This window comes from Lithobates pipiens, unplaced genomic scaffold (genome assembly GCF_037356315.1).
Source record: "Lithobates pipiens isolate NorthernLeopardFrog02 unplaced genomic scaffold, aLitPip1_a1.2 Scaffold_16, whole genome shotgun sequence".
NCBI lineage: Eukaryota > Metazoa > Chordata > Amphibia > Anura > Ranidae > Lithobates > Lithobates pipiens.
In genome coordinates this window covers 104,372,184-104,516,362 of record NW_027507748.1, presented here as the reverse complement: position 1 = coordinate 104,516,362, position 144,179 = coordinate 104,372,184, and the positions used below count along the sequence as shown (strand labels likewise).

At 43.7% G+C, this 144,179-nt stretch overlaps 2 protein-coding genes across 4 annotated transcripts in view; one reads left to right on the top strand and one right to left on the bottom strand.

Moving 5' to 3' along the window:
- The first annotated feature begins 33,188 nt into the window (after nucleotides 1–33,188).
- On the top strand, nucleotides 33,189–97,450 carry LOC143981934 (uncharacterized). Of its 3 annotated transcripts, XR_013274383.1 has the most exons (13): nucleotides 33,189–33,339; nucleotides 51,184–51,774; nucleotides 57,103–57,690; nucleotides 60,993–61,068; nucleotides 63,736–63,854; nucleotides 67,215–67,290; nucleotides 69,961–70,079; nucleotides 78,670–78,771; nucleotides 78,952–79,178; nucleotides 82,736–82,781; nucleotides 83,398–83,470; nucleotides 87,371–87,433; nucleotides 96,939–97,025. XR_013274383.1 is itself a non-coding variant. In XM_077480189.1 (12 exons), exons 2-12 carry the CDS (start codon nucleotides 51,187–51,189, stop codon nucleotides 97,128–97,130), a joined length of 2,223 nt encoding a protein of 740 aa, XP_077336315.1. In that variant the 5' UTR covers nucleotides 33,189–33,339; nucleotides 51,184–51,186; the 3' UTR covers nucleotides 97,131–97,450. The 3 variants fall into 3 exon arrangements, 2 of the variants coding, with proteins under 2 accessions (XP_077336315.1, XP_077336316.1); XM_077480189.1 differs by lacking the exon at nucleotides 82,736–82,781 and having other exon boundaries at nucleotides 96,939–97,450; XM_077480190.1 differs by lacking the exons at nucleotides 83,398–83,470; nucleotides 87,371–87,433; nucleotides 96,939–97,025 and having other exon boundaries at nucleotides 82,647–82,778.
- Nucleotides 97,451–118,029: 20,579 nt separating this feature from the next.
- The window catches only part of DCBLD2 (discoidin, CUB and LCCL domain containing 2), a gene marked incomplete in the record, with an annotated part of 114,848 nt that continues 88,698 nt past the window's right edge, over nucleotides 118,030–144,179 (bottom strand). Inside the window, 4 exon segments of the mRNA XM_077480188.1 lie at nucleotides 118,030–127,502; nucleotides 128,853–128,975; nucleotides 131,109–131,158; nucleotides 136,258–136,351. Of these exon segments, the coding sequence (XP_077336314.1) occupies nucleotides 127,072–127,502; nucleotides 128,853–128,975; nucleotides 131,109–131,158; nucleotides 136,258–136,351 (698 nt within the window).

Sequence of the window (144,179 nt, the reverse complement as noted above, 5' to 3'; positions counted from 1 at the left end):
CTTACTACCGTTTCAGTACATAGAACGCAAAATGATCTGCCATTTTTTTCTATAATGCCATACATCTCGCTCCATGTCTCTTGAAAGGGTCGGCCACTGCTACTACCACTCCCTTTACTTAACCTTTGTTTTTTATTTTTTGGGTGCTCCATCAGTGGGCCAGTGACAGCAGATAGAATTATAGATAGCCAATTAGGGGTTAACTAGCCTAACAAGCTAACACAACCTCCCCCTCACTTATCTCAGTTATTGTGGGCAAGTCCATGGCACCCCAATAGTTGCTGCTAATGACGCTCACAGTTCCCGTTGGCACTCCGCTGTTCCCTGCTGTGGTGCGGTCGTAACTGACAGTCCCAGGAGTAGACTCTCTGTGCTGGCCTGACTGGAGAGAGGCGCGCACTGTTCCCGCGCTCCTCTCCTGCGGGTCCTCCCTCGCCGCGCTGATGACGTGTGTGCGCACGGCACGCACGCCTTACCAGCAGCCCCTGCGCTCAGAAAGGGGCGGCGGCGATACAGTAAGTGAGTGTGGGCGGGGGAGATCACACGTCCCGCCCCCCCGCGTTCCTCCAGCACAGATTCTTTCATCCTCGGCGGCCGTGCAGGAGCCGAGGATGAATCGCATGAAATCCTGTGCGTGTCACCCCAAATGGCTACGCGTGTCAGCACTGACACGCGTGTCATAGGTTCGCCATCACTGACCTAGGAGATAGGTATTTCTCACATAGTCAACAGTATCCCTCAAAAACAGGTCCCACAAAAAATAGCAGGGAAATTTTTCAATAGATCCCTCTTTTCAGGAGGAATGCCTGTGCTGGACCAAAAAGGGGGAGGGGGGGATTGGAAAGAGGGATGCTTTTAGATTATAAATCACTAAGACTGAATTAAGAAAGCCGAGCAAAGCATGATGAAACCCACCATCTTACCGCCTATCAAACGATCGATCATAGATCCGATGTCAGGTCCGCCACAGCCGTGTAGATATCCGGCCGCAGCGAGATCTTTATACACACTGGGACGACCGGACATGTGCTATAGTCCCATGTGTATCGTGCATGCGAGGACGGTGAAAGGTCGCCTCGCATGCGTGCTGTGATCAGAGAGGACCAACTGTTCTGAGAGTGCACCCCAAATAAGGCGTGACAGTGCCCTGCACTCCAGTGACACCGATGCACAATACGCGTCTTGCTGACAAAGGAGCGGAACCACATAAGAGGTTCGACCTCGCCAGCGCCGCGTAGTCACAAGGGGGAGCCCACATAAACATTGTGGAGAAACCCCTTTGTGTGCCAGGTGAGACATCACTCGCCAAGAGGCAAACATATAAACAAGAGCCACCAATGTCAGATTGCACATGAGAAAGAGAAAGAGGGCAAAAACACCAAAACAGCAAGGCACATACATACAAATAACAACTCTGTAATAATTCATAAATGGGCCAATCAGGGCAGCATATATATAATACTATACTGGACTGAAGAATATAAGTAATTCATAGCCAGACAAGGGGAGGAAATAAGAAAACAAGGGGAGGAAATAAGAAAACAGACAGAAGTTAGAATCCCAAAAGGGGAACCAGATAGCCATCAACTCCAGAAACCATTTATTCTTCCCATTCCCCTGATGAGAAGCCCTCCAAAAAAGGTTGGTAGTTTATCATATCATTTAAACCAGGGGGCGAGGTGGCATCCAAGTATACTATCCAGCGTGTTTCACTGGAGTAATACTCGGTTACAGTCTCTACCTCTATAGTTACGGTGCACTCGATCAAGGATGAGAAAGTTGATATATGGAAATTTTCCCCCATGGTTACCCCCAACGTGCCTACCTAAAGAAAAATCAGGATTGGACTTCTGCATGCTTAGAATGTGCCTGTAGGCCCTTTTATGAAATTCCTGATTAGTCTTCCCTCTATAGAAGGATCTATTGTAAAGCTAGTTAAAAGTTGTTTGTCATGACAAAAGACAATAAATACTCTTTGTGCCTGGAAGAAAAGAGATTTATTTGTGTATGTTATATGAGGGTTCTCTCCAGTAAAAGCTGTGGTAATGTAAGATAGCTTTCCAAAGGAGCTAGTGTTAGTCAACTCAGTAGACTGCTCAAAAACAATGGCTGGACATGTTTCCACATACACCTAATTGTAACTGGTGATTAACAGGCAAAATAAATAACACTGTAGGACAATGATGGTGAACCTTGGCACCCCAGATGTTTTGGAACTACATTTCCCATGATGCTCATGCACTCTGCAGTGTGGTTGAGCATCATGGGATAAGTAGTTCCAAAACATCTGGGGTGCCAAGGTTCGCCATCACTGCTGTATGATATTGATCCAGGGAATATTTGATTGCCTTTGGGGATCAGTAGGGGGTTTTTTTCCTGTTAGCACAAATTGGACAATATTTTTCCCTTCCTCCAGATCAGCTGTAGTTTTAGGGTTTTGACAACGAAAGGTGTTTTTATTCTTTTTATTTTCAGATTTTGGTTGAACTCCACAGCCATGTGTCTCCTTTCAATCTCATATAAAATGCCCCTTCATGGACCTTTGCTTTTCAGATAAAATCAAATTACATGGCCAAATAGACTCTGACATCATTGCAAACCAATGAGAGAGGATGAAGAAATGCTATGTAGCATACACTGCCCCAAGAAAATCAGGTGTAATTTATCATAACTAATTAACCTTTACAACGAAGCAGATCCTGGAAAGAACACAACTGTTTTCTTAACAGAGCATACGATTGTCTCTGACAGGAGAGCTTGGTGTTGCACACTTTAATAAAGTTTTATGATCTGTAGAGATTGTAACAGCTGTGTTCTGCCCAGGGTTTAGCGATCACTGCTGAATTTGGACCCACATTGTTTATTTATGCTGGTAACTGTCCTACCAGGTTACCATCAACATACTGTATAGTAGCAAAGTGTGTATAATCAGAATTTTTGCAAGGAGATAATATACAAACATATACATCTGTTATTTCTTAGTCAGTGCAGAAAAAGACTAAGCCAAATTAATGTGTTATATTTCCATATTTCAAAAGATTCATATTGTAAATCTGGATTTTCTGCATTAGACACCTTTCACACGGAGGTGGTTTACAGGCGCTATAGCACTAATAGTGCCTGTAAAGCGCCTCTCCTGTCACTCCAATGTGAAAGCCTCCTAGAGTGCCCCTGCCCACTGAACTCAATGGGCAGCGCTGGCGAAGCGGTGCTTTGCAGGCTCTTTTAACTCTTTTTCGTCCGCTAGCAGGGTTAAAAGCACCCTGTTAGCGGCCAAAAAACACAGCTAAAACAACGCCCGGGCGCTGTGAGTGTGAAAGTGCCCTTAAGGTAAAAGACACTCCCACTACCTGTTCTAGATTCTGCAGACAGGATCGGATCGGATAGCAGCAGGTGTCAGCAGACATGTCACCGCTAACATCTGCTGCTCCATAGGGCTGAATGGAGTATCTGATCAGGTCCACCTGAAAAACTGACAGGTGGACCTCATCGGAAAGCCGTGTGAGAGGGGCCTTAAATTGATACTAAAGTCTCATTCTTTTTCTTTAAAAATAACAAACATGTTATACTTATCTGCTCTGTGCAGTGGTTTTGCACAGAGCAGCCCCGATCCTTCTCTTCTCAGGTCCCTCGCTAGCGCTCCTGGTCCCCCTCCTGCTGAGTGCCCCTACATCAAGCAGCCAGATTAGCTAGGATGTTTGGGAACCAACACTCTATGCTGGAGATGCTCTGCATCCCTTGCAAACTTTAGGCATGTATTTTGGGACTGTCCCCACATTAAACCCTACTAGCAAGCGCAGTGTATCAGGTCAGTCACCTCTATCTCGATTTCACTGTCCATTGACGTATACCTGTTGCACCTGGTTGAACCATTGCCCACTACTAGGGCTATATGAACTCTTCTGACTCTCCTGCTGTTTTACGCTAAAAATGGATCATCCTATCAAATACAATTAATGGTCCTTGGTATGGGATATAAAGACGGGGAGTGTGTTTCTGGGGATATGGGGGAGTTACTGGCTGAACTCATGTTATTAGAAAGGAGTTACTTGGATTTTAAATTCTCACTGGGGAACCGAAATGCAGGCATTATCCTGTATCGTTGACCAAGATGGCATTGAGCTGGATGACTTTATACTGTACCTACCTCCAGCTGGAGGTTTGACGAATGTATATATCTGTCTGGGCAAGTGTTGCATTGTTTTTGCTTTTATTTCTCTTTTTTTTTGTTTGTTTGTTTGTTGTTTGTTGTATTACGTTGTTGTAAACTGGTTAAATTTTTACTGTAACCGGTTGTTGGTAAAATGTGGTTTGATATTGTCTGTATTTACCATAAAACTCAATAATATTACAAAAAATAAGTTCCCGTATCTTAAGCTGCATGGTCCTTGAAAGGTGAGAAAGAGTTAACAAGACTGAAACATTAAATAGCTGACAGACTAATATCTTTATTTTAGGGTCTTGTTTGTCACAATGACCACGTGATAAGCTCCAGTAAGAATTGGTTGTGAAACTTTGCTTTCAGACAAAATCAACCATTAGCATCCCATGACCTATAAATAGTTTAAACCAGATGTCTAAAGATGTCATGCTGTATGTCTTGACCCCCCCCCCCCCCCCCATGTGTGTTACATGATTCCTTTCGTTCCAGCTTACCGTATATACTCGAGTATAGGCCGACCCGAATATAAGCCGAGGCCCCCAATTTACCCCCAAAAAAACTGGCAAACTTATTGACTCGTGTATAAGCCGAGGGTGAGACATGCCTGTCCATCCCTGTGTGTGTGTCCGTCCATCCCTGTGTGTCCGTCCATCCCTGTGTGTCCGTCCATCCCTGTGTGTCCGTCCATCCATCCCTGTGTGTGTGTGTGTGTCCATCCATCCATCCATCCCTGTGTGTGTGTGTCTCCATCCATCCATCCATCCCTGTGTGTGTGTGTCTCCATCCATCCATCCCTGTGTGTGTGTGTCTCCATCCATCCATCCATCCCTGTGTGTGTGTGTATCCATCCATCCCTGTGTGTGTGTGTGTCTCCATCCATCCATCCGTGTGTGTGTGTGTGTGTGTGTGTGTGTGTGTGTGTGTGTGTGTGTCCAGCCTACCTGTGTCCCGAGCCTTTGTCCCGAGCCTCCGTCCCGTGCCTTGCCTCCGTCCCGTGTCGTGCCTTGCCTTGCCTCCGTCCCGTCCCGTCCCGTGCCGTGCCTTGCCTTGCCTTGCCTCCGTCCCGTGCCCTCTTCGTCGGCGCCTCGGCGGCCATTGTAAAATTCAAAAGCCGCGCCTCCGCCTTCGCCTGTGATAGGCGGAACACTGAATTTCCCAGCAGCCTGTGTTCCGCCTATCACGGACATCGTATCATCCTCGTCCGTAGTACGAGGATGATACGATGTCCGTGATAGGCGGAACACAGGCTGCTGGGAAATTCAGTGTTCCGCCTATCACAGGCGAAGGCGGAGCCGGAGGCGCGGCTTTTGAATTATAGAATGGCCGCTGTCTGTCTGCTCGACACGCTGATCGAGCGGGCAGACAGCGATGACTCGAGTATAAGCCGAGGGGGGCACTTTCAGCCTCAAAAAAGAGGCTGAAAATCTCGGCTTATACTCGAGTATATACGGTATATAAAAACTCAGCTCACACTGCCATTAAACTGAATATTCTTTGAAACAACTTTCTTGTATTGTGTTGATTTCAATGCTCCGCGAGGGCTCTGAGAAGTTTCTCTGATTGTCCAGACGTCTAAGCAAAATTGACCCTTACAGCGCTGGTGGCAGCATGTGGAATGCGATGATCATCTGAGGTAAGTGAATTGTGTCGATTTTGTTGACGCTGTTCTTGCCTTGGCTCTGACAATATTGCATCCTTGTATAGTGCATAATTGTAGAGAGATTAATTGTAAAGTGCTGTGCTTTTGGGAAGCACATTAAAGTAATAGTCTTTGAGAGACTAATTTGAAAACAGTAAAAGTAGAGGCTCCTACGGGAGGAGCTGGACGGGCGGACGATCAGGGGAACTTTACCAACCGTTTGCTTCTCTTTCTATTGCTGTATAGAGTATAAGAATATTGTTTAGAGCTTATATTATTGTTGTACATTGCAAGAGGGTCTTGTAAGGTGAGACAACGACCCTCGGTAAGTTTGTATAAGTTGCTTGTAACCAAATTAAGAATGGGTAAGGGAGGAAATAAAGAATACCCCCACCTAATCCCAGAGAGACATGTAAAGCCTATGTGGCCTGAGTATGTGGAACGGATTATTTTTTGATAAATCCTTTCATAGATGATCTGGCTGGCTGGACAGAAAGTATGCGCAGTAGCTCCCCCTTCTCGCGCACAGACACAAATGACCAATTCTATATGGGTATGGTCAGGGGACTCTGGAGGATAAGAAAGCTTTCCACAGGAGCACCGGGTGGGACATGAAGTATATGAAGGAGGCAGGAGAAAACTGACTTTGTCACTAGAACTGTACTCTTACATCATTCATTCAGGATAATACATTCATGCCGAGGAAAATCTTTCAGGAAGAGATTTAATAGGAGTCTTAGAAATTGACATTTTCTTGACTCAAAGTGGGGGAGTAGCCATACAATCACCACTGTTCTTTCAAACTGAAGTCCCTCCCCCATTTCCACAGGACCACCCTTCTGGGCTAAAGATAGCCTTGATGTAGGATACATTTCATGTACCCCTTACACGGCCAGACAAAACCAAGGAATTTTAAGACCCATCATATCGCCTTATAACACCCCCGTAAACCCAGTCAAAAAGAGTGATGGATTATACAGGTTTGTGCAGGATCTCCGAGCCATAAATAAGCTTGTGATTCCAATTACCCCTATTGTACCTGATGTACGATCTCTCAATGCCTCCATATCTGCCTCGGCAGTGTGTTTTTCAGTTACTGATTTAAGTAAAGCTTTTTTCTCCATCCCTGTTGACGAAGAGACACAACTACTACTAGCTTTCTCCTATAGTGGGTGACGGATCAATAGCTCTCCAGGCCACCTTACAGTCTTGGGCACCTAGCCATGGTTCTGTCCTTCTTCAGTACACCAATGGCCTACTGTTGTGTAGTCCCTCCCAGGAAGCCTATAAGAAAGATTTTGTTTTACTGTTAGAACATCTAGCACAGACAGGTCACAAAGTGTCTAAGAAAAAGCTGGAATGGTGTCAGGAAACTGTTGAGTGCCTTAGTTTTACTCTGTCCCATGGTGAAATGAGAATCAGTCACAAGAGAGCTGCAGCTCTCATGGGTTTGCTCCACCCACATACCAAGAAGGAAGTGTTAACCTTCTTAGGTATGATTGGTTACTGCCACCAATGGATACCTGATTGCTCCTACTATGACAACTTGCTGAGACAAGCTGCTCTACCTGACAGTCCTGACCTTATGAAATGAAATTATGAAATAGTTAATGCTTTTGTGTATCTTAAAACTGCTATGGTAACGGCTCCTGGTTTGGAATTACCTGAATATTGTAAAGTTTTTCATTTGTTTGCAATAGATAACTGTAAAAGCATGGCTGGTGTCCTTGCACAAGAGCATGGAAGAAAAGTTGAGACCTCTAGCCTTTTTTTCTAGAGTAGTCCCAGCTCCGATACAAGGCATGCCGGCATGTCTAAGGGCTTTGGCCTCTTGTGTCATGGCTGTAGAAATGGCTACATCATTTACATTAGGCCACCCTATGAAACTAGGAAAACACACCAGATTGTGTATCTGCTAAAAAAAATCTTAATACCCAACACATTTGCACAGCGACTAAGTGGGTATGAAGTCATCCTCATGAGCAACCCCTCCCTGCAGATAAGGTACAGCGCCCCCATGGCAGGTCCTGCTCCTATCTGGAATGCCCTGCTTGGGATAGAAGGTGAAACAGATGAATTAGTCTCCTCCCATGATTGTATATACATTGTACATCAGGACACATCACCTCAAGCTGATTTACTTTAAAGTCCCATAGAAGGAGCACACATTGGGTGTTATTTACGAAAGGAAAATCCACTTTGCACTACAAGTGCACTTGAAAGTGCACTCACGCTAAATCTAAGGGGTAGATCTTAAATGAGTGGATGCTATGCTGATTTTATCATCCAATCATGTGCAAGCTAAAATGCTGTTTTTTATTTTCCTTGCATGTCCCCCTCGGATCTACATCGACTTTACTTCCAAGTGCACTTTCAAGTGCACTTGCAGTGCAAAGTGGATTTTCCTTTAGTAAATAACCCCCATTGTGTTTGTGGATGGGTCTTGCTCTCGCCCCGATGATCACACCTATTACGCAGGCTATGCTGTGGTAAAACTAACTGACCTAGTGATAGAGGCACAACCCATCCCTTATCAATCAGCTCAAGCAACAAAGCTTATTGCTCTCACTAGATCATGTCAGCTTTTTAAAAAGACAAGAGGTAAACATTTACACAGATTCAAAATATGCTTTCGGAGTCGCACATGACTTCGGAGTAATTTGGCAGAGGTGTGGTTACATTACTGCCGATGGAAAATCTGTCTCCCATTCTTCCCTAGTCACCAACCTCCTTGATGCTATTACACTACCTAGTAAGATAGCAGTTATTCACTGTAAAGCACAGACACGCAGTACTAATGACATTTTAAAGGGAAATGCACTGGCCAATGCCGCTGCTAAACAAGCTGCTTTGACAGTCCCAGCATTTATCCAAATGCCTCTCCCCCTTACAACCCCAACTTTGCGCTTGAACAGGTTTTGCAGGACCTACATGCTATGGCTTCACCAGAAGATCTGGCCTATTGGCTAAAACAGGGTCTGACAATGAGTCCTGAGACAGGACTTATTGCCAAAGAGGGTAAACCAGGCATACCAAAAGCAAGTGCACCTTTATTCATCTCACAGTACCATGGCATTGCATATAAAGAATGGAAAGCTACAGCAGAAATGTTAACACAAGACTTTCCACATGCTACATTTATTACCCCTATGTAAATATTTGTGTCCAGATGCATTGAATATATCAGAAATAACCCAAGCACACCAAAGAAGCCCAAACATGAACATCTACTGTATCCTACCTCTCCTTTTACACGTCTACAAATTGATTTCACTCGCATGCCAACATTGGGCAAGAGACCGGAATATTTGTTAGTGATATTGGACATGTTCTCCAGGTGGGTACAAATCTTTGTATGTACCCGGAAAGATGCAAGGACAGTTGTAAAAATCCTGACACAAGAAGTAATACCCAGATGGGGATGTCCATTGCAAATAAATTCAGATAACAGCCCAGCCTTTGTCTCCAAGGTAGGTCAGGAACTAGTTAAGACTTCGCAAATAGTGGAAATTCCACATTCCATATCACCCACAGAGTTCGGGTATAGTGGAAAGAATGACCTGAAAAGTTAAAGACAAAATAAGGAAGGCTACGGGTGGCACATTTGCCAAATGGAAAACTGTGCTGCCTGCAGTTTTAGCAGAAATAGGAATGACCCCTTCCAAGACCAATCACTTGTCCCCTTTTGAGATCCTGATGGGTCAGCCTTTTCCGACAGCCTGGATTAAGAAACCTTGGTAATAGAGCAGGGAGATCTGAGTTTGATACAGGAAGAATTTTGTAGAAACTTAATTATGAAGCTGAATAGCACCTATGGTAAAGTATTCTTTTCTTTTCCATTACCCTCACAGGAACCAACACACGAGTTCCAACCCGAAGATGCGGTCATATTTCGCCAGCTGAACTGAACCAAGAAGCAAGATTACTCTTTCTGCCCATCCACTAGCGCAGTCGCAGTGACCAGAACCACTGTTCTCATGGAACAAACCGGAGCTTGTATTCACGCCTGAGAGGATAAAGAAAGTACAACAAAGGACCCAAAGCAAGACACAGATAAAGGAAGCAAATCCTTGAGAGCGAGTGAAACAAGTGATAAAGACTCTGAAAGACTCTGAACACTCTTTACAGTGTTTTGTACCTAGTGAGTTACTGGTAATTCTTCTGTTGCTTGCCTACTGAGCATTTTTTTCTGACTAATGCCGTGTACACACGATCGGACTATCTGGCAGACTTGGTCCGACGGACAATCCGCCCGTGTGTGGGTTCCGGCGGACTTTTTCTTCCCAAAAGTTCGGCGGACTTAGAAAGAAGTTTTGACTCAAAATCCGCCCGTCTGTGTGCTAGTCTGCCAGACTTTTGAAATTAACGGACTTGCCCACACACGGAGAAAAGTCTGTTCATTTTGAACGTGGCTCCAGGTAGACGGAACTAGTGAAAGAAGTCAAGGTCGCCGCCTCCATCGGCGACATTGACACCTCGCTAGCCCCGTCACCTGGTATGGATTTAAAGGGGAACCCCTACGCAGAAAAAGCGGCGTGGGGGTCCCCCCAAAGTACATATTAGACCCTTACCCTGGCCGTTGGTTGTCGGGGTCTGCGGGCGGGGGTCTTATCAGAATCTGGGAGTACCCTTACACATTCACCTGGGGGAAAAAGTGTACATAAAAAAAACACAACACAGGTTTTTTTTGTTCGTTGTGGTGACTGATGTTGGGTGGAGGCACCACTGAGTGACTTCATTTTAACTTACCAATATTTAAATAGTAACTCTTGAGAAAAAAATATTCCCCCCCCCCCCCCCCCCGGGTGATCTATAAACATTTCAACGATTTTAAGAAACTGTGTTGCAGATTCCTACCTTTTGTTATTCTAAAGGAATAGCTGTTTGCTTGTGTGTTCATGTTCACAGTGAATCTGTATGGGAGTGATTTTATAATTGTATAATTTATAAATCAGCTGCTGCACCTGCAGGGCAATAGTGAAACAAGCTGCAGGGTCTGAAACACTTTAGACATGATTTCCCTTTAAGCATATCTCACCAATAATTAAATTTTTGTTGCAGGAGATGCCAAAATCTGATTTGTATCTTAGTGCAGACTTCTGGTAAAATCAGTGAGCCAATCACAACGTCACTTCCGGTTTACTTGGTTGCCAATGGCGATGATTAAAAAAAAATGACAGTATTCTAAAATGCTGATTTTGGTGTTTTGAATACTTTTAGACCCCCGATCCCTCCATAAAGAGAACTTGTCTCTATTACTGTCACAAGGGATATTTACATTCCTTGTGAAAGCAATAAAAGTGATCAGATTTACTTAATTTTTTTAAAGGGAAAGTGTTCAATAATAAAAAAAAAAAAAAAAAGCTAAAATAAACAATAAAATGTATTTTTTTTAAAGCGCCCCCATCCACGCAAGCTCACGCACCAAAGAAAATGCATATGTAAGTAGCGCCCACAAATGTAAAAGGTGTTCAAATCACTGGTGAGGCATCACAGTGATCATTAGAGTGCGAGCAATAATTCTAGAAAAAGACCTCCTCTATAACTCTAAACAGGTAACAGAGATTTTTAAGTATCCTAGTTTATTGCCATTCCACGAGTGCATGCAATTTGAAAATGTAGCATGTTAGGTATCTATTTACTCTGTGTAACATCATCTTTCACAACATGCAAAAAAAATTGGGCTACCTTTACCGTTTGACATAAAATTTTGCAACGACCACCATGTTGCTCCTTAGGGTCTTTGCTAAAAAAATATATACAATGTTTGGGGGTTCTAGGTAATTTTCTAGCAAAAAATATGGATTTTAACTTGTAAGTAACAAGTGCCATAAATAAGCTTGGTCCAGAAGTGGTTAAATAGGTATTTGCAGTCAATGAGGCTGTAGCAACTTGTACCATTTTGCTCCATGTCACATTTTCAAATTTTTGGTAAATGTCTTTGATGTGTTCCAGTCCTCCAGAGGGTTCTCCCACCTTAAGCAGCAGCCAGCCAGCAGGGATGATGTGGTTTGGCATTCCTCATATAAAAACATAGCATCTAGCTGGAGCTGTCAATTTCATTGTGTTGCAAGAAAGGAGAGAGAACAGGGCTAAAACACAACTGAAAAACAAATTCTTGCTTAACTCTTGCTCCGGTTAAAAGTAGGATATTTTACACTGACTAGTACACTCAGACCATTGATATAGCAGTAATTGTCCTTTTGTGTATGCGTGTTTTGCTGGATAATTTACCAGTGTTAAATCGGTTGTATACTCCTTTAGCACATTTTTACCTACAGGTAAGACAATAATAAGGCTTACCTGTAGGAAAAATTTATATCTCCTACACCTGTACAGTTGTACCTAAACCTGTACTGATGTCAGTGGCGCATGCACAGCGAAGGTCTGGCATATCGTGCTGGAACTTGCAGGAATGGTCCCCCATGCCGTTGGAAGAATCGCAGATGCAAAATGACCGCTCCCTCTGTGGTGACCGGGAGACAGTGCGGGGGCTTCATTCTAAGGTACCATATTTGTTGGCGTATAACATGTACCTTTTACCCCTTAAAACGTGGGTGCGTGTTATACGCCGATCCCCCGCCGATATCGCTGATTGTGAGAGGAGGAGTGAGCCACCAAGATGATAGCCGAGTGTACTCGGCTAGACTTGGCTCCACTCACAGTCATGCTCAGTCCCGGACTATGGACACAGGGACTGGGTGTGACTCTGAGCGGAGCCGAGTCTAGCCATGTACACTCAGCTATGATCTCGGCGGCTCGCTCACAATCAGCGGATATCGGTGGGGATCTGCATATAACACGCACCCACGAGCCGAGAGGGGCTGAGAGCTGCCGAGACACACAGGACATCCGGCTCTGTATCTCGGTGGTGCAATTTTTAAACTGGAAAGCGGCAATGACACTGGAGCAAGGCTACACTGACAAGTCTTCAAATGACACTGGGGCAAGGCTGCAATGACAAGGCTGCAATGACAGGGCTACACTGACACTGACAAGACTGCAATGACACTGACAAGGCTGAAAATGACACTGACAAGGCTGCAGATGGACACAGATAAGGCTGCATTGATGGGCATTTAAAAAAAAATTTCCTTAAAATTCCCTCCTAAACTTGGGGTGCGCGTTATACGCCGGTGTGTGTTATACGCCGATAAATACGGTAAGTATTTCATAATGAGTTAGTATGCGATGCATACTAGTTCATTATGCCTTTGCCTCATTTTTTTTTTTTTTTCTGGGTATACAACCGCTTTAACACAGGGGATGCCAGTTTGGGCAGGAATAAGATAAGAGACTGTAAGTAGGAACAGAGAAGAAACACAAATACAAGAACAAAGGAGAGCTCCGGGAAAGATATCCCCTCTACATGTTCATTTAGATGTGTAAAAAAAATTCCGCTCACCCCTGCTGAGAATATGTCCAGGTCTCCCTTGCTAGTACAGAGGCTGCCAGTCACACACACCAGTAATTCAGGCTCAGTCTAGGAGGTCTTTTTTAGAAATTATGGCAGAAAAACTAGAAAAGGAGAGGTGTTTAGGGTCACTGAATTTTCCAAAATGGAGTTAGCAATCAATGGGAGGACAAACGTCTTAGCCCTTGTACACACGGTCGGAGATTCCGACAACCAAATCCGTCGGATTTTGTCCGAAACTGTTACATACACACGGTCGGAGAAAGTTGTCGGAAAATCCGACGTGATTACGTTATTTCGCTACGACGGGACTACGTTCACGCTAGTAGCCAATAGCTTTGGTGTAGGAATTTGATCTGAGCATGCGTGGCACTTTGTCCAATCGGAATTCTCTACACGTGATCGGAGTATGTCCGATCGGAGCATTTTGTCGGAAAATTTTACCAACAATTTGGAAAACTTGGTCCGTCGGATACTCTGACGGAAACAGTCCAAAGTAGACCAAACAGAGTAGGAATATCGGACAAAACGGTCCGATCAGACACATTCCGTCTGAATCTCGAACCGTGTGTACAAGGGCATAGTGAAACAATCATTTCATGAGCAGACGTAGTCTACAGTAACAAATCAAGCCTTACTCACAGTGTTCCAGGAGCTGGCTGCCACCCAGCATCCACAGGTAGATCCTTAGTGAGGGGGATAACAGGATCCTTCTCCACACCAGGACTTTAGGACCTTCAGAAAAGTCCGGTAGGACTCTCCTCCAGGCCCTTAGCCCAGCTCCTGCTGAGGCCTAGACTGCAACCTCTTGTCTCAGTAGCTCTCTCCCAGGGGAAGCAGCCCCAGGAGAACTGGAACCTTCCCTGGAAAGGAAAGTAAACTCTGCCCAGGCCTTGCAAACATTTATACTCTCCCCAAGTACCTTCTGGATGCCTCCTTCCAGGGATTGGCTGGAGCATAAATATATTTATGCCCGCTGTATGAATCTCCCTGCCCTGTGTTCTGGAAGCTTCTTCCAGAGGTAGGCGAGAGAAATCAAACATCCAGCTCAGGAAACCCTGAACAGACAAAACCAATAGATCACTGCTCCACAAACTACAGTGAAACCAAAAACTAATGCCACATACACACAAGCGGAATGTCCATCAGAAAAAGTCAGACGGAAGCTTTTTATCGTATATTCTGATCGTGTGTATTCCTCATTGGACTTTTTTTTTTATTCTGATGGACCTAGAAATAGATGTTTTAAATATTTCCAATGGAACCAATTCTTATGGGGAAAACCGCTCGTCTGTATGCTGTTCCTACAGACCAAAGACGACACATGCTCTGAAGCAAGTACAAGACGGAGGCTATTGGCTATTGAACTTTCTTTTTCTAGTCCTGTCATACGTGTTTTTTTTTGTTTTTTTTGCCACCTCAGTAAACTCGTTCGGGGAACACAAATCAACTCTAATGTTCATCTTTAACCCGACTCGTTGCTACATCATTGAAACATTGTTCTCTTCAATAGATGTGGGTTTTTTTTGTTTTTGCTTTTATATATATAAGTGTATTATATCCCCCTCAGGGAAAGTTAATCTACCTTCTTTAACCACTTGCTTACTGGGCACTTAAACACCCTTCCTGCCCAGACCAATTTTCAGCTTTCGGTGCTCTCACACTTTGAATGACAATTACTCAGTCATGCAACACTGTACCCAAATGAATTTTGTGTCCTTTTTTTCCCACAAATAGAGCTTTCTTTTGGTGGTATTTGATCACCTCTGGGGTTTTTATTTTTTGCGCTATAAATGAAAAAAGACCGAAAATTTTGAAAAAAAACGCATATTTCTTTGTTTCTGTGACAGAATTATGCAAATTATTAATTTTTCTTCATAAATTTTGGCCACAATTTATACTGCTACATATCTTTGGTAAAAATAACCCAAATTAGTGGATATTATTTGGTCTTTGTGAAAGTTAGAGAGTCTACAAGCTGTGGTGCGAATCGCACAAAATTGATCACATCTGATGTACTGGTGGCCTATCTCGCTTCTTGTGACCCAAACAAGTCAGGAAAGTACAAATACCCCCCAAATGACCCCTTTTTGGAAAGTAGACATTCCAAGGTATTTAGTAAGAGGCATGGTGAGCTTTTTGATGTTGTCATTTTTTTCCCACAATTCTTTGCAAAATGAAGATTTTTCATTTTCTTTATTTTTCTCCACAAAATTGTCATTGTAATAGGTTATTTCTCTCACGTGGCATGTGTATACCACAAATGACACCCCCCAAAAAATTCTGCTACTCCTCCTGAGTATTACAATACCACATGTGTGGGACTTTTTCGCAGCCTGGCCACATAGAGAGGCCCAACATGCAGGGAGCGCCATCACGTGTTCTAGGAGCATAAATTACACATCTAACTTGTTGACTACTTATTACACTTTTGAAATACCAGGACAATGACACGTGACACTGATGACAGATGGCACTGATACGTGGCAATGATGACACTTATACGTGGCACTGATGACACGTGGCACTGATGACAGATGACACTAATATGTGGCACTGATGACACGTGGCACTAATACGTGGCACTGATGACACGTGGCACTAATACGTGGCACTGATGACACGTGGCACTAATATGTGGCACTGATGACACGTGGCACTAATACGTGGCACTGATGACATGTGGCACTAATACGTGGCACTAATACGTGCCACCGGTGACAGATGGCACTAATACGTGGCACCAATGACACGTGACACTGATGACAGATGGCACTGATAAGTGGCATTGATGACACGTGACACTGACAACAGATGGCACGTGACACTGACAGGTGGCACTGATGACAAATGGCACTGATACGTGGCACTGATGACAGATGGCACTAATACGTGGCACTGATGACAGATGGCACTATGTGGCACTAATAACACGTGGCACTGATGACAGATGCCACTTATACGTGGCACTGATGACAGATGGCACTGGGGACAAATGGCACTGACAACAGGTGGCACTGGGGACAGATAGCACTGCGGGCAGGTGGCACTGGGGTGGGGTGGATTGCACTGGGGTGGATGGCACTGGGGCGGATGGCACTGGGGCGGATGGCACTGGGGCAGGATGGCACTGGGGCGGATGGCACTGGGGCAGGATGGCACTGGGGCAGGATGGCACTGGGGCAGGATGGCACTGGGGGGGGGGGGCATGGCACTGGGGGGGGTGGCACTGGGGGAGGATGGCTCTGGGGGAGGATGGCACTTTTTATTAAACTTTTTTTTTACTTTTTTTTTTTTTTTTTTCTTTTTTACACTGACGGCTGCTGCAGCCGTTCTTCTCTCCCCTCTCACACGCTGTCTGTGTGAGGAGGGAGAGCGGCGCTGAGAGATGATCTCATATGTTTACATATGAGATCATCTCCCATTGGACACGCCGATCACGCTGTAAACGGCCGCTGTGATTGGCCGTTTACAGCGATCTGTGTTTGCCTGTCCCCGGGGGACACGGCAAACACAGAACTTCCGCGATGCGCGCCCGCGGCAGCGCGCATTGCGGAAGTAAACACCAGGCCGTCCAGGGACGGCCAGGCGTAGGAAGCCGCCCGCCCTAAGGCCGGCATTCGGCTATAGGGCGGGCAGGAAGCGGTTAAACATATCTTTATAAATCTTACCAAAATCTTCTCCGAACTGCTACCAGGCTTTCCATCTTTTTATAAATCCCGTTTCTCCTGATTCTCCACTATGCCTGGAGAATCATAGTCACCACGTTCTTGACTATTGGACTTTGGTGTGATCATGTGTACGCAAGACAGTTTCTGAAAAACCTTCAGAGTTTATTCTGACGGGAAAACTGGTCGTGTGTACGCGGCATAAAATTTAGCCTAGCAGGCTAACTATAGGAGGGTGCTAAAAAAAAAAAAAAATAAGCGCCCAACCATTTTAGAAGTACACACATGTATTAGTGCAGAAAAGATAATAAGCGCAAGAAAAATGTGTTCAATTTGTATTACTGAACTACACAGCATCTCTGTTCTGTTTCAAATGCCACTTTTTGCAATGACATACCTTCTTAGACTCAGTCTGTCTGGACAGTATGGTCACTTGCTGACTTGGCACACTCCACAGACACCTTAACTCTTCAATGAGACACAGAAGTATCAGAATCCAAAGCAATTTTATTTCAGATAATTGCTGTACAAATTATGTTTTTCTAGTCTTTTGAAGTGTAAGAAGCTAATGACTTTCCTAAGCTTCTAACAATGACTGAGGGAACATTGAAGAAACAAGGAGGGTCTAGCTAGGACTAAACTAACCAGAATTAAATAGGAGGGAAGAGCACAGGGAGATACACAGTAACATGTACTGCCCCAAAACCACTACTAGATATCAGAATACTACAGAACAATAGTAACATGATGCAATTCAATACAACACAATAAATGCAAATAAGTGAGACAGAACAATCTCAGTGTAATAAAGTGTTATTCCAAAGCAACACTTATTGCAATATTACTCAATATTACTCAATATTTTGAGTTCTATTGTAGTGACCCAAATAGTTTAGAATTCCAGCTTAAACATGACTAGCCTTAAAATGTACCCTACCCCTGTTAACACCAATGCTGGCTAACCTGTGCAAAAAAGATGTACTGTATATACTTACCTATTTTTAGCCTGCTCCGGTCCAGTCACCTTATTTCCTATATCAGCCAGCGGCAGCTGCAGGGGAATGGAGAGAGTGCCTGAGCCTGTGAAGTCATCACCAGCATTTTGTTACAAACATATACACTATATTATTAGTGCAATGTCACATCAGTCAAGTAAGCCAAGGTTTCATCGCCACACAGGGTCCTTTCTTCAAGGGGCCAAATCAAGAGGTAACCCACCTGTTAAACACTGGAACTTGTATAGGACATTTTTTTTTTTTTTTAGGTTTTGGATAAAGTAGTACCGTAGTTAATTTGTTTGCTTTTGGTTTCCATTTGGTGCATTTCTATTCACTTCCGGTACTGCAAATGAAACAGGAAGAGAGGAAATCTCTCCAATATTAGGGGAGTTCTCTTCTTAGACAGTTGACACAGGAACAGGATGTCAATTTTGTTTGGGTACAACTTTGCATGACCGTGCAATTGTCCGTTAAAGCGACGCAGTGCCGAATCGCAAAAAGGGCTTGGTCAGGAAGGGGGTAAATCCTTCCGAGGCTGAAGTGGTTAATATCTTATGTTATGGTTATAGGGATTGTGATATTTGCATGCTGTGTATAAAGCATGTAGGCTCGGATCCTCTCTATAAGCCTATCTAATAACATGCAATTGTCAAGACATTCTCGGCGCACAAAACATCTTGCTTCTAATTGCAGTGCTAAGGGTGCACCAGATCCTTCACAATCCTAGCTACACCCCTGCCAATGGTCACTAGAACAATAAAAATAGGCAAATCTTCCAAATGGGAACACAGACAGTAATAAAAACCTATCAGGGATTCTAATCATTATGCACTCCATCCAAAATATACAGAAATGTGTGGGCTATATAACTGTAGACTGCCTTAACCTCTTGGCGTCCGCGCGATAGCTGAATGACGGCCACAGTGCGGACCTGAATTTCCGGGAGGCCATCATGTGAAGGCCTCCCCTTTGCAGGCGGCCCGTGTGCCCTCTGTGGCGCGTGCTGTGAACACCGAGTCACTGAGACTCGAGTGATCACAGATCCGAGTAAGGGGCCAATCATGGCCCCTTACCACATGATCAGCTGTCAGCCAATGACAGCTGATCACATAATGTAAACAAAAGCTTGGCAAATGTTTTTTTTTTCCTCCTCTCCTGAGGAGAAAAAAAAGCCGATCACTGGCTTATGTGCAAGGGACATCTGTCCCAAAGAGGAAGAGGCAATTTTGCCTCATCTGTGCCACCAGTTCCCCCTGCCAGTGCCACCTATCAATGTCCATGAGTGCCACCTATCAATGCCCACCAGTGGTGCCAATCAGTGCCACCTAGCAGTGCTGCCTATCAGTGTAACCAACCAGTGCTTATCAGTGCTCATTATTGCTACCCATCACTGCCACCCTCCAGTCCCCATCACTGCCACCTATTGGTACCCATCAGTGCTGCCTCATCAGTGTACATCAATGAAGGGGAAACATTACCTGTTTGCAAAATTTTATAACAAAATATAAAAAAATATAAAAAAATATAAAAACTTTTTTTTTAATTCTGTCTTTTTAAATGTTTTTAACAAAAAACAAAAACAAAAAAAACGCAGAGGTGATCAAATACCTCCAAAAGAAACCTCTATTTGTGGGGAAAAAATGATAAAAATGTAATCTGGGTACAGTGTTGTATGACCGCGCAATTCTCATTCAAAGTGCATCAGCGCTGAAAGCTGGAAATTGGTCTGGACAGGATGGGGGTTTAAGTGCCCAGTAAGCAAGTGGTTAAAGAATGGTGGCACTTTTTTCCCCAACTTTTAGTTACAGGGCTATATTTTATGTACTGCAGCTAAAGATGCAAAGCACCAAACCATGAAATGACATGTTATGAAACTACCAAAATAAAATCATTTTCTACACCACTAAAGCATATTTTTTGAAGGTGTACTGCAATCCTCAAAGATGCAACAACAATGACATCTAGTGACAACAAAGAGGAACTACCTCACTTTCTACCAAGAAGCATCATAGCCATACCAGTAACGTAGGGGTGCATGTATTTATTTTATTTATTATTGGTATTTATATAGCACCAAGAATTTATATAATGCTTAACATATATATTGTACATTCACATCAGTCCCTGCCCTCAGGGAGCTTACAATCTAAGGTCCCTAACTCATATTCATATGTAGCGCTGGGCTCCTGAAGAGCATGCACATGTTTTTTTGTCAATTGGAGTGTTCCTAAGACCATAGTTGGGTTTTAGGGTTAATTGTAGTAAATTATGGTCTCAGTATCAGTTTGGCTGGACTGTATTGTGTTCTGCTGGGCCATAGGTGTGAGTGTCACCTTTGGCAGGCATTGGAATGCAGTCCGGTTGGATGCATGGGGTGCCAATCTTTCTCGGAACCAATCAGTGTGTGCGTTGTCTCACTGTGTATTCTGGGAAAGGGTACTTGAGGTCACGTGATTCAGGATTTCCGGTCCAGAGGATTCTTTCATGGCCTAGGGTGCAGATCCATCCATTTCTGAGTCTCAGGGCTGGCTATCCCAAGGTACAGTAACTGGAAGGAGGTTTCCAAGGTCGTCCGGGGGCCGTCTCAGTTTAGGAGAGGCCCAGCAACTGAAAACGCAAACCAGGGGAGGGCTCTTCAGAAGAGGGCCACGCGCAAGGCTGGCTGCTCAGCAAGAGCCTGGAAGCTAAGCTGGAAAGGATCCCATACGGTATCGCCGGACCAGCTGCAAGATACTGGTACCGTTTGAGAGTTCTCTAATTTCATTCTAAAGTTCTACAACCAAGTCTGTGGAAGAGACTTTTCATTATCTGAATCACCTGTTGGTTGCTAAATTCACAAAAAGGGGATTTATCCGATAGTTGTAATATCCAGTTGCGAATGGCTATTGGATTGCATAGAGAGAGACATTCAAGTGTCAGCAGTTCCAAGAGTACCTGAGATTTCCTACCCATACCCTCTATTCCCTACTGAGAGACTGTGTTCTGTTCAACGTTTTGAAAATAAAAATCTGTAAAGTGGATCCAGTGTTTCTGTAGTTCGTTGGGCCATCTACCTCGGGAAACCCATAGACGCACACAAGGTCAAGAAGGTAACGGTAAGCCCAAAAATAACCAGCCGCTCCTTCGGGGGTCTGTGCTACACATACATACACATACTAGGGATAACTTAGACAGGAGCCAATTAACCTACCAGAATGCCATACGCTTTACTTAAACTAGAGTTAAGGGGAAAACGTTTTTCTTACTGGATAGAGTAATGGAGGGTTATACCCATCAGGTTTTTTTTGCCATTTGTCTCATTGAGAAGATTTCCCTTTGCTTCCCGTTCCACAGCCAAAACAGGAAATGAGAGGAAGTCCCTCCAAAGTGAGGGAATCAACAAAACTAGTGTCCCCTTTTGAATATTTCCCCTCTTTGACTCTTCTGGTGCCAATCCAAAAAAGTTTTGCCTTTAGTTAAACTTTAAAAAACAAATCACAAGCAGCAAAAAGTGCAATCACTAACATCAGCTATAAAGAGGAAGCTGTGCTAAAACAGCACTGAAGTTTACAATGGCCAGATGAATATGTTATCACAGTGAGTGGGGAAGATTTACTAAAACTGGTGCACTCAGAATCTGGGGCAGCTGTTCATGGTAGCCAATCAGCTTCTAACTTCAACGTGTTCAATGAAACTTTGACAATAAAACCTGGAAGCTGATTGGTTACATGCAGATCTGAACCAGATTGTTCATGCTTTAGTATTAGTAAATCATCTCCAGTGTTACTAATGGTAAAAGAAGAACATTATAAATTTGAAATTAAAAGTCTGCTAAAATAGCCCATCCAATATCTATTCCACATCCCTGTTGGACTGGTGCCTTTATTCAACATTTGTGCAGGAGTCCGGAGTCGTTATTTAACCTTACCAACTATGTAACATCCCAAAAATACTCCAATCATTTTTTATTTTTTTTTGACTGTAGTTTATTACTTGCACTGTGATGCTATTTACTGCAGTTCACCTTAGGGGTGAATGGTAAAGCATGTGACAAAGCATACTGCACTGACAGAAATTTTCTCCCCCTGGGACATGTCAAAATCAAAGAAATGTATGTAGTACCCTCTCTGCTCACTTTAGCCCTAGGTGAGGCCTCGCCCTCGCTGACACCACCAGAATAGCTTGGCTGGGAACTCCCAGCAGATGTACAAAGATTGCACACACTGCCCTTTAAAGTGGTTGTAAACCCTTACAACCCACTTTGACCTACAGGTAAGCCTAGATTAAGGCTTACCTGTAGGTCCAAGCAATATCTCCTAAACCTATATGGTTTAGGAGATATTTGCCCGAAAACGGGCACCGCTGTTAGCAGCGCGCAGGCGCACTGAACGCGGCAGTTCCAAAAATGGAGCTGCCGCATTTGTCGACTCCCGTACGCATGCGCGGGAGTGACGTCATCGCGGCTTCGCCGAATGACAGCGGCGGAGCTGCGAGACGCCACCAGCAAGATGGATGCGGCGGACTACAGGGGACAGCGCGACTTCGCTGGCTCCTGTGTCAGGTAAGTGACACATAATGGGCTACTATGCGATGCATAGTAGTCCATTATGCTTTACCTTTGCAGGGAAAAAAAGAGGAAGTAAACTCATCAGGGTTTACTTCCTCTTTAAAGGAAAAAAGCAGACTGTATTGGCAGATAAAAATTACAACACAACATAGCATATAGGGTTGCCACCTGTCCGGGATTCACCCGCACAGTTCGGGTTTGGAATCATGCGTCTGGGTTATAGACTGTCTGAAACCCAGACACATTATTCAGACTGGATTATGGCTTGTGTAAGCCAAGAGTGTCTGTTACACTCTCTTTCACACTGCCTAAAGTCAGCACTAACAATCCCCCCCCCCCCCCCCCCCACACACACACAAGTCCAGCAGCCACAGATACATCTGGATGAGAGGGGATGACTGCCAAGGGGTGAGTGAGCTCACCGTCCATCCCGTGTCTTTGACTCTCCCCCCTTCTCTCTCCTGCCTTTAATTGAGTACACTGAGGTAAATCAGAGTTCTCAGGGCACCCCTTACATCAGAGTTCGCCTTTACACCAGAGGCCACCATGTCCCCCCTTACATCAGAGTCCTCTCCATACATCACAGTTTTCAGTGTTTCCCCTTAGATCAGGGTTCCCAGAGCATCCCTTATGTTAGAGTCCCCAGAGTTCTCCCTTACATCAGAGTCTGCAGAGTCCCCCTTACAGTGTCAGGGAACTCTCCGTGTTCAGATGTAAAGAGGGAACTCTGTACTCTGTACACTAAACACCGGCAGGAGATTAGCTCTTCCATTAAAATAGCATAGGTTGTCTAGATTACATCTATCTCAGTAGGGCCACTTGTGTAGTTAACTGAAACATCCGCTAGGAGGTGGCTTCGGATCTGAATATAGTATATCCTTGTGTATATAGCATTATTCATTGTTTAACCACTTGCCGCCCGCCCTATTACAAATAGACGGCGGCAAAGTGGTTTCATAATCCTAACCGGACGTCATATGACGTGATCAGGATTATGAGCCGCTGCGCGCCCCCGGGGGCACGCATCGCGGCGATCGTTGTTGCGGGGTGTCAGTCTGACACCCGGCAACTACGATCTCGGTAAAGAGTCTCCGACGGAGACTCTTTACCACGTGATCAGCCGTGTCCAATCACGGCTGATCACAGTGTAAATGGGAAGAGCCGGTGATCGGCTTTTCCTCACTCGCGTCTGTCAGACGCGAGTAGAGGAGAGCCGATCGGCTGCTCCTCTGACAGGGGGGGTCTGTGCTGATCGATTATCAGCACAGCCCCCCCGAGGATGCCCACACTGGACCACCAGGGACGCCACCAGACCACCAGGGATGCCCAGCAGAGGTAATCCTCCCTAGACCACCAGGGATGCCAGTCAGGCACAATGGATGCCAATCAGTGCCCATAATGGATGGCAATCAGTGCCCACAATGGGCATCACTGATTGGCATGCATTATTGTTTGGCACTGATTGGCATCCATTAGTACAGTATAACACCTGTGTTGCTAATCAGTGCCCACCTGTGCTGCTAATGAGTGCCCACCTGTGCCGCTAATGAGTGCCCACCTGTGCCGCCTATCAGTGCCAATCCCATGCCCATCTGTGCCGCCTACCAATGCACATCTGTGCCGCCTACCCATGCCCATATGTGCCGCCCATCCATGCCAATCCGTGCCAGCTATCAGTGCCAATTTGTGCCACCTATCAGTGTCCATCCGTGTCGCCCATCCGTGTCGCCTATCCGTGTCGCCTATCCGTGTCGCCTATCAGTGTCGCCTATCAGTGCCGCCTATCAGTGTCCATAAATGCCACCTCATCAGTGCCACTTCATTGGTGCCCATCAGTGCCGCCTTATCAGTGCCCATCAGTGTAGCCCCATCAGTGCCCATCCGTGAAGGAGAAAACTTACTTATTTACAAAGTTTTGAAACTGAAACAAAAAAAAAACATATTTTTTTTCAAAATTTTCGGTATTTTTTTATTTGTAGCACAAAAAATAAAAACCGCAGAGGTGAACAAATACCACCAAAAGAAAGCTCTATTTGTGGGAAAAAAATGATAAAAATTTCATTTGGGTACAGTGTAGCATGACCGCGCAATTGTCATTCAAAGTGCGACAGCGCTGAAAGCTCAAAATTGGTCTGGGCAGGAAGGTGTTTAAGTGCCCTGTATTGAAGTGGTTAAATCTTGTTGTGTCTTCAGGAGGAGTTTGTTTGCTGAGTTGGAGCTGTTATCACAGTTCAGTGGATTCACTCCTCTCTTTGTGAAATAACTTTTCCTATTTGGTTCAAGTAAAACATTTCAAAACCCATTATACTACAGGGTTGCTTGATTCTTGCTTTATAGTATTAACAGGATGTCTGAACCCAGAGTGGCAGGTGGGTTGGAAGGTTTACTTGGTCATGGCCATGCAGATGAGCAGGTAATTCTCAGCAGTCCCCAAGGGGGCCATGCTACATTGGTGTCAGTGGACGCACTATTAACCCCCAGTTTTGGTGTCAGTGGATGCACTATTAACCCCAAGTTTTGGTGTCAGTGGATGCACTATTAACCCCCAGTTTTGGTGTCAGTGCATGCGCTATTAACTGCCAGTTTTGGTGTCAGTGGATGCACTATTAACCCCCAGTGTTGGTGTCAGTGGATGCACTATTAACCCCCAGTGTTGGTGTCAGTGGACGCAAGAACAACCCCCCAGTGTTGGTGTCAGTGGATGCACTAAAAACCCCCAGCACAAGGGACAATGGATGCAATAATGACCCCAGTATTGGTGTCAGTGGACGCAAGAACAACCCCCGACATTGGTGCAAGTGGATGCATTAATAATCCTTAAAATCGGTGTCAATGGACGCACTATTAACCCTTGAAACTAGTGTCAGTACTATACTGGCAGCAGCAGCAGCAGCAGCACAGCAGTGGTAAGTTAGTCTGAGCCTGACTGAGGACACTCTATGAGGTAGCCTCACTGAGGAAAAAGGGACATACATGGAGAGGAGAGCAGCAGTCGCCAATTCATCCATGCGGCGGGTGGAGGCTACACAGCACAGCATTCTGCACTCCTGGGCCCAGGCAAAGCTCTTCCCCCCAAGGCAGACAGCGGCACTGCAAGCCAATGGGAATAGGGCTGTTGGCGGGACAGGCCCCAGCCGCTTCTGCTGTCCTCAGTGTGCTGCCTCATTGTAATACAGGTCTGTGCCAGACACTGTCAGCCTTAGCCCATGCCCAACAGCCCGGCTCAGCGGGCTAAAACAGAGTGAGTGAAGCATGATTATTAACCCTTGCAACTGAAACTACACTCCGCCACTGACTGCTTTGCTGTGCTGCTTGTCTGTGGTGTCATGTGCAGGCTGCAACAGAGCGGGGAACCAGGCATTTGAACCCCCCTGACCCCCATTATCCACATCTCTGTCAGGCTTTTACTTTCATATGCTCCCTCCTGCCTCCAGCTGCTTATGGACCTTCTACTTGTGGTCCCAGTATGGCTGCCAATAGGATCCTTCTTCAAGACTACATTTCCCATACTGCTCCGAAAATTGTATTCCACAGTTCCATACCATCTTGTAGACGAATAAAGTTCTGCAACTCAGTAACATTGCCCAGTGTTACAGATATCAACCCCCTTATTTTTACTTCAGATGATCTCTTGATCAAATTGGAAAACCCTGATTCCTTTTTTTTTCATCCTGACCAATAAAAGGTTAGGAAGGCTGGAGGTTTTTAACCTTAATGTACTCTATGCATTAAGGTAAAATAACTTCTGTGCCAGAGGATATCTCCAATACCCCCCCCCCCCCCCCCCCCCCTCATACGTACTTGAGCCAGATCACAATCCAGCGATGTGCACAAGAGCAGCATGTCTCTCCCTTCTCACTGGGCAGACTGATAGCAGCAGGAGCCATTGGCTGTCAATCAAATTCTGTGACGAGGGAGCTTGGGGACATTGCCGAGCCACCCTGTCTGTGTCAATAGGTGCAGACAGGGCAGCTCAGGAGAAAGACGAATGAGTGCCCCCATAAGAAGTGACTTTCTTTGAGGGCACTTGCTGAAAAGGTGGAGCCAGGTGTGTTGGCAGGGGACCTCTGAAGAAGTGGATGGGGGCTGCTCTGTGCAAAACCACTGCACAGAGCAGGTAACTATAACATGTTTATTATTTGAATTAAAAAAAATATTGAAGCTTTAATATCACTTTATAGTGGTAGTAAAATCTTAAAGAAGAGCTCCAGTCATTTGTAAAAATGAAAACCCAGCAGCTACAGAAACTGTAGCTGCTGACTTTTAATAAAGAAACAATCACCTGTCCCAGGATCCAGCGCTGTGTTCAACCGAGCCTTTTTTTCCACTGGTTTTTGGTCCCCTTCACAGCCGGCTGCCCACTGCACATACATGAGCCACGCTGTGCACTTTGATGGGTCCTGCAGTCTTCTGGGACCTGTGATGTGTCCCAGAAGAACGGAGACGGGGAGGATAACTTCTGCTCGGATCGCCTAGGTGATCTGAGTGGAAGTGGGAGAGTGTACCTTTCAAAAACAGGTATCCGCTACCCCCCCCCCCCCCCAAAAAAACGTGCCATTTGCTAAAGGGGAGTTGGGGAGGAGATCTTAAAGCAAGATCTTTGGGCAAAGCTCCGGTTTAACTTCCATCTACAGGTAAGCTTACCATCAGGCTTAACTGTAGGTATAAAGAATATCTCCTAAACCTGCACCGTTTAGGAGATAATAGCATAAGCAATAGCTGATGACGTCACCCATGCATGCACAGTGATGCTCTGCATTTAGGGCACACAGTATGCAATGGAATGCAATACGCTGTGCCAGAGCCTGTGAACCCGTAACCTTGGGTGAAGATGAAAGCCCTGGCAGTGGTGACCGTGTGCTGCTGGAAGTCTTCATTTGAAAGGTAAGTCTGTCATAATGTACTAGTATGAGGTGCATACTAGCACATTATGGCATAAACCAGGGACCAAATTTCTTTTTTTTCTTTTTTATTTGAAGTTATACAGTACTACCGCTTTAATTCCCAGTACATGACAAATCTCATGCTACATAAATATTAAAATGGAATTAAACTCTCGCAATCAGCATTAACTATTTTAATCCTTATGCTGCTAGCATTGGTAAATAGATAAGAAGTATATTAATATATATATCGTTACATAGTAGGTGAGGTTGAAAAAAGACACAAGTCCATCAAGTCCAACCTATGTGTGTGATTATATGTCAGTATTACATTGTATATCCCGGTATGTTGCTGTCATTCAGGTGCTTATCTAACGCAGCGTACACACGATCAGACAATGGGCGGACTTGGTCTTTCTCTTTCCAAAAGTCCGGCGGACTTAGAAAGAAGTTTTGACTCAAAATTGTCGAATAAGGGTCTTATATGGACTGTGGGGTGGGGGGCGTTTTTTCAGCGTAGGGCTTCCCCTTTAAGTCCATACCAGCTGACGGGGCCAGCGAGGTGTCAATCTCGCCGATGGAGGCGGCGACATTGACCTCCTTCGCTAGTCCCGGCTACCTGGAGCCGTGTTCAAAATGAACGGACTTTCCTCCGTGTTTGGGCAAGTCCGTTCATTTCAAAAGTCCGGTCGTGTGTGGGCAGGTCTGCTCGTTCGGAAAGTCCGGCGGACCTCCGCTTCAAAGTCCGGCGGTTTGTCCGCTGGATAGTCCGATCGTGTGTACGCAGCATAATAGTTTTTTGAAACTATTGATGCCCCCCATTGAGACCACCGCCTGTGGAAGGGAATTCCACATTCTTGCCGCTCTTATGCCGCGCATACACAATTGGAATTTCCGTCTGAAAAAACTTGCTTTTTCCGACAGAATTCCGCTCAAGCTTGGCTTGCATACACACCGTCACACAAAAGTTCTCTGAACTTTCGACCGTCACGAATGCAGTGAGGTACAACACTACGACGAGCCGAGAAAATTAAGTTCAATGCTTCTGAGCATGCATCGAATTGTTTCCGAGCATGCGTGATTTTTTGCACTTCCAAATTGCATACAGACTAACGCATTTTCGGATACGAACTTTTCCGGACCGAAAAATTGAGAGCCTGCTCTCAATCTTTTGCTGGCCGAAATTCCGCCAGCAAAAGTCCAATGGAGCATACACACAATCGCATTTTCCGACCAAAAGCTCGGACTTTTACTGGTGGAATTTCCGATCGTGTGTACGGGGCATTACAGTAAAGAACCCTCTACGTAGTTTATGGTTAAACCTCTTTTCTCCTAATTTTAATGAGTGGCCACGTGTCTTGTTAAACTTCCTTCCATGAAAAAGTTTTATCGCTATTGTGGGGTCACCAGTACGGTATTTGTATAATGAAATCATATCGTCTCTCAAGCGTCTCTTCTCCAGAGAGAATAAATTCAGTGCTCGCAACCTTTCTTCATAACTAATATCCTCCAGACCCTTTATTAGTTTTGTTGCCCTTCTCTGTACTCGCTCCATTTCCAGTACATCCTTCCTGAGGAGTGGTGCCCAGAACTGGACAGCATATTCCAGGTGCCGCTGGACCAGAGTCTTGTAGAGCGGGAGAATTATCGCTTTATCTCTGGAGTTGATCCCCTTTTTAATGCATGCCAATATTCTGTTTGCTTTGTTAGCAGCAGCTTGGCATTTCATGCCATTGCTGATCCTATCATCTACTAGGACCCCCAGGTCCTTTTCCATCTTAGATTCCCCCAGAGGTTCTCCCCCCAGTGTATAGATTGCATTCATATTTTTGCCACCCAAATGCATTATTTTACATTTTTCTACATTGAACCTCATTTGCCATGTAGTTGCCCACCACATTCATTTGTTCATATATATTATCTAATATTCGGTATATTATATCTACTTGCTTTTTTTTTTTTTTTTCATTTTTTCTGTTGCTTCCTGGTACCCAGGCCTAAGCAAATGATCTCCTACATCCCAGGAGTCTTCATGGACATTTTCTTTATTTCATCAGGTGGAGGGTTTCACAGCCAAGCACACCTTCCTGACTGCCTGAGCTAAGGACAGATGGATTCCAGGGAGTAAATGCTACGTGAATCATCTGCCCTTACTCAAGATGGTCATGGTTAGAAATGCTAGGGGATGTTTTTTAAAATGTAATGTAAAAAAAAAAAAAAAAACAAGAGTTTAAAATAATTTATTGCACAGCTCCGGGGGTCTTTTTCCGTCTTGGGGGGTCTTCCCGCCGGACTTCTCCGCTATCTTCTGCTAGCTCTTTTACTAGCGGTGGAGCCCGGCTTTCTTTCTTAGTCACCGCCCGGGGGTCTTCTTCCAACTTCGGGGGTCTTGTCCCCCTCTTCGGGGGTCTTGTCTCCCTCTTCGGTTCTTCTTGCCGGGCCTCCACTTTCTTCCTTTAGCTCTTTTACTAGCGGTGGCCCAGTCTTCTGTCGCCACCTCTTCTTCCGACTTCAGGGGTCTTGTCCCCCTTCGGTTCTTCTTGCCGGGCCTCCGCTCCTTCTTCCAGCTCTTTTACTGGCGGTGGCCCGGTCTTCTGTTGCCGTTGCCTCCGCTTTCTCGCCTTCTCTTCTTCTTCCTTGAGATGTTGACTCGACGCTGTCTCTGGCCGTAATGACAATAACAATGTTGCGCGGCGACTTATATAGGGACAATGGGCAGGGTCACCGGGTGACGTCCCTGCCCATTATGATGTTACAGTCCCAGCATCCTCTGAGACAGCAACAGAGACAGCGTTGAGTCAACATCTCAAAGAAGAAGAAGAGAAGGCGAGAAGACGGCGACAGCGGCAACAGAAGACCGAGAGCTGGAAGAGGATAGCGGAGGCATGGCAAGAAGAACCGAAGAGGGGGATAAGACCCCCGAATTCGGAAGAAGAGGCAGCGACAGAAGACCGGGCCACCACTAGTAAAAGAGCTAAAGGAAGAAAGCGGAGGCCCGGCAAGAAGAACCGAAGAGGGGGACAAGACCCCCGAAGTCAGAAGAAGACCCCCGGGCGGCGACGAAGAAGAAAGCCGGGCTCCTCCGCTAGTAAAAGAGCTAGCAGAAGATAGCGGAGGAGTCTGGTGAGAAGACCCCTCAAGACGGAAGAAGACCCCCGGAGCTGTGCAATAAATTATTTTAAACTCTTGTGTTGTGTTTTTTTTTTTACATTTTTTTCACAGGGGAATGGGTAGGGGTATATTGTACCCCATACTCATTCACATAGGGTGGGGGGCCCGGTATCTGGGGGCCCCCTTATTAAAGGGGGCTCTCGGATTCCGATAAGCCCCCCGCCCGCAGACCCCGACAACCAACGGCCAGGGTTGTGGGGAAGAGGCCCTTGTCCTCATCAACATGGGGACAAGGTGCTGTGGGGTGGGGGGGCACGCGGCCCCCCCTTCCCCAAAGCACCCTCCATGTTGAGAGCACGCGGCCTGGTATGGCTCAGGAGGGGGGGGGCGCTTGTTCGTCCCCACCCCCTTTCCTGACCGGCCGGGCGTGTGCTCGGATAAGGGTCTGATATGGACTCGGGGGGGGATCCCCACGCCGTTTTTTCGGCATAGGGCTTCCCCTTAAAGTCCATACCAGGTGCCAATTTCGCCGCCAAAGGCGGCGACATTGACCTCACTGGCTAGTCCCGTCTACCTGGAGCCGCGTTCATAATGAAAGGACTTTCCTACATGTGTGGGCAAGTCCGTTCATTTTCAAAAGTATGGTGGACCTAGTCCGCCGGAAAAGTCCGGCTGTGTGTGGGCAGGTCCGCTCGGTCAGAAAGTCAGACGGACCTCTGCTGCAAAGTCCGGCGGTTTGTCCGCCGGGCTAAGTCCGCCGGACAGTCTGATCGTGTGTACGCGGCATTAGAAACACCTCCCAGGGAACACTTAACCTTCGAACGCCCCCTAGTGCTAGCCCCTTCCCTGCTAATGTAATTTATACTGTAATCATTGGCTGTATTTGGCTCTGATCACTGTAATAATATCACTGGTCCCAAAAAAAAGTGTGAAAGGTGTCCAATCTGTCTGTCGCAATATCGCACTTCCACTAAAAATCACTGATCACCGCCATTACACACGTCTGGGCAATCGAAACACGATGACCACGTTTCATCAGATTTGGCGACCCAACAGACTGTATAACGGAAGTGACGTTTTGACGCCACCATCTTGCTACACCCCACACTCCTCCATAGTAAGGATACACTGAGAAAGGGGAAAGCGGACATCTTGTTACACCCACCGGAGTTTTGCACTTTATGCTTATTTTTAACAGTAAATTGAGGTTATATCATGAAAAACAGTACTTAGAACTCAGTATGAATGTTTAAGTGTTGAATTTTAAAGCAGCGAACTTCTGTCAGACTAGCAAACCTCTGAGATCAGCAGTATTGCCGCTGCTACCACTTCCCTACCGGGCCATAGTAAAATGATGTCCTTGACTTTGTGAGGTGATATCTGAATGATGGCTGCAGCTAGAGGCATCATTCAGATATCATTCTTTCCAGCCGGTGATTCTGTGCACCATAAGAACATTCATAGCGGCAGTTCCACCGCTTAATCGTTCTTATAGGCAACGGGAGGGGACTCCCCCCCCCCTCCTGCCGCCATCCGGAGCTTCTCCGGGCTCTCCCGTGCCTGGAGAATCGGCCGGCGCCGGATGACGGCGATAGAAATTTACGGTGACCGGGTGGTCACCAGTCATAACTATGACCGTCAGAGGCCGCGATGTAAACAAAGCCGCGATTGTGGCTGTCAGCATGAGATCAGTGAATTTTTTTTCACTGATCTCATGCTTTCCAGCCTGGAGGAGAGATGTGGGTCTTATTGACCCCGCATGTCTCCATAAAGAGGACCTGTCACACACCATTCCTATTACAAGGGATGTTTACATTCCTTGTAATAGGAATAAAAGTGATCAAAAAAAAAAAATGTAAAAAAAAAAAAAATTAAGTAAAATAAAAATAATAATAATTTTTTTATACGCCCGTCTCTGGAAGCTCCCGCTCAGAAGCGAACGCACACGTATGTAAACGCTGTTCAAATCACACATGTGAGGTATCGCCACGCGCGTGCAACAATTCTAGCACTAGACCTCCTCTGTAACAATTAAAAATTTAAATTAAAAATTTTCAAAGTGTCGCCTATGGAGATTTTTAAGTACCGAAGTTTGGCGCCCTTCCATGAGTGGCAATTTTGAAGTGTGACATGTTAGATATTTATTTACTTGGCGTAACATCATCTTTCATATTCTAAAAAAAAAAAAAAATGGGCTGACTTTAATTGTTTTGTTACTTTTTAATTCATTAAACCGTTTTTTTTTTCCAAAAAAAAAGGCGGTTGAAAAAATGATTGCGCAAATACTGTACGAAATAAAAAGTTCCAATGACCGCCATTTTATTCCCCAGGGTGCCTGCTAAAAAAAAAAAAACATAATGTTTGCGGGGGGGGGGGGGGGTGTCTGAGTAATTTTCTAACAAAAAAATTATGATTTTTACATGCAGGAGAAGTGTCAGAATAGGCCCGGTATGGAAGTGGTTAAAATCCCTCGCACACAGCGGAGGATTGTACCCGCACATCAACGCTGCCAGCCAATCCAATCCATAAAACTACCGTCCGCTCCCACCCACAGCATTTGACGGAAAATCATACCCACCAAACTACCGTCTGAATCCCACCCACAACTCTGCCAGCCAATGCCACCCCCAAAACTTCCTGCCGATCCCGCCCACAACTCTGCCAGCCTATCGCACCCACAGTACTACCGACCAGTCAAACCCACAACACTTACTGGCCAATCACAGCTCTCACCGCTAATATTGTTAATCGGTACTAACAGGAAAACGATTCGCCCATAATAGAGGTAGGCGTGGCATCGGCTGGCGGTTAGATGGATAGTTCCATCCAGCGAGGAGATTGTATCATGTGATCTCCTGGACCGGAAGGGGAAGGTGCGCGGGAGGATTCAACTGGGAGCCGGAAGTCCTTTTAAACGGGTGAGGTGTGATGTGCATTAGATCTCCGATTGTTTCCGCTCACCTTTGTGTATAGTGTGCCTCTCCCCCGACATTGTCCTTCGCTTACTAGTCCGGGGTTACTCATTTACTGACTATGCATTGATAGATAGCAAGAAGCCCGATAGCAGATGTATTGTGTGTGTGACCCCACTGAGGAGTAATATCCCCTCACTTCCTGTGACACCCCTACCAGAGAAGTGGTTGTCACCTGGAGGGCTCAGAGCTATGAGCACATTGTTTCATCTATTGCAGCTTACCAGTCCTCGGATGTGTTGGCTGCATTCCTTTTTCTTTTATCAGGTTTTTGTTCTCCTTTTTTTTTTTTTTTTATTCTTCTTTCTCCTTCTGGTGATCCCGGAAATATCGCTCCTCTGTCTATTCTGCCCTCCCTTCTCTATGGTATCTGTAGAGAGCCATGGTTGTCACCCAGGCTGAACTTCAAGTTGCCTCTGTATGTACCTATTACATGGGGGATGAGTAGTTCACACAATGAAGACAAGGGGTTTTGTACATTCTCCTAGGCCCCATTCACACCTCTGTGATGCAGTAATACGCACGGTGTATTGGCACATGTGTGTTAGCGCTCTAGAGGGGTGTTCTTTTAAATGGCATCACAACACGGCTCTGACATGCGTGTGTTGTAGTGACACATGGGAACACGCTAAGGTGTTGCTAAAAAAGGTGGATGTCTATTTTCTCAGTTTTGGTGTGCCAACCCTTTTCACCTGCATGGATGGCGCGTCTCTGCACCGAGGACCGAGCGATCGAACATCGCCGATGACTCGGTTCTCTCGGCTCCCCAAGCAGAGAGCTGTATGCTGTCAATCAGCAGCTCTCCGCTCTGCTCCTCCTCGCTCACTGGAGTGCTGAACTGTGGAGGGGGCAGAGCAGACGTCTCAGAGGCTGCGACAGGTATCAGTCCAGGCACCAGGTGAATCCGAACTCCCATTGTTGGGGTGACGTAATGTCTGGACTGATTTTTGTGATGTCAGCAGAGAACAGACTTCAGTCCGCTCTCTGCTGAAAACATTTACAGGAGTGCAAAACATACTGCATTCCTGTGATCCATAAGAGAAGTACAGCCAAAGGAGCTCAGGCTGGACTTCTCCTTTAAATTTGGACACGTGCATTCCAGTGTGTTTTTGATGTGTTTTACTGCGTTCCAGTACAGTTCAGGAAAAAAAATACAGCATGTTCTAATTTTTAAAATTTTCTTTGGAACTTACCGCACTGGTCTGAACGATGCTGTTGTAACCCATATAATCTACTATCCATGCATTTCTAATGCAGAAAAAAAACAAAAACACACTGGACTGCATGTGGTGTGAAGTGGCCCTTAAAGCGAACTTACTGGTTTTGACGCTAAAGGTTGTCCTACAATAATGCCTTTTCTGTATTAACCGTTTCGCGACCGGCTCATGCAGATATACTGCGGCAGAACGGCTCTCCTGGGTGAAACCCCGTATGGTATGTCCTACCCTTTTTCGGCCACCAGAGGGAGTGCACACCCGCTGCATGGCGGGGGACCTAATGCATGTGGCTGGCAGGCATGATAAGCATCGGCCACTTGTGATCGTGTGCATGAACGTCAACGTGGGTATTTGTGTGTGGAAACACAAGTCCCTGTGCTGCCAGAGAAGAGGAGACATATCGTTTGTTCCTACAAAGTGGGGAAAAAAGGATATGTCTACTCTCCTAGTCACTCCCACCTCCACACAGTTCGAACACACTGAGGGAACACAGTTAACCCCTTGATTGCCCCCTAGTGTTAACCCCTTCCCTGACAGTGACATTTACACAGTAATACGCTTATTGCGATTTAATTTTTTTTTTTTTTTTTGGATTACAAAAATATGTAGAATATGCATTGGCCTAAACTGATGAAGAAATGTTTTTTTTTTTTTTTTTTTTTTTTTATAATATTAATTATAGCAAAAAGTAAAACATTTTTTTTTTTAAATCGTTGCTCTCCTTTTTTTATTTATTTTTTTAAATATTCATTATAGCAAAAAGTAAAAAATATTTTTTTTTTCAAAATTGTTGCTCCCCCTTTTTTTTTTTTTAATATTATAGCAAAAAGTAAAAAATATTATTATTTATTTATTTTTCATACTTGTTGCTCCCCCCCTTTTTTTTTTTTTTTTTTTTTAAATAGGTACTTTATATAGTGCGTACCACATCGGCCCCTACCCTCAAGGAGCTTACAATCTAAGGTCCCTAACTCCCTAACATACATACTCTTACCACTTTTTCTGCTCAGAAACTGCTTTTTCGCCCGTCCGGGTCAGCAGGTAAGCGTTCCCAGTTTGACAAGGCGCCTGCTTATCCCTGGATTGCCAAATGCGGGTGAGCCAGTTAGTCAGGGATTCCCTTCTCTGGTGGCTGGGGTCTCCGACCCTTTGGTCCAGGAGATCGTTCCTTCCTCTCCATTGAACGGTGATCACAACGGAAGCCAGCCTGACTGGTTGGGGGGGGAAATCAGGCTTTGCCTCTACGCATGGTCAATGAGGCTACAAGGGCAAACACGATCAGAATCCAGATGGACAATGCCACGGCGGTGGCGTACATCAACCATCAAGGAGGAACAAGGAGCTCAGCTGCAGCACGAGAGGTCGCTCACATCCTCCAGTGGTCAGAGCAACACATGCTGGCCCTGTTGGCCATATACATCCTGGGTGTAGAAAACTGTCAGGCGGACTACCTAAGTAATCAGATGCTGGACCCAGGGGAATGGTCGTTACATCCGGAGGTATTCAGGCTCTTTGCCTAAGGTAGGGCACACCAGATGTAGACCTCTTGGCCTCTCTGCTCCATCGGAAGGTGCAGAGGTTTGTTTTCATGACAAGAGACCCCTGGGCGGACACGTCAGGCGCGTTGGTGGCTCCATGGGGGCATTATCGGCTGATTTATGCCCCCACTCAAACTTCTACCACGTCTACTGCACAGAGTGGAGGGCGAGGGGATTCCAGTAATTCTGATTGCCCCAGATTGGCCACTGTTTCCTTGGTATGCCGACCTAGTACGACTGGTGGTGTTCCTTGGTGTCTACCGCTGCGAGAGGACCTTCCATTGCAAGGTCAGATACTTCATCCTGCTTTAACGTCACTGGTTTAATGGCATGGCTGTTGAAAACCAGGTGCTAAAGGACAGAGGTCTGTCAGGCTCGGTAATTTCCACTATGCCGAGAGCACGGAAGTCTTCTTCTCGGAAGATTTACCATCGTGCATAGAAGGCTTACATCTCCCATGTGTGAGGAGATGGGGTGGCGTCCGCGCACTTATTCAGTTTCCGGGATCCTGCTGTTTTTGCAGCGAGAAGTGGATCAGAAACTTGCCTTAAGCACCATCAAGGGACACATATCAGCCTTGGCTGTCTTTTTTCCAATGGCCCTTGGCTACTCACTCATTGGTGAGCAGCTTTTGTGCAAGGGGTTCGACACGTAGTCCCTCCGGTTCGACCACCGCTACCTCCCGTGGGATCTGAATCTGGTGCTATCGGCGCTTCAGAAACCGCCGTTTGAGAATATTTAGAGAGATTCCCTTGTTAATGCTTTCTCAGAAAGTAGTCTTTCTAGCGGCTATTACATCTGGCAGGGGGGTTTCCGATTTGGCTGCCTTGTCATGCAAGTCTCCCTACCTGGTCATCCACAAGGATGAGGCGGTTCTACGTCCGCAGCCCTCTTTCCTTCCAAAGGTAGTTTCGGTATTCCATCTAAATGAGGACATGTGTTACCATCCTTATGTCCTAAGCTGACACACCCGAAAGAGGTTGCCTTATGCCGCGTACACACGGGTGGACTGTATGGCCTACTTAGTCCGCCGAAACACATTTCAGCGGACAGTCCGCTCGTGTGTGGGCTTCAGCTGACTTTTTCAGCGTGCAGTCTGGCGTACTAAGTATTTCGGATTTTTGGAAATTCTGTCCGTCGTACTTTGGTTTCAGCGGACAATCCGCTCGTCAGTAGGCTAGTTCGACGGACTAAGAATGGCGCATGATCAGAAAGGATTTACATGGCGGAAAGGTGCTTTGCTGTGTATTGGACTTCCTATTTCTAGTCCCGTCGTACGTGCTGTACACGTCATCGCGCAAGCTTTCGACGGACTGTTTGTGCATCCGTGTGTGGTCAAGTCCGTTCAGTCGAAAGTATGACGGACTGTCCGTCGGATTGTATGACGGACTAAGTACGCCATACAGTCCGCTCGTGTGTACGCGGCATTACATTCCCTGGATGTGGTCCGGGCTTTACGGGTGTATCTGTCTGCTACGGCTCCCTTCCGGAAGTCAGACTCTCTGTTTGTCTCGTTGGCTGGTACGAAAAAAGGTCTAGCGGTCTCGTCATCCACCATTTCTCGGTGGATCAGACAGATCGTGGTTCAGGCCTATACCTTAAAGGGGCGGATGCCCCTTTTCCTGTGACGGCTCATTCCACCAGAGCAATTGGGACCTCCTGGGCTTTCCGACATCAAGCGTCTGCCTCCCAGGTGTGTAAAGCGGCAACTTGGTTGTTCGTTCACGCTTTCACTAAGTTCTACAAAGTTGACGTAAGCGCATCAAGCGAATTAAAGGAGCTGTGTCCATCAATGAACAAAAGAGAAAATGGGATTTTTGTACTTGCTGTAAAATCCTTTTCTCTGAAGTTCATTGACGGACACAGCACCCACCCCTCCTATTTATGTTTGTACTGCTTTTTGATGAACTGAGCTGCAGGAAGCAGGGTGAGGGGTTATAGCCAGGACTGCCCCCTGGGCAGTGCTGTGCAGTCTTGCTGTTTATACATGTGTTACATGTTCTGCCTAGTCCTCTCCTTAAGGTGGCATGATGACCCTAAGGTCAAGAAAGTCAATGACCTTCAGAGAAAAGGATTTTATGGTGAGTACAAAAATCTCATTTTTTTTTGGATCCTTTTTAAATCATAATGATAACAAAAATCACTCAATTGGCCCTGATAAGAAGTTTACATCCCCTGGAATGTTTGGTACCAACACAGAAGGTGGCACACACAGGTTAAAATGGCAATAAAAGTTAATTTCTCACATCTATGGCTTAAAACCACAATTGGTGTTTGTGTCAATGAGTTTGTTAGTTCTCACATGGATGCACATGTGATAATAAATGGCTTTGTGTAATCACTATATTGACTAAAAGACAGTTTTTTGGCATGATCAGTTATTCTTTCAATATAAATGTCACAATTTCTGCCGGGGTATGCAAACTTTTGAGCAGAACTGTATGTTGAATAGCACAGTGCTTGTGCTATGTCATATTTCTCCTCCTATTGTGTAAAAATAAATAAATAAAAAAACCTGGTTGCTGCTGCCAGTTCCTGTGTCCCCCTGCCTGCGCTGACCATGGTAATTATGGCTGCTGATCACGTGGTCCATTTACATGCCTCCATCATCTGCTGCTCTGCTCTGACAGTCTCCCACCCCCTGTCAGCGTGAGAGCGGCTCTCCTGCCACCCCTCCCGCTGCTATTCAGCTGCATAGTGCAACTAATATACAAGCATCCCCTTTGGATTAGGCTGCAATTCACAAGTGTGTGTTTTTTTTATTTAATTTATTTTTTATGAAAAGGCTAAATACCTTTCCTCAAACCGCCGGCCCCGATCTATGGAGAGGAGAGGGAGGGGCCAAGATCCCTCTGCACAGGAGGATCATGTGACTGCACAGCGGTGGTGTGAGAAAAGGTGTTTTAGCCTTTTTCATAAATAAAATAAATACAATTAACCACTTAAGGACCGCCGTATTGCCATTATACGTCATCAGAATGGCACAGGCAGGCACAATCGCGTAGATCTACGTGCCTACCTTCCAGCGGGTGGGGGGTCCGATCGGACCCCCTCCCGCTGGGTACGGCGGTCCGTTTCCCTCCAGCAGCGATCCGTGATGAGGGGATGGCCGTTGGTTTTCGGCCACCCCCTCTGGATCGCTCCTGGCCAATGACGAACTTCCTCCCACTGTGTATTGTTTACACAGGAAGGAGGAAGTGATGTCATTCTCCTCGGGGCGGTCTTTTTGACCGAACTACGAGGAGAAGACTAATAGTAAGTGTGCACCAACACTACACTGACATGTAGGTACACACAGGTACACAAACTCCCCCCCCCCCAGTCACAGTGTCACTGATTGCATTGATCATTTCTTTACTGATCAATGCATTCAGTGTCAGTTGTAAAAGTAAAAACTGTCAGGGCAGTTAGTGTTAGGTCCAGGGTAGCCCCCTATCACCCCCCAATAAAGATTTAACCCCCTGATTGCCCCTAGAGTTAACCCTTTCACCCCCTTTTGCCAGTGTCACTAAGCGATCATTTTTCTGATCGATGCAGTAGTGTCGCTAGGTAGCTAGTTATTTTTTTAGGTTTACCGCCAGGTTTTTATAGCGCTAGGTACCCCGATATACTACCCAATAATGGTTTTAACATCCTGATTGCCCCTAGTTAACCCTTTCACCCCCTTTTGCCAGTGTCACTAAGCGATCATTTTTCTGATCGCTGCATCAGTGTCGCTACTGTCGCTAGGTAGCTAGTTATTGTTTTAGGTTCACCGCCAGGTTTTTATAGCGCTAGGTACCCCGATATACTACCCAATAATGGTTTTAACATCCTGATTGCCCCTAGTTAACCCTTTCACCCCCTTTTGCCAGTGTCACTAAGCGATCATTTTTCTGATCGCTGCATCAGTGTCGCTACTGTTGCTAGGTAGCTAGTTATTTTTTTTAGGTTCACCGCCAGGTTTTTATAGCGCTAGGTACCCCGATATACTACCCAATAATGGTTTTAACCCCCTGATTGCCCCTAGTTAACCCTTTCACCACTGATCACCGTATAAGTGTTACGGGTGACTCTGGTTAGTTTGCTTTTTATAGCATCAGGGCACCCACCATTTATTACCCAATAAAGGTTTAACCCCCTGATCACCCGGCGGGTGATATCAATTAGGTTTTAGGGTCAGGGTCTGCGTCGCCCCAGGCAGCGCTAGGTTAGTGCCAGTACTGCTAACACCCACGCGCAAAGCATACACCTCCCGTAGTGGTATAGAATCTGAACAGATCAATATCTGATCTGATCAGATCTATACTAGCGTCCCCAGCAGTTCAGGGTTCCAAAAAAACGCATTGTTAGCGGGATCAGCCCAGATACCTGCTAGCACCTGCGTTTTGTCCCTCTGCCCAGCCCACCCAAGTGCAGTATCGATCGATCACTGTCACTTACAAAACACTAAACACATAACTGCAGCGATCGCAGAGTCAGGCCTGATCCCTGAGATCGCTAACAGTTTTTTTGGTAGCATTTTATATTTAAATCCGGAAGGCAGTGCTTGGTTTTCGGGGTCCAGTACGTGGCTAGGCTCCCAAAAAGTCCCCCCCATGTGGTATCCCCGTACTCGGGAGAAGCAGCAGAATTTATTTTGAGGTGTAATTTGACTTATGCCCATAGCATGTGTGAGCAATATATCATTTAGTGACAACTTTGTGCAAAAAAAAAAAAGTTTGTAATATTCCCGCAACTTTTGGCAAAATATAAAATATTCCATGGACTCAACATGCCTCTCAGTAAATAGCTTGGGGTGTCTACTTTCCAAAATGGGGTCATTTTGGGGGGTTTTGTGCTATTTTGACATTTTATGGCCTTCGAAACTGTGATAGGTAATGAGGAGTTAAATCAAAAATTTGCACCCTTAGAAATCCTGAAGGTGGTGATTGGTTTTCGGGGTGCCGTACGTGGCTAGACTCCCAAAAAGTCCCACACATGTGGTATCCCCATACTCGGGAGAAGTAGCGGAATATATTTTGGGGTGCAATTCCACATATAACCATGGCATGTATGAGCAATATATCATTTAGTGACAACTTTTTGTAAAAAAAAATTTTTTATTTTTATTTTTTTGTCATTATTTAATCCCTTGGGACAAAAAAAAATAAATATTCAATGGTCTCAACATGGCCCTCAGCAAATAGCTTGGGGTGTCTACTTTCCAAAATGGGGTCATTTGGGGGGGTTTTGTGCCATCTTGGCATTTTATGGCCTTCAAAACTGTGATAGGTAGTGATAGGTAGTGAGGAGTAAAATAAAAAATGTATGCCCTTAGAAATCCTGAAGGCGGTGCTTGGATTTCGGGGTCCCGTACGCGGCTAGGCTCCCAAAAAGTCCCACACATGTGGTATCCCCGTACTCAGGAGAAGCAGCAGAATGTATTTTGGGGTGTCATTTCACATATGCCCATAGCATGTGTGAGCAATATATCATTTAGTGACAACTTTGTGCAAAAAAAAAAAAGTTTGTAATATTCCCGCAACTTGTGGCAAAATATAAAATATTCCATGGACTCAACATGCCTCTCAGTAAATAGCTTGGGGTGTCTTCTTTCCAAAATGGGGTCATTTTGGGGGGTTTTGTGCTATTTTGGCATTTTATGGCCTTCGAAACTGTGATAGGTAGTGAGGAGTTAAATCAAAAATTTGCACCCTTAGAAATCCTGAAGGTGGTGATTGGTTTTCGGGGTGCCGTACGTGGCTAGACTCCCAAAAAGTCCCACACATGTGGTATCCCCATACTCGGGAGAAGTAGCGGAATATATTTTGGGGTGCAATTCCACATATAACCATGGCATGTGTGAGCAATATATCATTTAGTGACAACTTTTTGTAAATTTTTTTTTTTTTGTCATTATTCAATCCCTTAGGACAAAAAAAATAAATATTCAATGGGCTCAACATACCCATCAGCAATTTCCTTGGGGTGTCTACTTTCCAAAATGGGGTCATTTGGGGGGGGTTTGTACTGCCCTGCCATTTTAGCACCTCAAGAATCGAGATAGGCAGTCATAAATTGAAAGCTGTGTAAATTCCAGAAAATGTACTCTAGTTTGTAGACGCTATAACTTTTGCGCAAACCCCAAAATATATACGCTTATTGACATTTTTTTTACTAAAGACATGTGGCTGAATACATTTTGCCCTCAATGTATGACTAAAATGTAGTTTATTCGATTTTTCTTATAACAAAAAGAAGAAAATATCTTTTTTTTTTCAAAATTTTCGCTCTTTTTCCATTTATATCGCAAAAAAAAAAAACGCAGAGGCAATCAAATACCATCAAAAGAAAGCTCTATTTGTGGGAAGAAAAGGACGCAAATTTTGTTTGGGTGCAATATTGCATGACCGCCCAATTACCAGTTAAAGCAGCGCAGTGCGAAATTGGAAAAAGCCCTCTGGTCCTTAAGGTGTTTATTGGTCCGGAGCTGAAGTGGTTAAACACGCTGCTGTTAACCACTTACCGACCAGCGCACGACGATGTACGTCCTATTTTTGAAGAGGGATGTCTCGGTAATGGCAGCAGCTGCTGCCACAACCGAGATATCCATCTCTTCAGGCGCCGGTCGGCTGTACGATAATGGTGGTCTCCGTGGCAGATTCACCGCGAGATCACCGCTATCGGCGGCGGGAGAGGTGCCGCCCTCCCACACCTTCCGCCGCTTACCGGAGGCGATCGGGTCCTTTTGCTAGCTGGGTATGGAGACGAGTGAGGCTAAGATGGCCCCCACTCGTCTCTATACCATAGGAGGGTGGAAGCGACGTCAAAACGTCACTTCCGCCCATACCTCCTTAACCACTTCAGGACCGCCGTATTGCCAATGTACGTCAACACAATGGCACAGGCAGGCACAATCACGTAGATGTACGTGCCTGCCTTCCAGCGGGTGGGGGGTCCGATCGGACCCCCTCCCGCTGGTTACGGCGGTCTGGTTCGCTCCAGGAGCGCTCCGTGATGAGGGGATGGCCGTTGGTTTTCGGCCACCCCCTCTGGATCGCTCCTGGCCAATGAGAAGCTTCCTCCCACTGTGTATTGTTTACACAGGAAGGAGGAAGTGATGTCATTCTCCTCGGGGCGGTCTTTTTGACCGGACTACGAGGAGAAGACTAATAGTAAGTGTGCACCAACACTACACTGACATGTAGGTACACACAGGCACACAAACCCCCTCCCCCCCCAGTCACAGTGTCACTGATTGCATTGATAATTTCTTTACTGATCAATGCATTCAGTGTCAGTTGTGACAGTAAAAACTGTCAGGACAGTTAGTGTTAGGTCCAGGGTAGCCCCCTATCACCCCCCAATAAAGATTTAACCCCCTGATTGCCCCTAGAGTTAACCCTTTCACCCCCTTTTGCCAGTGTCACTAAGCGATCATTTTTCTGATCGCTGCATGTGTCACTAGGTAGCTAGTTATTTTTTTAGGTTCACCGCCAGGTTTTTATATCGCTAGGTACCCCGATATACTACCCAATAATGGTTTTAACCCCCTGATTGCTGCCAGTTAACCCTTTCACCCCCTTTTGCCAGTGTCACTAAGCAATCGTTTTTCTGATCGCTGCATTAGTGTCGCTACAGTCGCTAGGTAGCTAGTTATTTTTTTAGGTTCACCGCCAGGTTTTTATAGCGCTAGGTACCCCGATATACTACCCAATAATGGTTTTAACCCCCTGATTGCCGCTAGTTAACCCTTTCACCCCCTTTTGCCAGTGTCACTAAGCGATCATTTTTCTGAACGCTGCATCAGTGTCGCTAGTGTCGCTAGGTAGCTAGTTATTTTTTTAGGTTCACCGCCAGGTTTTTATAGCGCTAGGTACCCCGATATACTACCCAATAATGGTTTTAACCCCCTGATTGCTGCTAGTTAACCCTTTCACCCCCTTTCACCAGCGATCACAGTATAAGTGTCACTGGTGACGCTGGTTAGCCAGTTAGTTATTTAGGTTCCCCGTCAGGTTTTTATATAGCGCCAGGGACCCCCATATACTACCTAATAAAAATTTGAACCCCCTGATTGCCCCTAGTTAACCCTTTCACCACTGATCACCGTATAAGTGTTACGGGTGACTCTGGTTAGTTTGTTTTTTATAGCATCAGGGCACCCACCATTTATTACCCAATAAAGGTTTAACCCCCCTGATCACCCAGCGGGTGATATCAATTAGGTTTTAGGGTCAGGGTCTGCGTCGCCCCAGGCAGCGCTAGGTTAGTGCCAGTACCGCTAACACCCACACGCAAAGCATACACCTCCCGTAGTGGTATAGAATCTGAACAGATCAATATCTGATCTGATCAGATCTATACTAGCGTCCCCAGCAGTTTAGGGTTCCAAAAAAACGCATTGTTAGCGGGATCAGCCCAAATACCTGCTAGCACCTGCGTTTTGCCCCTCTGCCCAGCCCACCCAAGTGCAGTATCGATCGATCACTGTCACTTACAAAACACTAAACACATAACTGCAGCGATCGCAGAGTCAGGCCTGATCCCTGCCATCGCTAACAGGTTTTTTGGTAGCATTTTATATTCAAATCCGGAAGGCAGTGCTTGGTTTTCGGGGTCCCGTACGTGGCTAGGCTCCCAAAAAGTCCCCCACATGTGGTATCCCCGTACTCGGGAGAAGCAGCAGAATTTATTTTGGGGTGTAATTTGACTTCTGCCCATAGCATGTGTGAGCAATATATCATTTAGTGACAACTTTGTGCAAAAAAAAAAAAAGTTTGTAATATTCCCGCAACTTTTGGCAAAATATAAAATATTCCATGGACTCAACATGCCTCTCAGTAAATAGCTTGGGGTGTCTACTTTCCAAAATGGGGTCATTTGGGGAGGGGTTTGTGCTATTTTGGCATTTTATGGCCTTCGAAACTGTGATAGGTAGTGAGGAGTTAAATCAAAAATTTGCACCCTTAGAAATCCTGAAGGTGGTGATTGGTTTTCGGGGTGCCGTGCGCGACTAGACTCCCAAAAAGTCCCACACATGTGGTATCCCCGTACTCAGGAGAAGCAGCAGAATGTATTTTGGGGTGTTATTTCACATATGCCCATAGCATGTGTGAGCAATATATCATTTAGTGACAACTTGGTGCAAAAAAAAAAAGTTTGTAATATTCCCGCAACTTGTGGCAAAATATAAAATATTCCATGGACTCAACATGCCTCTCAGTAAATAGCTTGGGGTGTCTTCTTTCCAAAATGGGGTCATTTTGGGGGGTTTTGTGCTATTTTGGCATTTTATGGCCTTCGAAACTGTGATAGGTAGTGAGGAGTTAAATCAAAAATTTGCACCCTTAGAAATCCTGAAGGTGGTGATTGGTTTTCGGGGTGCCGTGCGCGACTAGACTCCCAAAAAGTCCCACACATGTGGTATCCCCATACTCGGGAGAAGTAGCGGAATATATTTTGGGGTGCAATTCCACATATAACCATGGCATGTGTGAGCAATATATCATTTAGTGACATTTTTTTTTTTGTCATTATTCAATCCCTTAGGACAAAAAAAATAAATATTCAATGGGCTCAACATACCCATCAGCAATTTCCTTGGGGTGTCTACTTTCCAAAATGGGGTCATTTGGGGGGGATTTGTACTGCCCTGCCATTTTAGCACCTCAAGAAATGAGATCGGCAGTCATAAATTAAAAGCTGTGTAAATTCCAGAAAATGTACTCTAGTTTGTAGACGCTATAACTTTTGTGCAAACCAAAAAATATACGCTTATTGACATTTTTTTTACTAAAGACATGTGGCTGAATAAATTTTGCCCTCAATGTATGACTAAAATTTAGTTTATTCGATTTTTCTTATAACAAAAAGAAGAAAATATCTTTTTTTTTCAAAATTTTCGCTCTTTTTCCATTTATATCGCAAAAAAAAAAAATCGCAGAGGCAATCAAATACCATCAAAAGAAAGCTCTATTTGTGGGAAGAAAAGGACGCAAATTTCGTTTGGGTGCAACATTGCATGACCGCGCAATTACCAGTTAAAGCAGCGCAGTGCGAAATTGCAAAAAGACCTCTGGTCCTTAAGGTGTTTATTGGTCCGGAGCTGAAGTGGTTAAAGGTATTTTTTTTTTGTTTTTTTTTTTTTAATGTCTTTTTTGTTTTTTTTTTGCATTTTAGTCCAAATATGAGATCTGAGGACTTTTTGACCCCAGATCTCATATTTAAGAGATCCTGTCATGCTTTTTTCTATTACAAGGGATGTTTACATTAAATGATCCTTTTTAAAAAAAAAAAAAAAGTGTAAAAATAAATAAAATCAATTAAAATAAATAAGAAAAAAAAAGGTTTTTAAAAACACCCCGACACGACGAGCTTGCGCACAGAAGCGAGCGCATACTTGAGTAGCGCCCGCATATGAAAACGGTGGTCAAACCACACATGTGAGGTATCGCCGCGATCGGTAGAGCGAGAGCAATAATTCTAGCCCCAGACCTCCTCTGTAACACAAAAAGTGCAACCTGTAGAATTTTTTAAATGTCGCTTATGGAGATTTTTGAGGCTAAAAGTTTGATGCCATTCCACGAGCGGGCGCAATTTTGAAGCGTGACATGTTGGGTATCAATTTACTCGGCGTACCATTATCTTTCACAATATAAAAAAAAATTGAGCTAATTTTACTGTTTTTTTTTTTTAATTCAAAAAAGTGAATTTTTTCCAAAAAAAGTGCGCTTGTAAGACCGCTGCGCAAATACGGTGTGAAAAAAAAGTATTTCAATGACTGCCATTTTATTCTCTAGGGTGTTAGAAAAAAAAAAACAATATAAAATGTTTGGGGGTTCTAAGTAATTTTCTAGCAAAAAAAAAAAACGTTTTAAACATGTAAACACCAAATCTGAAAAAGAGACCTGGTCCTTAAGTGGTTAATGATGAGATACCTGCAAGGGATGCACGTAAAAGTCACATAGTGACTTTACAATCGCTTTAACCACTTGACCACTGGGCACTTAAACACCCTTAATAACCAGACCAATTTTCAGCTTTCGGTGCTCTCACATTTTGAATGACAATTACTCAGTCATGCAACACTGGACCTATATGAAATTTTTGTCCTTTTTTTCACACAAATAGAGCTTTCTTTTGGTGGTATTTAATCACCGCTGGGTTTTTTATTTTTTGTGCTATAAAAGAAAAAATACAGAAAATTCTGTAAAAAAAAAAGAATTTTTCTTCATTTCTGTTATAAAATTTAGCAGATTAGTAATTTTTTCTTCATAAATTTTGGCCAAAATTTATACTACTACATATCTTTGGTAAAAATAAGTACACATTGGTGGATATTATTTGGTCTTTGTGAAAGTTATAGAGTCCACAAGCTATGGTGCCAATATCTGAAAACTGATCACACCTGAAGTACTGACGGCCTATTTGAATTCTTGAGACCCTAACATGCCAGAAAAGTACAACTACCCCCCAAATGACCCCTTTTTGGAAAGAAGACATTCCAAGGTATTTAGTAAGAGGCATGATGAGTTTTTTGAAGTTGTCATTTTTTCCCACAATTCTTTGCAAAATCAAGATTTTTTTTTACTTTTTTTTTTTTTTTCACAAAATTGTCATATTATCAGTTTATTTCTCACACAGCATATGCATACCACAAATTACACCCTAAAACACATTCTGCTATTACTCCCGAGTACGGTGATACCACATGTGTGAGACTTTTACACAGTGTGGCCACATACAGAGGCCTAACATGCAGGGAGCGCCATCAGGCATTCTGGAGCACCCAGGACAATTCTGACATTTCTCTCCTACATGTAAAAATCATCATTTATTTGCTAGAAAATTACATAGAATCCCAAAACATTATATATGTTTTTTTAGCAAACACCCTGGAGAATACAATGGTGGTCGTTGCTTTTTTTATCTCGCACGGTATTTGCGCAACAATTTTTCGAATGCTTTTTTTTTGGAAAAAAAACTGTTTTGTGCTTAAAAAAAAAAAAAAAACACAGTAAAGTTAGCCCAATTTTTGCATAATGTGAAAGATGAAGTTACACCGAGTAAATCGATACCTAACATGTCACTCTTCAAAATTGCACACGCTCGTGGAATGGCGCCAAACGTCGCTACTTAAAAATCCCCATAGGCGACGATTAAATTTTTTTTTTTACTGGTTATATGTTTTGAGTTACAGAGGAGGTCTAGGGCTAGAATTATTGCTCTTGCTCTAACGTTCGCAGCGATACCTCACATGTGTGGTTTGAACACCGTTTTCATATGTGGGCGGGACTTACGTATGCGTTCGCTTCTGCATGCGAGCACATGGGGACAGGGGCGCTTTAAAAAAAAAAAAAAAAAATTATTGTTCATTTTACTTTATTTATTTTAGTTTTGACATTTTTTTTTTCCCCAAAAATAAATTTTTTGATCACTTTTATTCCTATTACAAGGAATGTAAACATCCCTTGTAATAGGAATATGGCATGACAGGTCCTCTTTACAGTGAGATGTGGGGTCAATAAGACCCCGCATCTCACCTCTAAGCTGGGAAGCCTGAAAAAAAAAAAAAAAAAAGATTCTGGATTTGATCGTATTGGCGAGTCGGTAGAAGCACCGGAGGGCGGCGGGAGGGGGGGGGGTGTCTATGGCTGGGTATTGCAGGGTATCACCGACTATGGCTGGGTATCTCAGAGTATGGCGTTGCAGAGCATTGCAGGATATTGGAGGGTGTTGCAGAGTGTTGCACGGTATTGGCGGGTGTTGCAGAGCATTGCAGAGTGTTGCAGGGTATTGGTGGGTGTTGCAGAGCATTGCAGAGTGTTGCAGGGTATTGGTGGGTGTTGCAGAGTGTTGCAGGGTATTGGCGGGTGTTGCAGAGCGTTGCAGGGTATTGCAGAGTGTTGCAGAGTGTTGCAGAGTGTTGCAGGGTGTTGCAGGGTGTTGCAGGGTGTTGCAGGGTGTTGCAGGGTGTTGCAGGGTGTTGCAGGGTGTTGCAGAGTGTTGCAGAGTGTTGCAGAGTGTTGCAGAGTGTTGCAGAGTGTTGCAGAGTGTTGCAGAGTGTTGCAGAGTGTTGCAGAGTGTTGCAGAGTGTTGCAGAGTGTTGCAGGGTATTTCAGAGTAATGCAGGGTATTTCAGAGTAATGCAGGGTATTTCAGAGTAATGCAGGGTATTTCAGAGTAATGTAGGGTATTTCAGAGTAATGTAGGGTATTTCAGAGTAATGTAGGGTATTTCAGAGTAATGTAGGGTATTTCAGAGTAATGTAGGGTATTTCAGAGTAATGTAGGGTATTTCAGAGTAATGTAGGGTATTTCAGAGTAATGTAGGGTATTTCAGAGTAATGTAGGGTATTTCAGAGTAATGTAGGGTATTTCAGAGTAATGTAGGGTATTTCAGAGTAATGTAGGGTATTTCAGAGTAATGTAGGGTATTTCAGAGTAATGTAGGGTATTTCAGAGTAATGTAGGGTATTTCAGAGTAATGTAGGGTATTTCAGAGTAATGTAGGGTATTTCAGAGTAATGTAGGGTATTTCAGAGTAATGTAGGGTATTTCAGAGTAATGTAGGGTATTGCAGAGTAATGCAGGGTATTGCAGAGTATTTTCAGGGAATTCAGGGGTTAATTTTCGGTGAGCAGCGATGCAGCCCACATCGCTGCTGACACCGATCTCTTCCCCCTCCGCTGTTCCGATCGGTACAGAGAGGGGGAGGGAGGAACCGGCGTCATAACATGACGCCGGTTTGTTTACAAGTGATCACTCCGTCATTTGACGGAGCGATCACGTGGTAAACGGCCGCTATGAGCGGCCGTTTACCGTGATCCATGATGCGCCGGGTCCTGTGGACTCATATGACGGCCTCCCGGAGTTAAGAAACCGCCCTGTAGCCGTCATTTGGCTATAGGGCGGTTATTAAGTGGTTAAGGTAAAACACTTCTGGTACTAGTTCGCCCCTTTTAGATAAGTACAGCTGTTATTACTGACCTCTTGAAAATGCTAGTTGTCTGGCCTGTTCTGCTCTAGCATGTGTAATACTTTCTCAGTCACTGCTTGAGAATAAGTATATAGATCAGTGACTAAAAAGCTAATCATTTTATCCTTACTAAACTGAATATCATCTTCAGCAGTGGTCTACAAACTGTGGCCCATTTACTTGCTTTTATTTGGCCCTTGGGGCACTATCTCATCCACTGACACCAATGATTGGGGGACAATTCCTCCCAATGACGGGGTGCAATTTCTACCAATAATGGGGCACAGTTCCTCCCAATGACACCAACAATGGGGTCCAATGACACCATTGATGAGGCACAATTCCTCTCACTGACAACAAAGATTGGGCATTGTTTATTCCCACTGATGTCGGGACATTTTCTACTCCTGAGGGTTCCAGTCCGACCCCCATAAAGTCTAAAGGACAGTAAACTGGCCCTTTGTTTAGAAAGTTTGGAGACCCCCGATCGAGGGCCTATGGATACGTTCTCTTTTGAAACAAGGCTTTGTGAAGCTGTAAAGGGGAACATCAGCTGATTGTTTGTTTGCATGTTAACTAGAACCCAGTAGGCTTATTTCTGTGTCCTTGGATACATTTTTAGTTGGTTTCTGCCCAATGTTTTTATGAACAGAAAGTCTTCCCATCAGTGACAGAGCATGTAGAAGAGAAAACAAAAAGTTGATGGGTGCTCTTTATTCTCACTATATTCAAATGCAGAACCGTTTTAGGGAAATACCGCTTTGTCTTCTAAAGGGGGCTCCTCCCTTTCAATGGTGTGCTTTATCACCTGGACAGAAGTCTGCACCAGGGATAAACTAATCCCAAAAAGTTCTGCTTCTTCTAATGACTCTTCTAAAGAGTCTTCCCCAGACAAATCTTTGGACATTAGAGGAAGACTACTAATACTAGTTAAAAAAAGTTTTGCTTTAATTTTCTTGTGTCTTTTTCTGTTGATGAGTGATTACACGTTTCCCAGCACATACTCTGCTACAGTCTACATTGGTTGTTCTGCCCTTGTTAAAAAGCAGGGATAGCACTTTCTAAAATTAAAAATAAATCTTTGTATATTGTAGGTGATGGCACTTCCGGACGCTGAGAGGAGGTCATCTGGCTGGAAATGCTCCAAAACCGCCCTTCAGGAAGAAGATGCCATAAACCTTCTAAAGGAATTTGCAGAATTGAAGCGTAAAGAGAGGGAAAATGACCCTAAAGTGAAACGTGTAAAGAACAAATATAAACTGAAGGCCTCAGCTTATCCATCTCCTGGTAATATTTTACACACTGGACGCCAATCTCCTCCTTCTCCAGTCCTGGAGGTTCTACCTCTGCTCCCCTCACAGACATTTAAGTCTCAGGAACCTGGAAATGAGCCTTTTAAACAATCAACATCTTTTCCAGTGAAAGAAATGGGCAACCTGGTCCCCTCTGACACTCGGCTGCCACACACCCCTTCATCTACTAAGCCTGAGCAATGCCAAGTACTGAGGGAGATTCAACCCAATGCAGAGAATGTCAACAGCTTGCAGAAACTGTCTCAAACTGTCCACAACTCCGGTATATGTAACACAACTGTAATTATAAGTAATGTAGAGGATGTAAAAATATCCGACCCTTTGAAAGACCCAGAGAATGAGATTCCGATGTCTAAGATCAGTGCACACAAAGTGAGTTTTTCATTGACTTTATATGTACATAGGCTGCTTTAGGTAATTCAGCATTTTGACAGTTTTGATAATGTGAAGTAGGGCAGTCAAAGGATCAACTACATAAATATTTCTTTGGTCAGAGTCCCAGGATTTTTTAGTAATAGTCTCTTTATTAGAATTTAAATGTAGGAAACAAGTTGCAGGATTACATAAACTGCAAACAAAGGTTCAAGTTTTGCAATCAGCCATACACCCATCTTAATCATACATAGGATCTTTCAGTGTTTAACACAGCTACATGTTTTTTTTACATACAATGAGTATAAAAATATAATGTTGGGTCACCTCAAGAAATCATCCAACCACCAGACAGCAGCTCAGCCTGTGTCTGATTATTTCTTTTTGGCCAAACCGATATCTTTTTGATACCTTTAACCACTTGTAACAAATGTAGAACATGATATAGTACATAGGGGTTTAGTTACTAAAGGCAAATCCATTTTGCACTACAAGTACACTTGGCAGTGCAGTGACAGTATATCTGAGGGGGAGATCTGAAATGAGGGGAAGCTCTGCTGATTTTATCATCCAATCATGTACACGCAAAAATGCTGTTTTTTATTATCCTTGCATGTCCCCCTCAGATCTATAGCGACTGCACTTCCAAGTGCACTTGCAGTGCAAAATGGATTTGCCTTTAGTAACTAAACCCCTATGTACTATATCATGTTCTACATTTGTTACAAGTGGTTAAAGGTATCAAAAAAATATCGGTTTGGCCAAAAAGGAAATAATCTTAAAGTTCCCATTTTGATAGAATGTTTCCAACCTATTCCATATATTTGAGGTGTGATGTGCCCAGGATTTTTGAAGTATCAACTATGCCAGCAAGAAAATTTATGATTTTTGAGTCGCTCCATGAGAAACTGAAGCTATATGAAATGCTGTGTCCTGTCAATGTCCAAGTCTTCTTTAGGTGGCTAAGTGGTCAGAGACCTTTCTTGATGTGTTAGGTTCCTGCATTTACCTTTTGTGAGGGACATTATTTGCAAGAAAATTAAGTTTTTGTGTGGGCCTTCTTGTTATTTTTTTAAGAATCTCAAATGTGACTGATGGTTTCCACCTGCACCAAGCTTCAATGCATTTTCCATTTCAATCAGAAATGTACATACTCCATTGAATCTTGTGATGTTCCAGTTTGGTACTGGGGTAGACTCTTCACAGGGAACCTGATTGATAAGAAACTACACCTCCCATATTTCTGTCCTAACACAGTGTTTGCTAACAAAAGACTGCTTTATCTGCTCTACACGCTCTTCATTAGGACTAGGGATGAGCTCAGGTGTGTTCGCATGGAACACGTGCAGAGCCCGCCAGGAAGTCGGTGCAGCGCTACGCTAATCATAAGCAGTGAGACATTTCCCCGATAAGCAGCTGCAGAAATCGGGCAATGTCTCACTGCCTGTGATTAGCGCAGCGCTGCGCAGACTTCCTGGAGGGCTCTGCACGTGTTCCATGCAAACACGCCTGAGCGCATTCCTAATTAGGACATGCTGCATCCAAAAAACATGACGTAAAGCAAGTCAAACAGTCTCTGGATTTCTATGTGCGATACTCAAAGTCAATAACGTTTTGCTGACCTGCCCTCGAAGTGCGTTTCAAATGCACATTGACACAATCCCATAAGGAGCAGGCTTATGGGCTCTTAAATGTTCTTAAAGAGGGATTTCACTGGAAATTTTTTTTTTAAAAGCAAGCAGCTATAAATAGTACAGCTGCTGACTTTAATAAATGGACACTCACCTGTCCCAGGTTCCAGCGATGTCGGCAGCTGAGGCCGATCGATCGTTAGGCTCTCGGCTGCTGCCGCCTCCATTCTCGGTGAGGGAATCCGGAAGTGAAGCGTTGCGGCTTCACTTCCCGGTTCCCTACTGCGCATGCACGAGTCGCGCAGCGCAATGGGAATGGTCCGCGCTGTCTCTGGGACCCGTGTGTGTCCCAGCAGACAGTGCGCCGAGAGAGGAAGAAGCATAGACTCCCGTGGAATTCTATGCCCCAAAGTGGGTGCAAATACCTGTCTTAGACAGGTATCTGCACCCCCCTCCTCCCTGAAAGGTGCCAATTGTGACACCGGAGGGGGGGGAGGGTTGCGATGAGGAGAAGTTCCACTTTAGGGTGGAACCCCGCTTTAAAGGCTAAGTTCACCCTTTGAAGAAGAAAAAAAAGAAGTGCGCAATTATTATTAATATAAATATATATATAATATATATTAAAAAAAATGTATTTTTTTTTTTTCTAAGGAGTCTGCAGAGCATTGTACCCACGTTCTGCAGACCCTCAGGATATGAACTACGAGGACGGTCACCAGTGCACTTGTAGTTTATTAAAAACTCTAAGCTCTCAACTGCAATAGATGATGATACTTTTTATTCTATTCATTCACTGGAAACTGAATGAAAATGAATGACGTGCTTGTATGGCCAGAGCCCTGCACGATTGAGCTGTTTTCAAATTGTGATAGTGGGGGCAGGATTCCGCCCACTGTCACGGGGAGAGGAAGTGAGTAGGCAGATGCTGGAACATGTTACATGGTCGCCCCCCCCCCCCCCCCCAAAAAAAAAAGAAAAAAAGGTGTAACATGTTCCATAGGTGAACTCATTCCCTAAACTGGCTGAAAATAGTCAAAATTGTATGTGTCCTGCTGCATTTGCAGGCTTTTATCAGTGAGAAAATGCAGAGATCTACGACGATGTGCAGATGGCAGTAATGCACAGCAAGCATTCATTAATAACCACTTATCTGACAGCACTGAAATAGAATTTGGTTACCATTTGCTACTGTGTAGAGTAGAGCTGCAACTAACGATTAATTTGTCTATTCACTAATCTATCGATTATTTTTTCGATTAGTCAACGACTATCCGATTATTTATTTATTAATTTTTTTTTTTTTTTTTTTTATGAATCTAGTGTTTTTTTGGTTTTTTTTGATTAGCTAATTAATCCTTTGGATAACCTTACAAAAAATTAAGTACATAAAAAAATATAACCAGTGTGTGTGTGTGTGTATGTGTGTATGTGTGTGTATATATATATATATATATATATATATATATATATATATATATATATATATATATATATATATATATATATATATTATATACATACATAATAATATATATATGTGTGTGTGTGTGTGTGTGTGTACTTCTTCTATTCTTACCTTTTTTTTATTTTTTGTAAACTTAAGATAAAAGAATATATATGTCAGAAGTTCATGAATGTTTATAATTTTATTTTTTGCAATGTTTTCTATTTTTAAGGGGGAGGGTGTGTGGGGACAGTGTCAGTGTGTTTTTTTTATTATTTATTGCAATTTTTTTTATCAGCCCTGTTGAGGGGGCTATGGTGAGATATCAGGGGTCTTAACAGACCTTTGAAATCTCCCATTTGAGACACGGAAAGGGACTGGGGACAGAGATTCCCCAGTCCCTTTCTCTGCAGCCTCTGCTGCACTGATAATGAATGGAGAGAAGACAGCGGCTTCTCTCCATTCATTAAGGGTCCGTTCACACAGAGGCAACTCAGATCCGACTTCGGGTCGCCTCAGGTCGGACAACATGTAAAAATCAATGTAAGTGAATGAGAGCCGTCTTAATGCACACTACTGAAGTCGCTCCGACTTCAGAAAAGGTTCCTGTACTACTTCAATCCGACTTGTAGGCAACCAGTATCCATTGATTTCAATGGAGGTCGCCTCCAAGTCGGATCTCCGTCTGTACGGAGGCGACTCTCACAGAATTATCAGCTCTCAAGAGGGAACTCCACGTCAAATTTATGAAAAAAATTTGGCGTGGGTTCCCCCTCCGAGAGCATACCAGGCCCTTAGGTCTGGTATGGAATTTAAGGGGAACCCCCCTACGCCGAAAAAACGGCATGGGGGTCCCCCCCAGATCCATACCAGACCCTTATCTGAACACGGACGAGCGAGCGCCCCCCCCCCCCCCCCCCTCCTGAGCCGTATCAGGCCGCGTGCCCTCAACATGGGGGGTGCCTTGGGGAAGGGGGGCCGCGCGCCCCCCCCCCCCACCCCAAAGCACCTTGTCCCCATGTTGATGAGGAAAAGTGCCTCTTTCCGACAACCCTGGCCGTTGGTTGTCGGGATCTGCGGCCGGGGGGCTTATCGGAATCCGGGAGCCCCCTTTAATAAGGAGCCCTCCAGATCCCGGCCCCCCACCCTATGTGAATGAGTATGGGGTACAATGTACCCCTACCCATTCACCTGTGAAAAAAATGTAAAAAAAAAACACAACACAGGGTTAAAATAGTTTATTACACAGCTCTGGGGGTCTTCTTCCGTCTTGGGGGGTCTTCTCGCCGGACTCCTCCCCTATCTTCTGCTAGCTCTTTTACTAGTGGAGGAGCCCGGCCTTCTGCGCCACCGCCCTCTTCTTCCGACTTCGGGGTCTTGTCCCCCTCTTCGGTTGTTCTTGCCGGGCCACCGCGCCTCCTTCTAGCTCTTTTACAAGCGGTGGCCCGGTCTTAAAGTCGTGTTGTAAGTCGCCCCAAATCGTGTTCAGGTCGTGTCCAAGTTGCCTCCAAAAGTCCTATTGAAAGTCGTGTTGCCCCTGTGTGAATGGACCCTAACTGAGACATCGTAATCGCAAGCGGTTACCATGTTTCAGTTATGTGAATGGACAGAGTCAGTGGTCACTGACTCTGTCCATTCTGAAAACGAAGGAGCCGGGTTTACTGGCTTCTACCTCTGCTCTCCATCCTGAGATACTGGGGGGGGGGGGGGCAGCACAGAGGGGGACACAGAGAAGAGAGAGGGGGGCGGCAGCACAGAGGGGGAAACAGAGAAGAGAGAGGGGGGCGGCAGCGCGGAGAGGGACAGATGCACGGAGGGGGAGAAAAGAGGGGGTCAGCGGCACGGAGGAGGAGAAGAGAGGGGGACGGCGGCACAGAGAGGGGGACGGCAGCATGGAGGAGAGCGGGAGATACTGAGCACTGTGACGCATCGACGCCCCGGAACGCACCTCGATGTATTTTTGTAGTCAACGTAATCGATTACGTCGACTCGTCATGACAGCTTTAGTGTATAGCATATTTCTGTTACTCTGCATCGCCTCATTAAATAGGGTTGTTTGCCAAAATCAATGAAACCTGCAAAATAGTTTACATATTTAAAAAGACACAATTTGCATGTGTAAGTTCCACACATAGCAACTTGAATATTCCTAAAACAGGTTGGACAATGTCCCAGTATGTGCCTTTATAAACTAACTGAGCGAGTACTATTATGGGATCTTTCTTTCTGATTTATGGTGTTTGTATATTGTAGGTGATGGCTCTTCCTGACACCAAGAGGAAGTCACCTGGCTGGAAATGCTCTAAAACTGCCCTTGGAGAAGAAGATGCCATAAACCTTCTAAAGGAATTTGCAGAATTGAAGCGTAAAGAGAGGGAAAATGACCCTGAAGTGAAACGTGTAAAAAACAAATATAAATTGAAGACCTCAGCTTATCCATCTCCTGGTAATATTTTACACACTGGACGCCAACTTCCTCGCTCTCCGGGTCCGGGGGTTCTACCTCTGCTCCCCTCACAGAAATTTGAGCCAAAAGAACCTGGAAATGAGTCATTTGATCGGTTGAGGTCTTTTTCAATTAAAGACATAGACAATATAGTCCCTTCTGGTAGGCAGCTGTCCCGCACCCCTTTATTGGCTGAGCTTGAACAATGTCCAGTACAGGGAGGGATTCCCCCCAATATCCAGAATGTAAGCAGTGTGCAGAAACTGTCCCGGACCGTTAACTCAGTAAGATGTAACACAACTGAAATTCTAAGTAATGAAGAGGATTTAAACATGCCTGACACTTTGGAAGACCTAGAGAAAAGGAATCCAATGTCAAAGATCAGTGCACACAAAGTGAGTCCTTTCATTGAGTTTACTCTAGGTACATAGACTGTTTGTTTTTTGTTTTTGGGGTAGCTTAAATACATTTTAAAATTATTTTGCTGCCCTTCCTCTACACTTTTAAAACTAAGGCTACTTTCACACACTGCCTCTCCAGTCGGAAAGCATATGTGCTTTCACACTGGAGCAGTGCGCTTGCAGGATGGGGAAAAAAGTCCTGCAAGCAGCATCTTTGGGGTGTTGCTAAAGTGCCCCTGCCATTGACCCCCCCCCCCGCCACAGTGTGAAAGTGTTCTAAGTGTTACTAAACCCAGGACCCTGCATTCACTGTATCTGGTCTTACACAGTACATGGAAATGCAATTATTTTAGTAAATATAAACTGCTAAATACCTTTTTCTCATCAGCAGTATATAGCAGTCTTGTAACTTCTATCGGCCTCTTGTTAAATCTTGTAGGATGAGTTTTCCTTTTGCACTGACTGTCCTATCAGGATGCAGGACCCCTGACCCTCTGTCTGGACAGTGCTGATTAGCCCTGTGCTGATGACATGCACCCTCCCAAGAACAAAAAAAAAACTCTAGCAATACACACCAAACTGAGCATGTGCAGCTTGTTCCCTGCCTCTGGATTATCAGGAAATTATTAGGAGTCAGTGGAAAGAGGAGAAGATCAGAGAAGAAAGGATCAAACAACCTCATTACATAATGCAGAAGATTAACCCCTTAGGTTCCACTGTGAGTATAACAAGCATGCTTTAGTGCAAATGCAGACTGATTTTTTTACGGTTGTGGGTTTTTTAACCACTTCAGCCCTGGAAGATTTGGCTGCTGAATGACCGGGTCATTTTTTGTGATTCAGCACTGTGTTGCTTTAACTGACAATTGCGTGGTAGTGTGATGCTGCATCCAAACAATTGACATCCTCCCCCCCCCACAGATGGAGCTTTCTTTTGGTGGTATTTGATCGCCTCTGCAGTTTTTATTTATTGCGCTATAAAAAAGAGCGACAATTTTGAAAAAAATATATATTTTGTACTTTTTGCTATAATAAATATCCCTTTTTTTTTTTTAAAGCGGATTTTTTTCTAAGTTTATGCCGATATGTATTCTTGGTTTAAAAAAAAAAAAAAAAAAAGTGCAATAAGCGTATATTGATTGGTTTGCACAAAAGTTATAGCTTCTACAAAATAGGGGATAGATTTATAGCTTTTTTTTTTTTTTTTTTCGGGACTACCACATTATGGCGGACACATTTTTGGGACCATTGGCATTTATACAGCGATCAGTCCTGCACTGATTACTGTAAAAATGTCACTGGCAGGGAAGGGGTCATGGCTGGCGGTCATTGCTACCATCTGCCACGAGCATCGGCACCCCCACAGTGCAGTGGCGCGTGCGCCTGCTATCCCGATCCCACGAGTTGAAGTACAATGATGGCAATTTGCGGGATCGTGCTGACCTGCCGCAGTATAATGACGGCGGCTGGTTGGCACGCGGTTAAAGTAAAACTTTAGTCAGAAATAAGTCCTGCTAGATTACTTCAGGCTGGCTCCTTTTGCAGTGTGTAAAATCCAACAATACACTGCCTCACCCTGCTCTGCACATGCTCCGTTGCTCTCTGGTTTCATGCACTTTTGAATTTGTAGAGGAAGATCTGCTGACAGCCTTAAAATGGCATTAAACTCTCCTATTCTTTGCCTCCAAGGAAGCTGCTTCTCTTTGATCTGAAACTGCTATGGTGCTGCACATGTGATCAGCTATGACACCATCCATTTGGTGATTTGACAGTTTGGTTGAGGAGACAAGCAAGTGTGACCTACTAATGTTGTGGCGTGAACAGAACAATTGCTATCACGTGCAGATTTTTTTTTTTGCAAAGGAGCTTGCAAAGTATATGCAGTTTTCTGCATGGAAAAAAAACTGACGTGACATCAGCATTGTAGTGTGAGCAGGGCAGAAGAGAAAGTGATGATCTCTAGCTGTGCATAAAAAAAAAAAAAAAAAGCACATGAAAACTGATGTCATTGTGTATAAAGACTCACTAAAACACGCATGAAAACTGATGTAAACTCATGTCTCTGCAAGTGAAATCTGCACGATTTTTTCCATCCGTTTTTATGCATGTATGGTGTGAACAAGGCCTTAGATGTCCTTGTTGCTGATGTAGATCGTGCGACACATACCGTATATACTCGAGTATAAGCCGAGATTTTCAGCCTCTTTTTTGAGGCTGAAAGTGCCCCCCTCGGCTTATACTCGAGTCATCGCTGTCTGCCCGCTCGATCAGCGTGTCGAGCAGACAGACAGCGGCCATTCTATTCAAAAGCCGCGCCTCCGGCTCCGCCTTCGCCTGTGATAGGCGGAACACTGAATTTCCCAGCAGCCTGTGTTCCGCCTATCACGGACATCGTATCATCCTCGTACTACGGACGAGGATGATACGACGTCTGTGATAGGCGGAACACAGGCTGCTGGGAAATTCAGTGTTCCGCCTATCACAGGCGAAGGCGGCGGCGCAGCTTTTGAACTTTACAATGGCCGCCGACGAAGAGGGCACGGGACGGAGGCAAGGGAAGGCACGGCACGGGACGGGACGGGACGGCGGCGGCAAGGCAAGGCAAGGCACGACACGGGACGGATGCAAGGAGGCAAGTCACGGCACGGGACGGAGGCAAGGAGGCAAGGCACGGGACGGAGGCTCGGGACAAAGGTAGGCTGGACACACACACACACACACACACACACACACACACACACACACACACACACACACACACACACACACACACGGATGGAGACACACACAGGGATGGATGGATGGATGGAGACACACACACAGGGATGGATGGATGGAGACACACACACACACAGGGATGGATGGATGGATGGATGGAGACACACACACACAGGGATGGATGGATGGATGGACACACACACACACAGGGATGGATGGACGGACACACAGGGATGGACGGACACACAGGGATGGACGGACACACAGGGATGGACGGACACACACACAGGGATGGACAGGCATGTCTCACCCTCGGCTTATACACGAGTCAATAAGTTTGCCAGTTTTTTTGGGGGTAAATTGGGGGCCTCGGCTTATATTCGGGTCGGCCTATACTCGAGTATATACGGTACTCACTGAAGTGGCTGGATATATGGTACTTTAGACAATCTTTTTTTTTTTTTTTTTTTTTTAGTAGACACTGCTGTGTACAGTATGCAGAATGCACATCTTCAATTTGTACAGAAAATTAAAAATGATAAAATGTAAGCAAATATTACCCTCTTTTTTTAATTTGAGGAAACTGCTGAAGAGGTGAAGGCCTTGAGCCAGCAGACTCATACTATCAGGAGAATAAGTGAACTACCTGTTCAAGGCAAGTATTTAATTTAATAAAGTAGTGACCAGCTAAATGTTCATGTATTTATGCTTTCTATTTAAAGTTTTAAAATATTTAATTTGAACAATATTAAAATAAAAATGAAAGGATGTAATCTGGCATCTTTCTAATGCATGTTCATTCAGTTTTAAGTGTGTGTGTTTGTTTGTTTTTTTTTTATTTTATTTTTTTACCATATGAAAAAAGCACTCTACTGGTACCAGGGATAACACGCATAATAACATTTCAATATGTTTTATTTACAACTTAAAAAAAAAAAACATAATAAAAACACAAGTCCCTATTAAGTTTATATCTTCATTGCTCAAAAGCGTATAAATCACTGTACATAACGTCAATGGTAGCAAACCAAAAGGTCAACATTTCTCAAAGATGCTTCATCAGGACATTTTCTTTGACTTCAAAGAAGAGTAACATGTTTCTCCAGAGCAAGAAAGATGACAAACGTGGCAGCCCACAGGACCAACCAGTCAGATATGTTTTAGACCGCTTACGTAGCTCATACAGTATTAAAGCTTCATTTTATTTTAAATTAATGAACATGTCATATTTTACCTGCTCTGTGCAGTAGTTTATTTTCGCCCCCCCCCCCCAGCGCTCCTGGCTACTCCCCCCTTCTGGCCAGTGCCTCCAGAGAAAGCCGACTGCTCTTGTGTCCATAAGACGCATAAAGCCATGGCTTGGTCTCTCCTGTCCTGGTGAATTGTGACCATTGGTCCTATGATAAAGTTATAATATCGCTTGGGCTAATTTAATTCCTTCAGAGATGGACTGCCATCTAGTAAGCTGTTGTGCAAAGTAAAAAAGGGGCTCTATGCAAAGAGGGCTCCACAATCCTCTTGGTGGATATAAATCCTCACCTGCCTCGCTTCTTTTGCCGCATACACACGATCGGACATTCCAACAACAAAATCCATGGATTTTTTTCCGACGGATGTTGGCTCAAACTTGTCTTGCATACACATGGTCGCACAAAGTTGGTCAGAAATTGCGAACGTCAAGAACGCGGTGATGTATGACGAGCCGAGAAAAATTAAGTTCAATAGCTTGATTCCGAGCATGCATGTAACTTTGTGCGTCGGAATTGTGTACACATGTTCGGAATTTCCAACAATGGATTTTGTTGTCTGAAAATTTGAGATCCAGGTCTCAAATTTTGTGTGACTGAAATTCCGATAGAAAATGTCCGATGGAGCCTACACATGGTCGGAATTTCCGAAAAAAAAAAAAAAAAAAAAAAAGCTCCCATTGAACATTTTCCATCGGAAAATCCAACCGTGTAAACGGGGCATTAGACTGCCATCACCTGAACCCCTGCCATGTGTGGTGTGTGGGGTTTTTTTCTTTTTTCTTTTTTTGTAAATGCAGTTTAGCTAGCACTGAAAGTAGTGGCCTTATCCAAAACATGAATAACAAAGATTCTCCCAAAAAAAAAAATCAATAGCCGCAAGTCTTATCCACTTTTGTTTGTATTTATTTGATGAACTGGTCATTGAAGTACAGTATAAATTATTATTTCTTTTCAATGTCAGATTTTCAAGTTGGTGCTTCAAGTGTCATTCCAGATCTAAAACCAGAAACTGCGGTAGAGGCAGATGACCACTTTTCTTATCCAGTAATCCATAGCAACAAAATAAGGATATGTCTGTCTTTCACTGATCTTCTAGTGGTAAACTGAGAGCTAGTTAGATGTTCTGATTTACTAGTTATCCCAGTGCTATATTGACAAACCTGTATGTATCTTTGACTCTCAAGAACAACATAGAATAGATGTTTTACTCCAGAGAGGCAGAGTTTTCTTCTATAAAACCTGTTCTGCATACAACAGACTAAGGCTTCCAATACCAAGTGTCTGAAAGACATCTGTTTCCAGCCTAGCATGCAGTCAGCTTTTGTATTTCATTTGTAACCTACTTTATGTACAGGAAAATCACAAATGTAACTACATCAAAGCGGAGTTCCACCAGTTTTTTTTTAGTTTATTAAAAGCCAGCAGCTACAAAAATCATAGCTGCTGACTTTTAATAAACCGACACTTACCTGCCCCACGGTCCAGTGATATGGCCACCCGGAGGCTAGATCCTCTCCCTCTCTTTGGCGCCATCATGGTAACTGTGGGCACCCGGCCGTGACAGCTTACGGCTTCACGGCCGGGCACGTGCTGTGCATGTCCGCGTCGAGCTGCGCTCCTCTATTGGCCAGCCGATCTTTTGGGACCTGAGTTGTGTCCCAGAAGATTGCTGGCAGGGAGTTACCGCCTAGGCGGCCGAAAAGATGAAGTCGCACCAAAAAAGGGTACACCAATGTGGCATGGCAGGGGCGAGGAGTGCTTAAAAAGCAAGTTCCACTTTTGGGTGGAACTCCGCTTTAAGCTGATTTTCTCAATTTGAATGAGAATTTTCTTAAAATTTAAGACTTTGTTACTATGTAGTACATAGTGGAAAGTGTAGGTACCTATTACAGTGAATTGCATTTCAGTTTATAAGCATCATTACTGAAACGGTTTGGTTGCTTTTGACTATTGACATTTGCCTTGTAGTGTGAGCCTAATGTTTTATGCTCCTGTTTTGACAATAAGAGGTTGTTTGTGTATATGTGCATTTTAGATGATTTTGAAACCATTTTAATTATATTTTGGTGCAGGGTTGAATCAAATGCGTATTTCAGGAGTATTGGAAAAGATGCCTGGCTATGAGTGTCGCAGTGAAGACCTGGAGTTCCTGACATACATGAAAGCTCAAGAAAAGGCTAAAGTACTGAAGGTAATCAGACTACCACAAACACACATTTTAACCTTTTTGCTGCCAGGGCTGGTTTTTATTTTTTGCTTTTTTTGCACACATGCTTAAAAATCCTGAAGATTGCATAGACAACCCCAGTTCCAAATAAGTTGGGACACTGTGAAAAATTGCATAAAAACAGAATGCAATGGACTACAAGACCCATATTTTATTCACAATAGAAAAAATAAATAAATTAGATATAGATATATATCTCTATCATAATTTATTTTTATTTTTTTTGCAGACACCTAGGAAATAAAACGTCGATCGTTGCAACTTTTTATCTCGCATTGTATTTGCGCAACAATTTTTCAAACGCGCTTTTTTTGATTTTTAAAAAATATCAAAACAGTAAAGCTAGCCCAATTATTTTGTATAATGTGAAAGATGATGTTACGCAGAGTAAATGGATACCAAACATGTCACGCTTTAAAATTGCGCACACTCATGGAATGACCCAAACTTCAGTACTTAAATCTCCATAGGCAACGCTTTAAAATTGTTTACAGGTTACATGTTTAGAGTTATAGAGGAAGTCTAGTGTTAGAATTGTTGCTCGCCATCTAATGCATGCGGCGATACCTCACATGTGGTTTGGACAGCATTTACATATGTGGGCAGGACTTACACGTGCGTTCGCTTCTCAGCACGAGCTCAGCAGTGGCGTTTTTACATTTTTATTTTTACACCATCTTTTAAATTTTTGATCCCTTTTATTCCTATTACAAGGAATGTAAACATTCCTTGTGAAAGGAATCGTTCGTGACAGGTCCTCTTTATGGAGAGATGCGTGGTCAATAAGACCCACATCTCACCTCCAGGCTGGAAAGCATGAGATCGGAGAAAAAGTCACGTCCGGGCCTCCGACGGTCATAGAGATGACTGGTGACCATGCGGTCACCGGAAATCTCTATGGTAGTCATCTGGCGGTGGGCGATTCTTTCTCTGGGTCCCCAATGGCAAGGGAGAGCCCAGAGAAGCACCACACTGGATGGTGGTGGGAGGGGGGGTTGCCCCGCATAGCACTGCTATGATCTTTCTTATGGTGCACAGAATCGCCGGCTGAAAACAAGGATATCTGAATGATGCCTGTAGCTGCAGGCATCATTCAGATATTCCCAATGAAAGTCAAGTGGGAAGTGGTTAAGAAGAAAAAAAATATGGCCATTTTGAAATTGATGGCAGCAACATGTCTCAAACTGTACCCAATCCTACAAAAGAAAATTAATAATCTATTGCACGGACTGGAGTCCAACTGTCATCTAGCGGGGCTCATAAGTGGATGCAGCTCCTCTCAGATTAGGTCTTGAGATCCTAATGCACAAATAAAAACAAGCACAAAAGAGCGCCTCCATTTAGATGTAACGATTTATTTAAAAAAAGTATAAAAGACAAAAATGCACTCGCTAAATAAAAGTGGATCAAGTTTGTCATAAACCCATATAGATCTCCATAGGATCACTGTGAGACCGCAGAGCTCAACAGGCATATAGTTGAAGCAGAGTTCTTGATGAAGTACAGCTTTCGGGCTGGAACATGAGCAACAGCAGCTTCCAGAAGTGGCAAGATGGCTGCTGCTCAAAACAGCAACTCTCTCGGCTGGGTGATGACAGGAAGTGGTGAGGGTGTGGCTAATTGTTTTTATATGCCTGCTGAGCTCTGCAGCCTCACAAATTTTTTTTTAAATTATACAAACTTACACACACACACACGTATGTTTGTCCACTGACAAATAAATGATCAGTCTATAATTTTAATGGTAGGTTTATTTTAACAGGCGGACAGAATAACAACAAAAATATCCAGAAAAACGCATTTCAAAAAAGTTATAAATTGATTTGCATTTTAATGTGTGAAAGAAGTATTTGATCCCCTATCAATCAGCAAGAGTTCTGGCTCCCAAGTATCTTCTATAAAGGTAACAAGCTGAGATTAGGAGCACCAAGTGCTCCTAATTTTAGCTTGTTACTTGTATAAAATACACCTGTCCACTGAAGCAATCAATTAGATTCCAATCTCTCCACCATGGCCAAGATTAAAGAGCTGTCCAAGGATGTCAGGGACAAGATTGTAGACCTATACAAAGGCTGGAATGGGCTACAAGATCATCGGCAAGCAGCTTGGTGAGAGGGTGACAACAGTTGGTATGATTATTCGCAAATGGGGGGGGGGGGGGGAGATTAAAAAAAAAAAAAAAAAAAAAACCTGACGTGACATCAACATTGTGTTGTGAACAGGGCAGAAGAGAAAGCGATTTTCTCTATCTGTTCAAAAAAAAAAAAAAAGCAGCGCATGAAAACTGATGTCATTGTGCATAAAGACTCACTAAAACGCACATGAAAACTGAACTGATGTAAACTTGTGTCTCTGCAAGTGAAATCTGCACAGTTTTCCATCATTTTTTTATGCATGTATGGTGTGAACAAGGCCTTGGATGTCCTTGTTACTGATGCAGATCGTGCGACACATACGGTATTTATTGGTGTATAACACGCACCCCAAGTTTTTGGAGGGAAGTTTAAGGAAAAAAAGCCTTGCCCGGTGTCTTTGCAGCACTGCTAGTGTTTTTGTAGCATTGCCGCCGATATCCACTGACTGACTGAGTGGAGAGGAGCAGGCGGAGCCTAGATACACAAAGCCAAGTGTACTTCGGCTAGACTCGGCTCTGCTCACAGTCCCGCCTATTTCCACTGATTTCGAGAGGAGCGAGCGCTGCCGACATACACAAAGCCGAGTGTACTCCGGATAGACTCGGCTTTGCTCCCAGTCAGGGGCAGGACTGCGAGAGGAGCAGAGTCTAGCCGAAGTACACTCTGCTTTGTGTATCTCAGCTCTGCTCGCTCCTTTCCTCACAATCGGTGAGAGATCGGTGGGGATTGGCATATAACACGCACCCAGGATTTTCTCCTGATTTTAAGGGGGAAACGGTGCGTGTTATACGCCGATTAAATACGGTACTCGATGAAGTGGCTGGGTGTGTATGATATGGTACTTTTAGACCGGTGTTTCTCCACTCTAGTCCTCAAGGCGCACCAACAGGTCATGTTTTCAGGATTTCCCTCAGATGAAACGGCTGTGGTAATTACTAAGGCGGTGAAACTGATCACCTTTGCAAAATAATGGAAATCCTGAAAACATGACCTGTTGGGGTGCCTTGAGGCCTGGAGTTGAGAAACACTGCTTTAGACAAGAAATCTCGCATATGAAGCACATGGAGTTAAGTTATAGAACTTTTTTCTTTTAGTAGACATTGCTGTATACAGAATGCATGGCTTCAGTTTGTACAGAAAATGAAAAGTTGTAAAATGTAACAAAATATTACCCTCTTTTTAATTTTAGGAAACTACTGAAGAGGTGAAGGTCTCGAGCCAGCAGACTCGCACTATCAGGAGAATAAGTGAACTACCTGTTCAAGGCAAGTATTTATTTAATAAAGTAGTGACCAGCTAAATGTTCATGTATTTATGCTTTCTATTTAAAGTTTTAAAATAATATTTAATTTGAACTACCGTATATACTCGAGTATAGGCCGACCCGAATATAAGCCGAGGCCCCCAATTTACCCCCAAAAAAACTGGCAAACTTATTGACTCGTGTATAAGCCGAGGGTGAGACATGCCTGTCCATCCCTGTGTGTGTGTCCGTCCATCCCTGTGTGTCCGTCCATCCCTGTGTGTCCGTCCATCCCTGTGTGTCCGTCCATCCCTGTGTGTCCGTCCATCCATCCCTGTGTGTGTGTGTGTCCATCCATCCATCCATCCCTGTGTGTGTGTGTCTCCATCCATCCATCCATCCATCCCTGTGTGTGTGTGTCTCCATCCATCCATCCATCCATCCATCCCTGTGTGTGTGTGTCTCCATCCATCCATCCATCCATCCCTGTGTGTGTCTCCATCCATGTGTGTGTGTGTGTGTGTGTGTGTGTGTGTGTGTGTGTGTGTGTGTGTGTGTGTGTGTGTCCAGCCTACCTTTGTCCCGAGCCTCCGTCCCGTGCCTTGCCTCCTTGCCTCCGTCCCGTGCCGTGCCTTGCCTCCTTGCATCCGTCCCGTGTCGTGCCTTGCCTTGCCCCCGTCCCGTCCCGTCCCGTGCCGTGCCGTCCCGTGCCCTCTTCGTCGGCGGCCATTGTAAAGTTCAAAAGCTGCGCCGCCGCCTTCGCCTGTGATAGGCGGAACACTGAATTTCCCAGCAGCCTGTGTTCCGCCTATCACAGACGTCGTATCATCCTCGTCCGTAGTACGAGGATGATACGATGTCCGTGATAGGCGGAACACAGGCTGCTGGGAAATTCAGTGTTCCGCCTATCACAGGCGAAGGCGGAGCCGGAGGCGCGGCTTTTGAATAGAATGGCCGCTGTCTGTCTGCTCGACACGCTGATCGAGCGGGCAGACAGCGATGACTCGAGTATAAGCCGAGGGGGGCACTTTCAGCCTCAAAAAAGAGGCTGAAAATCTCGGCTTATACTCGAGTATATACGGTATATTAAAATAAAAATGAACGGATGTAATCTAGCATCTTTCTAATACCTAGTCATTCAGTTTTAAGACATTAATTTCAATATATTTTATTTACAACTTAATAAAAAAACACAAGGGATGATATTCCCTATTAATGTTATACTGTATCTTCACTGCTCAAAAGAGTATAAATCACTGTACATAACGTCAATGGTAGCAAACCAAAAGGTTAACATTTCTCAAAGATGCTTCATCAGGACATTTTCTTTGAATTCAAAGAATAGTAAGATGACAAACATGGCAGCCCACAGATCCAACCAGTTATATATGTTTTAAACAGCCTACGTAGCTCATACAGTATTAAAGCTTAATTTTATTTTTAAATTTAATGAACATGTCATAGTTTACCTGCTCCGTACAGTAGTTTTGCACAGAACAGCTCCGATCCTCTTCTTTTAAGGTCCCCCCCAGAGCTCCTGGCTACTCCCCCCCCCCCCCCCCCCCCCCCTTGAGCATCTCTCTCTTCCTCTCTCTCCCTCCCCTCATTGGCTCACTGGCAATGATTGATAGTTCTCAACCCTGTCCTCAAGTACCCCAAAAAGGCTATATTTTGGGAATTTCTTAGATAAATTAGCTGTCCAAAATACCAAAGCATTGACTATGAATTAAAGCACCCGTGCAAGATAAGGGAAAACCTGCAAACATGGCCTGTTGGTGGGTACTGGAGGACAGGGTTAAGAATCATTGTTCTAAATCACCATATACAGTACCATAAGACAACACTATAAATGAATCCTGGTGACTTGTGACCATGGGACCTATGATAAAGTAATATCACTTGGGCTCATTTAATTCAGAGGTGACTGTCCTCTTGTAAGCTATTGTACAAAGTCAAAAAGGGGCTCTATGCAAAGAGGGCTCCACAATCTTCTTGGTGGATATAACTCCTCACTTGCCTCGCTCCTTAGACTGCCATCACCAGAACTCCTGCCATGTGTTTTTTTTTTTTTTTTGGTAAATGCAGTTTAGTTAGCACTGGAAAGTAGTGGCATTTCCAAATAGTGCCATGAATAACAAAGAATATCCCCAACAGCAGCACAGTCAGATTTTCAAGTTGGTGCTTAAAGTATCATTTCAGATCTAAAACTAGAAACTGCGGTAGAGGCAGATGACCACTTTTGTTTTCTATAAAACCTGTTCTGCATACAACAGACTAAGGCTTCCAATACCAATTGCCTGAAAGATGTCTGTTTCCAGCCTAACGTGCAGTCAGCTTTTGTATTTCATTTGTAACCTACTTTATGTACAGGAAAATCACAAAGGTAACTACATTAAGCAGATTTTCTCAATTTTTTAATGAGAATTTACTTAAAATGTAAGACTTTTGTTACTATGTAGTACAAAGTACAAGGCAGAAGTGGAAAGTGTGGGTACCCATTGTAGTGAATTGCATTTCAGTTTATATGCATCATTACTGAAAAAAAAACAGCTTGGTTTCTTTTGGTTACTGACATTTGCCTTGTAGTGTGAGCCTAATGTTTTAAGCAACCTCTTTTTGTGAAAACAGGAGCATACTTGTGTATATGCATTTTAGATGAATTTGAAGCAGTTTTAATTATATTTTGGTGCAGGGTTGAATCAAATGCGTATTTCAGGAGTATTGGAAAAGATGCCTGGCTATGAGTGTCGCAGTGAAGACCTGGAGTTCCTGACATACATGAAAGCTCAAGAGAAGGTTAAAGTACTGAAGGTAATCGGACTACCACAAACACACATTTTAACCTTTTTGCTGCCAGGGCTGTTTTTATTTTATTTTATTTATTATTTAATTTTTTTTATTTATTTATTTTTTTTGCACACATGCTTAAAAACTAATTTGAGGCCTGAAGATTGTATAGACAATCCCAGTTCCAAAAAAGTTGGGATGCTGTGTAAAATCTGCAGAAAACAGAATGCAATGGGTTACAAGATCCATATTTTATTCACAATAGAACAAAAGAAAACCTATTGTATGATTTAAACTGAGAAAATGTGCTTTCTCTTACGTTCACCGACTGACACAGCTCCTTTCTTAGACCATCGGGTTGTTACGCCACCTTCAGGAGAGGACTAGGTAGAACATGTTAAAATGTTATAATAAAACTAGAACTTTCTAGTTCCGCCCAATGGGCGGTCCCTTGGGTAACAACCCCTCAGCCTGCTACTGCAGCCTCAGTTTTTTTTTTCTTTCTGCCTACTGAAGGAGAATGACCTAGGAACCCTGCGGGCCCATCAGTCCGTGGATTTTTCTGCAGAAGGTTTGCCTTTTGCGCAAGATTAAAGATCCTGGGATCTGCTATCAACAGCCGGCTGAGTGACAGGCTGGATACCCTTATCCTTGTAGTCTCCCCAGCCTGGCCAGCGAGCGTGTGCAGACCAGAGCTCCATGCTGTGTCGGCCACGACATGCCCCCAGCTCCAGGGGCGGCCGGTGGGCTTAATGTCCTGGGGAACACATATGACCGGCTACTGCTGTCTGCGTCACAGTGTGCCAGGCCTGCAGCCACCCCCAGTACTGATCAGAGAGTGGGTCTCTGATGGAATGTCTCCCAGCTCTTTAGGATTGGCAAGTACAGCTCTCCCTGCCTCGGTGGGGCTGAGCAGTGGGGCATTCCCTGGGAGGGCGATTTGGGGGGTCCCTCACCTCCCTCTCTTCTCTCCCTCTCACCCCCCCTTCCCTGTGGGGGATGCTGCATGGGCTGCTGAGTAGTGTTTGTGCCATAGACAGGGGCTGTGACCTGGATGTGTGTAGGTCTCTCCCCTGAGGTGCATACAGTGCTTAATGTAATGTTTACATTTTTGGTGTGACCAGGGAGCAACATGCTCTGTCTCCATTTTCCTGTAGTCCGGCGGCCATTTTCCCTGTGATTATGTCCTTTATACAGGACGCTCGGCAGGCATTTTGTTGAAGCGTGAACACGTTTTTCAGCTTCAGTGCTATTCAGAGAGCTCAGCACAGCGCGGTTTGGTCTCTTGTGTATCTGGGAGCTGACACAGGCACACCTAGCTGGATGGCGCAGAACTGGGTCAGGGTGGTGAGTCCTGCGGGAGGAGCCCCTCAGCAGCAGTTAGGATGGTGGAAGCATCACTGTCCTAAGTCCCCAACAGGTGGCAGACAGGGTAGGGTCAGCATGGCTTCAGAAGCTGGTGTTTCTTCCCACAAAAACCAGGCAATTGCAACCAGTTCGCCTACAGACAGTGCAGTGCCCGTGACGCTTTGTCACCGATCCTTAATTTGTTTGTTGCCAAGATGGAGGTGGTGCATGTGTGCAAAGGTGGTAAAAAAAACATAGGATCACTGTGAGGCTGCAGAGCTCAGCAGGCATATGGCTAGTTGAAGCTAAGTTCTTAATGGAAGTACAGCTCTAAGGCTTCAGGCTGGAACATAAGCAACAGCAGCTTCCAGAAGTGGCATGGTGGCTGTGCCTCCAAACAGCAACTCTCTCAGCAAATTTGCTGTCCCCTCAAAATAACTCCACACACAGCCATTAATGTCTAAACCGCTGGCTACAAAAGTAAGTAAAAATGCCCAAATTTGTCCTAAAGTGTCAATATTTTGTGTGATCACCATTATTTTCCCTCACTGCCTTAACCCTCTTGGGCATGGAGTTCACCAGAGAATCACAGGTTGCCATTGAAGTCCTCTTCCTTCACTAACACCCTAGAGCAGTGGTCATCAACCCTCAGGGCCCACTAACAGGCTAGGTTTTATGTATTGGGGAGATGCAGACTAGAATACTGCAATCACTGAGCAGCAAATTATATCACCTGTGATGTATTTCAGCTATCTTGCAAACCTGGCCTGTTAGTAGGCTCTCAGGACAGGGTTGATGACTACTGCCCTAGAGAATAAAATGGCAGTCATTGCAATAGTTTTTGTCACACCGTTTGCGCAGAGATCTTACAAGCAACCTTTTTTTGGAAAAAATTAAGGTTTTCGAATTTAAAAAATAAGACAACAGATTGTGAAAGAGGATGCTATGCCGAGTAAATTGATACCCAACTTGTCACGCTTCAAAGTTGCGTCCGCTTGTGGAATGGCAACAAAATTTTACCCTTAATCTCCATAGGCGACATTTAAAAAATTCTACAGGTTGCATGTTTTGAGTTATAGAAGAGGTCTCAGGCTAGAATTATTGCTCTTGCGCTAACGATCGTGGTGATACCTCACGTGTGGTTTGAACACCGCTTTTCATATGCGGGCACTACTCGTGTTTGCTTGCGAGCTCGGCGGGACACATTTAAACTATACATTTTCTTGCATCAGGGGACACAGAGCCGTAGTACTTACTACATGGGTGATATCGGCTTATCGGGTGCTGGACACTGGCACGCCCCTTTAAGGCGTGAACTTCCCCAATATAACCCCTCCCACTACTGGGAGTCCTCAGTTTTTTTGCAAGTGTGTAAGGTGTTGGGCATGTGTAAGGATGTGTGTACTGAGCTCCGCGGGCAGTAATCCTTTGATGCGAGCCAGCCATCCTGGCCGGATCCGTTCTGATGTCTCCGTAATGGACTAAATGAACGGTACCCGGGCCTCGTCATCCGAAGACACAAAGTTTTGCTTGAGAAAGATTTTAAGCTGGGCCCTGGGATCAAGTACTTTTTGGTAGTAAGGCCAATAAAAGTTAACTGGCAGGGTCTTCTCGCAGGTCCAGGATTGCGGGATTACCTGAGTGTACCCCTGTTCCTGAAGGTTTACTTTCAAGGTCTCGGAGCCTAAGGTGAAGGGCGAAGATTGGGTTTTTAAACCCTGCAGCGAGGAAAGGTAGGGGAGATTTTCTGCAAGGTATCTCTCCTTCCATGTATTTTTTGTTGTCATGTCATGTCTTATGTGTCACCACTGGAGGTTGTATTGAGCACTCACCATTGTGACACTGGAAACAGCAGAAGCTTTCTCTCTCCTCAAGCCAGCTCAGGCCCTCCGGTATGAAAGGGGGTCTGATCACTTCCTGGGCCCCCAGAGTAGCGATTTTTGTTGCTTTGAATGCCAGCCCGCTGCCTATTTTTTTTCTTTAAAAAAAAAAACACGTTTGTTTTTGGGGCAAATCTCGGTCGTTTTAGCCCCCCTCTGCCGCCGACCGCCATGTTGCTGGCACTCTTACGCCTCCCTAGTTGGAAGGGGGGGCGTGGCTAAACGGCGTCAGACGCCGGCCACACGTGGAGGAAGTATTTTAAGCTACACAGGCAGAGCTGCATTCTGGCAGTGGAGGGACAGAGCAGAGTGGTTGCTGGTCAGGTTTGGTGACACAGACATCTCCCTTTTGATTGACAACATTGTACTGTATAGCTAGGACTAATAGCAGTTATTGTACTGTACTATAGCCTAGCAAGTGTTGCATTATTTTGCTGGTAGAGCCTCTGCGTTGTACTGTAAGCTATGAGTGGAAAGGGGGCCAGGAACTCCTCTAAGGGTTCTAGGGGGTCTCAACAAACTAAGACCCTGTCCAAAAGAATGTCTTCATCTTCGGAGAGTGTTGCGGCCGGTCAGATTGACCCATCGGGGGAAGCTGTTATTGCAGTCGCTCAAGGCGCTTCAGCCCCTGAGTATGTCAATGTGAAGTGTTGTCCTCTACCATTGTTGGCTTAGAGAAGAAGCTTGATGCGATTTTATCCCTTCAGAGCGTGGTTAAATGCAGTAGACCCCCTTCATTTGCTCAAGATCCTCCTCTGGAGGTTCAGGATGCCGGGGATCAGGCAGATCTTCCTAAAGATATGGAAGATACTAGCTTATCCTCTTCTGAGGATCCTAACGTGGAAGGAGTATCACCGCAAGAGAGCTTGCTTGTGCACGCTCTCACTGGGTTGGTTCGGTCAACCTTTTTGCTACTTGCAGCGCAGGCTTCTGATGATCCCATCTCTAAGTTAGGATCATTAAAACCTCCGGCTGGAGATGCCTTTCCTATCCATGTGTGGCTAAGAGAGCTTATGTACGCAGAGTGGGAGCATCTGGTTAAGCAGGCTCGGGGCATAATGGTCCTTGCCTATTTGGACGACCTACTCTTAGTAGATCATTCGGTTTCTGGGTTAGACGACGGTCTGGTGACAACGGTAAACGACCTGGAATTTCTAGGCTGGGTTCTCAACCTAGAAAAGTCGTCCTTGAGGCCATCAAGGAGAGTAAAGTACCTGGGACTAATCATAGATACCAGGCAGGGAAAGGTATTTCTACCTCCAAGGAGAATCAGTTCCATTGTAGAACTAATTCACCTCATCAAGGCAAAGAAAAAGCCTTCAATTGGGTTGTGCATGAGATTATTGGGGAAGATGGTGGCCTCCTTCGAGGCCGTCCCTTACGCACAGTTTCATTCAAGATTGCTACAAAGCGCAATCCTGTCAGCCCGGAACAAAAGGGTTCAGGCCTTAGATTTTCAGATTCAGCTTGCTCCCGAAATACGTCAGAGTCTAAATTGGTGGCTGATGTCCAGCAACCTTCAAAAGGGAAGGACATTTCTGCCTTCTATCTGGAAGGTAGTAACCACAGATGCCAGTCTTTCAGGCTGGGGAGCAGTCCTGGAGAAGGATTCTGTCCAGGGAAGGTGGTCCAGGTTGGAAAGGACCTTGCCTATCGATATTTTAGAAATTCGGGCAATCCATCTCGCCTTAAGAGCCTGGACTGGCAGACTAAAGGGCTGTCCTGTCAGGATTCAGTCCGACAACGCCACGGATGTGGCTTACATCAATCCCCAGGGGGGCATGAGGAGTCGTGCAGCCCAGAGAGAGGTGAATCACGTTTTGTCTTGGGCAGAACACAACGTTCCTTGCCTATCAGCAGTGTTCATTCCCGGGATAGAGAATTTGCAGGCGGACTACTTGAGCCGCCAACAACTGCTTCTAGGAGAGTGGTCTCTTCACCCCGACATCTTTCTTTCAATATGTCAGAGATGGGGTACTCCGGGCGTGGATCTGTTCGCATCCAGATTCAACAACAAAGTCGACAACTTTGTATCAAGGACAAGGGATCCGCTAGCTTGCGGAACAGACTCATTAGTCTTCCAATGGGATCAGTTTTCTCTGATCTATGCATTTCCTCCAGTTCTGCTACTTCCGCGTTTTCTTCGCAGGATCAGACAGGAGCAAAGGGAGGTGATTCTTGTGGCCCAGAAGGCCGTGGTTCGCCAAGATCATAAGGATGGCAGTAGGAGTTCCCTGGACTCTGCCATTACGGCCGGACCTTCTTTCGCAGGGCCCGGTATTCCATCCTACATTACAGGCGCTAAATTTGACCGTCTGGCTATTGAGACACACATCCTAAGGGGTCGTGGGTTATCTCCTTCAGTCATATCTACCTTGATTAATGCCAGGAAGCCAGCTTCCAGGATCATCTACTATAGAGTCTGGAAGGCATATGTTGCCTGGTGCGGTTCCAGGGGTTGGCACCCCAGGAAATATGCTATAGGTAGAATTCTTGAATTCCTACAGATGGGATTAGAGATGAATCTGGCCTTGAATACCATCAAGGGCCAGATCTTGGCCTTGTCAGTGTTCTTTCAGCAGCCTTTAGCTTCTCACTCTTTAGTGCGTAGCTTTGTGCAGGGGGTAACACGGATCAGTCCTCCAATCAAGACACCCCTAAATCCCTGGAATTTGAACTTGGTCCTGTCAGCTTTACAAAAGCAGCCTTTTGAACCTTTACGGAGATTCCCTTGGTTCTGTTGACCAGAAAGACAGACAGTATTTCTGGTTGCCATTTCTTCTGTCAGAAGAGTTTCTGAACTAGCGGCTCTATGTTGTAGGGAGCCATATCTGATTATGCATAAGGATAAAGTGGTTTTACGCCCTCATCCTGTATTCTTGCCAAAGGTAGTGACAGGGTTTCACGTAAACCAAGATATTGATCTTCCTTCATTCTTCCCAGAGCCTCAATCTAGGGAAGAGAGGTTGCTACATTCCCTTGATGTAGTAGGGGCGGTCAGTGTATTTTAAGGGCGACCTCTCAGGTTCGTTAGACATATATTTTGTTTATTCTGCCGGATGGTTCAAAGAGAGGACAGGCAGCATCTAGATCCGATGAGACCTTCCTGGCTTTGCCACTATCGCTTCCAGACCAGAAAAAAAGGTTTGACTCTTACCGCAATGGATGGACTCCAAATCAACTGAGTCGTTCGCGCTGGCAGACAGCCCTCTGTAGGGTTCGTTTGTTCGTATTCCGTCCCCACACATTACTGAAGTACAAGTGAGTACGTGCGGATCATTTGAAGGTTACTGGCCCCAGTCGAAGAGTTCCGGAACTCGTCGAGCATCCTGCTTTTCCTCTTGGTCACCACGGGGAAGAGACAAGATGGCCGTCCGATCACTCTGAATTCCTAGAGTCCTCGAATGAATCGTAGAATACAAAGGTTTTTTCAATGCGCAAACCCACACAGATCATTATCTGCTTTTTGGCTTCCACCAGCCATTGGGAAAAAACTGGGGGTTATTAGAATTCTGCAAAGCCGGGGGTCTGGGTCTGAAGTAGATTATCCACATAAGCATAGTTTACTATAAATGTGACCTCTCTTGGATGTTTAAAAACACTGCTCCATTACCTTACTTCCTGAACAGACTTTTTAGGTCATGACCGAATGATCTGCACGTACTCACTTGGTAAGAGTCAAACCTTTTTTTCCGGTCTGGAAGCGATAGTGGCAAAGCCAGGAAGGTCTCATCGAATTTGTGAAAAGGACTGATCTCCCTGTTCATTACTTTTTAGTTGGAATCAGAATTTCTTAATTATAAGGACTTTCTTTTTTTGATTGAATTTTGTATATGGTGCTTGTTTAATTATTATTATTATTTTTTTTGTTGTTTGTTTGTTTTTTTTGCTCTTTCTATACAATTTATACTGAGTTTTATTACTCTTCTCACCTCAGTTTTCACGCATATTCAGCGCAACTTTATGTATAACTTTTTTTGATTGAATTTCTTATACAGTGTTTTTTTTTTTTTTTTTGATTTATTCGCTTTTTCTATATAATCTATACTGGGTTTTATTACTTTTTTCACTATAGATTTCACGCATATTTAGCGCAACTTTATGTATAACTTTTTTGATCCGATTCATAATTTGATATTTGATGGTTTTTAGTTGCAGCTCTTAGGTTTCGCCCCAAGCGCGATATTTTTGTTTGTTTTTTATTTAAGCATCTAGATCCACTATTGCCAAGTGGATTCGGTATAAGTTATTGTGCAGGCTTATGGTTTAAAGAGGAAGATTCCTCCTTTTCATATTAAGGCACACTCTACCAGGGCGATCAGTACCTCCTTGGCGGTGCATCATCAGGCCTCTGCGGCTCAGATCTGTAAAGCCGCGACATGGTCTTCAGTTCATACATTTACCAGATTTTATCAAATCGATGTTAAGGGTCAGGAGGATTCTGCCTTTGGGCGCAGCGTATTGCAGGCTACAGTATAAGTCCTCTGACTTCCATTTTTTGTTGTGTCCCCCCCCCCCCACAGTTGCTATTGCTATGGGACATCCCATGTAGTAAGTACTACGGCTCTGTGTCCCCTGATGTAAGAAAAGAAAATAGGATTTGTAAAACAGCTTACCTGTAAAATCCTTTTCTTTGATGTACATCATGGGACACAGAGGGACCTCCCTTCTTATACACTTATATTGCTTGGCTACAAAACTGAAGACTCCCAGTAGTGGGAGGGGTTACATGGGGGAAGTTTGCGCCTTAAGTGGCGTGCCAGTATCCAGCACCTGATAAGTCGATATAACCCATGTAGTAAGTACTACAGCTTTGTGTCCCCTGATGTACATCAAAGAAAAGGATTTTACAGGTAAGCTGTTTTAAAAATCCTTTTATTTATATATTGATTATTCTCATATTTTGTGGACCCTAACTTTCCTACAGACTAAATAATATGCAGTTATTTCGATGTATTTTTATTTATTTTTTTTCTACACCAAAGACATGTAGCAGAATACATTTCGGCCTAAATGTATGTTGAAATTTAGATTTTTATTGGATATTTTTTATAATAGAAAATATTGTTTTTTTTTTTTTTTTTCGAAAATGTCGGACTTTTTTGTTTGTTTATATCACAAAAAAAAAAACAGTGGCGATCAAATACCATCAAAAGAAAGCTCTTATGTGTGTGAAAGAAATTTATATAAATTTATTTTGCACGGTCATGCAATGCTGTACCCAATCGCCACTTAAAGTAGCACAGTGCTGAATAGCAAAAAATGGCCTGATCATTACGGGGTCAATTCTGAATTGGAGCTGAAGTGGTTATACAGATATACTGTGGACTAGTTAAGAGAATGTTGAAATATGTTTAATTGACTGTTGAGCTTGACTTATTTTCTAGGCAGAATTACTTTGTTTACAAAAGGATCTTGCAGTAATAACGCAAGACAAGAAACTGGTCAATGGCAGGAAGGATAAGATTGAAGAGGATATTCAAAGAATGGTAATAATATTTTACACCTATTCATTTTCATGTGTTTGTAACATGCCTCAATGCGCTTTTAATGATTTATGTAATTTCTGTGTGTGGATGTATTTTTTATTTTTTTTGTCATGTTAAGCACTATAACATATAGGTATGCACAGGCCTTTATGACTTGACTGTTGTTAATCTGATTTGTAGAAATTGGCCTTTAAAAAGACTTTGCGGCTAGGAAGAGCCTTCCTGAGCTGGACAGGGGATGCTGCCAGTGTCCGGGGTCTGACACCCGAAGATGTTTTCAAGCAATTAAACCATTTGACCATTCAGAGTGTACATCAGCAGGAGAAAACTCAACTACTCGCTGCCAAGAAAGAAGTCACTAGGAGACGAGAAGAAGCAGCCAGTGTAACAGGACAGGACACAAAAAGGTAGACCTATCTCTATATTAACCTCCAAATAAATGCACAGTACACCGCAGCCCTGAATACTCTGATAACTCTCAATTTCTGCTTATTTTCTCTTAACCACTTGACCTCAGGAAGGTTTTACCCCCTTCCCAGACCAGAACTGTGTTTTTGATTGGCCACAGCCGATTAGCTGACTTCAGACAAAATTATTGGCTGAAATCAGCTGCCAAATTTGCGCTGAGTCCAAACCCAGAAGGAATGCTGTGATGTACAGGTAGTTAAAGTGCAACTGCTATGGGCAGACGGAAAGTAATTAAAGTTTATTTGTATTCTTTAACCAATGGTTCTAGTATATTAAACCAATTGCCTACTGGGCTGTTTTACCCCCTTCGTGACAAGGCCAATTATCGCACGTTGAATGACAATTGTGTGGTCATGCAACATTTTACCCCTATGACTTTTTTTTTTTTTTTTCACACAAATAGAGCTTTCTTTTGCTGGTATTAAATCGCCACGGGTTTTACATTTTTTGCTAAATAAACGAATAAAGACTGAAAATGTTGAAAAAAACAAAAAGCAAAAAACAGTTTTCATATTTTATTATACAGTTTTGTAAACAGGTAATTTTTTCTTCTTCACTCATGGGCATTGATGGGCACTGATAGGTGGCACTTATGGGCTGATGAGGATGCACTTGTGGGCACACATTGGCAGCACTGTTTGGGCTGCACTGATTATCAGGACACTGACAATCAGTGCCCTGATTATCAGTGTAGATGCTCCTTTTAGAGAAGCCGGTTATCTGCTCTCTTCTCCTCTCCTCATGCTCTCAGCATGAGAAAAGGAGTGCCGATAATCGGCTTCTATTCACATTGGTGAAAATCTGTAATCATACACAGCTAAACACGTGGTAAAGAGCCGCTGATTGGCTCTTTACCTCAATCTGTCATCATCAGTGTCCTCCAGATACTGTGATCACAGAGTGAGCTGCCTGAGCCTCTCACTGGGCACAATCACGGGAGGGCCGTTATATGAGGGCCCTCCAGCGCTAGCTGTCCACGCTGTAGCTGTCATTCAGCTATAGCGTGGTCGGCAAGTGGCTAAAAAAACTGCAAAATCTTCTGGGTAACAAATAATTAAATCTGAACTTTAACCACAATAAAAAATAATAATTGGCGTTAGTCAAATTCGTTCCTTAATGATTAGATTGCTTGTAACATGATCTGTGAATAAGGGAGAGTCAGAATTATCATCTCCATTTACAGATTGCAGTTAAATTAATAAGAGAATTTTTTATCAGGAGGAGGAGGAGGAACAGCAGTACTACTGTCCTGCAATGAAGACCTGAAGCTGTTAAGCATTGCAGTGCTGGAAGTTCAGAGCCAACTGATGCACCTTTAGACTAGCATATACAATCAAGGATCAAATCACGTTTATTTTCTGGTCTTCTAAATACTGATGGAAAGCTCCAACAGCAGCCCAGAGAAGCCAGTCATCTATTATCATCGATTTTAAAGTAACTCTGTCGCTAAAATTAATTTTTTAATGAAAGCTGTAAAGTCCTTTCTTGTATTGAGAGGCATGGACAGCAGAGAGAGAGAGAGAGAGAGAGAGAATTTTGCCCCTGTACAATTATTAATCGTTATTAACCACTTCAATACAGGGCACTTAAACACCTTCCTGCCCAGACCAATTTTGAGCTTTCAGCGCTGTCGCACTTTGAATGACAATTGCGTGGTCATGCTACACTGTACCCAAATGAAATTTTTATCATTTTTTTCCCCACAAATAGAGCTTTCTTTTGGTGGTATTTGATCACCTCTACGGTTTTTATTTTTTGCGCTACAAATAAAAAAATACCGATAATTTTGAAAAAAAAAAAGTTTTTTTGTTTTCAGTTTCAAAACTTTGTAAATAAGTACGTTTTCTCCTTCACTGATGTGGCACCAATGATGTGGCACTGATGAGGTGACATTGATGGGCGGCACTGATGGGCGGCACTGATGGGCGGCACTGATGGGCGACACTGATAGGTGGCACAAATTGGCACTGATAGCTGGCATGGATGGGCGGCACAGATGGGCATGGATAGGCGGCACAGATGGGCATGGATAGGCGGCACAGATGGGCACGGGTGGGCACTCATAGGCGGCACAGGTGGGCACTCATAGGCGGCACAGGTGGGCACTCATAGGCGGCATTGGTGTTATACTGTACTAATGGATGCCAATCAGTGCCAAACAATGCATGCCAATCAGTGATGCCCATTGTGGGCACTGATTGGCATCCATTATGGGCACTGATTGGCATCCATTGTGCTGACTGGCATCCCTGGTGGTCTAGGGAGGATTACCTTTTCCCTGGTGGTCTGGTGGCGTCCCTGGTGGTCCAGTGTGGGCATCCTCGGGGGGGCTGTGCTGATAATCGATAAGCACAGATCCCCCCCTGTCAGAGGAGTAGCCGATCGGCTCTCCTCTAGTCGCGTCTGACAGACGCGAGTGAGGAAAAGCCGATCACCGGCTCTTCCCATTTACACTGTGATCAGCCGTGATTGGACACGGCTGATCACGTGGTAAAGAGTCTCCGTCGGAGACTCTTTACCGAGATCGTAGTTGCCGGGTGTCAGACTGATCGCCGTGATGCGCGCCCCCGGGGCGCGCAGCGGCTCATAATCCTGATCACGTCATATGACGTCCGATCAGGATTATGAAACCACTTTGCCACCGTCAATTCCCTATAGGGTGGGCGGCAAGTGGTTAAGACCTCACCTGGAATATGCAGTTCAGTTTTGGGCACCAGTTCTCAAAAAGGATGACCGGGAACTGGAGAAAGTGCAGAGAAGGGTAACCAAACTGATAAGAGGCATGGAGGAGCTCAGCTATGACGAACGATTAGAGGAACTGAATTTATTCTCTTGAGAAGAGAAGATTAAGGGGGCTCGGCTATGATCATGTATAAATACATAAGTGATCCATGTAGTGAACTTAGTGCAGCGTTATTCACTTTAAGGTCATAACAGGGGCCAAGTCTGCACACTTTGTCTGGAGGAAAAGAGATTTAACCTCCAAATAAGGAAAAGCTTCTTTACAGTAAAAGCTGTGAAAATGTGCAATAGACTCAGTCAAGAGCTGGTTCTGTCCAGCTCAGTTGATTGCTTTAAAAATGATCTGGGTTCTTTCCTAAATGTATATAATATAACTGGAGACTAATATTTAAGTAAAGTTGATCTGGGGGATCAGGAAGGAATTTGTTTTCTCCACACTGGAACAAATTGGATCATGCTTTGAGGTTTTTAGCCTTCCTCTGAATCGACTGTGGGTATTTAGATCGTGTATATGGAGGTTTTCGGTGTGTGTATGTGTTGTGTGTGTGTCTCTCCCCCCCCGCCCCCTTTCTGTGGGTTGAACTGGATGAGCTTGTGTCTTCTTTCAACCAGACTAACTATGAACAGAAGATTATAAGCATTTACCTCTGCTTCTGTCTGCACAGTCAAATGCCAATTTGGTCAGGATGAATTGTAAGCTGAAGTCTTCACAAACCACAGTTCGGGGACTGTCCAACTCTTGTTCCTTTTGCAGAGCTCATCGATTCCTCCTGATGACCCCTACATCATTACAGTACAAGGTAATGACATAGAGGTCCAGGGCCCATTGGTGGATGAAGAGATTGACACTCTAGAAGTGTTGGGTTCTGCTTAGAGTTTGGTCAGATTCCTCTTTATCAGAACAGTGATCGGTGGCACAGGCAGTGGGAGAGGTAAATATTCATATTCCTCTTTGCAGTTACTGCTTTACTTTAAAAAAAAATTACCAACAAGGTCACTGTAAGAAAACTGCCTCAACTTCCAAGTACAGTTTCCTTTGTCAGCCCACTATATTGCAAATCGGACATAGGGGGTTATTTACTAAAGGCAAATCCACTTTGCACTGCAAGTGTACTTGGAAGTAAAGTCGCTGTAGATCCGAGGGGGACATGCAAGGAAAATAAAAAACAGCATTTTAGCTTGCACATGATTGGATGATAAAATCAGAGGAGCCTCCCCCGTTTCAGATCTACCCCTTAGATTTAGAGCGAATGCACTTCCAAGTGCACTTGTAGTGAAAAGTGGATTTCGTAAATAACCCCCACTGTGACTTCCAAAAATATTTTTGCATCTCTATTTAGTTCACAGTCCACATGTTTGAGTCTAAAAAAGCTGCAGCAGAGAGAGATAATTTTTTCCAATCTTCTTGTTTTACAGTTTACTGATATCTAAAATTGAATCCTATGAAAAACATGTCAACACCGCAGAAGAGAGACTCCAGCGGCTAAATGTAAGATCACCTCTTATTTATTACATCCCTATTGCCTGTATATAAGAAAGACACATACTCTGATGGAACACAAACCAACATAATCTCTAGAAAAAGAAACAAATGAGTGTTAGTTTTTTGCTCCATTTTTTATGAATCCCATTTTTTACAATTTACTTTGTTGGAAAGATGCACCTTGTGAGTAAATCTGTTTATTTAAGGAGGTAAACCCTGGTGGGTTTTTCTTCTTTTCTTGCCTGCAAAGTAAAAGCATTGTATATTAGCTGTGCTAATAATAAATTAACAGAAATACATTTTGTGAATCGCTCTTCCAAGAGTGTAGATCACTTTCCAGTGTCCTAATTTAGACAATGAATCTGTGTGAATAATTATATGCAGTTGTGTATGCCAATATTCAAAAATATTATGAATAAAAATTGATAGCAATAACAAAAGCTGTGAACCACTCTACTTAGTGGTCTCAAATAAAAAACAACACAATAGAATACAAATAAGAATATCAATATGAATCACTCTTCAAAGTGTGTGACTCACTTTTCAGAGTCCTTGCAAAACGTCAATAGCACATTGATGAAAAAAACGTTCTTCAAAGTGAATAGATCGCTGTGTAAATTCTTCTCAATGCGACAATGACTCACAACATGACAATTCCTCCTCCACATCAAATTCACGCTTACCAGACAGTAATCTGTGTATTGCTTGCAGTTAATAACCCAACCTGGGCCTTTAATTCCCGGTGGAATCAACTCTCATCCAGGGGGCCACCTATGGCTCAGACAAACTGTGTTTTGACATTCTGAGCTGCGGCTGTTTTTATATTTTGTTCAACAGTTCACTAGCGCAGTTTTCTTTTTCACATTTATAAAGGCATAATGTGCTAGTATACCTTACACACTAGCACAGTATGTGACACTTGCGTGCAAACAAAGCCAGCGTCGTCCCCGCTGCAGGCCGCATTCCATCTTTGCTCATCTTCCTTCTGGAGCCGCGGACTCTGGCTGTGTGACTGGCCGGTGCTGTGTGACTTCACTGCCGGTCACAGCACACGCTCCTGTCTTCTTTACAACCTCTTTAATTAAGTTAACATGTTCTAGCCATCTGCCTCACTCTATGGACATGTTTTCATTTTACTGTTGCTTTTTTAATTTTGTTACACTATGTCCCTCACTAAAATGTGAGGCTAGATATGCTTTATAAACTGTATGTGGCTGAGGCTTCCTGTCTCATACCTGGAACACAATAGAGTCTACTGAGCGATGCTCAGCCATTTATAGAAAGAAATGTATTTTAGCAATGAATACAAAGCTTGCTCTGGCTAAGTCAGAGGTTGTGACATCATCATCCCACCTCTCTGACTCAGCCAATCAGAAGAAGCTTTGTATTCATTGCTAAAATACATCGCTTTCCAGGAATGGCTGAGAGCAGCTCAGAAACACTGTGTTTCGGGTATGAGACAGGAAGGTATCCTAGTGAGGGACATAGTTCGTTCATTTGGGCCAGCTTGGCCATTCATAGAACGCAATGTATTCTAGCAATTAATACAAAGCTTCCTCTGATTGTCTGAATCAGAGAGGAAGGCTGATGATGTCACAACCTCTGATTCAGCCAATCAGAGGAAGCTTTGTATTCATTGATAAAATACATAACTTTCTGTGAAAGGCTGAGTGCCACTCAGTAGACTCTATTGTGTTCCGGGTTTGAGATAGGAAGGTCTCAGTTCCAACCCGGAACACAGTGCGGTATGCTGTATGTAGCCTCGGCTACATACAGTTTATACCACACATCCAGCGGCCTCACATGTTAGTGAGGGACATAGTTGGTATGGGCCAACATGGCCCAAGTAAACTATGTAAAGTGTAACAAAAGCTGGAGTTCAGCTTTAAGTCTCTTATGTTCTCTATGGGTAATTTCATCTGTCTGTGTCCTGAAGGCCATTCTCAGAAACAGAAAGTAATGAGAAATGTTACAGGAGGTAAAGGGAAATTTTCTAGCAAGGATTACTGTCTAAGAGGGGAATTCCTATGTCAATAAGGGCTCTTTTTTTTGCACCATCTAAATATTGTGGGGGGAGATTCCATGCACTTGATGTGACATCTTGTAGAACAGAATAGAAGGTCCAAATGTGCCTGTAACGAAAATGTAAGCGTAGGATAGTTTTGCCTTAGCAAGATGTGATGTGATCTGTAGAAGTAGTGTAATTGTAGATTTAGTTTAATTCTGGGCTAATAAAAATATAGTATTCTATGTCAGTCATGCACATATGTTATTTCATTTGAAAAGGACAGAGCCAGTTTTCTAGGGTTGAAGTGACACCTAGATGCCAATAAAAGTTCCCATTGGAGTAAACATAGATTGCCACCTTCCTGAGGCCTCAAAGAAAACTGCTGGTCATTTTGGCTACACAGATCTGCAGGGGGCATTCACAAGGCCCCTGCCTGTCTGCAAACTTTGATTAATATCAACAGATCTAAGAAACCTATTTTATCTCTCATACAAGCTAAAATATTAGTGACAGAGAGATGAAAATAATTCCTTTTGATCGTACACGTGATGGGTTACGTGGACATGTAACTCTGTATTTTTAGCATGTGTGGAATCCTAGAGAACTACACAAAACCGATATATGGCGCCTGATTGCGGCAGGCAGGCGTTGATTGGTACTGTTGCATTCGGACTGATGCGCTGGTATCGGAAATTCAATCCATGACCCAGCAATCGGCGCCGTTCTGGGCCAATTCAACTCTGGTAATTTCAAAACACAAAACAGCCTGTGGGTTGAGACCGGAACACCCCCAGGGTTGATTGGCCGGGGGTTAAAGTCCAGCCCACATCCATATTTCAATAAATTGGGTAGCCTGAGATTTGGACATTGTTCTTCCATGAAGCCAGTTCGAAACTGGGGAGTTCCCACATGTTCCAGTATGCTTCTACTAATGGATATATTTCGGTAAAGTTTATCTCTGTTTTTATTCCCTTTTATTTTCATAGCAAATTGCCAATTGTGTGTCCTTCTGTATTTTTTGTGTCTTTTTGGTAACTTTTTTTTCTTTGTATATCATTTATGCACTGCCCACTTTCGGGATATTAAATGATAAAATTAATAAGTGACTTCTGTGTACTAAGCTAGGACTCGTATCTCTGGAGAGGTTGTTGTATTTTAGTGCCTAAGTACTCGGTCTAAGTTACGCACCAATCAGTATGCAATTGCACTGTGTGTTGGGAGATTTTATGCAGATTGTAAGCTAACAGATCTTCCAGACAGAGATCTGTGTGTGTGGTGGCTCAGCAGACTAGTCTGCGGACAAGCTGTTGGGTGGTGGCAGGCTATCGTTTATTGTGTGTCTGGTGTGTGGGTGTGGGGACAGTGGGAAGAGTGATTAACACCGGGGTTTAAGCTTGCAGGATAGCTGGAGGAACCCTAGAAGTGTGTAGTAATTGCTAGACTGCTCCCCAACCCTTAGAGTGCACCAGATTGTATGTAGGATTCGTATCTGCCTGTGTGTGGTCAAAGGTAGTGCAGGCTGTGAAAGTACCACAGCCAGTCTTGCATGCTCAGTATAAGTTCCCACTTATTCCCTTAGTTCCTCATATACCCCAGTCACGGTACGCACATCGCGGTTGGCTAGTTGCCTTGGGTGGGCGTGATTTGTGACAGATTGCCGATTGGTGAAATTTCATGGCTACACAAAAGCAGTGTAGCTCCAGTTTAGCAGCCAATGGCGATCTGAAAGGAGAACTGGTATTCATGTAATTGATTTCACAACGTTTTTATTTTTTAAAGTTTTTAGATGTCAAATATCCATTCCTTTTGTACTTACAAGGCACAGGTTATTGGCATTTACTGCATTGTGCAATCAGAACAATATTTATTTAGTATGTTTTTTTTTATTTTTTGCGTAGGATGAAGTAATAACTTTGAAAACTCAAAGTAAAAAAACAGAAGAAAAGAAATCTGAGCTATCGGTAAGTGTCCACCATCAACTTTTTATTTGATGTTCAGAATGGATACTAGAGAGCTAGAGTTCATGTAGGTAAAGGATCCTTTATTATTTGGTCTGTGTTCCTGTATAGCTCACAAGACTGAAAACTTGCAGACAATACAAGTATACATAAAAAGTGTGATATAGTGAGGCCAAAAGGGTTGTTTTATTTAGTTTGGATCATCGAGGTTATTACTTATTTCTTTATCATACAACATAGGACACAGAGCTTAAAGTATGTACTTAGTGGGTTATGGGCGTACCTTCAGGTTTTGACACTGGTATAACCAATACAGGAAGTTGAATTTCTATATAACCCCTCCTCCTTCCAGGAGTACCTCGGTTTTTTCGCCAGTGTCTAAAGGTGTTGGTCACGAGTGAAGATTTGCTCTGATGAGCTCTTAACCCACGTACACACGGTCTGAGATTTTGCCAACCAAATCCGTCAGGTTTTGCCCGACGGATTGTGTCCGAAACTGTTGCATACACACGGTCGGCCAAGTTGGCGAAAAATCCGATCTTTCAGAACGTGATGACGTAATTTCGATGGGACTACATTCAGGCTAGTAGCCAATAGCTTTGATGTAGGAATTTGATCTGAGCATGCGTGGCACTTGGTCCGATGAAAATGCTCTACACATGATCGGATTAGGTCCGTCCGGCCCAGTTGGTCGGGAAATCTTTCCAACATGTTGGAAAATTGGGTCAGATGGAGATTCGGACGGAATCAGTCCGATGCATACCACACACAGTCGGATTATCTGACGACACGGTCCGATAAGACTCATTCCGACAGATTCTCCAACCGTGTGTACAAGGGCTTAGAGGGATCCATGATGGATTTAAAAAAACTCCACAGACGGATCCATCCTCACCCCTGAGGCCATAGGATGGTACCCGGGCCTCACAGACAAGAACGAGGTTTTGCCTGTAAGCTTCTCTTTGAGAGCTGGACCCTAGGAACCAGGACTCTTTTGGTCTTGCTACATTACCTAAAGTTGTTCCTGAGGGTTGCTATACAGGTCCAAATTAGTGGAACTCCTATTAAAAGGGACCCGGTCTTTGAAGGTTTACAACGCAGCCTGCCACGATGGGTGAAGTTTGGATCTGTCTGTTTACAGCAGTATCCTGCAGCGAGGACAGGGTAGGGGAAGAAGCTAATGCTTTTTCCTTCCATATACCATGTATGCCTTTTAAAATGTATCCCCTATAGGGAGTAATTTACACAACCTAGGTACGATGTTTTACAGCTTGCTCTGTCTCTAGGCTATATAGCATGTGTGGTCCCAGCGGAGGGGGTTCTTGTTTAATAATCCTCTTTAACCACTTCCCGACCAGCGCATGACGATGTACGTCGACAGAATGGCACGGGCAGGCATATTGGCGTACAGGTACGTCCAATATTCAATGCCGCCCTGCCATCGGGAACGCGCCGCCGCCGGCGCGCTCCCGCGCTGGTTGGGGGCCCCCATGAGTCCGGTAGCGGGACCCGCGGACTCGATCGTCGCGGGCATCCCCGCGATCGTCTCACGGAGCGGCCGAATGGAGGAAATGCTGTGTAAACAACATTTCTCCATTCTGCCTAGCAACTAGTGACGCTGATCTCTGCTCCATGTGATTGGAGCAGAGATCAGTGTTCACTAAATGAAAGCCCAACCCCCCCACAGTTAGTAACACACCCCTAGGAACACTTAACCCCTACACTGCCACCCACTGGTTAACCCTTTCACTGCCAGTGTCATTTACACAGGAATCACTGCATTTATATAGCAGTGATTACTGTATAAATTACAATGGTCCCAAAAATGTGTCAAAAATGTCCGATGGGTCCCCCACAATGTCGCAGTCACAATAAAAATTGCTGATCGCCGCCATTACTAGTAAAAAAAATAAATAATAAAAAATTATTAATAAAAATGCTATAAAACTATCCCTATTTTGTAAACGCTATAACTTTTGCGCAAACCAATCAATAATCGCCTATTGCGATTTTTTTTTTACCAAAAATATGTAGAAGAATACGTATTATCGGCCTAAACTGAGGGAAAAAAATGTTTTTTTTATATATTTTTGGGGGATATTTATTATAACAAAAAGTAAAAAATAATGCATTTTTTTCAAAATTGTCGCTCTATTTTTGGTTATAGCGCAAAAAATAAAAACCGCAGGGGTGATCAAATACCACCAAAAGAAAGCTCTATTTGTGGGAAAAAAAGGACGCCAATTTTGTTTGGGAGCCACGTCGCACGACCGCGCAATTGTCAGTTAAATCGACGCAGTGCCGAATAGCAAAAAGGGGTCTGGTCTTTGACCAGCAAATTGGTCCGGTCTGCAAGTGGTTAAGGGATTTAAATAAAATACAGCAGTTGCTAAAACAAATATATATGTATATATACTTCGATGACTAGAAGGTTGGCACAACTGAGAAGGTCAAAAACATTTTTTGATCCCAAACCATTCGCGCCCCCCCATGTCTGCATGGTTTTAAGATTACCAGCATTGGGATTTCCTGTGACTCTAGTTTAAAAAAAAAAAAAAAAAAAAAAAAAACTGCTGACAGAAACCCACCCCACTCCCCTCTCCTTATCCCAGGTGCGCATATATATATATAACATTTTATATATATATATATATATATATATATATATATATATATATATATATATATATATATATATATATATATATATAGTGCCTTGCGAAAGTATTCAGCCCTCTTGAACTTTTCAACCTTTTGCCACATTTCAGGCTTCAAGCATAAAGATATAAAATTTTAATTTTTTGTGAAGAATCACCAACAAGTGGGACACAATTGTGAAGTGGAACGAAATCTATTGGATTTTTGAAACTTTTTTTAACTATTAAAAAAATGAAAAGTGGGGCGTGCAAAATTCGGCCCCCTTGCGTTAATACTTTGTAGAGCCACCTTTTGCTGCGATTACAGCTGCAAGTCGCTTGGGGTATGTTTCTATCAGTTTTGCACATCGAGAGACTGAAATTCTTGCCCATTCTTCCTTGGAAAACAGCTCGAGCTCAGTGAGGTTGGATGGAGAGCGTTTGTGAACAGCAGTTTTCAGCTCTTTCCACAGATTCTCGATTGGATTCAGGTCTTGACTTTGACTTGGCCATTCTAACACCTGGATACGTTTATTTGTGAACCATTCCTTTGTAGATTTTGCTGTATGTTTTATGATCATTGTCTTGTTGGAAGATAAATCTCCATCCCAGTTTCAGGTCTTTTGCAGACTCCAACAGGTTTTCATCCAGAATGGTCCTGTATTCGGCTGCATCCATCTTCCCCTCAATTTTAACCATCTTCCCTGTCCCTGCTGAAGAAAAGCAGGCCCAAACCATGATGCTGCCACCACCATGTTTGACAGTGGGGATGGTGTGTTGAGGGTGATGAGCTGTGTTGCTTTTACGCCAAACATATCGTTTTGCATTGTGGGCAAAAAGTTCGATTTTGGTTTCATCTGACCAGAGCACCTTCTTCCACATGTTTGGTGTATCTCCCAGGTGGCTTGTGGCAAACTTTAGACAAGACTTTTTATGGATATCTTTGAGAAATAGCTTTCTTCTTGCCACTCTTCCATAAAGGCCAGATTTGTGCAGTGTACGACTGATTGTTGTCCTATGGACAGACTCTCCCACCTCAGCTGTAGTTCTCTGCAGTTCATCCAGAGTGATCATGGGCCTCTTGGCTGCATCTTTGATCAGTCTTCTCCTTGTCTGAGCTGAAAGTTTAGAGGGACGGCCAGGTCTTGGTAGATTTGCAGTGGTCTGATACTCCTTCCATTTCAAAATGATCGCTTGCACAGTGCTCCTTGGGATGTTTAAAGCTTGGGAAATCTTTTTGTATCCAAATCCGGCTTTAAACTTCTCCACAACAGTATTGCGGACCTGCCTGGTGTGTTCCTTGGTCTTCATGATGCTCTCTGCGCTTTCAACAGAACCCTGAAACTATCACAGAGCAGGTGCATTTATACAGAGACTTGATTACGCACAGGTGGATTCTATTTATCACCATCAGTCATTTAGGACAACATTGGATCATTCAGAGATCCCCGCTGAACTTCTGGAGTGAGTTTGCTGCACTGAAAGTAAAGGGACCGAATAATTTTGCACGCACCACTTTTCAGTTTTTTATTTGCTAAAAAAGTTTAAAATATCCAACAGATTTCGTTCCACTTCACAATTGTGTCCCACTTGTTGGTGATTCTTCACAAAAAATAAAAATTTTATATCTTTATGTTTGAAGCCTGAAATGTGGCAAAAGGTTGAAAAGTTCAAGGGGGCCGAATACTTTCACAAGGCACTGTATTATAAAATATTACATACTGGTCCCCAGCCTGGTATTACAGGCAAATAGGCTGGCGGTAAAGGGAATGGCAGCGTCACCTACTCCCTTCGGGTCTGCAATGGCATACACGCATGCTGTTCGTGTGCTCGAACTAGGCATGTTCAAGTTGAGGGGTGGGTATTGCCGGAGGACGCCGAGGGGCGTATCCATAAGGTCACCTGGTGCCATGTACGCAACGCAATGTCCAGACACAGCACATGGCGCAGAGACTGAGGGAGAGATGCTGAGGACGCCAATCAGATTCCACCTGAGGCTTTATTACACAGACACTCTCAGCGGCAGAGATCTCTTAGCTGAAGAGAAGGAGTCTGTCACACTGAGGGTAAGGGGTGTAAACGGGCATTTCCAGTACAGCAAACACTATTGTTACTTAGCAGTTAAAAACTGTTATTATGGTGACATTGTATTTGCTAGAACTGTTAAGCAAATAGTATTTTTGTGTACCTCTGCTTTTGTGCTTAGCACTATGTCTTCCAGAGCTACCGTGAAAGTACCTAAGCTGCCACCCCTAGGCACTGGGAACCCAGTCTGCTGTCTTCCTCTTTGGAGATATTAGATATGGCAAACCAGGGTGAGTCATTGGAAGCTAGCGGTGGTGCAACTGCTTCACACACTTCAGCCCCTGTATAGGTGACTGAAAATGCATTTTTCTCTCCCCTGCAGGGCTTAGAAGGAAGATTAACGGCTTTGATCGCATTCTCCATTGAGATGGATAGGAAGAATCCTAGATCCCCCTCCCCCACCTTAGACTCTTTACAGACAGTGGAGGGTCTAAAGGAATTATGGGGACAGGATGAGGTATTGTCCTCAGATGATAGAGAGGAAAGACATACCGGGTATTCCTCTGCGGAGCAAACAATACTTGATGTTTCATCTTCACAGTCTGAAGTACAGAGCCTTACAGAGATGGTTCACTCCGCTTTCATGCTACCCCTAACAGCGTTAGCTGAAGGTCCTTCTCCTCCTTGGGTTCCTTGAAACCTTTACAGCCTTTGCATGCGTTTCCCATCCACACATTACTAGAAAAGCTTATTAATACCGAATGGGATCATCCGGATAAGCATTTTCTCCCCCTAGATTCTCAATTCTCTAACCTATGTAGGAAAAATTCACTAAAAGATGTAATGTTCCATCAGTTGACGCTGCAATTTCCAATGTGAATAAAAGTTTAACTTGTCCAGTGGACAATGCACATATGCTTCAAGATCCAACAAATAAGAAGTTGGAAGGTCTGTTAAAATCCTCTTTTTCCTTAACAGGGACCGTGACTCAGCCTGCAATTGTAGCTATAGGCATCTGTCAGTACTTAAAGGACCAGTTTGCAGATGCATTTAAAGAGCTCCCTGCACAACAGGCCCGGGAGTTGGCCGAGCTACCAAAAGCATTATGCTTTGCCATGGATGCTATGAAGGATTCTATTCATCAGGCATCATGCCTTGCGCTTGTACTAGTACACATGCAAAGGACTCTTTTGGTTAAAGGGTTGGTCAGCTGAAGCGCCTTGCAAGAACCTTCTAACTAGTTTTCCCTTTAAGGAAGAATGACTATTTGGCGATAGTTCGGATAAATACATCCAAACAATTTCTAGCAGAAAGAGTACTCTTTTGCCAGTCAAAAGAAAATATAAACGTCCTTCGTTTCAATGCACTTTTTCCCACGCCAGGTGCATCCACCTCTAGGCAGGGGCGATGGCCTCCACCGTCAGACTCTAGAGGAAGACCTCCAGGTCAAACCCAGGTACAAAGAAGACCTGGGGCCGCAAGTCTGCAAAGCAGAATACCAAGGCCTCGTCATGAAGAGGCATTTCCTTTCACCAAGGTGGGAGGAAGACTTCTGAGGTACTTAGAAGTCTGGCAAAGGGAAATTCAGGACAGTTGGACTCTCCACAGTGTCTCTAGGATACAAGCTAGAATTTCGAGAGTTTCCACTGTCTCGTTTTCTGAGATCAAACGTTCCCAAGGATCCAGGGAAAACCTGTTTATGGTACCAAAGCCAAATGGGGATGTCAGACCAAGTCTAGATCTACGGAATCTAAATCAGTTCCTGAAGATCTGCTCCTTTTGCAAGGAGTCAATCAAGTCAGTCATTTTCAATCGTACAAGGAGGAGAACTTCTGGCATCCACTTACATCAGAGATGCATATCTGCATATCCCTAGATTTCCTCCTCACCAGAGGTTTCTGTGGTTCGAAGTAGAATGGCACTTTCAGTTTGTAGCCTTGCTGCACCCCAGGTATTCACAAAAGTACTAGCCCACCTCTAGCCAGGTTAAGGGCACAGGGCATAACTATCTTGGCTTACTTAATGATCTATTGTTAATAGACCAGTCAGTGGCTCGCTTGAAGCAAGATGTAGCCATTATAAGCAGTTACCTGGAGAGTCTGGGCTGAATTCTCAACCTGAAGAAATCCTCCTTAAAGCCACTAAAAAGGCTGGAGTATCTGGGCCTGATCATAGACAGCCCGGGAAAGTTTGTTGTTGCCTCCCGCAAAGATCAGTTCCATACAAGAGCTGGTGTGGATGGTCAGGTCGAAGAGAAATCCCTCAATTCGCCTTTGCATGAGGTTGTTAGATCCTATATCCAACATCCTAGAGATTCGGGCAGTGTATTTGGCTCTGAGAACCTGGACCTCCAGGTTAAAGAATTTTCCTGTGAGGATCCAATCTGACAATGCCATGGCTGCGGCATATATCAATCACCAAGGGGGCACCAAAGGTCTCTCAGCTCAGAGAGAGGTGAACCAGATTCTAACTTAGGCATGGGATATTCTTTTCTACCCATCGGCAGTTTTCATTCTGGGAGTAGAGAATTGTCAGGCGGAGTACTTAAATGGCCAGCAGTTATTCCCGGGGGAATGGTCTCTTCATCCCGAGAACACTAAATTTAATGGACTGGCTATTGAGACCCACATTCTGAAGAAATGTGGGCTTTCTGGGTCAGTTATTTCTACTTTGATTAATGTTAGGAAGCCAGTTTGCAGAGCTATATATTATAGAGTCTGGAAGGCTTCTGTTTCCTGGTGTGACTACAAGGGTTGGCACCCTCGGAGATATATCTTGGGCAGAATTCTTGCCTTGCTACAATTAGGCATAGAGATGAAGTTGGCCCTGAGTACTATTAAGGGCCAAGTCTCAGCCTTATCAATTTTATTTCAAAGACCGCTTGCTATGCATTCTTTAGTGGGGGGTTTCATGCAAGGAGTGTTGTGGATTCACCTGCCAGTTAAATCACCCTTAAGCCCTTGGGACTTGAATTTAGTTTTATCGGTGTTACAAAAACAGCCATTTGAACCGATACAGAATATTCCTTTAGTCCATTTGACAAGGAAGCTGGTATTTTTGGTTGCTATAGCCTCCAAAAGGATGGTATCGGAATTGACTGCTCTTTCTAAAGAGCCATATTTCCATATTTGATTATTCATGAGGACAGTGTGGTATTACGCCCTCGTCCAGGCATTTTTGCCAAAAGTTTAGGGCTGGGAAAATTAAATATTCCTCGATTAATCGTTAAATTTTTTTTGATCGATCAAAATTCTTTTGATCGGTACTCGCCTCTCTGCCGGCGTCCGGGTATTCAGGAAGTTCCGTCAGAGATCCGGTGACGTCGCGGACAACGATGTCACCGGAATCCTCCCCCCTTCCCCAAGTGCCTCCATCTGCTAACAAACGGAAGGGTGATGCCGATTTCCATGACATCACCGGACAGCCTGGACAGTGATGGTAAATATGGATGTGGTTAACTGGGATCATTCAGTGAGCTAAGTGTAGGCAAATTTTTTGATAACCTCCATTTTTAACATTGTTGTAAAAAAAACAAAATGTAAACGCTCTGGTATGTCTGCGTGACTGGCTAAAGTGATGCCTACTTGCCTACTACAAAGGACAGTCAATATACTAGATACATTTTATAATTAAAGTTAAACTAACTTTCTAAGTTTTTCTTAAAGTTTAATAAAAAAAATGACTTGCGTCAGTGCTACAGTTTGAATTTAAAACGTATTTGTGTGAAGTTAAGTCATGGATTATGGAAACTAACTAGTGTCGCGTGATTGTATATAGTGTATACCACTGACTAATGCAGAAATGCAATGCAAGGAGATCAGCTAAAAGTAGTTGGATCTGTATGTGCTTTATAATTAATCGAAATTAGTCAATTAATCGATTCAAAAAACAAAACAATTACTAGAAAATGAAAATTTTAATCAGTAACAGCCCTACAAAAGTTGTTTCAGGCTTTCATCTGAATGAAGATATTGTCCTGCCATTGTTTTTCCCAAAACCATGTTCCAGGGAAGAAAAGTCACAATATTGCCTTGATGCGGTGAGAGCACTGAAGATCTATTTAAAGAAAACTGCTCAGATTCGTAAGACTGAGGTCTTATTTATTCTGCCAGAGGGTCCTAAAAAAGGACAGGCAGCATCGATATTCACTGTCGCTAAGTGGATTCGGCAAGTTATAATTCAAACCTATGATTTAAAGGGAAAGATTCCCCCTTTTCAAGTTAAGGCGCACTCTACCAGAGCGGTTGTTGCTTCTTGGGCAGTGCGACACCAGGCCTCCATGTCTTCAGTGCATACATTCACAAAATGTTATCAAGTGGATATAAGATGGAATGAGGATATTGCCTTCGGGCGCAGTGAGCTGCAGACAGCAGTACAAGTCCTCGAGAAGGGGGGGTTGCCCTACGGGTTGTGTCTCCCTCCCCTCAGGTAGCATTGCTATGGGACTTCCCACTAAGTAAATACTTGAGGCTCTGTGTCCTATGATGTACGATAAAGAAAATAGGATTTTACCTGTAAAATCCTTTTCTTGAAGTACATCATGGGACACAGTGCTCCCGTCCCTCTGTTTTATGGGGTGTAAGTATATTGCTTGGCTACAAAAACTGAGGTATTCCTGGGAGGAGGAGGGGTTATATAGGGGAGTCAACTTCCTGTATTGATTATACCAGTGTTAACACCTGAAGGTAGGCCCATAACTCACTAAGTAAATACTTGAAGCTCTGTGTCCTATGATGTACTCCAAGAAAGGGATTTTACAGGTATTATAGTTCTATGTGTGTCGGTTGGGGAGAGTTCCCTTCACTTTCCCAGATTTCATTTTTTTTGTTTTTATTTTTGTCCTACAGCAAAGTGTACAGAAAATGAGAGAACAGATTAGCCAATACTTGGAACAACAGTCAGATCCTCCAACACAAACTGATCTTTCTGATGAGGATCGTGAAAGAATGAACCGTAGACTGCAGAGGATTCTCCATAGAAAAAACCTTTATCTAGAAAGAGAGAGAATCCTTCAGAAACTAAAACGCGAACTGAAATGAATTTCTCCGCAGTGTAACTTGTGGTATTTTATTTTGGGTCACACTTACTTTTTAGCCTTTTTTGCTTTTTATTGACCCTAAAGCTAAATTTTAGTATACTGCACCATGTTGGCATGCCTCATTTAAAAAAAACAATAGGCATGACAATTGCAGGGGATTTTGTTGTGGAGAAAAATCAATAATTATCGAATGTAAAGAATTTTTTTTAATCTATAATGTAAAACATTTTTTCATATGTGTACAGCCCAGGTGAACGCTTGTAATTTCCTGCAGTCTAATTTCAAAGCTAAACTGTTAAAATAAATGTTGTCACACTAGAACTGCTTTGTATTTTTATTGGTGATATGAAATGGGAAACTTTTAGGGCCCATTCACATCTTTGTAGTGCGGTTTATACTTTACACACGTTATCTAGAATGAGTTTATGCACTAACAAGCATTACACATGGTAGTGTTGCAATACAACAGCCTGTTTTGGACTAATGGGCTGCGTAATGCATCAAGTAATGGTGCTACACATGTAAAGTGTCTGTATTGTGTGAATGTGCCTGGAAGATTCCTGTGCGCCCATTCTTGATCTATTATAATTCTTCTACGTGCGCGTACACACCCACACACACACAACTACCTGCATACTTACAGATGATTTTTTATGTGCGAAAGCTTATTTCATGCACTCCAATGCCTTTCAGACAAAATAACAATTTTGAACTTTAAGGAAAATACATTCTTAAAGGTGCCAGATATCAAACTAATACTTCATGTACATTATATGCACATGTGTTTGGTCTGAACCCGTGTTTATCAACCGGGGTGCCGTGTGGAGTCCTCGGGTGTGCCCAATCTGAACGATCCTCTGTTAGCTTTAGTGCTACAGGACAGAGAGAGCACTGTTAACTCCCGTGTACAGAGGGGGCAGAGAGCTGAGCCCGCACCTTCCCCATCCATGCTCTCTACTCTTCTCTGTACTCTTGCTGGCAAAACTGAAAGCTGAGCTGGCCGCCTGACTGCATCCTACCAACCGTTGACGTCATTGGTTGCTAAGGACTTAACACCAAGCGTGCAGAGAGTGGGGGAGGTGTGGGTTGACTTTGTACACAGCAGCTAACAGGATCACTCATCCAATCATCCAAATGTACAGGAAGGAGAGGAGAGGAGCTTTGGGTGGGGGGAGGGGGGGGGGGTTATAGATTATAGAGTTATATCACTATGGTAGGGAGAGACACATTTTGTGCTAGGAAGAGGGGGGATTGGGGGGGGGGGGGGGTTGTGCTGTGAGGGTAGTGGGAGTTGTTCTGGGGAGGGGGGTGTTGCATCCTTCAGACCACACACTGAACTCTGCCTCACACGGTATATTTTAGGGCTTGTTAACACCAGGTGCAGTGCAGTAGAAGGTGTGAAATTGTGTGTTTTCTCGTACCGCACACAAATTTGCTGCCTTTTGCAGATGTACATGCATTAAATTGTCCCCACGCATCTAGCAAATGCGTGTATATTTGCGCATGCTAAAACGCACCGTAGTACCATGTGTTTTGGTGCTGCACAATTTAAAAAATCATGCTTGCACCCTTTTGCGTGTTTCGCACGCACAGAATAGCTTGTTAAAAAATGCAACATGTGGGAATGCGGGGAAAAAAAAAAAAGATTTGTGCTCGGATGCACCTCCTGGTGTGAATGAGCCCTCAGATCGGTGTGCCCCAGGATTGTGCTCAATTCTAAAGGGGGCCTTGACTGAAAAAAGGGTTAAACTGTGGTCTGAACAAACAGAATTGCAACTGATCATTTTAGGACCATTGATTGATTGATCACAATTTTCATCACAGGACCTGAATTTTTAAAAGATGTGCTTACAAAATCTTAGACATTTTTAGAGGGTGGTTTGATAAAAGTGCAAAATAAACCCCAAATTTTATCCTAAAAGTCCCCATACTGTGCAGTTCTTCCAGAAATGATTTGCATATTATTTTCTCTCTTCTATTGTTTTAAGAGCTTTAAGTCTAGGAGTCAGCTCCAATATACATTTTCTGATTGGCCAGCAAAAAGGAAAGTAAATGTGTACCCATATTTCTACTTGGTTATTCACTTTATAAAAAGCTTAGTTAAATAAATCAACAATCCATCAGATCACAATATTAAGTTCTGCTAGTGTGACCTAAAACATTGTATTGCCACCAGAAATGTGTGAAGAAAATTGAGTGAAATCTTTTTGAAAACCTAATACCATTTGCTTTTAAGAAAATTAACATTACAGATGCTGCCCACAAATGTTAAACAGCCCCCTTTTTAATATACCGTATATACTCGAGTATAAGCCGAGATTTTCAGCCTCTTTTTTGAGGCTGAAAGTGCCCCCCTCGGCTTATACTCGAGTCATCGCTGTCTGCCCGCTCGATCAGCGTGTCGAGCAGACAGACAGCGGCCATTCTATTCAAAAGCCGCGCCTCCGGCTCCGCCTTCGCCTGTGATAGGCGGAACACTGAATTTCCCAGCAGCCTGTGTTCCGCCTATCACGGACATCGTATCATCCTCGTACTACGGACGAGGATGATACGACGTCTGTGATAGGCGGAACACAGGCTGCTGGGAAATTCAGTGTTCCGCCTATCACAGGCGAAGGCGGCGGCGCAGCTTTTGAACTTTACAATGGCCGCCGACGAAGAGGGCACGGGACGGCACGGCACGGGACGGGACGGGACGGGGGCAAGGCAAGGCATGACACGGGACGGATGCAAGGAGGCAAGGCACGGGACGGAGGCAAGGAGGCAAGGCACGGGACGGAGGCTCGGGACAAAGGTAGGCTGGACACACACACACACACACACACACACACACACACACACACACACACACACACACACACACACACACACACACACACGGATGGAGACACACACAGGGATGGATGGATGGATGGAGACACACACACACAGGGATGGATGGATGGAGACACACACACACAGGGATGGATGGATGGAGACACACACACACAGGGATGGATGGATGGATGGATGGAGACACACACACACAGGGATGGATGGATGGATGGACACACACACACACAGGGATGGATGGACGGACACACAGGGATGGACGGACACACAGGGATGGACGGACACACAGGGATGGACGGACACACAGGGATGGACGGACACACACACAGGGATGGACAGGCATGTCTCACCCTCGGCTTATACACGAGTCAATAAGTTTGCCAGTTTTTTTGGGGGTAAATTGGGGGCCTCGGCTTATATTCGGGTCGGCCTATACTCGAGTATATACGGTACTTGAATTTGGCAGCATATGATCATAGATGTTTCAAAGAAATAGAAAATTGTTCTTTCAAATATCTATCATAATTTTCCTGTATGAACATTTCACAGCTCCGCTCCACCCTTCTGTCCCTCTTGATCCACTCGTAATCTGCTTTCCCTGGGTTCGCCTTTTCCCCTCATTAGCATGCTAATAAAAAATGTATTTCATCTTTAAGCCCACATACCATGGAACATAAGCTAGCAAAATCTTTGAAAAATCCTGCAGGGAAGGAGAATAAACAAGGCTACCAGAAGGCAAAATGTTTACTTTAGAAAATTATCACTTGTCAAGAACAGAGAAACATCAATTATTATGTCTAATTTATAGTGATTAACAACTTTTTTGGTGTCTTCCAGCTTTAAATACAACCTTCTCAGGTACTGTCGCAATGGATGCCCTAGAAACCGCTGTAATTTTTTTTTTGTTTTGTTTTCCCTCCCTGTCTTTCAGGAAAGCCCCAATGAGAGACCTTGACTCCTCCCCTTCCTTAGGGAAATTTTCACTTCCCCCTGCCTGACTTCAGTTGTCTGGTGGGGAGACACTTCTTTTATTTTTTTTGGGGGGGGGGGGGGGGGCCAGGCCTGGCAGTCTGGGAGGCTGTGGCTATTTGAACATCCACAGGGAGGCAGCTCCACTCTCCCTGTACACAGGTGCAGGCTGCAATTGGAACCAGGTGGGCTGGGTGGCGGATGACACCATTTCCAGATCCTTACTTGTTAAAAGGTTCTAGTACACTCCCCAGGGTTGTATTCTATTTGCAAAGGTGATGTTATTTATTTTTTGCATGTATTTCAGAAAGCTACTGAAAAGTCAAGATCCTTACATAGCTCTAAGAGAAAGCGTGCCTCTTGTAGGAACACCCTAGGAGTAATACAAAAGTATTGTGCAAGGACTGTATAGATGCTTTAGTCAGAAAAGGGGCATCAGAGCAGGAAGCGGGGTTAGCAGCTTCAGTAAAATAACTTTCTTCCAACATTCAGTTTTTCAAACCTTTGAAGGTTTTCAGTTTCCTACTAATCCCTCACCTGCATCCCAAAGTACAACCCCCTCCACAAGAACAGGGCTCTTCTTATTCCCAACCGGCTGCCATTGCCACGGTAGATGGATCTACTGGGGTCTCCAGAGAGAAGGCTAGGAAAGAGCCGGATAGTGCCACCTCTGGTTCGCAGGAGGAATCAGAGGAAGAGGACCGGGATGGGGAGTCCAGGAAACCCTCAAGATATAAACTGTCCCTGGAAGAGGTAGAGGACCTTTTGGGGGCAATTTATACCACCCTTGGAATTCAGGCGGACAAGAAACCCCTGACACTCCACGACCAGTTGTACAAGGGCTTGGGGGAACAGAAACACAAGGTTTTCACAGTCCATGAGGTCCTGGTAGAAACGGTAAAGGAGTGGCAGGATCCTGAGCGGAAACCTTTTTTTTTTTTTTTTTTTTTTTTTTTTTTTTTCCAGATCTTTGAAAAGAAAGTTCCCGTTTTCAGAAGATCGATATTCCATCTGGAATAAGAACCCCAAACTGGATGCTGCCTTCTCCCAGGTCTCCAGACATACAGATCTGGCCTTCGAGGATATGGGGGGCTCTGGCAGATATTATGGACAAGAGAATAGATTCCCCCCTAAAGAAGACCTGGGAATCAACTATAGGGAATTTGAAGCTGAAAATGGCTATCACGGGAGTGGCTCATAATCTGGAGCATTGGCTTTCCCAAATTTAGGCCCATATTGAAGCAGGAACTACCAAGCAAACTATATTGTCATCTTTTCCTTCTATTTTGCAAGGAGTGGCATATATAGGGGATGCATCCGCAGAGTCTGTCCACATGTCGACTAGAACCACAGCTCTAGCCAACTCGGCCAGAAGAGCCCTCTGGCTAAAAATGTGGCTGGGCAATGGTGCCTCTAAGGTTATACTGTGTGATGGGAGATCTACTGTTTGGCCCAGGTTTAGAATCTGTGTTAGACCGCACAGACAAGAAGAAATCCTTCCCGGTGAAACGTAAAGAAGGGGTTTTGTCCATAGAAGTGAAGGGGCCCCCCAAGCCAGAGGGGGAAAAGAAAACCAAGGGCAGGGGCGATTTTATTTATTTTTGTCCTGAACACCCCTGAAAAAGCCAATGACCCTCCAAACATGGTGGGAGGAAGACTGGGGGCCTTCCTCCCACAGTGTGAAGACTACCTCCACAAAAACTATTTCCCAGGTGTGCGGTGAAAGCCAAGGCCCTACTGGGGGCATTAAAGGATCTAGAGGAACAAAACGTGGTTCACAGAGTTCTGGGGTTGGGTTTTTATTCACACATTTTTATTGTGAAAAAGCCCTCAGGAAAATACAGATTGATCCTGAACTTAAGACCCCTGAACCAATCGATTTTCCTATAAGAGGTTCCGTATGGAATCGAGCTTTACAGTCAGAGCCTTGCTACCACAGAACTGTTACATGGTGTCACTAGATCTCAAGGACGCCTACCTCCACATCCCTATCGCAGAAGCTTTTCAGAAGTTTCTCCGTCTAGCAGTGAACATAGGAGAAACAATCCATCTGCAGTTGCAGGCACTTCCATTTGGACTATCCTCGTCATCCCAAATATTCACAAAAGTCATGGCGGAAGCCATGGCCTTTCTGCGACTCAAAGGGGTCTCAATTGCATATCTGCACGACCCGCTCCTCTTCGCAGTATCCTCAGAACAGCTAACCAGAGTTCTGGATCTGGCAAAAGGAAACCCTGACAGGGCTGGGGTGGCTGCTGAACCTGGCGAAGTCTAGCTTGATTCCATCTCAGCACATTACCTACCTAGGGTACCTGTTTAACTCCACTCAGTTGAGAGTTTTTCTCCCGGAAAAAAACATACAGAAATTGGAAAGGGCAGTAGCCTCCCTCCAAAACAACCAGCAGCTCGCTATAAGGTCAGCAATGTGCAACTATAGGTCTGCTAACGTCAACTATCCCAGCAGTTCAGTGGGCAGGGCTGGAAAAGCGCCGCTGCAGTAGTTTTAAGCCTTTTTCAGCTGCTAGCGGGGGTTAAGAGTGCTGCAAAAACTATGGTAAAGCGCAGTTAAGGAAATATTGGAATGAACCACGGCCCTGGACCTGTATAGCAGCCTGCTGCTAACTACTGGTCCCAAAACGGAAGACACCAAGTGTTTTACGGATCTGAAAACTTTGGTAGCCATATGCAGTAAGCAGTCAGAGCTTGAATAATAAAAAAGATGAATGGTTAAAAGGGAGATTATTATTTTATTTTTTTGCCAGAGCCAAAGAGGTCAATCACCTAAGGATACTGAGAAAAAGAGTCCCACAGAATGGGTGGGGTTATAAGATTATGTCTATAGAGATGACTGCAGGTCCTATGCCCTATAGGGAAAACATTTTTGGCTTAATTTCCTGTAACCAAAGCCACTTGATGTTATCGAATGCATTTTCCACATTCAAAGCCGATAAAATATTTGGTGACAGAGAAGGACCAGACAGTCTCTGGGGCTCTACTACAACAAAGGCCTTCCTTATGTACATCAGTGCCAACTACTGTCCAGACACAAAACCCAACTGATCAGGAGAAATACATTTAGGAAGTTTGCCATAAATTTTGACCATCTTGATTAAAGATATGGGGTGGAAGGCACTAGGGTTGAGGGGGTTCGAGCTCTTTTTAGGCAGTAGCTTACCTGTAAAATTCCTTTTCATTGAAGTACATCACGGGCCACAGAGCCATAGTAGTTACTATGTGGGTTATAAGCCACCTTCTGGTGAAAGACACTGGCACACACTAAGACAGGAAGTCCACTCCCTATATAACCCCTCCCACTACTGGGAGTACCTCAGTTTTTGAAGCACAGCAATACATGTGTGTACCAGAAAGAAGGGAGGGACCTCTGTGTCACGTGATGTACTTAAAAGAAAAGGATTTTACAGGTAAACTGTTATAACAATCCTATTTTCTTATCATACATCATGGGACACAAAGCCATAGTAGTTACTATGTGGGATGTCCCATAGCAATGCCAACTCAAGGGGGGGGGGGGGGGAGACGCAACAAAAGTAGGGCACCAAGAGACCAGTGGACTTATACTGCTGCCCACAGCACACTGCACCCAAAGGCGATATCCTCGTGACCTTTTACATCTACTTGATAGAATCTGGTAAATGTATGGACTGAAGAACAAGTTGCAGCCTTGCAGATTTGAGCCATGGAGGCTTGGTGATGCACTGCCCAGGAAGTAGTAACAGCCCTGGTGAAGTGAACTTTAATATGAAAAGGTAGAACTTTCCTCTTTAAACCATAAGCTTGAACAATCACTTGACAAATCCATTTAGAAATAGTAGATTTCAATACTGCCTGTCTTCTCTTAGGACCGTCAGGCAACACAAACAAAACATCCGTTTTTCGAATCTGAGCAGAAGTAGATTTTTACTGCTCTCACCCCATCAAGAGACTGTAGTGACTTTTCTTCTGCAGAACAGGGTTCTGGGAAAAGTGAAGGTAGCACAATATCCTGGTTTATATGAAAACCTGATACTACCTTTGGTAGAAAATTAGGATGAGGACGCAATACAACCATATCCTTGTGAATAATTAAATAGGGCTCTTTACAAGAAAGAGCAGCCAACTGGTTTCCTTGTCAAAAGGACCAAGGTAATATGTCATATCGGCTCAAAAGGCTGTTTCTGTAATACCGACAGGACTAAATTCAAGTCCCAAGGGTTCAGGGGTGACCTAAACGGAGGATTAAGCTGCTTTACCCACTGAATAAAGCTATGAACCAAAGAATGCAAAGCAAATGGTCACTGAAATAATACCAATAAAGCCGAAACCTGGCCCTTGATAGTACTCAAGACAGGCTTAATTTTTAATCCCATCTGTAGAAAGTCAAGGATTCAACCTATGACATAGTTCCTGGGGTGGCAACCCCCGGATTCACACCAGGAGACATGCCTTCCAGACTCTATAATATATGACCCTGGAGGCTGGCTTCCTTGCATTAACCAGAGTAGACACCACTGAACCCGACAGCACGCACTTCTTCAGAATGTGGGTCTGAATAGCCGAACCGTTAAATTTAGCATTTGTAAGGTAGGATGGAATACCGGACCTTGCGAGAGAAGGTCTAGCTGTGGTGGTAGGGTCCATGGGTCCCCTACTACGATCTCTGCATACAAAGATCTCCTGGGCCACAAGAATCACTGTCTTCTCTTCCTGCTTGATCCAATGAAGAAGTTACAGAAGCAGCATGAACAGGAGGGAATGAATAAATCAGTGAAAACTGATTCCACAGGAACACCAAGGCATCTGTTCCGCATGCCAGCTGATCCTTTGTCCTTAACACAAAATTGTTGATCTTTTTGTTGAACCTGGACGCAAACAGATCCACGTCTGGAATTCCCCATTTTTGACATATTGTCAGAAAGCTGTCGGGGTGAAGAGACCATTCTCCCAGGAGCAACTACTGGCAACTCAGTTAGTCTTCCTGCCAATTCTCTATTCCTGGAATGAAGACTGCCGATATGGCAAGGAATGTTGTTTTCTGCCCAAGTTAGGATATGATTCATGATTAATCAAGGTAGATATCCCACGATTCTTCAGAATGTGGGTTTTAATAGCCAAACCTTTAAATTTAGAGTTTGTAAGGTAGGATGGAATACCGGGTCCTGGGATAGCAGATCTGGACAGGACGGTAGGGTCCAAGGAGAGCCTACTGCCATCTTCACTATTTCTGCATACCAAGCTCTTCTGGGCCACCAGGAACACCGACTTCTTTTCCTGCCTGATCCTGCAAAGAAGTCTTGGCAGTAGCAGAATAGGAGGGAATGCATAAATCAGAGAGAACTGATGCCATGGAGTTACCAATGCATCTGTCCCGCATGCAAGAGGATCCCTCATTCTTGACACAAATTTATCGACCTTGTTGTTGAACCTGGACGCAAAGAGATCAACATCTGGAACCCCCCCCCCCCCATCTCTGGCATATAGCCAAGAAGATGTCGGGGTAAAGAGACCATTCCCCTGGTACTAACTGCTGGCGGCTCAAGTAGTCCGCCTGCCAGTTCTCTACCCCCGGAACGAAGACTGACGATATGCATGGGACATGTCTTTCTGCCCAGATTAAGATCCGGTTTACTTCTTCCTGAGCTGCACAACTCTTGCTGCCCCCTCGGTGATTGATATAAGCCACGGCTGTGGCAATGTCGGACTGGATCCTGACAGGGAAACCCTGCAACCTGAGTGTCCAGGCTTTTAGGGCTAGATACGCCGCACGGCTCTCCAGAATGTTGATGGGTAAGGCCCTCTTGGTCTTGGACCATCTCCCTTGGACAGTCGACTGTTCCAGGACTGCTCCCCTGTTGGGTCGGGTGAGTCAGTATACCTTCTATTTTGCGCTCTGGTTCTAGCATTTGGTCCGTCTCCAGCTCAGACGGTATGTCTTGGTCCTGTAAAGAGTTGTTTTGCGCTTGTTGCCTTCTTTTTTCTTTGTCTTTCTTATATCTTTCTTTTTGTCTTTATTTTCAGCTTGTGAACTTCTTGTATGGTGTTTTTTTTCAAGCTGTTGTTTCTCCATTACCTCCGTTTGCGTGACATATTTATTCATTGCACCGGGGCTGGTAACCAGACTCCGCCGAGGCGATTTTGGGATGGCTCCCGTCTTCAGTGTCTTTCCTTTCATTTATCCAGGCACACCAACACACTCTAATTAATTTGTATAATTTTATTTTTTAATGATGACTATTTAAGATATTTCTTTTCCTGGTTGTGTCCGACCCTTAGGGGAAAATGGTGATTGCTGCGATAGACGTCAGTATACCAGAGCGATACAAAAAAAAAAGGCAAAAAAAGAAAACCATATTCAGGGGACCGCCTTATTCTTTGTTATATGATACATTTACATTCCCATAGTTTCGATCCACTGCGGCCACCTTAAAACATACACAAGTTTTCTCTCCTTTTTTATCTCCCTTCCCCTACAGTCTTTATCTAAAAGGGAAAAAATCATAATTATGGAGTAGGTCGATTTTTTCTTTTTCTCGCCTTTATTTCTATGTTACTGCTACTGATTCTGAGTGCTGCCGAGTGTTACTTGCAACCCCTGTGGGGTTATACAGTATAAATTTACTGTCCAGGACTAGTAGAAGGTAGCCTTATGGAATTACTTTAAACACACAAGCAATCAGTTCTCTTTTCTTTTTTTTTTTCCAGTTAATATTTAAAAGATATATTTGAAAGATGGAACTTTTTGTTAATTTTCCATGGGTCTCCCATTAATCACAGCGTAGCTATTTACGGCACTATCCTCAGCAACTAGTTCACATTCACCTTCTTACTATCCCACACTTAGAAGGACTTCCACAGTGCCATTTTTCAGAGGTTTTAATAACTCATAATGTAAGTCCACATACCCTTTAGGCAGGTGCTCTCTCTCCAGGCATCTCCCACTGGGACTGCTGGAACACAGACGTCTCGTGGAGCTTTGGCGTCCTCCTCTGTCAATATTGACACTCCATGGCCATTCTGCGAAGTGCACCGTGTCTCCTTTGACAGCAGAGGGCGCCCGGTGCTGTCGTTTCTCCGGAGGTCTCCGACCTCGCTCGGGATACCTTCCCTCTCCAGGAGTCATGGCCGGCGTCCTTCAACGAGACTCTCACTCGCCTCGTCTGGCTCACTCTCGGATGAGAGAGCCCACGTCTGCACACGGAGCGTCCGACTGCAGGCACTGCCACACGGTATGCGGAACAGAGGGGGGGGGGGGAGAGAGCGGAGGGAGGGGAGCGCCTACAGCATATACGCCGATGCTAGAGCCAGGGTCAGTAAGGAACGAGCGACGACATCACTGCCGTGGCGGGAGACCTGATGCACACCTGACGTGCTAGGTGCAGACACACTCCAATACTAGACTCCTCCTCCTCATGGCTCCAGGACTGCCCCCCAACCCGAAAGACTGGCATCTGTTGTTACCACTGTCCAGGTAACTGGTAAAAAGGATTTTCCTTTCCGCAATCAATCAATCATCCGGCTGAGGCTCCGATTTGTTGTAGGGGACAGATGCATCGAAAAATCTAACGCCTGAACCTTCTTGTTCCAGGCCGATAGGATACTGTTTTGCAGTAGACTTGAATGAGACTGAGCTTAGGGAACTGCTTCCAATGAAGCCACCATCTTCCCCAACAACCTCATACAAAGACGAATAGAAGGACCCTTCTTTGCCCTGACTACCTGAATCAGTTCTCTTATAGCACTGATCTTTGCTTGGGGTAGGAATACCCTCTGCTGGGCTGTATCTATGACCAGACCCAAATACTCTAGTCTTCTTACTGGTTTTAAAGAAGACTTCTCTAAGTTGAGGACCCAACCTAGGCATTCCAGGTTGTTGATTGTGGTGACCAAGTTTTGGTCCAGGTGGGCTACGGACCAGTCTATCAAGAGCAAGTCGTCTAGGTATGCTATTATTGTTATACCTTGCCCTTAATCTGGCCAGAGGAGGGGCCAAGATCTTTGTAAACACCCGAGGTGCAGTAGCTAGCCCGAAAGGCAGAGCTACGAACTGAAAGTGTCATTTTTCTGTTTCGAAACGCAGGAATTTTTGATGAGCAGGGAAAATAGGTACATACAGGTATGCATCCTTGATGTCTATTGATGCCAGAAGTTCTCCTCCTTGTAGGATGGAGACTACCAATCGGATCAATTCCATGCAAAAGGACCATATCTCTAGAAATTGGTTTAAATCTTTGAGATCTAGAATGGGTCTGACATCTCCGTTTGGCTTTGGTACCGTGAAAAGGTTTGAATAAAACCCCATTCCCTGCTCTTGCATGGGAACTACCATGATAACTTTTTGCGACAATAGTCGCTCCAATGCTAGAAGGAGAGACTTATTTTTATCTGGGTACATTTGATCTGAGGAAACGAGAAGGCAATTCTCGTTTGTAACCTAGAGTTATTGTGGAGACCACCCATTTGTCCCGAAATTCCTCCTGCCTGAGCCCTGAGAACTTTAGTAGTCTTCCTCCCACTCAAGTGAGCGGGGGCACCCCTTCATAAGGAGGTCTTAGTGTTTTGTCTTGAAGACCTTCTCCCCCAGGATTTCTTTTGTCCCTGGGGTTGACTCTGAGCTTTAACCTAAGAGCCTGACGGAGGAGGCCGTCGTGACTGCCTGGAGGCTGATGACCCTGGCACTGGAGAAAGCGCCCGCTTAATGGAGGGACATTTACTCCTTTTCTTGACTGGTAAAAGGGTGCTTTTCCCAATAGTGATCCTTTGGATATAATTGTCCAAATCCTCTTCAAACAGTTTTGCACCACAAAAGGGAAATACCGCCAAGAGTTTCTTAAATGATAATTCGGCTGACCAATTGTTCAGCCACAAGATTCTACGCACGTGTACCAATCCAAGCGTAAGGCGAGAGGTCTGAAGGATAGAATCTCTGATAGCATCAACAGCAAAACACAAAGCCGCTGGTAGGTTAGCTAACCCCCGGGCTTGCTGTTCAGGTAAAGTGTTAAGCACCTGTCTAACACGGTCTCTCAAATATTGACAGACTCCATTTGCTGCCACTGCAGGTTGAGCTACTGAACCTGCCAAGGAGAAAACATTTTTTAATAGGAATTCCATTTTTTTATCAGTTGGATCCCTAAGCATCTGAGCGTTGTCAACAGGATAAGTCAGGCTTTTGTTTACGGAGAAAAGAGAAAAGGATCGCGCTACAGAATAGTGTATAAAAGTCAATACTGCTGCAGTTCTAATATATACCAAAAATATATATGTGAATAAAAGGAAAAAAAGGAGAACCGCGCAAACCCTAAAGTGAATATAGAGTATCTAATCCCTCCAATCGAGAGACTAAAATCAAAAATTACACTGGTGAATGCATACAATGTCCCTTAATAGGACCATTGTGTGATTAAAAAACCACTAGGTGTAAATAGTGAACTTAATAAATAACAAAATAATCTATTATATATATAAACCATACATTTACATACACAAAAGTTACCAAGATCATATGTGCAAACACGTGACCTGAGTGTCACTCTATAATAAAATACAAAGCGTGATACAAAATTAATTATATCCAAAATTAGTCATTGATTAAAGTCCTTAAATGAAACTGAACAGGAAACACCACGTGTAGAAAAAGACTTCAGTTTTCTAGTTGCCGCTCCAACTTATGGGAAGTACTATGGTGCACCACCACCGGAGAAATAAGATGGCTTCTTACCAGATATCCTGGTAGATCACGCTCTAAGCGAATTACACTGGACCATGTGGGTATCTGATTCCCCAGCTTTATTGCCGCTCATAGGTCAGGTCCCGCTCCGAAATCATTCCAATGAATTTGAGAAAAGGATGACCATAAAACGGAAAAATGCTCCAAATAGTGAAATACCGTTTATTAAAAATATAAAAAAAGGAAGAAATACACTTACAGTGTTGATGTAAAAGAAGGCATAACAAAAGGGATGCGTCGGCCGAACACAATGTTCCACAGTTGTATCCTTGTGTTGATCAAGAGGCAAATTGTAGCGTGTCACACCGCCCTACGCGTTTCGTGATATATCACGTCGTCTTGGGGTACGGGTGACACGCCACCTTGCCTCATATTTATCTGCCAAACAATGACCCAAGCCCCCTCCTCCATGGGAGGCCCAGGCCTTCTATACCGGAAGTGACGCAAATACTCACGAAACAACTACCCAATGGCCGTATCAGGCTAACACCAGGCAGCCAATCTAAACTATTGTTGTATTTAGCGTCATGTATGAAGAGCTAAATCCTGCCCCATACGTATTACAAATCCCCGTTCTATATGGGCGGAGACGACGTCCACTGCCGCCGTCTTCCGCACACGTACGGGCGGAAAGTCCAGCCCCATATAATATATCCTATCGGGAGAACGAATCTCGGTAATGACCGGGCGGAAATGACGGCCGTTGTTGTCGTCCTCCGTACATGTGAGGGCGGAAGTGACGCTTTAGTACACCGGAAGCGACGTCCATTCGTAGCATCCTCCTCCCACACCATGTCAGGGCGGAAGAGCCCACCACGGACGTCACCGCCCAACCGCACGACATCTTCCCACGGCGCATGGGCAGCCAAGCGTCGCCCTCGATCTACACTAACGTCGGCGTGGGCGCGCACACTCCGCCCCGCCGACGGCACCAATTGAAAGGCGACGACCAGACACAAAAACCCAAACCCCACTTCCGCTTGCATCGGAAAAAGGGGCTCGGTCTGCACCAAGCCTCGTTCCCAAAGATCAGGCATTGACTAACTATACACCACCCACACACATGCGATTTCTCCCAATGTCCACCGTGCATCCCCCGATTAAGACACATCGGGAGGATGAAAGGTGGAGAACATATAGGGACATATTAAATCCCCAACCCTGTATCGCTTGGCTCATCAGGCACTGGGTGACTCCAATAGAAGAAGAAGCCCACCACCCCGCATACAAACCATTCACAATATTACTAACAATGAGTAAAATACGAATAACATTATCTCCTCAAATGTGGAATATAAAAACACAATACAAAGTGTCAAAAGGGTTCCTTAGAATAAATAAAAAACTTGTTGGCCCATATTCCTATTGTCCCTATACATACTTCATGAATACACTGGACCAAAAAATGTTTATAATGTATTGGGCAAAGTGTAAAAATTATAAAAAAATAATAAAATGGATAATATAAATGGAAAGGTATATATCCAGACTAAAATGACATATTGCGATGACGCAACATATATATAAATGGAAAAGATATATATCCAGACTAAAATGGCATATTGCGGTGACACAACATATTCAAAATCCTATAGGAGTCTATTATGCTTCAAGATCCAATCAATTTGTTCAGACAGACTATCAATGTGTATTTCTGATACAAATGGTAACTTCACATTGCTTTGTTCTATTTCCCACTTTTCCCCTCCTCCCCTCTACAGGGAGGGGAGAAAAAGAGAGGGGTCACCAAATGAACTCAGGACTCTAATTGTCGCCCATACTTGGGCTAAGCATTGTTTATAAAGGAATTAACGTCTGTATCTATATTCAACCCAAAAGGGGCATATGTTTTCAACCTATAGATCCACGACATCACCACCTTCTCTGTTCAGCATCAGAAGGTTAAACAACTAATTCGCAAGCATTGGCATCTGTTGACTAATGATCGAGTTTTGGGTACTATTCTACCTGAGACCCCTAGAGTAATTTTTAAAGGGGCATCTACATTGGGGAGTAAGGTTGCCCCCAGTGTACAGAATCCTTCGGAAAGGAGTAGATGCTTCTTTCAAAATTTGAAAGGGTATTATAGATGTAAAAACTGCCAAGTTTGCTCTTTGAATAAGAATAAAAACTCTAAGATATGTGAGTTTGTTTCCACCAGCACCCAAATAAAATATACAGTTGAACCTTTCGTTACCTGCTCTTCGGAGGCAGTGGTATATCTCATACAATGCCCCTGCGGACTCCAATACGTGGGGAGGACCAAGAGGGCCTTAAAAGTAAGACTAAACGAACATATCGGTAACATCAAACGTGGCTTCGATAAGCACCCTGTATCTAGACATTACGATGAGGTACACGATAGGGATCCCTCTAATACCCTATTTATAGGGATAGACAAATATAAACCTCACTGGAGAGGCGGGGCATTAGTGAGAGAGATTTCCCGCTTAGAAATGTCGTGGATCTATAGGTTGAAAACTTATGCCCCTTTTGGGTTGAATATAGATACAGACGTTAATTCCTTTATAAACAATGCTTAGCCCAAGTATGGGCGACAATTAGAGTCCTGAGTTCATTTGGTGACCCCTCTCTTTTTCTCCCCTCCCTGTAGAGGGGAGGAGGGGAAAAGTGGGAAATAGAACAAAGCAATGTGAAGTTACCATTTGTATCAGAAATACACATTGATAGTCTGTCTGAACAAATTGATTGGATCTTGAAGCATAATAGACTCCTATAGGATTTTGAATATGTTGTGTCACCGCAATACGCCATTTTAGTCTGGATATATATCTTTTCCATTTATATATATGTTGCGTCATCGCAATACGTCATTTTAGTCTGGATATATACCTTTCCATTTATATTATCCATTTTATTATTTTTTTTTATAATTTTTACACTTTGCCCAATACATTATAAACATTTTTTGGTCCAGTGTATTCATGAAGTATGTATAGGGACAATAGGAATATGGGCCAACAAGTTTTTTATTTATTCTAAGGAACCCTTTTGACACTTTGTATTGTGTTTTTATATTCCACATTTGAGGAGATAATGTTATTCGTATTTTACTCATTGTTAGTAATATTGTGAATGGTTTGTATGCGGGGTGGTGGGCTTCTTCTTCTATTGGAGTCACCCAGTGCCTGATGAGCCAAGCGATACAGGGTTGGGGATTTAATATGTCCCTATATGTTCTCCACCTTTCATCCTCCCGATGTGTCTTAATCGGGGGATGCACGGTGGACATTGGGAGAAATCGCATGTGTGTGGGTGGTGTATAGTTAGTCAATGCCTGATCTTTGGGAACGAGGCTTGGTGCAGACCGAGCCCCTTTTTCCGATGCAAGCGGAAGTGGGGTTTGGGTTTTTGTGTCTGGTCGTCGCCTTTCGATTGGTGCCGTCGGCGGGGCGGAGTGTGCGCGCCCACGCCGACGTTAGTGTAGATCGAGGGCGACGCTTGGCTGCCCATGCGCCGTGGGAAGATGTCGTGCGGTTGGGCGGTGACGTCCGTGGTGGGCTCTTCCGCCCTGACATGGTGTGGGAGGAGGACGCTACGAATGGACGTCACTTCCGGTGTACTAAAGCGTCACTTCCGCCCTCACATGTACGGAGGACGACAACAACGGACGTCATTTCCGCCCGGTCATTACCGAGATTCGTTCTCCCGATAGGATATATTATATGGGGCTGGACTTTCCGCCCATACGTGTGGACGTCGTCTCCGCCCATATAGAACGGGGATTTGTAATACGTATGGGGCAGGATTTAGCTCTTCATACATGACGCTAAATACAACAATAGTTTAGATTGGCTGCCTGGTGTTAGCCTGATACGGCCATTGGGTAGTTGTTTCGTGAGTATTTGCGTCACTTCCGGTATAGAAGGCCTGGGCCTCCCATGGAGGAGGGGGCTTGGGTCATTGTTTGGCAGATAAATATGAGGCAAGGTGGCGTGTCACCCGTACCCCAAGACGACGTGATATATCACGAAACGCGTAGGGCGGTGTGACACGCTACAATTTGCCTCTTGATCAACACAAGGATACAACTGTGGAACATTGTGTTCGGCCGACGCATCCCTTTTGTTATGCCTTCTTTTACATCAACACTGTAAGTGTATTTCTTCCTTTTTTTATATTTTTAATAAACGGTATTTCACTATTTGGAGCATTTTTCCGTTTTATGGTCATCCTTTTCTCAAATTCATTGGAATGATTTCGGAGCGGGACCTGACCTATGAGCGGCAATAAAGCTGGGGAATCAGATACCCACATGGTCCAGTGTAATTCGCTTAGAGCGTGATCTACCAGGATATCTGGTAAGAAGCCATCTTATTTCTCCGGTGGTGGTGCACCATAGTACTTCCCATAAGTTGGAGCGGCAACTAGAAAACTGAAGTCTTTTTCTACACGTGGTGTTTCCTGTTCAGTTTCATTTAAGGACTTTAATCAATGACTAATTTTGGATATAATTAATTTTGTATCACGCTTTGTATTTTATTATAGAGTGACACTCAGGTCACGTGTTTGCACATATGATCTTGGTAACTTTTGTGTATGTAAATGTATGGTTTATATATATAATAGATTATTTTGTTATTTATTAAGTTCACTATTTACACCTAGTGGTTTTTTAATCACACAATGGTCCTATTAAGGGACATTGTATGCATTCACCAGTGTAATTTTTGATTTTAGTCTCTCGATTGGAGGGATTAGATACTCTATATTCACTTTAGGGTTTGCGCGGTTCTCCTTTTTTTCCTTTTGTTTACGGAGGAAATGGCGGCGTCAACTGCCGGTATACCCCACATCTTAGTACATTTTTCCTCCATAAAGTGTAGAAAACTTTTTAGGAGGAAAAAAATGTTTATCTGGGTGATCCCACTCTCAATAGATGAGCCTTTCCAGCAAACCATGAACAGGAAAAGCATGTGCAGTTTGAGGAGGTTTCAGTGAACCCAGAGAAGTGGGTTCTTTAACTGACTCAGGTACGGGTAACAAACTTGGAACGGACCAATCCAGCAAGAATTTGCACCAACATCTTCTCATCCTGAGAAGCTGAAGAGGGCCCTTCTCCACTAGATTCCTCAGAAGTGGAATCATCCGTCTCCTCTTGATCCTCTGAGGGGGATTCCTCTCCTTTATCCCAGAGTTCCTCACGCTGAGGGTCCTGGGTGACAGAGGGGGGCCTAGTGCGTTTTCTTCCACTGAGTGAAGATGCAATTAAGGCCACTAATCTTTCCTCAAAACCGTTTATGGTTGAGGAAAAAAACCTCCTGTGTAATGTACACAGGGGCTGAAGTGCCAGAAGCAGCTGCAGCCTCTGATTCCGACGGCTCTCCCTGGCCAGCCTCCCAGATCCTGTAGGGGGGGAAGGTGCTGCAGAGGGGGGGGGGGTCCTCAGAGCCTGAAGGGGACCCCTTAGAGCCCCTATTCTTCGGGGTACTTGTACCTCTTCTACCCATAGTGCAAAGCAACAAAAGGTAGAGGTACCACAAAAAAATGCACTGACTGCTGAGCACTGTAGTTCAGCAACTGCCGCTGCTACCAAGACTCAGTCTGGTTCCTAAGTAAATGCTGCCTGGGAATGCCTATGTCTTCCACGCTCACATGCGCCTGTAAGCTCTGTGTCCCTGCATTAGCTGTGTGCATCTGAAAAAGAGTGCACTTTAAAGCCTGTGTAGCCTAGTGTTCCATTTCCCACGCGAGCAGAGGCTCTAACTCTGCTGGCAAGCATGGAGGGGAGGCTGGGGCAGAGGAGAGGGAAGGGCCAGTGGATGTGAAGCTGTTGTAATGGTGGCGGCGGCGGGTGGTGCGGTATATTATCGCTCTCTGCCCAGGCCTCTCTCAGTCCCCTAATCCATGGAGGGAGAATCCCAGAAGGAAAAAAAACCCTTACCTTCATCCTTCCTGGAGCATGGCTGGAGGAGGATAGAGCGTGGACACCAAGCAAATCTTTACTTGTGACCAACTCCTAAAACACTGGCGAAAAAACTGAGGTACCTCCAGTAGGGGAGGGGTTATATGGGGGATTGAACTTCCTGTCTAGGGTGTGCCATTGTCCAATCACCTAGTGATACCCTATAACCCATCAGTAATTACTGAGTCTCTGTGTCCCGTAATGTACGAGAAAGAAAAAATGAAAAACACTTTTTTTTTTTTACATAAAGTTGTTAAGCCTGGTGTGAGCCTGGCCAAAAACAGAGGCCCAACATTGAAGTAGTACCTTCAGGCGTTTTAGGAGCATAAATTACACATCTCATTTCATTCCTATCACACTTTTGAAGGTCCTTGAGCACCAGGACAGTGGAATTACCCACAAAATTACCCCATTTTGGAAAGCAAACACTCCAACCTATATTCTATGAGGCATGGGCTGCAAATAGGTACTCGGGTACTCTGATGGGCTGGAGATAGGTACTCGGGTAACTTGATGAGCTGCAGACAAGTATTCTGATGGGCTGGTAACAGGTACTCTGATGGCCTGGTGACAGGTATTCGAGTACTCATATGGACTGAGTACCTGTCACAGTCCATATGAGTACCTGTCACAGTCCATATGAGTACCTGTGACAGGTACTCATATGGACAGTGACAGGTATTCGGGTACTCATATGGACAGTGACAGGTATTCGGGTACTCATATGGACTGTGACAGGTACTCAGATGAACAGGTCCTCTTTATTGGGGGGGTGCAATCAGTGTGATTGGTGTACACTGTGGGCGGTAACAAGATGTTACTGCAGTCGTCTTCTCACACACAATCTCGTTACCGCAGTTTGCTGACATTTAGGGATTGGCTGTGAAAGGATCAGTCGATCACGTGGTAAACAGCCGCCAGCCAATGACTGTTTACCAGCGTTGGTAACGAGCAGTGTTCCTGGGAATGCGCCACCACCGACGTGATCGTGCGCATGTGCCGTGCAAAGTGGGTCGATACGACCTGTGATCAGCCGTGACTTCATCACGACTGAACACGTGGTAAAGAGCCATGCCCAATGGCTGTTCACCCCCCTCGGTGGCGAGCGCCGTCTCCTTGACACGCCGCCACCGAAGGAACAGGGATGCGATCGCACGCATTCAATGTTTAAATGGAGGGACGCCATATGACGCCCTCCTAGAACGAGAGCCGCGCCGCTTGCCCGTCATATGACAGCCGGTGGGCGGCAATCAGTTAAACATTGTAGGGACACACACTCACTCAGGGTAAACTGGATGGACTGGTGTCTTTATTCAACATTACCAACTACAGTATGTAGCTATGTATATAGAATTATAAAAATAATAACAGGATGAATCCTTTCCACTCAGACACACAGATGCATTATTTATTTTTTTCTCTTTTTAAGACCCTTTATTAAAAACACAATTGTCTCACAAAATTCTTTATTTTATGTACAACTTATTTTTTTCTTCAAAAACACATAAAACTTTCTTTCTTTATACAATCTACAGTCTAACAACATATACAGATACAATGTGCCTACAGTACATGCTGATTTCAGACATATTACATTCAGAGAGCACTGTGGATTTGGAAGAAATGCACATTTAGATACAATAGAAGTTGTGTCCATTTTATGTGCCGCACATAAGCAGATAAGTGATACAAAAACCTCTGAGATTCTGTAGCTGTTACTGCAGTGGGTGAATTTTAGGACTCAGTACCTAGAGAAGTACACTATGGGGGAGATTTACTAAAACTGGAGCGCTCACAATCTGTTGGTGCAGCTGTGCATGGTAGCCAATCAGCTTCTAACCTCAGTTTGTTCAATGAAGCTTTGGCAATATAACATGGAATCCAATTGGTTTCTCTGCAGAAGTGAGCCTAATTTCGCAATCTCAAGCTTTAGTAAATAAACCCCTATGTATGTCCTCTCATCCCAGTAGTTTGTTTTTATGGAGTTTAAACCTCAAATTGTAGGTTGCCCTCCAACCACAGGAAACAGACATATGGTAGAATTATTTAAAGTTTCGGCATTGGCCATAGCTGAATCATCAGATCCTAGGCGCTATAACAGACTATGAACTCTGCAGTACTTTGAGTGAGTACAAGTATGTAATAAGATGAAATTAAAGTCTTACTAAACCCAGGACCCTGCATTCACTATATCTTGTCTCCCACAGTACATGGAAATGCAACTATTTTAGTAAATACAAACTGCTTAATACCTTTTCTCATAACTAGTATATAGCAGTCATGTGACTTCTATCAGTGCCTGGTGAATCTTGTAGGAGGAATTTTCATATTGCACAGAGATGAGGCTGCAGGGCTCCTGACACTGTCTGGGCAGTGCCGATCGGTCCTGTGCTGATCTGACCTCTCTAAACACACTAAACTGAGCATGTGCAGCCTGACACCAAAGGCTCTGTCTTATCAGGACTTGTCCAGGGGGACAGTGCAGGGAGGGAGGATCTGTGCATACAAGATCAAGCAGCCTTTTTACACAAGGCGGAGCATTAACCCCTATGCAATTTTAGTGCATTTTTCACTACAGAACGTGTTCCATAGGAAACCATGTTACATGGACTGTAGTACAAATGGGCAAAATGCAAAAAGCACTAAAAATGCATAGGTGTGAATACAGGCTATAAGTTCCACAATGAGTATACCAACCATGCTTTACTGTATAAACAGTCTGATTTTACTGTTGCGGGTTTAGTAACACTTTAAGGCTCCTAATCTGTACACTTATTTGGGTTTGTGACACAAGTCTGATGATCAACTTGGTAATTTTTTTAAAGGCAGCTTTGCTTTAAGCAAAGTCATGTCTACAACTCTGAAATAGAGAGGGGCACCTTCATCCTAGCAGACACCTCCCCTTCTTTACCAGACAATGTACTTGCCTATATAGGCACTGCAGAATTCCATACATAGGACCAATGACTGACCAGCAGCATAACTATCAGTTAAAGTGGTAGTCAACTCAGCCATCATGAACAGAAAAAAAAACATAAGGGCAATAGGTTAAAGGGTAACTCCACTTTTGTGGGGAAATAAAATAGCAAATAAAAAAATAATATAGCGTATACAATTGCGACACAAGTCATATTGTAATTGAATGTGATTAAAAATGACCTTTCCTTTTCAATCTGCAGCTCTGTAATTTTCTGTAAAGTGCAATGAAATATGGTAACCTGGAGGTGTTCTGTACACAGATTGTGTAGACAGAATATGTACAGAACGCCCCCAAGAAACATTTCCTGCTTGTGTGATTGGCTCACTGATTTTCCCAGAAGTCTGCACTGAGATACAAGTCAGATATCAGGCATCCCCTACAACAAAAAATTTGATTTTTGGTGAGATACTGCCAATAGGAAATCACGTCTAAAGGGATACAGACCTTGCAGGTGGAGCTGCTGATTGATATTTATGAAACCATTAGTTTCACTTACGACGTGGACACAGCCAAACACACAGGAATTTCATAAGAACAACAAAAGGTAGGAATCTGCAACAAAGTTGATAAAATCCTTGTACATAGATCACCCAGAGGGAAAGTTTTTTTTTCTCAACGAAAGTGGAGTTACTCTTTAAATTATGACACTGCACATCGCTATATTATTTCCCAGAAAAGCTTGTATTATAAGTTTTTTTTTTCCTTACTTTCAGTTTAATATATCCTGGCCGATGCCTGCACCATCTTGGGTATTCTTTTCCAAATCCAGCATGATAATGCTTCCACCCCCTCTCTATAATGACAGTCCATAAACTCACACATTCGCATTATGAATTACCCAAGCCTCAATTTCATTCTTCTGTTAACCCGCCACGGGTTAACATAACTTGCTTCTCCGAGGGGGATCTGGGCCCAAGTACCAACCCCTGTGACGTGGCTAGTCATATGGGGTGTTTCAGGAGCTCGGCTGAGGGACGGCACCCTTGCGATATTGAAATGCAATGCCAGGAGTAATGATGACACTGGCATGGCAGAAGGCCTTCTTAACTGACTGCATACAGATCATGCTATGGATGAATGACAAATCATACACGTGCCGATGACATCACTAAAGTAGGAAAAACCTGCTACACCTACCAACAGGCTCAAGTTAGAATGATGAAACTGACAGTGAGCAGTAAGTAAGCACACTGCTTCCAATGAGGAAAAGTATGGATTGTGGGTTTACTACAACGTTAAAGGATTTGTAAAGTCTCAATGTTTTTTACCTTAATGCATTAAGCTGAAAAAACCTTTTGTGGTGCAGCTGCCACCCCAAACCCCCCCCCCCCTTTTTACTTACCTGAACCCAACCCAATCTTTCCAGCGACGAGAACGAGCCCAGACGCTGTCTCGGGTCCTCATTGGACAGACTGATAGCAGCAGAAGCTATTGGCCCCTGCTGCTGTCAATCAAATCCAGCGACACGGGAGCTGGGGGGCAGGGTCAAGTCCTTCTGTCTGTCAATGGATGCAGCAGCATGACTCAGCAGTGCCCTCATGGAATGCGGCTCTCCCTGGGGGCACTCAAAGAGGAGGAGCCAGGAGCACCACCAGGGGACCCCAGAAAAAGAGGATTGGGGCTGCTCTGTGCAAAATCATTGTGCAGAGCAGGTAAGTATGACATGTTTGTTATTTAAAAAACAAAACAAAAAAAACAACCAAACACTTACAATCACTTAAGTAAAAGAATGAAGCTGGTATTGTGAATGTTGCTGTATAACATTTTATACAGCAACTGCTTTATTACACCCCATTTCTTTTTTTAAAGGGAATAAAACACTTGTACATGTATAAAGTGATGTTGCTTAAAATAATATACAGCTATAGGCGTCTACCCTGTAGTTGGCCCAGGGGTGCATAGCCCCAATCATTCAGAGTCTTCCTATTTCCAGGATTTTTCCTAGAACAGTAAAGGGCAGCCCATCAAACAAAACCTTGTGGGTGTATGTGCTTCCTGTGGACTACATTATACTCTGTAACCTAAGGCTGAACATGGCAATATTCTAAAACGAAGATTGCCATAACTTTCTAGATGAAGCGCAAAGACAAGTAAAGTTTCAAACATGAGGGATGAACTGCAAGATCAAACTCCATTATAGATGAAAATCTTTATCGGGCAGTAAATATATGATTTGTATATACTCAAGTTTCCCAAAAGTGCAGCAATAGTCCACAAATTGACTGCTGAGATACGTGTATTGTAGTTAAAAGAGGTCTATGAAGGATTTTTAGAATAGGGCAACACAGGATGAAGTGCATTAGAGAGGCATTTCGCTCAAGGAACCTTTTCACCACCCCATTTTGAGACCGGTATGTAGGTTGTTGCCTCTTTCTGCTATACATAATCAAGTACCAAAACCCAGAGTACGACTGTAACCTTTACAAAATCATGCGCCTCGTGAAGATGTCTAGAATCTGGCAGCTCGGGGCAACTCTGCTTTCATTTTCAAACCTGCAGAAATGTAAACAACATAAATCTGATTGGTTGACATTTCTTACCTGAAAAGACCACCTGCTTTGCGTTGCAAGATTTTTAACTATAATTTCATACCATTAAGGCCTCATGCACACTGGATGGTTTTCTAAACTCCCCTAAAAGCCTTCATCTTGGCTGCAGCCCTTTGGCAAAGAAAAAAAAGCAAAAAAGCGTCAATCGTTTTTTCTGCCAAAACTGCTGCTCCTGGATGCACTGGCAGTGTTTTTTTTCCCCCCTGCTTCTAAACTGTTCTGTCACTAAACACTACTAAAAGCCTATGTGTGCATGGAAACATAGGCTAATAGGAGCAGCTGTAAAAAGTTCAGTGTGCATAAAGCCTTAGGCCTAAGGACAGTAGCATTAGCTGTAGAATGAATTTTGCATCATTTTCACAGTAGCATTCTTCTGCATTTCCTTTTTTTTTTTTTTTTTTTTTTTTTTTAGCAAATTTATACTCCCACAAAAGCTTATGGTTCAAAAACACTAATAAATGCAGAGTAGCCTAGTTTTTACACCTAAAAACTCTTTAAACCCACTAGTTTTTTTTGGGGGGGGGGTTCAAAACATCCCTGCCAAAAAAGCTTTTGTGTGCATGGACACATAGGATAACACGCTGGGGAGCTTACTGGCTGTAGAAAGAAAATGCCTGAAGCAAAAAGCAGCAGCTGTAAAAAAAAAAAGAAGTCCAGTGTGCATGAGGCCTAAAAAGGCCCACAGATCAGGATTTATTTACCATATTGATAAATACGCTTTGCGGGATAAAGTGAGCTCTATAAATTATGGGTTTTGCACCATGTAATGAAAATTTACTTGAAACCCTGAGCCCAGGGAAATGCACATAGTTAAAAATAAGTCTGTGGAAATGTATTAAAATACTTAAAAAAAAGCCAGAAATTTTCCAAGTCGGGACATGGATTCAATTTTTTTTGCCAAGAACAAGAAGCTACGTACGTGGGGTTCTGACTGTCCATCCCAAATCAGATTGCCTGATCTGTAAAAGAAATGACGCTCATCTACAGTAATGGTTGAATCTGATGTTTGGCACTTGAGTCACGTAAAGGACAATCAGTGGCTCAAAATAGATCTCGTAACACCACATCTTCCATTGACTTGCAACGAAAACATCAGTACACAGAATTAAAAAAAAAAAAGGGGGGGTTTCTAAAGTTTGCCATGCATCCAAATTTTCCTTTTTCTAAACTTTTGTTCACTTTTCTAACAGTGAGGGTCGAATCAAAGTTTGATGATAAAATTAGAAAAAGCAAGATGGCAAATTTTTCTCTAAGGAAATTCTTTAAATGTTGTTTTCCTTTGGGAAAAAATGATACATACTGCACAAAAGAAACCTGTACAACCCATTACATTTGGGATTCCATTCATGTAGCAGGTCTTGATGAGATTTTAGGGGCTTTTGACAAAAAATTAATAAATGGCAAGAATCGAATGCTATCACCAAATTTTCATACAAATGAAAATTCAACTTTTATATGGCCAACTTGAAGCTCCCATGAGATTTACAAATTCCAGGATAAAGGTTTTATCTAATTAAGCAGTGCAGGAACCAATATGGATGTGCAAAGTGCAATATCATAGCAACGAGTCAGAAATCCTAACTGAGGTGCAGTAATTTGATTGACTGCTCCAGGTACTGTACCCAGCACATCGTAACTACGCTCTTTATTGACTTCCCAAATAAGCCTAATAGATGTAAGTTTCAACTGAAAGGAACGGTTGGGTCACAGTCTGTTAAATTTGTAGCATCTCCACTGTGGTAAAACGCAAAAAACTTCTGTAGGATAGATGTGCCACAGTTTGGCGGTGGTGGTTAAAGTTTGGGTACCATAGTCTGTAATATACATTTTACGAGGACAGTTTCTTACTGACCCAAATGTCATTGAACAGTAGCCAAGACCAGATTTTTTGGCACAAAGTCCTTTCAATTCACAATTCTTTGTATATATACAGTAACACTGATCCACTGCAGGATACTGCTACATGAAATCATCTAGAGAGTGCACATCTCACCTCTGTTATAAAATGGGATGACTAGTCACCATAGACAATTTATGGTCATTGACAACAAAGCTGAACCAGAAAAACCAAAAGACAGTCATTACCAAAAAACAATAGTAAAAAATCCTCACAGCATTTCTGTGTTTTCAGGCTAGATGCACACACATAGGAGGGCTAGTACAACTCATCATTTGTATCATGCTGCCCCCCAAGCACAGCTCAGTAGGATAAACAGGCAGTAAATAAATATTGTCATGTTAATCAGGAAAGCCCCCAAAGCTTCCATTGCAGAGGCCGAAACTTTATGAGAAAGTGGCAGAAAAATTAAATAATGTTGAAGTAGATATTCAGCACCACAGATCCATACAACTTACAAAATAAATGTCTCTGTACCTGTACACACTAGGGATGTGCAAAGAGTGATGACAGGTGGAAACTTCTAGAAGCCAATCAGAAATCACCTGGGAGCCATGCTGGCTGTACACTGGCAAATGCCTACTTGCCCTTTTAAAAAGTCCAGCATCTATATTCAGGACACTGGTCTTTCTAGGATAGTCATAATGGTCCATTAGAGCTGCACGATTCGGGCTAAAAGGAGAACCACAATTTTTTTGCTTAGAATAAAGATCACGATTCTTGCGGCGCAACATCTTTCACATTATACAGAAAAAAAAAAAAAATGGGCTAACTGTTTACTGTGGTTTCGTTTCTTTTGATTCATTAAAGTGTATTTTTTCCAAAAGAATTGCATTTGAAAGACTGCTGCGCGAATACAGAGTGGCATAAAATATTGAAATAACTGCTATTTTATTTTCTAGCAAAAAATACTGATTTTAAAAGGTTTAGTCTTTAAGTGGTTAAACTGACTTATTTTACAAACCAAAGTTCATCCCTTTGATCTAAAAACTAAATGTTACAATATTTATACTTATCTGTTTTGATGAACTTGGCAGGATGCCCTTTTTTTGACAGCTGTCAGCAGTAAATAGAGAACTCTCTGCACTAAATCTAGGAAATGCAGTTTTAAGATCGTAAGGGGGTTAGAATCGTGATCTCGATTCTTTAATGATTAATCGTGCAGCTCTAGAGTCCATAGTACTAGACAGAGATGAAGGGTTGTTAGAATGACAGGTCAGGGATGTAGCATATAGCAACATGCACTCATGTATTCATGCAAACACAAATTTTCTGTGCACTCTGCCAATAAAGTGCAAAGAAAAGTTCATTATGGGGCCTTTTCTCTGCGGTTTCTCCTGTATCTGCTTTACACACAATTCTGTGAATTCTTGTAATACATTTCCAGTCTCTATATTGTTTTCTCACCCATGTGATATCCACCATAGGGGTTTTCAAAAAGTTTCTGCACTTTTATGTTTTCGTTTGAAATGGTGAGAGCGGGAGGTGTTTTTCTGATGGCATTAAAATGTTTTTATGATGCTGGGAAAAATGCATCACAAAGGAAGGTGACGATGTAGAAAAGTGATGTCATTTGTTTTTGAAAGAATTTTAAAAAAGTGCCAGAACTTTTTGAAGAACCCTCGTATTTTACAGTAAATAAAACAGATTAACATTTTAGCACATTATATCTCAAAAATAGACCCCATTGGTTTGAAAAACATATAATAAAGGGTAAAATGAAGAGAAATGCGCACATAAAAAGGGTACCTGAGACAACCAAACCAGCGCCAGAGGCCATTTGAAAATTTGGTCTTATAACGGCATATATATGTAAACTGATAAACAAACCTCTATGTTACATCTTTCCTCGTTAAGTGCCTGTCTGCACTGGAAGAACGCCAGTCATCACTAGGGCACATACACTATATTGTCAAAAGCATAGGGATGCCTGTCTTTACACACACATGAACTTTTTGGCATCCCAGTCTTAGTTCGTAGGGGTCAATATTGAGTTGGCCCCACTCTTTGAAGCTATAACAGCTTCAAGTTTGAGGTGAAGGAACCTGACTGGCCTGACCTCAATCCGATAGAACACCTTTGGGATGAATTAGAGCGGAGACTGCGAGCCAGGCCTTCTCTTCCACATCAGTGCCTGACCGCACAAATGCGCTTCTGGAAGAATGGTCAAACAATCTCATAGACACACTCCTAAACCGTGTGGACATTCTTCCCATAAGAGCTGAAGCTGTTATAGCTGCAAAAGGTGGGCCAACTCAATATTGAACCCTACGGACTAAGACTGGGATGTCATTAAAGGTCATGTAAGGCCAATACTTTTGACTATATAGTCTAGAAAAATATATTTTTTTTCCCTATGTGCACCCAGAGGTGAGGTGTAGTGAGCTGTGATAAAATGCAGACTTGCTGCATTTTATCACAGCACACAGGAAAGCACTGCATATCTGTAATTTTTTGCAAAAAAAAAAAAAGAAGGAATTCTTGATGTGCCCTCGTACCGCAGCCGGAACAGACAGCTGTCCACACACCAAACTGCTCTGGTTTAGTGTATGGGCAGTGTGAACAGGCCCTTATGAAAAAGGTGACAGATGACATGGTGAAAAGAAAAAAAAAAAAAACTTTTGCACAATATCCTCACTGTAAAAAGCAGATTAATTGGCTGCCGCAGGTTGAAGCACATCATTGTTCTTTGCACCTTACTGGGTAAGCCCACTGCAAAAACATGACAATTAATCGATTGATCAGGCAAAAGCCACGTTCATTTTGGAAATAAATGCCAAAATACAATGCTAGTAGACTGAAGGGTAGTCTAGGACATGTGGACTATGGACAGGAATTTGTAAGTTGTCCAGTTCTGCTGCAGGTAAATATAAAGGTGTTTTGGTGAAGTAGTTTAGTGCTTCAATATAAAGCCTGTGAACAGTGGTTGAAGTCTTGTTTCAAATAATTAACAATGTGACTAAAATCTACATTTATGGGCACACAGAATGCAAATGTGCTTGTAGAAAATAAAGCCATTTTGTTCCAATGAATAAACCGAAAAGCCTGTGCTCCTCTGTGGACACTTAAGGAGGTACATCCTTATTTGTTGTTGGTTGTGGCACCTGGTAGACCATCTCTTCCACTGGACATGCTCCTGGGGTCACTTTTGGAGTGTCATATAGTACCTGTGTGGATGAGGAACTGTCTGTCCTAGATAACAGTTTGTTGTAGGTTCCTACTAGTGTAGGACCTTGGCTCCCTGCAGCTTTAAAGGTGGAGGTGGAAGGCAGGCACATGGTTCCGGCAGGATGCCCCGACATATCCATCACAATTGGTGTGGCATATTCTGGCCCACTGGTGGGCAGCGGCTCTGCATAGGCATGATAAATGTCCTGGTCTGGAGAGTTGTAGGAATCCAGATCGGCATACCCTGGTTCTTTACCTTCCTCTGGCTTAAAGGTTGATCGTTGATGCAATGTGCCCACTGCTCCCCCAACTAGTGGCTGTGCATATTCTGGAAAAAATGCAGAGGACAAGATTAGTTTCCATTCTAGCCATGCAATCTCACATGGCTCACATTTCTGTGTTGGTGCCGTTTGAGAGGTCCCCTCACTTCCTGCATGTAAATACCCGACAGGAGTTTTTAACTAACCCCTACTTCCCATGAAAGTAAGAAGGAAATAACTTTTGGCTGGGCATTAGAGTTTGGCGAGCAAAAGTTCGGTCCGAACATCACCTGTTCAGCGAATACACAAAATTGCGGGCCACTTGGTGGGATGTTTGCCCGCTGATCACCACACAATGCACTCCCCCCTCCACGTTGAAAGCATGTGGCCTGGTATGGCTCAGGAGGGGGGGCGCTCACTCACTCCCCCTTTCCTCACCTGCCAGACTGCATGCTCATCTGGATTTTGGGGAGAGGGGACCTTGATCCCCTTAAAATCCATACCAGACTCGAAGGGTTTAATATTTTTATAGTGTCGGCAATTTAAATGCCATTTTTTTTCTTTAAACATGTCAGTTTTGCTGCAGCAGGTTCTATACAGAGTAAAGATGCACTACTTTACAAGCAGACTAAGGCCCCCCCCCCCCCCCCAAACCGGCACTAAATTTAAAGTATTTTTTTTTCCCATTTTTATTGTTTCACTTTAAGCATCATTAAAATTACTGCTCCTGTAATGGCAATATAAAAAAATAAAAATAAAATAAAAAATAAATTGCATTTATGCATGTCCCCCAGGACAGTACCCGGGCCCCCATACCCTTTTTATGGCCAATAACTTGTATATAAGCCTTAAAAATGGGGACTTTTGATTTTTCAAGTTCGGGTCCCATAGGCTTTAATAGGCTTGGGGTTTAAGTTCGAACATTTGCAAAGTTCGAGAGTTCTGGTGCGAACCAAACCAGGGAGTGTTGAGCCCAACTCTACTGGCCATATACTTTAACAGTTTCCCATCTTTGAGAACAAGCAGTGATACCACTTACGTTTTTGGTTTGATGTCAATATGTTTGGGCACATATAAGTGCAGTATATGTGGGTTTAGTGTTTCACTACAATAGCCACATCATCACGAACCGTGCATGATACACATTTGATACTATAGATTAATCACTATATATATATATATATATATATATATATATATATATTTTACACTTAGGTCACTAAATTGATAGTTTTAGCGCTACACTTTATGCAACTATCTTATTTTGAACAAAAATTATCTGTTGTGTTAGCTGCTACTTGATAGGTTGACAGCGCAGTGTATTGACTCCTAATGTGCAGGTGTACAACTTTCAAAAATACCTGTAATTTAGCTCTAAAATTAAAAAGAAAGCACCAGTTTACAGGGCAGAACAATACCTGCTGACATGGCCACCTCTCTTGGTCGTAGGCGGCTGACTTCACAGCTGCTGTACCTCACTGGGGTCTCCTCGTGTTCCGCTGATTTAGCAGGAAGAAACTGCTTCATTCCTTTCCACCAGCCTGATGAATATGGAGGGAGAAGGGTTTTACAATAAAGCTACCTACTGTTCCTTCATTATAACATGCTGAAATCTCTGAATCCTGAGATGTTTGTGTATAGAGGACCACAAGAGGTCACAACCTGGAGAATATAGGAGTGGGTTTTATGTGGAGTGTATAAGCAGAGTTCCAATCCCCAAATATAACTTTTTTTTTAAATGCTCACCATCAATGTTCCTACTTCTACTCTAACATTTCGATACAGTCAATAATGTTTTCCTTCTCGTTTGTTTTAAATCATTTAAATCTAACCTGATCGCAGAAGCAGGCAGGGTCCACTACGGTTGTGGACATCTGAAGCCCGGTAGTTTTTATTTTCAGGATTTGATGCAGCTGGCTTCACAGCTTGCACCTCCTGATCTCGTGCAGTAATGTCACTGTGCAGTTTCATCATGGCAGGCTGCCATAGCAACGGCGGTGGAAGATCCCACCCATTGTTATGGCAACCTGTCAATCACAGGACACCCTGGAAGGAAATCACGTGTGATTTCAGTATTAGGCAATTCCCATGGACTCCTGGGAAAGGTGATGCCGATATCCCAGGAGTCCATGGGTATTGCCTTGTGAAGTAATAGCCTAGGTGGCCAGAGCTGGAGGTGCTGCAAGAAATAACTGAATGGAGGTCAACGAATGGCGGTATTTTCAGCTTAAGCATTTTAAAGCAGCACTACCACACTCAATAAGAGACCGAGATGAACTTACACCAATTGAGTGGTTATGCATAATGGAAAAAACACTCTGGAGTATATCCCAGATATATAAGATCTTGTTGGAGGCAGAGGGTCTGGAAATCCCGACATACATAAAAAAATGGGAGAGTGAACTGGGGATGCGAGGAGGAAGCAGGAAAAATTCTGAACTGGTACATGGTACATCAGTCAATATTAGAATGGTAGAAATAAATAAGTGTTTAACTAGATGGTATAGAACCACGGATAGAATAGGGAAATATCAAATAGGGAAAACGGAGTGTTAGCGAGAGTGCAAACAAGTAGGAACTATGTCCTATATATTGTGGGGATGCCCTAAGATCAAAGTATAATGGAAGAGATAGTAAAATATATAAAAGAGATTACTAATATAAGCATACCCGAAGAGCCATGGATGTGTCTGTTCCATGGGGTAGATAAAACAATACAGAGATTCGATGATAGACCATATGATGAATGCCGCAAAAAGTCTAATACCAAAAAGTGGAAAGAAACAGAAAGCCCTAAAAGTAAGGGAGTGGCTTAGTAAAATAGAAGAGATGTACAATATGGAATACTTTAGATATAGCGAAGAAGAAAGTAGAGGGATTCATAAATAGATGGGAAAAGTGGAAGAGATTAAAGCTGACAAGCAGTTATATTGAGGCAATTAGTCTGTAAAGGATGAAGTACGGTATGAAGTACGGGGTGAGGGGAATAGGATAGTGGGGGTAAAGATAAATTATTTATGTATGATCCTGAAATGTAAGGGAATTAATTTTGTACACGGTGATCGTTGAAAAAAAATAAATAAAAATTGGCAGCACTCCACTTTAAGTCTAGATGTTGGCATGCCACCACTATGCTTCTTTCAGTGCAAGAAAGCCAAAATGGCCACCTGACCAGCTCTTCTCAGGATTCATTGAGCTCATTAAACAGGGTACCCAAAATGCACCAAAGCGCCTTTTTATCCTAAGTTTGTGGATACTAAAAGAGTATCGCCAGATCACCACCAGGTGGAGATATAATACAACAATTTAAAAAAAAACGTCCTTACTCCTTGGGGAAAAAAAATTGCGCGGTTATTAATATGCTACAAGACTTATATAGCAGCAGCTTACAAAATTAATGCAGACAGTACAGTTACAAAATGATTCAATACAAGAGGAATCAGAGGTTCCTGCCTGTTAGAACATACTTAATTGTTAACACTCAATAAATCTTCTACCTATATTATACAATTATTTGCAGCTGTAGTTCTCAGTTCAGCAGTAAGTGTGTTTCGAACAATCAAATTTAGGCTTCAGATAGACTAAACTTTGGATCATTGCTTGGAATGGCCAACTATTGCCTACACTGTAGCTGCTGCAGTTCATGAATCACAGGAGTCGGTATTCGCACTCACCTGCACGATCCCAGTATGGCAAGTCATATGTACCTTCAGATTTCTTTTTTCTGGTGCATAAAAAGAGTAGAAAGAATAAAAAAAATTTTTTTTTAATTAGAGTCATCTCATATTCAACTATTCAGTATATTCTAGGAAGTGATTAAGGAAATACTACAGACTAAAAACATTCATTTTTAAAAGTGTGTGCATGTGGGCAATGGTTGGGGGGGGGGGGCATATTTTAGACTGGCCTATCATATACTGCATGATATCTGCAAGCAATGCCACCAATTTCAGTATTTTGGTGATGAATAGGCCATTTACAAACTCACAGTCAAGAGATACTGAGCAGAAGTACCAATGGGAGTAACTACAGCCACCTCAACAAAGTAAAAGAAGAAAGGATTAGAACCTCTGCTTGGTTATTACTACTGTGTCTTTCTGCTTTCTCCTGGAGGTCAATTTTTCCATTAGAGCTAAGAGAGCAACAACTTCACAGAAGTATTTATACGTCCCAAATCTAGCCAATAAATGCTTTTGCTGGAGTTGGTCTTTAATTCACCCATACACTTAGAATTGTTGCTGCAAGACCCCCTAAGAAAAGTTAACAAAATCTCTGGGGTGCCATCTGAGGTCCCCTCAGGGTGCTGAGAGAAAGAGACCCAGTTTGCCTTGGATCAGAGGTGGGTGATCAGATGTTAATGGGAGGTTAATTTAATCAAAGTGGTTGTGTGCAAAGTCTTCCTATTAATGAGTAACATTGAAATTTTCTCTCCCACATTTGAAGGCTCCCAGATTCTCAGTGTATTAGTTCATAGAAACCGGACATATAAAAGGGATAAAAAGAGTCTCCCATAGTGTAAAATCGTTTAAGCTAACAAGTTTATTAAACAGCCAAATGGTCACTTACAAAGAAAAAAGTTTAAAATAGCAGAGATATGTATAATTCGGCATCTGGGAGCCTTCATTTGTGGGAGAGACCATTGGCTATTATAGGATCCATGGATGTTCCCTGGCTGTGTTTATCTTTGTAGCGTCATATAATTCTAATTGAGGCAAGAGTCCAGAGAGCATTAAGTGGTGCATACAAAGATTTATTGAAGATCACATGTGACGCACATTCAGCACTCTTTCCATTGGTCCATTATTGATAGAGTGAACTATTTTTCATCATGAAATCACTATTTTATTGTGTTGTTGCTTTATGCCAGCCGTCATTAAATGGCGGCCCGCGGTCCGAGTCCGGACCGAGCGGGGCTTCTGCCCGGACCGCTATGCCGCCTGTGTAGTGAATTACAGCAATCACTGGTTTGCTGGGACCACGGGATTCCCTAGCAACCAGTGACGCTGTGCGCATGCGCCCGCCCCCTGCTCCTGGCCGCGTCTCTCGGAGCTGTGTTTTACTCACGCTCACAGGCAGTAGGGGGTGTGACGTCACATGCGCGCCCCGCCCCCCCCCCCCCCCATGCTTCCCGCGGTTCCCGATTCCCAGGTCCTGGCTCTCCCTGAGGCAGCTTCAGTTTTGCCCTTCCTCCTGCAGTTGAGGTATGTGGGCACATTAGTTTTCATGCACACTGTTGGGCATATTGTAAGGGGCACACTGATAGGTATATTTGTAATTTGCACAATGCTGGGCTTTTTTTGTAAGGGGCACGCTGATGGGTATATTTTTTATATGCACACTGATTTGCATGTTTTGTTAAGGTGCACCTTAACAAAATATGCCCATCAGTGTGCACTTAAAAAATATACCCATCAGCATGCCCCTTAAAATAAAATGTGTCCACCAGAGTGCCCTTTAGCATAAAATAAGGGTCACGCTGATGGGCACCTTTTATGTTAAGGGGTACTCTGATGGACAAATTTAATTTTACGGGGCACGCTGATGGGTATATTTTTAATGTGCACATCGATGGGCATATTTTGTTAAGGGGCACGCTGATGGGCACAACAAAATGTGCCCTACAAAATATGCCCATTGATGTGCACATTAAAAATATACCCACCACCATACCCCTTAAAATAAAATTTGTCCATCAGAGTGCCTCCTAACATAATAGGCGCCCATCAGTGTGACCCTTATTTCATGTTAAGGGGCACTCTGATGGGCGTATTTTATTTTATATTAAAAGGGGCACTCTGATGGGCAAATTTTAAGTTAAGGGGCACATTTTGTTGTTCATCAGAGTGCCCCTTAATATAAAATGTGCCTATCAGCATGACCCTTATTTTATGTTAAGGGGCACCCTGATGTGCACATATTATGTTAAGGGGGACTCTGATGGGTACATCTTATGTAAGGGGACACTGACAGGAATGTCAGTGATGTAAATGGACACTGTGATGGGGACACCTGATGTAAAGGGACACACTCATGGGCACATTTTATTTTAAGAGCAACACTGATGGGTACATTTTATATTAAAGGGGCACTTTGATGGGTAAATTTTAAGTTAAGGGGCACATTTTGTTGTGTCCATCAGAGTGCACCTTAATATAAAATGTGCCCATCAGCGTGACCCCTAACATAAAATTTACCCATCAGCGCGACCCTTATTTTATGTTAAGGGACACCCTGATGGGGACATCTGATGTATGGGGACACTCTGACAGGAAGGTCTGATGTAAAGGGGCACTGTGATGGGGACACCCAATGTAAAGAGGTACTGTGATGGGGACACCCGGTGTAAAGGGGCACTGTGATGGGGACACCCGGTGTAAAGGGGCACTGTGATGGGGACACCCGGTGTAAAGGGGCACTGTGATGGGGACACCCGGTGTAAAGGGGCACTGTGATGGGGACACCCGGTGTAAAGGGGCACTGTGATGGGGACACCCGGTGTAAAGGGGCACTGTGATGGGGACACCCGGTGTAAAGGGGCACTGTGATGGGGACACCCGGTGTAAAGGGGCACTGTGATGGGGACACCCGGTGTAAAGGGGCACTGTGATGGGGACACCCGGTGTAAAGGGGCACTGTGATGGGGACACCCGGTGTAAAGGGGCACTGTGATGGGGACACCCGGTGTAAAGAGCAAATGTAAAGCTATCCTAGTTCCAACTGTCCACGTGTTTAATATTGTAACTGAAACTTGACAATTAAATATTGTTGAAATGCTAAGGAAATTGTACATTCTCATGTTTTTGGTTGATATACAGTGACTACAATCTTTCTGAGTCATAGCACAGACTTGAGATTCGGACCTCGGCCCAAAGAAAATTTTGGCGACCGGACCTCCTTGAAATTTAATTCATTACCCCTGCTTTATGCTATTAGGACCATTTGGGACTCTAATTCATTTGCACGATTGATATTAATTTATTAGTTTTTGCACTATTGATTTATATTGCACATTTGCTATTTTTTGCACAGAAGTTTATGCACTTTATGCATTTTTCTATAGCGATTGTTACGTTTATTCACACATGATCAGATTTGCATAGAGTGAATTATTTTGCATCATTACACCATCATTGATTGTGTTGCAGTTTATGCAACTAGGACCATTTGTGATCCTTATATTTATTCACACGGCTGCTATATATATTTTTGCACAATTGCTATAATTTGCACAGTAGTTTTATGCACTGTATGCACTTTTCTATAGTCACTAGCCATTGGTGCCTCTACAAGTACCTATTCGCACAGGAGATGGCTATATAGGAGTTACTTATATTTATTTACTATTTTAGTTTATATAATTGTGCTGATCACTTTTTTTTAATCTATTCTTAAAGCAGAGTTCCGCCCGCCCCTTTAAAATTTAAAAGTCAGCAGCTACACATACTGTAGTTGCTGACTTTTAACATTAGGACACTTACCTGTCCTGAAGTCCAGCTATGTCGGCACCGCAGCTCATGTTTCCATCGGCTGGTTGGGTGCTGCCCTTGCCATTGCGGGTAAGGGAACCTTGGCTGCGAAGCTATTCGGCTTTACGGCCAGGTCCCTACTGCACCTGCGCAAAGTGCGCTGTGCTCTTTAACTGGCCCAGCAGAAGGGGAGGGAGACCCAGCTGCTGATGTGGTTCGCCGCAGCCTGGTCTCCCGGAAGTGGGAACAGGTTACCTGTAAAAAACAGGTATCCACTCCCCCTCCCCCCTGAGAGGTGCCAAATGTGGCACCAGAGGGTGGGGTAGAGAATTAGATAAGCGGGAGTTGCACTTCTGGGATGAGAGGGGTGTGCATCTCCCATCCCATGCTTGCGTGCAGAGGCAAATGCAAACATAGGTCATATGTAAATGGTGTTTGTACCACACATGTGAGGTATCGCTGAGAACGTTACAGCGAGAACAATAATTCTAGCTCTAGACCTCCATTGCAACTCTAAACTGGTAACCTGTAAAGGTTTTTAAAATGTTTCCTATGCGGATTTTTTAAGTATTTTAATTTGTCGCCATTCCACAAGTATGCACAATTTTAAAGCTTGACAGGTTAGGTATCTATTCTATATCATCTTTTACATTTTACCAAAAAAAAAATGTGTTTTTTTTGGCATTAAAATTCAAGAAAATCGAGTTTGAAAAGCTGCTGTGCAAATACTGTGTGACATAAAAAAATTGCAACTGCCATTTTATTTTCTAGGGGGTCTGCTAGAAATAAAATAATATATATATATATATATATATATATATATATATATATATATATATATATATATATATATATATATATATATATATATATATATATATATATATATATATATATATAATATTTTTTATTTTATTTTTTTCTAGCAAGAAATATAGTCTTACTTGTAAACAAAAAGAAAAGGACTGGTCTTAAAGTGGCTTAAGGGTGCCACAGCTGAGAAATGCTGCACTAGGTGCATGGGGTAGGGCAGTTCATAGTAAGATCAAGCAGATACAACAGATTGCTCATTTTATGTCTACAGCTGCCATAAAGAATCTAAGAACACTGCAGCCAGCTGTAGAGAAGGAAAATAAACTCAAATACTTCTGGTCACAAAGAGGTTAATCAATACAGGATATATGTAAAGACCACAGGTGCAGGGGTTTACAGACATCTGGAGACCAGGTTACAGAAGGTGACCTCTTTCAAAGGACACATGGGACAAACCCATCATCGCAGTGTAATAGGATTCCTTTAGTACAGTTTGCTGACTGTACACCTGACTTGTAGGACTGAGTAGTCAAAACTGACCAACCTGTTTCTCCAGTGCCAGGCACAAACAAGCAGCAATATGACGCTGGTGCAGACCATGACTAAGGCTGGGACCAGGATGGCTGCCAAGGGTACATCTGTAACACATTAAAAACAAGAACAGTTCAGCTTACACGCCAATCAGTGAGCACATTCTTGTGTAGGTGTTGGAAGGAGTAACCCTCTTAGGGGTCACTAGTGTAACAAAAGCAACTCGTTCACAGCACATTCAGCAAAATTTTGCTCTAAAGTCTACAACTTGTCTGGCCGAAAGAAGAGGAATGGCCAGGAACACACACATTTTGTAATAATAAATCATTGAACGAACTTTTGAAGAAATCAGTTACCATTTAAAAATAAAAACAAGGTTTCTTCATGTGCAAGGCATTTCAAACAAAAGAAGAATACAACTAGAGATTGAAAAAATTACATGAAACTCCTGGCCTGCATTTCACCTCCTCCATACTGCTTTACAAACAAAAAACAAACAAAAAAAAAAAAAAAAAAACACAACTTCAGAAAACACACTTAGGTGGTCAAAACCACACAAACCATGAATGGCTGAAATCAGATTTGTCAATCACAGTCATGATGGACAGCTCAAATTACAGCCACGAAGTACAGAGCCGATCAGAGTGGCTCCGTACCTTGATATCTGTGAACCAATTAGCACCATCACAATTGTTTTCAAACATTAAGCTCATTGAAAATAGAGAAAGCTTCCCTCGCGCTCTGTTGTGGCTAAATGTTTGTAAAATTGAGGGTAAAAGGTGGGGAGTCAAAGCTGAAACATGTACTGCCTCACGCACACTAAAAGTTTAGCTACTGTGCATGAGATTACAAAATTTTTATGCAGGTATAAGGCACACGTGCACCGTACAACACCGCTGTGGGCAGTCTATAAAAGTCTATGAGTTGCTAAAAGCTGCCATAGCTGGACAGTGCACCAAGTGATATTAATGTTAAAGGCTGTATGCACCCAGGGACAAGTGCCCGTAACTTAGGCTGCTTGCATTCCAGGCATTCATCCCTGGGTGCAGGAAATAAATGCCTGGAATTAGAGACCTAAATGTTAGTATTATTTGGTACACTGTTGAGTCACATTTCAGCCTCTTCTAGACTTTTAGTTTGCAGGCAGCAGGGTCTTACCACCGCGCATGACAATGCTGTAATATCATGCATAGGGGTTAAATGCTCAGTGTTAATGAGGTCTTAAAGGGGTGGGAGGTCTTAAAGGGGTGGGCGGCCTAAGGGTTGGTCCATGTGCTGAAGCTTGTCAGCACAGTTTTGTCTGTGAAGTAGTCATTGTTTTATGGCTTTTCCTCAGAATAATACTGGACCACCAAAATAAAGTTCTATTAGTCTCAAAATTATATAAAATGAATTTGAATACAGTGTTGTATGACCCAATTGTCACATTATCACGGCATGGTCTGGTAATGGAGGGGTATATACAGGCTCACACTCAAGGGGTTCTCTCCCCTTCAAGACAAAAGTATTTCACAGACTAATGAAGAAAGATAGGGGTTACCCCATTCAGAGCCCCACCAATCAGATGCCTAAACATGATGACACCCTCTGTCCACTGACTGATGAAAGAAGAACCCCCCCACTGAACTGAAGCCTTCTACCTCAAACAACCACAATTCCAAAAAAGTTGGGACGCGGTTTAAAATCTACATGAAAACAGAATTAAATGATTTACATATCTCAAAAACCCATATTTTATTCAAAATAGAAAATATAAAACATATCAAATGTTTAAACTGATAAAATGTACCATATAAAAAATAAATAAAGAAATAAGGTAATTTTGAAATTGATGGCAGTAACATGGCTCAAAAAAGAAAGTGGTACTAACAAGAAAGAGCTGGAACAACATTTGCAGCCAATTAAGTTAATTGGCAACATGTGAGTAACTTGACTGGCTATAAAAAGAGCATCTTTGAGAGTCAGTGTGTCTCAGAAGTAAGGATGGACAGAGGTTCACCAACCTGTGAAAAACCTTAATCTAAAAATGGTTGAACAATTTTAGAACAATGTTTCTCAACATAAATATTGCAAAGATTTTAAATACATCATCATCCACAGTACATAATATCAAATTCTAAGAATCTGAAAAAATCTGTAAGCAAGGGACAAGGCCAAAACGCAATATTGGATGCCTGCGATCTTCTGGCCCTCAGACAGCACTGCATTAAAAACAGGCATGATTCTGTTATGGGCATCACTGCATGGGCTCAGGAATATTTCCAGAACTCACGGTCTGTGAACAGTTCACTGTGCCATCCAAAAATGCAAGGTAAAGCTCTATAATGCAAACTAAAAGCCCTATCTGAACATGATCCAGAGACGCCGCCTTCTTCTCTGTTGCAAACTGGAAACTATTGTGAGGCAAATTTTGACATAGCAACCATGGGCACTGCGTCCTCTGGACTAAAGAGCTCTCCCTCTATACCTTCAGGCTTATTAGCACTCAGTTAAAAAGACTGCATCTCTGATGGTATGGGGGTGCATTATTGTTTATGGAATAGGCAGCTTGCACATCTTGAAAAGGCACCATCAACGCTCAGATATATCCAGGTTTCAGAGCAGCATATGCTCCCACCCAGACGTCTTTTTCAGGGAAGGCCTTGCAGATTTCTTGCAGGACAATACTAAACCGGACACTGCATCTATGACAACAGCATGGCTTCATAGTATGAGAGTCTGGGGGCTTTACTGGGCTGCCTGCAGTCCAGACCTTTCAGGATTGAAAATATTTGGTGCATCTTGAAACAAAAAAAATATGACAAAGACGATCCAGGACTGTTAAGCAAGGTCAATAAAGACACGTATGAGAGAGTTTAGAGTGGAGGAACTTGACTCGACTGCACAGAGTTCTGACTTCAACCCGATAGAACACCTTTGGATTGAATTAGAGCGGAGACTGCGAGCCAGGCATTCTCGACATCAGTGCCCGACTTCATAAATGTCCTTTTGGAAAAATGGTCAAACGTCATAGACACTCACAAAATAAAAGAAGAGGGACTTCCCATAGCGTAAATCAGGTATACAGCTTTATTAAAGTAAGTAAAGGTAGATATACACACAAACATAACCATTAAAAGACAGCGTATATGCCGGCCGGCAAGCAAGCGTCCGTTCGCTCAGATCCTACGTGACTGCGTCAGCATGTCCTAGCCAGACTTGCTGATGCAGTCACGTAGGATCTGAGCAAACGGGCGCTTGCTTGCCGGCTAGCATATACGCGGTCTTTTAATGCTTATGTTTGTGAGTATATCTACCTTTACTTTTTAATAAAGCTGTATAAAAGATTTACCCTATGGGAAGTCCCTCTGCTTTTTTTGAGAGATCTTTGCTTCACATGTGAAAGCCTTTCCGGGTGCGATTCCAGTCTGATCTTGAATGGCAATTTGAGACCTACCACGGAGACCCTGCTGTGTACTTTGTGTGAGCTATAAACGCTTGTCCTCTGGTAAGCGTGCATTCTCAGTGGTGTTTTGCACTTTTCGGTGACGGAAGATTACACGTTTTGCTTCAAATATTGATTGGACTATAAGTTGAGTTTATTCACACTGGGTTTTGTGCCATTTCATCACAATTTATTTTTATTTTTACTTTTATATGTACATATAATGTATTTGTATTTATTATGTACATTTATATGAATGATCGCTATTTATTAATTTATTGATTAAATTCAACTTATTACAATTAATTTTCATAAACTTATAAATATAACAATTTATTTTCATCACCTTTTACAAATGTTATTAGGGAGATTTACACATTAATTGAGGTTTCCCCCTAAGAGGGATAATCATGGTTAGAGCAGCTACATTTTTTCCTTTTCTTTGCATTCTTGGTGTGTATCACACTTTAGTAGCTGCTGCTTGTGTAGTTTTCATTTTGTTGTTAGGAGCGCAGTATTTTTTTCCTTTTCAGTTGTCATAGACACACTCCTAAACCTTGTGGACAGCCTTCCCAGAAGAGTTGAAGCTGTTATAGCTACAAAGGGTGGGCCAACTCAATATTGAACCCTATACACACACACACATATATTTTTTTTTTATGGTTTTAACATCTCTTCAAAACAACTTGTTTCTCTAGAACAGATTTCAAATATTATATCCATGATGAAAGTTCATACATATGCTGTTCGTTTTTTGCCTCAGGGAGTGGTGCCCTACCCAAAGGCCCCCTTCGCTCCAGCCTAACCCTCCCTAAAGCAAAACTTAACACCTTGTAAGCTTACTGCTATGAAAACACACACATTCCTATACTAGGCCTCCAAACCCGATAGGACTACAATAATACATATGAACAAAATGAACTAGAAACAAACATTCATAAAACCCGTTGAAAGCGTTTCAAACATGAATGCATTACAGCTAATCATCAGACCTGAAATTGGAGGTATTTGGTTTTTGGAACACTCTTAATGTTCACTTAGAGAGTGATGCAAGCCCATGCCACAATTGCGCCGTCCCTCTCTATTATACCTTTACTAATGTAAGAGACCTTCCTGATTTTTATAGTGTTTTGCATCACTTGAGGTACGGGGAGTAAAAAAAGGGATTGAGATAGTTAAAAGGACAGCGTAGTGAGCCTCAAGCCTCCTCACAGGATGAGTCAGAGCTGTTACTTGCAGAGTTCATAGCACTCTGATGTCAACCCCAACATTCCTGACTGGAAGCAGGCCACTCACAGCTGACATAAGGCAGAGCTAAGCATTTCTTAGCCAGTTCCATGTTCTCCAACCCTTTGCAGGCTTCAGTTGCTCCATACGTCTGACCCAGACTACAACACACTACTGCAGTCAACAAAACTTCAAAAAAGTAACTGCTTTAAAGAGGTAAACAAAGCCGTCAACAGAAAAGGAACAAAAAACTGATCAAAACACTTTACGCAGCCAATAGAACTTCTCTATTTACTGCACAGCTGGTCTCTTGTTCTGCCAGGGTCCTTTAAACTTAACGGCTGCTTGACACGGAAAACAGGGACTCACATTTTCTAAGTCTCAAATTATTATCCGTTTATACATATGCGTTCCGTTGCGGTGCGGCAATGCATCAGCGCTAAGCCCTAGTCAAACATTTTCAGCACGTTTCCATGTGCCAAACTACGCGCAACATGCAGAATCCCATTCTTTCAGACCCCTTTCACACTGCCAAGCCCATAGCGACGGCAGTAAAACGCAGCTATTTTTAGCGGCATTTTACCGCCGGATTTGCAGCGCATTTAGGCTGCTCGTGGGGGTAAAAGCGGCTGAGTAAGGGTTAAAACCACCCGCAATAGCGGCGTTTTCCGGCGGTATTGCAGCGCTGCCCCATTGATTTCAATGGGGAGCAGCGGTGGAGGAGCAGTAAACACACCGCTCCTAAGAAGCTGCTGGCAGGACTTTTCCTGACGTCCAGCCAGCGCACCGCTCCGGTGTGAAAGCCCTCAGGCTTTCACACTGGAGACAATGGTGCAGTAGTTTGAGGGTGGATTGCAGGAGCTATTTCTAACGCTATAGCGCCTGCAAAACTCCCTCGGTGTGAAAGGGCTCTAAGTCTCTGCTAACACATGTACACAGTCACCCTGCCCTCAATATAGTACAGGATTTTTTATTTTTTTTGGTCTAATCGGGTTTTTGGCCCCATTTCAATAGGAGCGTCTGTAAATGCAGTGTGCAGGTTTTTATAGCTGCTGAAGAATTCCTTCCCCTTCTTTAGAACTGATCTTCTCCCCTTGGCCAACCCAGGAAATGCACAAGCAAACACGCGATACAGGCTTATATAGCACAGGTTTAAAGTATGTGAAGCCTCACCTTGTAAAACAATCTATTCAATTTAAAATAGAAATGAAAGGCAAAGCATTTGTTCATATATAAATAGATATAGAATAAATGATCACATAATCTCTGTTCTCAGCTGAATTAGGGGCTTTGACAGCTAGGAGTGGAGAAACAACAGTATACCGATCACCCACACCAGCAACAATGTCATAATGTGCATTTTAGCAAGCGTTGCCCCAACACATTAGTGTGCTCTTAAAGTGTTACTAAACCCAGGACCCTGCATTCACTATATCTCCCACAGTACTTGAACATGGAAATGCAATTATTTTAGTAAATATAAACTGCTAAATACCTTTTCTCATCAGCAATATATGGCAGTCTTGTGACTTCCCTCAGTATCTGGCTGACCACTGGTTAAAGCTTGTAGGAGTTTTCATTCTCCTCTGACTGTCCTATGAGGCTGCATGGCACCTGCCTTTGTCTGGGCTGTGCTGATTGGCCTTGTGCTGATCACAAGCACCCTCCCAAAAAAAAAAAAAAAACACTAGCAATATACACCAAACTGAGCATGTGCAGAGTGCCCCCAAAGGCTCTGTACCATCAGGAGATGGATTGGAGACAGTGGAAGGAGGAGAGGATCAGAGAAGACAGGATCAAACAGCCTTTTTACACAATGTGGATGATTAAACCCATAGGTTCCACAGCGAGTATAACATGCATGCTTTATTGCATATATATGACTGATATTACTGTTGTGGGTTTAGTAACAATTCAATGCTTTTTCCTGTGACATGACATTAAAGCGGGGTTCCACCCTAAAGTGGAACTTCCACTGATCGGAACCCTCTCCCCCTCCGGTGTCACAATTGGCACCTTTCAGGGGGGAGGGGGGTGCAGATACCTGTCAAAGACAGGTATTTACACCCACTTCCGGGCATAGACTCCCACGGGAGTCTATGCCTCTTCCTGTCCCTGCGCGCTGTCTCTGGGACCCGTGTGTGTCCCAGCAGACAATTCCTATTGCGCTGCGTGACTCGCACATGCGCAGTAGGGAATCGGGAAGTGAAGCCGCAGCGCTTCACTTCCTGATTCCCTCACCTAGAATGGTGGCGGCAGCAGCCGAGAGCCGAGCGATCGATCGGCCTCGGCATCGCTGGATCCTGGGACAGGTGAGTGTCCATTTATTAAAAGTCAGCAGCTGCAGTATTTGTAGCTGCTGGCTTTTAATATTTCTTTCCACAGTGCAATCCCACTTTAACTACTTAAAGACCCGCCGCTGCAATTGTACTGCAGCAGGTTAGCTCTATTATGAGAATTGCTGTCATTGACCATTGCTTCGTGTAATAGATATAGCAGGCCCGTAGCGCAGCCCCGAAGCCCATGCATGTGGCTGGTGGATGCGATGTCCGCTAGCCACCCGTGATCGCTTCACACAAAGGCAAAACAGGTACCTGCCAGTGTAAACATGGCGAATCCCCATTCTGACAGGGGAGCCGAGAGTGATCGTCTGTTCCAAGTGATTAGGAACACAATCTCTCTACTCCTCCAGTCAGCCCAGCCCCCATACAGTTAGAAACACCTCCCAGGGAACACATTTAACCCTTGGATCGCCCCTGGTGTTAACCCCTTCCCTGCCAGTGACATTTATACAGTAATCGGTGCATTTTTTATAGCACTGATCGCTGTTTTAATGTCACTGGTCCCAAAAAAGTGTCAGAAGTGTCCGATCTGTCTGCCGCAATGTTGCAGTCCCGCTAAAAATCGCAGATCGCCACCATTACTAGTAAAAAAATAAATAAAAATGCCATAAATCTATTCCCCTATTTTGTAGACACTATAACTTTTGCACAAAACAATCAATACATGCTTATTGCGATTTTTTTTTTTAGCAAAACTATGTAGAAGAATACATTGGAGTGCCAAGCAGTGGAGGGGCGGGGAGCAGCCGTCTCAGCAGCTTGCTGAGACTACCATCAGTCCAGACAGCTGGTGGATCCAGACTTCCCAAGTCGGGATGACAGATGTCCCAACCTAGTCCTCTGCTGAAGGTGGCGATATAACCCTAATGTCAAGATTTAAAGGAGCTGTGTCCGTCAATGAACGAAAGAGAAAACTAATTTCAGGGAGGTGACGCTTCGTGC

Bases quoted from the DNA above. Each gene is read 5' to 3' on its own strand.
- LOC143981934 (XM_077480189.1), top strand. From the start codon at position 51,187: ATGGCACTTCCGGACGCTGAGAGGAGGTCATCTGGCTGGAAATGCTCC. The intron at 51,775-57,102 runs GTGAGTTTTTCA...TGTATATTGTAG, and splicing joins CTAAGATCAGTGCACACAAA to GTGATGGCTCTTCCTGACAC. The intron at 61,069-63,735 runs GCAAGTATTTAA...ATTTTGGTGCAG, and splicing joins AAGTGAACTACCTGTTCAAG to GGTTGAATCAAATGCGTATT.